The sequence below is a fragment of the Anguilla anguilla genome, chromosome 9, assembly GCF_013347855.1.
Source record: "Anguilla anguilla isolate fAngAng1 chromosome 9, fAngAng1.pri, whole genome shotgun sequence".
Lineage (NCBI taxonomy): Eukaryota > Metazoa > Chordata > Actinopteri > Anguilliformes > Anguillidae > Anguilla > Anguilla anguilla.
Genome location: NC_049209.1, coordinates 3,774,787 through 3,897,104, shown reverse-complemented (window position 1 = coordinate 3,897,104; position 122,318 = coordinate 3,774,787). Strand labels below are relative to the sequence as shown.

Below are 122,318 nucleotides of genomic sequence, written 5' to 3'. Positions count from 1 at the left end.
CGAGACATTACTGGATTGTCTGCCCTTGGTAATGTGGCTGTGTCCTCCATAACCAGATCTTATTTATTTTATTTTATTTTATTTTATTGAGGATACACTTAAAAGCCAATTCAAGAGGCCGAAGTACATTTGCCTCTGCATGAATTGACAGGCTTACAGCCGTTCAGTGGTTTATATTGTTATTCGTTCCCAAGCCAAAACCATGAAGGCCTAGATAATTTGAGCTCCAGATACATTTCTTGTTGATGTAGCACAGGATTAACTTTATAAACTTATTTCCATATTGTCCACACTGGTTTCAGCAAGTCTCTTGAAATGTATCTGGTTACTGTTTTTATAAAACATGAACAAGCTCACTAATTTTGTTTTTCGACAAAAAAAAAAGAAAAAACCTCAGTACTATCTGCAACATACAAGCAAGCACATTTAATGCTGTTGCCACCATTTTATTTCCAAACAAAGAAGTGGACATCAAGGATAGATGTCAGGGACCTGAACTATATGGCTGCTGGTTAAATGCCTTGGTGGACTGAAGCTGTCGCACCTCCAAGCAGTCCTCTTAAATGTGAATTGCTCCAGCACAAGGGTTCTCAAATGTTCTGATCTCCAGGCCTGCTTAAGTGTGAGATCACAAATACGTGATTAGAATGTTCTTAACTGAGAATTCTAATGCTGATGTCACAATCACCACTGGTGACTGAAAGCAATGGGGTTCTAGAACATTTTGAATTTTGAAATATATAGTAGAAAAAAGCTCTACTCTTCCAAGGGTTCATGAGAAATTATGCTTCTGTGGCCAATCCCTTATTTATATCTCAAAACCCTCTTCACCCCCTCCATTGCCCCACCAGTTCCCCACCAGTAGAGAGGGGCAGCAGCGTAGCATAATGAGCAAGGAACTGCCCTAAAGGTAGCAGGTTCAATTCCCAAATAGGACACTCTGGACGTACCCTTGAGCTAGGTTAGTAACCCAAATTGCTTCAGCATATATCCAGCTGTATGAATGGATATTATGTAAAAATGCAAAAGCTGTGTACGTCACTCTGGATAAGAGCATCTGCAAGATGCTTGTGATGTAATGTCCTGACCCAGAGTTTGCCTCTGGGTAGTAACTATCCTCTTGTATAAAGGGGTATAAAACAAAAGTACAATAAGTCCCAGAATAAGGGTACCAGCTAAAATACATTTGCTGGTCAGTTTTACAGAAGGAGAGGTAGACATTTAAGTAAAACATGATTTAAAAATGATTCTTATTCATTTACATGCGATTTCTGTGTAAACAACTGGATTAACCAAAAAGCACAAAAAAAGTTTAGTTCTATTATACATATTGTATCATTACATATTATGAATGTGTTTTACTTAAACAAGTTTAAATCAAATGTCATATTTCTGATTATAATCAGTGTAGTGGGCACAAGCATAGTACACTGACGGCATAGTCACACAGTACGCAATCTGTCCTATACTGTAAGTAGCTCATAAACTCTCATAAACAGCCTTGTCCATTGCGTCCATTGACAGTGATCGCAATGATCAATCAGCAGTCTGAAAAAAAATATATATATAATTCATTTTGCACAGCTTTATCTTCTTTAAAATGAAAAATAAATAAATAAATAAATAAATAAATGCTGTGGATATTTGCTTTCCAAAAGCACTGCCACATTCTACAAAAAACACTTTGAAAAATAGTTTTTTTGTAATGTTTTTCTTTTCTTTCAAAAATAACATTCTAATCACATATGTGTGATCTCGCACCTTAAAGGGTTAAAGCTGTAGTCTCAAAGTCCTGGATGGGATTTGGTATATTTCAGCACCTCGATGCCCAATTTAAGTGACTTACTATATAAGTAGTGCACATGCCTCGCAGGCAAGGCCTCATCCAGCTACTGATTGATAGGTAACCATAAAACCCTTTAGAACGGGGGGCCTGCCAAAAATGGAGTTTAAGATCCCTTGCCTTCAAGCGATTGTGTGGCTACATGGTCCATCCTTTACTGATATGTATCCAACAGATCAAACACGATTTGGATTAAACGATAATAACAAAACTACAAATAAAATAACACTGTGGCATGTGGGAAATTAATGAGCGTAAAAACAAACACACTTACTTAAAAATGCAAATATTTCACTCGTGTCCCTGCTGTTAGCACTGGGATTAAATTGTTTAATGCAATATTAAACAGGATTTGGGTACAGTTATGAGAATATGGGACGCTTGTTTAGCTTTTTTTATTTATTTATTTATTTATTTTTCTGACAGATAGGCTCAGTGTCATGGACTGATGATGAGCTAAAGTACTTTATCAGCGTACGCAGGTCTTCTGTGCATGCACAGCTGACCAACGCTGCAGCCACGTGCTGGATATCGGTAAACTAATCCAGGCCAATAAAAACCCAGTGGCCAAGAATTATAACATTCCATTATGACTAAACACTTGTCACTGAGCTAATATGTACTGGAAGTTTTTTTTGTTTGTTTGTTTGTTTGTTTTTGTTAGAACAATAATAATCCCTGAAAGTTTGTACTCATGAAAACTTTACTATGAAGTATTTTGTGTAACATAACTTTCATTTGTTCATTTAAACATGACTTTAAATGAATGGATCCATTTATCTGCCCAATCTGCTTGTTATTTTATTATTTTTTAATTTTTTATTGGTATTGTTCTATGAAATTTTGGTCACTGTGAAGAGGTGATACTTTCCATATCACTGTCTTGTTATCCTCTAACAAGAAAAATAAACGGTCTAGGGGACTATAAATGTACAGTCTTTCTGTTACAAGTGATACCATGAAACCACGGTTTCACGTTTTCCGCAACAACTGTAGATTATACGCCCACCCTTAACGTATTTAGTCTGAAGTGGTATGTTGTTTGACCACCAAAGTGAGGATAATTCGTCACGATTCCGGCATGACATCCCCGAGTAACCGCCCCCTCCCTCTCCACCCCTCTTACACACACGTACCCCGCCCATCCTGTCCATCCCCAGTGTCCCCTGATCTTCCACCCCCCTCTTCTTTCCGCCAACGACAAACCTGGACACTACCGAGTATTCAAATTAAAAGGCGCGTGCGGCCGTCCTTTGATAGGGACAGACTAGCTCGTATAACTATCGCTCGATAATACAGGAGGGTATGCACGTGCTTGCGCACGCGCTCCAGTGATAGTGGATGAATCGTTGACAGAATGCAATAGCGCTCTTTACGACCGAGCGGTACAAATCAACTTGCCTTTCTCAACAGCACCAGGCTGTTATTTTGTCTTCATTTTCTGTTTAGAGTACTTGATAAGGGGGATGCACATTATGTGACGTTTCGGGGTCGGGGTGGGGGGAGGGGGGGGGGGGGGGGGTGGGCTGTGGTGGAGCGGTGGACAACCATCCGCTCCTTTAGTATCTATCAGTCTTCCGTCAGTTTAGAGTCTTGTAGAAGAGTGGTTCACAGAAGAATGGCTTATTATTTAGTTCTGATTTCTTTCTTGCTTGTCTTTGCCGATGAAATGCGTTTACCTTATTGGATATAGACGTTTCATTTGACAGTGAGCTAAAATACGTTCGATAGTTGTTTTACATTTTGGCTGGACCCTTAACCTATCTGTAGTTCTTAAGTCAACTGCCTTGAAATTAAATTCGAACTGCTACACATGCCGATCCTAGGGAACTGAACGTCAGCGACACTGTGTACCGTGCCGTAGGCCTATGCCATAATCACAATTATTATTCTGAATGTCATGAATTCATTCTTCAATCAAATGAAATGGTGCGTCTAACCTTTAGTCTCATTAGCACGTAGCGAAAATGATCAGACATTGGATGTAGGCCGATAAAGCATGTGCACAACGCGGGGTTAAACGTGTATATTGCGTTCCACAGCGTTTTACGTTGCTTTTAATGCGGTCCTTCTCACACAATTATGCGGCGACATTCTCTGCCAAATCGAATTATTAAGTTTTGCCCGCTCTCGTGGTACATTTGTACACACATGACACCACACAAAAATGCGCGTGCACATATACACACACGCGCGCGCATGCACATAGAGTACACAGTGGCACTCGCAGTTAGGGAATGGTTTCCCTTCCAAAACTCTTGCTGATAATACCATTGTGGGACTGTGAAAATACACTACGTGTATTCTGATGAATTGCACTAGATAATAATGATAATAATAATAATAATAATAATAAGTGCTTTAAACAATTTAATTTAGAAACCCCAATAGCATTAATGCCACATGGGATCCGAATGAACGAAATAATTGATTACAGGCTTATGTATTATTGATTTATTTATTTATTTTTGACAAAGTCTACAGACTACACATTTGATCCCGCATATCCTTGTGAACCTAAGGTATCGTTCTTTCGTTTTCACCAGCATGAGAACTGGAACACGAACAGTAGCCTACCCGTTTTCCGAAAGAAGGCGTCGTTCTACCCAACAGTGTGAAGTGTAAAATACGCTTTAAAAACCAACACTGCGAATCACTCTATTATTACAATTCTTCCCTTACATTCAAAGGGCATCAGCAGCGTAAGGGCGATCTTTTTATCTAAGTATTTTCAACGCCTCTGACTGACTTGTTTTATTCTTCGCTTTCCCCTTTAAATTTTTTCTCTGCCACAGAAATTGCTCTACCACCAGCATCAGCAGCCGCGGCTCCTTGATGTTGTGGTAGAGTATGCGCATGCGCTCCACATTGGAATTACTGCACTGGCCAGAATAAGTTGGATCTCGTCTGTCTTCACTGAAATCCAAAATCATATCAAAACTATGGCGATGTTAAGAATTAGGAAAAGGAGCTACTTTGGGGTTTGGACCTTTCCGTTAATTGTGGCTGTGGTGTGTGCACAAAGGTAAGTCGTCAGATTAAACGTTCCTTACTTTGTGTGACTGTATACACAATATTTAATACTTCAATATTTGATATAGAAAACACTGCATCTAAGAATGTACCTCTTTCCTTCTTCTAGTGTCAATGACCCTAGCAATATGTCACTGGTAAAAGAAACAGTGGATAGACTGTTGAAAGGATATGACATTCGATTGAGGCCAGATTTCGGAGGTAATTAAAATGATTTAATACGGATTCTAACTGAATGCTTTATTATTAGCCATTTAACGGATTCAATGTGTGTGTGTAATTGTGTGAATTGGCAAATAGCTAGGCTCATGCTAAAGTTAAGCGCCCATACCTCCCAATTGCTAAGGTATATGTGTATCAATCGGGCCAGATTTCCGATAAACGGTCAGTGATCATTTCACATGTCTGAAACGATACGGAGTGACCTGTTTATAACGCATTTAATGGAGGTGGATCATTAAACTTGTGATTGGGTTGCCGTAAAATCCAACTTTAACCGTAAGCGACAATGACGACTGAAATTCCACCAGCATCATTATTTTGTCTGGCATTTACTGTTTGCACCTTAAGTCCAGCTTTGTGCTCAGGTAGTAAATGCCCTTTACAATTTGGGGATGGTTTTAATACCGATCCTTATTAATACGATCTGAAATCAAAAGAGCTAGACACGACCCGTTTTCCTTGGTAGGAGGAATGGGCATGTAATACAAATTCTATTCGGTTTTTATTTTATCCTTAAAATTGGGGGGTATCGTGCAGATCATCGATTCTATTTCTTATGTCACGTTGGGCATCCGATGTGTGTAGGTATTACCTGTTTGTCGATGAGTTCAGTGCTAATGGCTAATGTGCAGCTACGCATCGGTAGCGGCTTAAAATCCGAAATGTAGGTTAGGTGGCGAAAGCCTCATTTTGTGAAGGAATAAACAAGTTCTTGGCGGATCACATTGCGAACCATTTTGTTGGTTTGCAGGTACCCCGGTTGGAGTTGGAATGAATATAGACATAGCCAGTATAGACATGGTATCTGAAGTCAATATGGTAAGTACTCAATCATTGTCTTTTTCCTAATTATCTATCAATGTAGCCCGATGCCCAAATGTTTTTTCATTCAACGCTTTCCCAGGAGGTAGCCCTGTTCACATGTACAAAGCACCTTAGCAGAATTCAGCACCACCGCTGCTTTCCACGCATTATCTGTTCTTACATTGTATTGTTAATTCGCTGATTATGACTATTGGGAGACTGCGATTTCGTCTCCATGGAAAAAATGGGAAGATAGATGTTACGATTGTTATGGTATCGAATTCATTTTTCTGTATTTATCGGCCATAATTAAATTTTGAGGCAAAAAAAAAACGCCACACGCACCACGCACGCACAGGCACGCACACACACGCACACATGCACGGTCGTGTCGTGTATATTTATACAGTTCCTTTTTCATCCACTGTTCCCGCGTACGTTTACCGGTTACGTACACCGTGTCCTTCTAAGACGACTGAAATATCAGTAGCCTACGTGAACCCGCAAGAGTGTTCACTGCGAGGCTTCCCTTTTTAAATCCGGTTCATTATGGAAGTGCATTTTCCAAGGAGGACTCTGCTGACTTAAAATGGCAGACAGCTACTGGAGATATTTCAGGACAATGATTTTGGTTTATAACTAACTCACCGTAAGACGTTCGCAATAACCGACAGCCTGGAAACATAACAGTTGCGGAAACATATGTAACAGTGATGCTGACGGAGTAGCTTGCTGCGCGAGGAAACAAAGTTTTGCCACATGCAAGAGCATCCCCTAGTGATGACTATTTAGAATTACACTGGAACACGATTCTGTGACGGTTGTTTTTTCATTAAAAAAAAAAAAAAGTGTATAAATTGATTTTTTTTTTTAAAAAGGTTGGTTTTAACACTTTATGTATTGAAAGTTGAGCATAGCAACAAAATATGTTCAGTGATTATAGCACCTCCTTTGAATAAAAATGGATTTTAATATCAAATTAAATTAGTTTAATGGTTTAGTTCAATCATTTGGAAACCTCAAAATGTTCAAAACTCACTAATAAATCGTGAGGCAGATGAGAGGTATCCTTGTTGGTGTGCTCTGGGGAGTGGAATTAACACATTTTATTTAGTTGTGTATTTTGGTGATGGTACCTGAGGCCTTTCAGAGAAGATGATTCAACCTTAGATGATGAAAACGTTACATTCACCTGTATACATGTTCTTCATTCAATGTGTGATTATACATTAGTGACAATCACTATCTTTGTGGTGCTGTTCGATGTACCGTCCATACTTTATGCTATAATCACATTTGTACAAGCTGCTTCATGGTTGTTGAAAGTGCAGCTCATGTGTTGGAAGTGCAGCTCATGTGTATATTTTTGGAAAAACAGCCCAAGGAAACAATCTGTGTTGTTTATGCCATTTCTGTATTTAAACAAAAACAAAACTAAATATAATTTCTGTGCATGTTGTCTGTTTTAACAAGGGGACTAAACCAGGTCACCCAATATACAGTATGTTTACTCAGGCAAAATCACCTTTATCTGAAGCTACTGTACATTTTTCTTTTGAATATGAAACTTGGTGGGTCATCCCAAAGAAACCAAAAAAATAATAATAATAATAATAATTCTCTTCAGTTTGTCAATAACCAAGACAGCCAAATAAAGAATGTGACTGCTTTGAACATTTTTTTAATGTCATGTGATTACATGCTTATTTGCGATTGGTCCTCGCTGGGTATTGCCCAGAAAGAGGGCCACACAGCAATCATCAATCTGATGGCCTCTGTCCCCGGGGACCTCGCGTGCGGTAATCTGGATTAAACACTTATCTCAGCGTGTGACAAAAACCGAGTGTGCCAGTCAGGCACCGTGAACCATCACACATCCCCCTCCAATGGCAACGTGGGAAAGCTGAACAGCCACGTTGAAACGTTCAGCTGCATGAAACGTTCCCCAAACCCCCCCAACGTGATGCCCAAAAGTTGGCTTCGTTTGGGGGGGGGGCACCTGCACGTTTTTAATCTCCTCGTAAAGGCGGGAGTTCCCGCGCGCGTGCGCTCGCTCCGGCGCCTCGACGGCTGAACGACGACGGCGTCCCCGGGTTTATTATCGTTTTGGATAACGACTTTTACCCTTCTAATGCTTTCAGCAAATACGCGCGCGCGGGAAATTATCACCGTTTCCGTGGTAATCCACAAAGCCCAGATGGCAGTGAACACATTGGGGGGGGGGGGGGGGGGGGGTGGCTCGCTGCTGTTCCTGTTCTGTGTTGTGACCACCGTCCGTCCGCCGGACAGGGGGGTTTTTCCCCCCCCACCCCAATCTTGCTGATGAGTCTCAACGGGGCGATGGCCGGAGGACTTTTCACCACACAGAACTTCGCTGAGGAGTACGTGGCGAAGGCTCGATGGTATCGATTGTTGTAACAGGTCTCCTGACATAATATACCGGGGGGGGAAAAGGCTACATTAGACACTCCGCTAGTGTTAAATCAACTCCCGTCAGGACCACATGTACTCTATTACATTTGAAAGTACTCTGTCAGGGATGATTTGCGCTCGACGCTTTGATCTGCGCTTATTGATAAGTTTATCTGCGAAACGCATTCTGCTGAGGTTTTACCTCACCGCCTGTGTTTATTATGGGGTGTTTTGTGGCGCCGTGGTGACCGTGGTTCAAAGAGCTTCCCGCCTCTGGGGCAGAACTGATCTGAGCTCATTTAGGCTCTTAACAGGCAGGGGTGCCTTATGGGGGGGGGGGGTGGGGTAAAGTTAGGATGGTTTCATGGGCCCGGACTGACGGGGGCCCCTCAAAAGGCTGTCCTGTGATTGTGCAGGGAAGGGATCTGGATGGGACAGGGTGGTGGGGGCCCAATGATAGATATTTTCATGGGGCCCAAAATCCCTGGTGGCACCTGTGAAATCACAGAAGCGAGGGCGTGGGGGTGGGGGGCGGGGGGGGGGTTTGGGTCAGGGGGTTACAACCCCCCCTCAATATTACAAAGCAGGCCAACCACCCCCAATAATATACCATGATGATACAAAAAATGATTTCATATAATAAAGCAACCAAAATAAATATTCATATTTCCCCTTCAACAGAAATGATAATTTTCTACCTGTTCTTCTAAAGGAAGGTGGGGGACGAGGATTGCAGTTCTTGGGGTCTATGCATCTCACCCCCCCCCCCCCCCCCAAATATTCAAACTGAAGTCATGCCCTTGCACTGGCGTGAGACTCCCATTGGACTTCGCCCATGATCCCCTTAGAGGATCTGAGTGTTTGCCCTCTCCCTGCCTATAGGGAAATGGCCACAGTGATGATGCAGAGCAAATATAGTGGTGACATTGAGCTGTGAACACGGGAGTTACCCCAAACAAAGGCCCTCCCTTTGCAAGTCTTCTTTGCTGTGTACTTTTACATTATGTTCTAGCTTTTAATTGATGATCCTTTCCGAAGCAGAACTTTTTTTGTTGTTGTTTTGTTACATATCCATTTATATGGCTGGATATATACAGAAGCATTTCGGGTTAAGTACCTCGCTCAAGGGCACAGCAGCAGTGTCCTACCAGTGGAATCGAACCTGCAACCTTTTGGGTTATAAGCCCTGTTCTCCAACCATTATACTAGAACTGGCCCCTGTTCATACCGCCAAAACCTTGCTTTGCCTCAAACGATGTTAGCTCGTTAGAGCATGTGAGGTTTTCAGGGAGGCGGTTGGGTTGCCTCTCGAAAAAAAACCCCCTGGGGGGGGGGGAGACGGTGTTGCCGGACCAGAGCCCCCCCCCCCCATACCGCAGCACGTGCGCTCCCCTCGCCAGGGCAGGTGTAGGTATTTGCGCCACGAGAGCGCCACGCGATATCGCCGCCGTCCCGCGGCGCGTGCCTCCGCTAGCCCGCGCCGCGGACCGGAGGTCGGACGCGACGCTGGGCGGTGTGAATCTGCGGGTCGGGCGCGATCCCTCACGCGCGTGTGTGTGTGTGTGTGTGAGCGCGCGTCCTGGCTTTATTTGGCGAGGCGGACGCAGGGGGTTGGAGTCGGAGTCGGAGTCGGAGTTGGAGGGAAGGTCATGTCCGTTGGTGGTTTGGGGTTGGAGTGACTCACGGGGAGTAGAAAACAAAAAACAAACACACAAAGTAAGCACACACGCACACACACATTACATGCACACACACACACACACACACGCATGTGCACACACGCACACACACATTACATGCACACACACACACACACACACGCATGTGCACACACGCACACACACACACACACACGCACACACACATTACATGCACACACACACACACACTCTCACGCAGACACGTACACACACGCATGCATGTGCGCACACACACTCTCACGCACACACACACACACACACTCACGCATGCATGTGCACACACATACTCTCACGCAGACACGCACACATACACACACACACACTCACGCATGCATGCACGCACACAGACACACACAGGGAGTGCAAATTCAGTTCTGAAGGCTTGGTGAAAGTCATGGTCTTTCTTTCTCTTTCTTCTGTTCTTTCATTCTTTATTTAATTCATTCATTCATTCTTTCTTTCTTTCAAGAAGCTCAAGATGCACCATCTCCCCCGCCCACATTACTGAAAAACACATTCAGAGTCATCGATTGGGGAACAATCTGACTTAGTCCAAGGCTCCTATGATGAGAATTTCTGTGGGGGTTTTTGTCGAACAGGAGGCTTGTTAAAGGATATGCCATGATCCCCAGAGGGGGAAAAAAAAAAGGTCTTGTGTGGAGAGAAAGAAAAATTGCTTTTTTTTATTCCAAAAACGCATGAACGCCATTATTGATAAAGGTCGAGGTCAAAATCCTATTGATCAGAAAAGAAAAAAACTCTAAATCTGTTTTTTTACCCTTCATCGCAGAACAAGACATCAGTGTCCTTCTGAGAAGTGTTTATTTACTAAACCAGTGTTCACAGTGCAGTATCTCAAGTATGTTGTTACAGTATACATCACTATGGTAGTAAAGTAGATCTAATTAAAACAAGACACAAAGGAATCCCTTAGCTGTAGTCTTAATAATTTATGAGTGATTAATTTACAGAGGTACTTGGTGAATCTGACACAGAGGATTACATTGGCAGGGCTGTAGCTTTCTCCATCGACTCTGTGTGAAGAAGGCTAACCATATCCATTTGCTTGCCATGTCATAGGCTCATGAATATCCTGTCATCAAGCATTTGTGATGAAGGCACAGTTGGGTAGCAGAACGTGGAGATGTTTTTTTTTTTTTTGCCTTGAGTCCAACTCGAAAAAGGATTTCATTTGTCTGTTTTGTAGAAAGCCTTTCCTCTTTACTCCATCATGTATCTATGAAGAAGTACATTAGGATCAGATAAGGATTGTTACATAAAACAAAAGACTATTTTTGCGATGATCTGTTGGGTTTAACCGGTACCAAGTCACGCTTGCACAAACGTGTACCCCGAAGTCAGTATTGACTCAGAGGCAAGTCATTACGTTATTGAGTGTTCAACGTGAGTTTAAGATGAGAATTTTAAGTCTGATTGCTTTCTTTTTTATTAAGGATGTAGCATAATATTTAGCAGCTCCGTTTCTGTGTCCGAAGTCATACCCCCGTAGGACCTGCCTGTGTGGAATGGTAAAAGTTAAGTAGGCGAGGGTTTGGTTTGTTCTCGAATGGGTAGCCCTCTGGGAAAAGGCTGCCCTTCTGCGTTTCTGCTGGATGTGGTTGTCGGTGGGCCTCCGATCAAGTAAACCCCTGTGCATTGATGGGGATGCTGTGCTGTAGGAGGTGCCGTCTTCCCGATGCAATGTTAAACCGAGGTCCTGACTCACTGTGGTCTTTGAAGAGTACATAGCACTTATTGCACAGAGTTCCAGGGGTTCCCTGGTGTTCCCTGGTGTTCCATGGCATTCCCTGGCATTCCCTGGTGTTCCCTGGTGTTCCATGGGGTTCCCTGGTGTTCCCTGGTGTTTCCTGGTGTTCCCTGGCGTTCCCTGGTGTTCCCTGGCTAAAATCTCATCCTGCCACTTAATCATCCCGCCGGTTTAATTGGATAAAAATTGTTCGCTCCCTCTCCACCTCAGCTGATGTGTGTGGTGAGCGTTCTGGCGCAAAGTGGCTGGGCGCTACATGTTGGTAGTGGTTGAGAAGAAGAGGTCATCCTCGTCACTGTAAAGCATTTTGAGCAAAGCATTATTTTGGTTTATTTTGATTTTTTCTTATTTAGTTTTATCTTAAAATACCATGCAACAGTTTTCACAGAGTCTTATCACAGTGGGATGAAAGCTGCTAATTAAGGAAAAAGAGACCAAGCCCCTGTTCGGTATTTATCCTCTGCCTCCTGAACGGGACCTCCCCCCCCCCCACCCCAACCCACCCCCAACCCCCACTCCTTACTGCAAGCTGAAACTCTTTAAAACTGAAAATGCAATCCAAGCCGAGTATTATTTTTTTTTTTGCAATAATGAGCAACTGTCTTGTAGATCATGTGGGAATAAAGCCACTTTGCTGTTTGCCAGGGACGGTAGACTGGCACATGCAGATGACGTTGTTACGGTAAATGGCTTAGATTCGTTACGAGGTGGATCATTATAATGGACCCTGCAGGTCAAGAGAAGCCTTCCCCAGCCTTCAGCTCTATAGCTGCCTTCCCCCCCCCCCCCCCCCCCAAAGACCCAGAGCACTTTCATATTTCTTATTTTATGCATAAGTGGTGCGTAAGAGCTCTCTGAGAATCTCACCAAGAGGGGCAATGCTACTGACCCAAGTTCACGGGAGTGAGACTTGATTAAAAACACTCGAGAATGTTCCGGAACCGCACTAACGAATGACGGAGATGTCAATCGAAAAAACCCTTTTTATTTATTTATTTATTTATTTTTTGTATTTGAAATTCTCACCGTGAAGTGCGACCTGGCGCTGCGGCTGTTGGGGGAGGCCTGGGCCTAGCTATCGGGGCGACGCGACTGTTCTGCACTTCCATCATTCTGACGGCGAATGAAGGGAGGAGTGTAAGATTAGCCTCCGTTAGCCGGAAAGGATGACACGCTCAGAGCGATTATTAGTCGGCACCTCTCGTTCATTACCTGTGCGGCTGAAAGGACGGCGCGCTCCACGCTGACGGGAGCGATGGCGCTATAAGTGCCGGATAATGACCAACAATAAACCGTAATAGTCTCGCTACACGCTAGCCGAGGTGCTCAAACGTAGCAGGTATTAGATTAAATGAATCCGCGGAGACGTGAAGTGAGCCTGCATAAGCGGCTAAATGCTACGTTTGTAAAAACTTGGCAAACTGATGTTATATCTCAGATTGATTTTTTTATTTGTTTTTTTTTTTAAACCTAGAAGAAAAGAAAGAGATGAACGGGCAGCTGACCAGAAATTATTGACGAGAGTACTTAACGAAAACCTGCAATACAGACGTTTTCCTACATTCATTTTACAACATTGTCCCAGTTGTGGGAAAGAACCTATCTATGGTCTTCTTGATTGAGGTTTTTTTGGGGCGTTTCATAGTGTGTTTTCTGTCTTTCTGTGAAAACCCTGGGAACATTTTTGTGGTGAAAAGTCGGTGGCGTGCCGTCTAGGCGTTCAGGTGAAAACCAGGCTGCATGTGGTTGAACGTGAAAGTTTTCTAGCCAACTTGGCTGCAGCCAGGCTATATCCGGGTAAAGCCTGAGCTACGTTGGGCTTAGCCTAGTCCGTTCTATGTCAAAACGTCTCTTAAACTAGCTTTCCAACCCTGCTGATGTCTATAAATCCCTGTCTTTGCTCTCTGGGAAAGGGGTTTTGAGAGATCGGGGTATCACTGCAGCTTGATAGTTCTGGATTGAGCGTGTTTAAAAAAATAAATAAATAAAAATAAAACTATGTGTACAGCCACATGTGACGCAGATGACCTGGTTTGAATTCCAGAAAATTATTCTTTTTGTTTGTTTTTTGAATTTTGTTTTATGAGTATTATGGCGATTCACAGCTATCAATCTATCACTCTATCTATATCTGTCTATATATCTATCTGACTGTCTGTCTGTCCTAAAATGCTATTCAAAGATCATATTTGATACATTTCTTTTAAATGTCAAAATGTATTCTTTATTTGTGGTGGACGTCTTGCCTTTATGACACTGAAAGGACCACAGAAGGCCTGTTGTTGTTTCTCAGGTGGCTGTTTGTATGTGAGACATGTTTTTAAATGCATGCTTTACGCTGCGCCTTTGGATGAAAGAGCATCGCGTTTTTGCATGTCCATGCATCCCAAAGAGTTCCCCATGTGAAACGATGCGCCCCAACATGATTGGCCGGGGCAGACACGCAGGCTTTTTCAGCTGGAAGGGTTATTCATGTGTGTGTGTGTGTGTGTGCGTGCGTGCGTGTGCGTGCGCGTGTGCGCGTGCGCATGCGTGCGCGCGTGTGAGTGTGTGTGTGCGTGTGTGTGTGTGTGTGCGTGCGTGTGCGTGTGCGTGTGCGTGTGCGTGTGTGTGTGTGTTTGTGTGTGTGCGTGTGCATGTGCGTGTGTGTCTGCGTGTGTGTGTGTCTGTGTGTGTCTCTCAGCCTTGGGCCCGGAGGCAGAAATCTGTCACGTGGGGGAAGCGTTTCATTCCCTCCTGCCAGTTAACTGCACCCAGTAGCAGCGTCTTGGGTCCCGCTTGCTAAAAAGCCATTTAACTCCGGTCTACAGCAGTCCGGCTTAGCCACCTGAGAACGGAGCAAGCATCAGGTTTTGGAAAACAGAGCAGTAATTCAAGTCAGCTGCCTTCAAATATATTTTTTTTTAATATGCATGCAACAAATTATTTTGAAAAAATAATAATTAAAAAAATACATAAGTATATATATTTATGGTACAGAAAAAAAAAAGATTCACATGGGTGTGTAAAGGACTTTTTCCTTTCTATGGACAATGCTTGTATGACCGCGAAACGCATAGTTTCTATAATTTATTGTCCCTGTCTCTCCCGGGTAATGACAGGTATGAGTCAGTCATCTGCAGGGTGTAATTTCAGCTTCTGGACTAAACTGCTGCAGACTTTGCAGCCTAGAATCATGTATCAGTATGATAATGCATTTGTTGAGAGCAGAGAGGGTGCCATAGTAAGAACCTCAGTCAGGGACGATGTCACAGTAAGAGTACTGCATCATTCAGAGATGACTTCACAATGACAATCTCTATCAGGGGTGACATCACTATAAGAATTTTCATCAAGGGGAGTGTCACTACAGGAGTGCTGTGTCAGTCAGAGGTTACGTCACAATGAGAGTCTCTATCGGGGGTGACATCACAATAAGAAATTTTGTTGAAGGAGAATGTTGTCACCGCAAGAATTTCAGTCAGAGATGATGTCACAATATGACAGTTAGCAGTTAGCCCTCTGGATGAAGCAGAATAAATGTTCAGAGCCCCAGTGTAGTGACATGATTGCTAAGAGAAGGGAGAGCTGTCTGTCAGATGACAGGTACTGTACCATGGTACTGATTAATTGTGACCATTAAAGATACTGTATCATGGACAGTTGGTGGTTTCCCGCTGTTTTAGCAAAATTTCCAATCTAGCATGTAACGTTTTGCAGTTACATCATCTTGGTGTTGAGTCACATCCTCCCCTTGTCATAAAGTGCATTGAGAGTCATGAAAGGCACTATATAAATTATTTCCTTCTCCTGGTTCAGAAGCCAGAGCTTCCACGAGGCTGTGTCCACATGCTTGTCTGCAGTTTAGTGTGAAAACCCTGGCTGTCAGTCATTGCTATTGTGGGTGTGGCATGTCAGAGTTGACCAATCCACAGCATGCCACTGTGTATTTGCACAGTGGTTTTTACATTATATTACATTACAGGCATTTAGCAGATGCTCTTGTCCAGATTTTTACGTAGCATTGCTATGCTTTTATACAGCTGGATGTATAATGAAGCAATGCAGGTTAAGTACCTTGCTCAAGGGCACAACAGCAACAGTGTCCTACCCGGGAATCGAACCTGCGACCTTTAGGTTGCAAGACCAGTTCCTTACCCATTATGCTACACTGCCACTACACTGTTTTAGCCTGGCATGGCCTGTGGACACTGAACTGTTGTCCGCAGAACTCTTATTAATCGGCGAACAGGCCGGGGCGGAGGCCCATTAACTCACCACTCTCCATACTGCACGTTTCCACAAAATGGTTCTCCGGAGCCGAAATAATCACTATCAATCCTCAGCGCAATAACATAACGGCTGAGAATATGGTTGACGTGGCGATTTCCAGGCGCGAGACGCGGCCTGAAAGTGGGTCCTAGCCAATGCTAGAGCTAGGTTTATGGAGCGCACGTCCCTGACTCCATCTCCGATATTAATCCCTGGCATCCCGGAGAAATTCTCATTGATATACTGCAGCAGGATAAGCTGGACCTCATAAGAAGTTTAATTAAAAAACAAGAGTGCTTGAACGCGTACTGGACGAAAGGGAAAACTGAAAGTGTTCCCTCACCTTTTCAGCCAGTAGTATCCCAACCAGTGATGAGGTGCCTTCCAAAACAGCTGTGAATTCAAGGTTTTTGAGCAGTTTTGAGCAAGTTCTGGTGCAGTAGATCTGAGCAGAGCGTCCTTGTGAACATCTCGACGTGCTCCTAGCTAATACATTTGCAATGCTAATGCGTTCTGGAGCCAAAATACTTTATCTTGGGTATCTTGCTTGAAGCTGCTCCTTCCAGCTTTGACCTTTTATACTTTCGCAATAATTTATTTTGGAATGTGTTCCCTCTCATCTTTCTGCATAGAGCCTGATTTAGGATTCAACTCTTAATCTAACTGGAGACATAATTTGCACCTGTAAATTTTTTTATATAAATTTGATTTAACGAGTATTTGTTTGGGGTAGAGCTTGGGCGATGCTTTCATTTGATAATGATCAAATATTTTTTTGAGCAATATAAAGGTCATTGACAGCATGTGGTGCATTGGCTTTCTTTTCTTATTTTTTTAATAAAAATTTAATTATGCCCAAGGTGGGAGTAAACACCAAACTTCAGAGGCGAACGTTTCCGGAAACAAAATGACCACTGGTATCTGTTGGATGTTGATAAGACAGCCAATCAGTAGCAAAGTCTTGCAGCTTGCAAGTGTGATCACATGATGTGTTTTTGTGTGTGTGTGTGTGTGTGTGTGTGTGTATGTGTGCTCATGGGTGCTTGTGTAAGAAATGTAACCTATCTTAGTCACAACAGATAAGCAAATGTGTACTTTGGTAACTGTAATGAACAGAAGGAGTTGTGTACAATGCGATACCCAGTTTAAAACCAAGAGCCGTCTGTGCAAAATGCGAAATGTTTTTTTTTTTTTTTCTTCTTCCCCACTTCGTACTCTCAAAGGTGTTGAGCTTAGATTAATACAGCGGTGCTCGCTTTCCTCTCGAAGAGGTGGCTTCCTGCGTTCCATCAAACACCTCTGACACTGCCCGTAGGCCGCCTCGTCCAGGATGGGTTTCTAGCCCGAGCAATAAACACACGTTGATGATCTATAGGGCGACACGATACGGTCCATAAAAATGATTGAGGACCGGCGACCCTGCGGACCCAGCCATCATCCTCACACTCCGTGTTTGGCATGACAAGACGCCTGTCAGCAGCCAGACAGCAGGAGCCGCTGCCGGTGTCATTCATATGGGGGGGGGGGGGCGAGGGGGGGCGAGGGGATGGGGGGGGGGGGGATTACCTCACTATCCATCCGAGCGTCTTCCATTATACAGATTGATCAAGATGTGACCAGTAAATGGGTGCTGCGCGTAGTCAGTGAATAACTGTCATGTGACCTGCTTCCGAGCTTTGATATTCCGTCTTTCATTTCGAGAGCTTTGATCATCGGTATCAGTAAAGTAATCAACTTCCGCACTGTGCGCACGCACACACACACAAACACATACACACACACTCACAGGCGTACACATGCACACACACATGCACTTAGACACTGACACACACATACACACACACTTAGACACTCAACAAACACACATACACACACACAAACTAACTCACAAACACTCTCTCTCACACACACACACACACACACACGCACACTTAGACACACACACACACAAACTCACACACGAACTCTCTCATACACACACACACACACACACACACACAATGACAGTGCTGGCTGTTTAAGAGGCAGCGGTTGTTTAGAAAGGAATCGTTGCTTTAGCACATTAATTAGGCCAGAAGTAGAGCATCCAGGCCTGCATCAAAAACTGGGCTCGTAAAAAAAAGGCTCATTTTGAAGCTTCAAAGAGGCCCCCTGATAAATCTGCTGACCTGACAGAGAACGCTCTCAGATCTCCGGTCCTCCCCGAGCCCTCCCAGGCTGCCCGGTTATTCAGCTCAAACGCAGAGACGCTGCGGTGCTCTTCCCTGACCTGACCTGGGCCCAGAATGACTGGGTTAGCTGCATAGCTGCGCCAAGTAAAAACCCAGAACTCTCCCAGATCTGCAACTTTGGACTGAAGTAAAAAGAGCTGTTCCGCGTTTTTTACTCAGCACAGATATCCAGCTAACTCAGACATCCTGCTTCGTGAAATACCCCCCCCTCCCCCGGTCACCTCGAAGGTTCCCTGACTGAAGTTAGCTCAGCTCACGCAGTAATCTTCCTCTTCCTCAAAGCCTGCCATGCCACAGAGCCCTGATCGTGTGACTTAAACGTAAGATAAAATTGAACTTGGCCTGTTGTCCCGTGACAAACATATATGCAGATAATTTAATTTATACTCACAATTTTATTTATTTATCATTTCTTTATTCTCTCAAAAGCAAGCAGTCGGAATGGCAGGAGCATAGATGTCCCTCCCAAGAGTGGACGTGCTCCAGCGTAGTGCGCCCGATTGTGACCGCCCACGTGCAGCGCAAATTTAAACAGCGCGATTGCGCCTGTAATTACAGCTAGCCGGCCGAAAATGACCCGTTGGGAGGCCCGTGATAGGCCACGCCCCCCCCCATCCCCTGCCCCCGGAGGAGCAGTAATTACCAACATGACTTTTAGCGGTTATGGACACCCATTTATCGGGCCCGGCTTGAGGGAGTGCTGTCGGGACTAATTAGTAATGGATGCCGTCATAATTGCCGGCGAGCCCAACTCGATGCCTCCTCTTCATCGTGTGCCCCCGGACCGATGCGCCTGTGAGAAGATTAGTGTCATCGCGGGGCAGAAAACCGAATATGGCCGACGCTCTCCAATCATCATATCTATTGATTAAGTTCTCCCGCCGTGACTTTTATGTGGTTAATCTTTCTCTTCAGGCCAACAGTTGCACGGCTATAAACCTGCGCTGTTTTTGCCCCACACCAAAACTGACATAGATCTATCGGTGGAGCGTAGTCACGTGACCCAAAATCTCATCAGCAGGACAATTATATTTAACCCTTTAAAGAGTGGATGTTGTTTGTTTTAAACTAGAACTCTAGTCAGTGCTCTAGAATTCCACTGCATTCGGTTACCAGTAGCGATTGTGACATCAGCAATAGAATGTTCAGTTAAGAACATTCTAATCACAAATATGAGATCTCACATGCTAAAGGGACAAACAGAGCACTAATGTACAAGGTCATTTTCTGCACGTGGGGTCATAGGGTAGGTTTATACAGGGAGAATTATCATGAGAGTAATAATTGTGCCATATTGTTAGCGGAAAAATAAAAGCTATATACTGTCCGTGTTTTATGAAGACAGTGTATATGCGTGCAGAGAATTCGTCCTTCGTCCACGCATCTGGAGTTATCTCCATCTTTAGCGCGCGGAACTTGTGAGAAATAAATGGGGTGTAGCGCAATGTGGCTAATCAGAGCCCGCCGAAGCCGCTTTCCCGATAAGATCCCCCCACGCAAAGCGCCGGGACCGCGCCGCACCGGTGAGCCGGTGTGCGGCTTTGTCCAAACGCGTACCTGCTCCTCCTCAGAGAGAAGGTGTGATAACGCTCAGATGTGCTGAAACGGCCTTTTTCTCTCTCTCTCTCTCTCTCTCTTTTCCCTTTCCTTCTCCAAACGCCTTTAGAATTCTTTAAAAAAGTTGTACTTTTTTTGTGTTATCCTGTCTTTTCCAAGACTCCCCGCCACCCCCCCCCCCCCCCCCCCCCCCGCCATTTTAGCTCTGAAATGAAAGGCAGAACGACACAGAAGTCTTGGCATGACACGGAATGGCATGAGATTATGGGTATTTGAGTACGATTGTGATCGAGAGCGAGTCTCTTTTGGACCAAAAGGACCCACAAAACAAACAGGAAACAGAAAACGAGAAGCTTTTGAGGAACAATCATATATTAGACCAGCCGTTCCCTGCTGTAAGTCAATGCCATCTGTGGCCTTCTGTGTCTCGTTGCTATAAGACCAGAGGCACCCCCAAACCCCGTCAGTTTGCGCCAGCGCTACAGATGATCTCATCATCTACACGGACGAGCTGCTGTTGTCAGAAATTCGCTTAAATTTCTCCTTGCGCAAAGTCAGGCTGAGGGCTTTTCAATTATAATTGACACGAATGAAAAAAAAAAACCCCACTATAGTTCAAACAAAGAGTGCGTTGAAAATCATTTAACAAGAAGGCTATTTTTACTCCCACATTCACACGCGGAGGTGTTGTGACATACGTACGTACGCGTCAAGTGTTAAAATATGCGTGATGGGAGCTGGAGATGTTAATGTAGACACCTGGGTTGGTATTAACATGTTAAATTGGATGTACGGCTATTACGCTATGTCAACAAGACATGTTGAGTTCCCCCCCCCCCCCCACTAAAATTTGAATTATGTTGATTATGTTCAATTAGGAGAGAGGTACTACCTTGTGTTTTTCTAAATCGAGTTCAGCTAAGTTGAGTAGATATCGTGATTCAGTTTTTGCTGTGTTCCCGGAAAGCAGTCACTGGAAAGCTGACGCAGTAAATTTTGGCTGTTGGGGGGAGGTTTGTCTTTAAACCCCCCCCCCCCCCCCCCATGGTGCGTGCGGTTGCATAACCTGGACACACCTGCGGGGCTGAGTTCTGTGTCCCCTGTTTGGGGGCAGTGCCCCTGTCCTGGGGAGGCATCGGGAAGGGGGAAGGAGGCAGATTTTTATCTTAGCGCCCTATATTCCCAGAGCTGAAATTAATTCCACACATGAGATCATGCGGGAATGAAAAGAAGCGTTTTAAAAGAAGCTTTGGGATGGTGTGATTTTAAACTGACCTCAGAGTACCCTTTTGTTACATTATTGCCTTTATTCATATTAAATAATGCATGTTTGCACAAACACCACACACACGCACACACGCACATGCACACACACAAACACACTCACCCACACACACACACTCACACACACACATGCACACACATTCACCCACCCATCCACACACACACACACACACACACACACACACAGGGTGACAGACGGGGCATGCTAGGACAGGACGGGAGCGCAGATGACGGTGGTGTCAGTGGGCCTGTGGGCCTGCGGTCCTGTGGAGAGGACGGCAGACTGTGCTGTCTGCTGTTGGTGGTGCCGTTGCCAGGGGGACCGGAGGGTTCCGTGTGTCTCACCACGAGCCCCCACGAGCTGAGAGCTGAGGACAGGCCGACGCTCTGCTGGAGGAGTCTGAGAGAGCCCTGGGGAGTCAGACCCAATAAAGACACACACGCGCATCTCCTGAACACGCACGTACACACACACGCACGTACACACACACACGCACAAACCACACACACACATGCACAAACACCACACACACACACACACAAAAACCACACACACACACGCATGCGCACATGCACACACATGCACAAACACCACACACACACACACAGACACGCAAACAGCCCACACACATACACATACACACGCGCATATCCTGAACACGCACGTACACACACACACACACACACAAAAACCACACACACACATGCATGCGCACATGCACAAACACCACAGACATACACATGCATCCCCACACATGCTCGCGAACATACGCACACACACCCCCACCCACACACACAGACACACAAACAGCCCACACACATACACATGCAGACGCGCACACACATACACACACACGCGCGCATATGCATATATATTTCCTGGATTAACACACTGCACAGTCATTCCAGGCTCAGAGGAGGCTACAGCAGTGCACAGTGCTAATGACTAATGAAAACAGGTCTTAAAGAGGCAAAACTGATTATGGCCTTATCACAGCTCTCCGATGCTGCTGCGGCTTTTTTATCTGTACCCCCCACCCCCCCCCTTTTTTTTTTGAACTAAAATGACTTTTAAACGCCTGCTGCAGAAAGATGGCTATTTTTAGAGCGGGTTATGCAGATTCCGCGGCGATCGCGAGAAAGATGAAGGCGATCTGCTTCCTCGTCGCGTCTCGTTAGCGCGTTGCCGGGGTAACGGCGGGAATTGACAGCATATTGGCCCCGTGCAGCACACGGCAGAACGGTAATGCCCCCGCCCGTCTCCCTCCGGAGCACGGTAACGGCTGAACCGGGGGGATTATGGGATGTGACAGCCGAAAGTGGGTTAATCGCACCCTCCGAGCAGGCGGGGGGGGGGGGGGGGGGGGGAGTCATCGCCGCGGTGACCTCCGGTCCTCCCTCTGTGTCGCCACGGCGACCGGACCTCCCCCCTCATCAGATCGGGTCGGGAGACCCCGTGTTCCGTGGCGCCCACTCAGATCATCAGATGTCCAAAAAGGCGGGACCTACCAAGCCTGATGTGACACACCTGTTATAATTGGAGAGAGTCGTGATCTGGCTGTTCGGTGTACTTCCAATGTACTCTCACAGTAGTGTACCACTGCCATTTCAGCAATGTTGACATATCATGATGAAAAGAAGACAATATCCATATTCATATTTACCTATATTAGAGGTGAGCAATGCTAGGCATAGGAGAGCTGCAATCCTACACAGTATAGAGAAGGGCTACCCAACTCTGTTCCTGGAGATCTGCCATCCTGTAAGTTTTCATTTCAACCCTGATTTGGCACACCTGATTGTACTAATTAGCAGCTCGAATGAGGTGTGCTTTGTTGTGGTTGAAGTGAAGACCAATAGGACTGTAGAACTCCAGGAACAGGGCAGCCCTGGTCTAAAGCCATCTTTCAGTTATTAATCCTTTAATGTGTGAGATCACAAATATGGGATTAGAATTTTATTAACTGAACATTCTAATGCTGATGTCACAATCACTACTGGTGACTGAAAGCAGTGGAGTTCTAGAACACTGACTCGGAACAATGACGAGCGAAGAATGAGAATGCTGAACAAAGAAAGGAGAGAGGGACATATAAATACGAGCAGAAGCACATTTCCTGACCAGAATCAGATGCAATAAAAAATTTCTGCAGTATAAAAAAAAAGGATTGGGGTTTGCTGTGATTTGAAATGATACTGCTCTACTCTTTCCATGAGACGGAGTGGTTGAGCGCAAAGAAACTCAAACCTGTACATCACTCGTTCTGCGGATGGCTTGTCAGCCACTCTGGCAGTAAGCCTCGGCGCAGCTCCCTGGGTGAGAGGATCCTTCCTCCATGACACGCGCAGACCCCGGCTATCCGACTTCCACCCGGAGATAGCCGCGTGCTCCCAGATAACCACGCCGCCACAAGCCCTGGAGATCCTCCTTCAGCTTCCCACCCCTGGAGGAGAGTGAGAGAGAGAGATAGCTCTTTCCTTCCATGCCAGAGTTTAAATGCAGGAGCTCGGAGGAGATAGCGCCTTCAGATTGAGTCATTCGGCGGTGCCCTCCCGAGCGGCGGTATCGCTTTACGGCAGAACCGCAACCACGGCGACGACAACAACAGCGCCTTTTTTTTTTTTTTTTTTTTTTTTGAGAAAGGTAACCGTTTTCTGAGGCCCAGAGGTGCAAGCTGCAGAGCTGCAGATAGGGCGCACACACACACACACACACACACACACACACACACAAAATGCTGCAAAACGGAGCAAACGATGAGAGAGAGACGAATCCCTCATCGTTCCGCTAGCTACTTTCAGCACCGCCAATTACCGCCAATCTTTATGGCTAACTTCACCATTAACCAACACTCAAGCTGTGATCTGTGGATAACCTCTCAGGCATGTCAGGCTGCTAGGCTTCCTGCTTTTCATGAAGCTTCTGGGGTGGGGTGGGGTGGGGTGGGGTGGGGTGGGGTAGGTGGGATGGCAGTGCAGTGAATAACAAGAAGGTACCAGGGTCAAATCCCGGCTGAGGGCGTTTCTGTGTGGAGTCCTCCTGTTCTCCGTGTTTGCGTGGGTTTCCACCGGGTGCTTCGGTTTCCTCCCACAGTCCAAAGACATGCAGGCTAGGCTAACTGAAGAGCCAAAATCGTCCTTGGGGTATGAATGTGTGAGTGAATGGTGTGCAGGCCGGCGATGGATTGGTGACCTGTCCAGGGCGCATTCCTGCCTTTTACCCAATGTCTGCTCGGATAGACACCAGCCCCCCCATGACCCTGACCAGGAGTACACGGTTTAGAAAATGGATGGACAGTGGCTGCCTTTTACGTGTTTTTTTCTCAATCTTTCTGTGGTAAATACGCATAAAGCCACTATTTTTTCCTCCTTTCCAGCTTTTCCTTGCATTTGCTCTTGATGTTACTAAACATGGGAAGGGTTGCTTCATCTGCGCATTTAACATACCTGCAAAATGTGTGTGATTTGGGGGATGACTGGCACCTCTTCGCCAGTATGTCCCATTGCATAAGAGATGCACGGCCACCTAGTACCAGAGAAAAAGCAAACCAAGGAGGAAAACGGAACAGGAGATGTAAGGTCACATTTGGGCTGTTTTCATCAGCATTTAGAGCTAAAGCTTATTCAAAAAACAAAACAAAAAATAAAAAAAACTCCTGTTAATTATTCAGGCCACAACGATGGATAAGGGAGTGAGCAAAAAGGACAAAGCAACAGGAACAAGGAGGATAGAGAGGATTATTTTTCTACACGAAGGTGTGTGGGCATTTCAGTGAACACAAAACTATTACATGTTTAAAATCGTGTACCAGGTCTCTGGTTCTCCTGTACCCCCTTCTCTGAAATGTCCAGATTGCCTCTGTGGTTTGTAAAAGAGGACACAAATTGAAAAAAAAGGACTTTTTAGGACAGCATAATTACAAGAAGTGGGATTTGTGTGTGTGTCCCGAATCAACTCTTTGTGTTTTTATGTAAAAAGCCTTAGCTGAGAGTAGCGGTCAACAAGGCCAGGTCTAGTCTTTCCAAAAGAGAGAATAACACATATCTTCAAGTATTTTATTTAGCTTGCCAGGTATTTCATTCGCCAGGTATTTTAATTAGCTTGCCAACAAATGTGTAGTAAAATCAAACAAATGTGCTACTGCGTGTATGTGTGTATTACGTGTGTGTGTGTGTGTGTGTGTGTGTGTGTGTTCGTGTTTTTCTCCTGTGCTTTTTCATGGTTTATGGGGACAGCTGCTTGACTGCAACATGCGTCATTTTAAAAAGCCTCATTAAAATGCATCAGGGCCAGATGAACATGGCTGCTTGGCTCCAGACTGACATTTGAGGCAGAGTTTAGAGCTTGGCTCCTTTTACGACGCCTAATGCCTCCTCCCTCAGACCCGTGGAGCAGAAGAAGCGGCCGAGGGGGCATCTTACTGGCACGGGGTGGGGATTTGGAGCAAGTCCTCAGTCGGTGTCTTGCACCAACCCCCCCCCCAACAAGCATGTAATTTATCTCACTTTAGAAGAACAAGAATAGATGTGAAGAGCCAGTGGTGAGTGGTATGTGTGTGTGCGTGTGCGTGTATATATATATAGAAAGATAGAGAGGGAGAGGGGAAGAGGGGGAGAAAGAGAAAGAGTGAGAGAGAGGGGGGAGAGATAGAGAGAGAGAGAGAGAGACAGAGAGGGTGAGTGGGAGAGAGAGAGAGGGAGAGAGAGGATGAGAGAGAGAGAAAGAGAGAGAGAGGGAGGGTGAGAGGGAGAGAGAGAGAGAGGGTGAGAGGGGGAAAGAGAGAGAGAGAGAGAAAGAGAGAGCACATTTGTGTACTTTCCTGGCAGAAGTTGTTGCGAGGATTTCAAACGGGGCCTTGGCGGACTGAAAGGCCCAGTTGTGCGATTCTGGCGACTCTGGAAGTCGAAACGCCGTCGTCCTCTTATACCCCTGAGCCACTTTATCAGGCGCAGTGGAGATATTTTTGGCAGAAGACAATATCCAATTGAAAGAGTTCTCTTTCGGGTCACTGCTCTATTAGCATGGAGAGCTCTAGATTGTACTGCCCCCCCCCCCCCCCCCCCCCCCCCCGCCACGCCAGCTGAAGCATGCACGGATCCCACCCCCCCTTCTTCGCACCACATTGCAAAAGCACTATTTTGAAAAGCACAGTCCGCTTGCAAAGCCCATTTCCACAATCACCCTTAACAGAGAAAAAAACCCATAATCCGCACTGCGCACATCTGTCTTTTTTATTTTTATTTTAAATTACCGTTATTTTCCTTCTGTTTCACAGTCCTGCTGGTCAGTTTGTTGAGTTGGGTAAATACGCCTCTGCTCCAGACAAGTCTCCTTCTCGATTTCTTGCCCCTGTGACTCTCCACATGGTTTCCTCTGACTCACAAAGAAGTCACATTTATTTCGTCCCGTCCTGGTGTTCCTTAGCCGCCTCGATAATCTTACGCCCACTTTTCGGATAGAGGATTTCTTACTCTCTTTACTTTCCGCCTAGATGTTGCCCACAAGGTGACCTCGTCCTACACCTTGGAAGGACACCATGTGCTAAAGCCTCCTCTTCCTCCTAGAGCCCATTCTTTAGGTCCCCCCCCCCCCCCCCCCCGGCCACGCCAGCCAGGAGGGAAATAGCGGGCTCATTCCAATCACTCATTTTATTCATCCTCGTCTCCTCGGTCCTCGCCTGACCCGGAAATCGATCGAGCTCCGCCCGTCTTTGAGGACATTCCAACCTTTTGAAAGCTGCCTGAAGTTGCTCAGAACAAGCAGCTCGGAGACTCCCGAAGGATGCTTGAGCAAGGAAAGAGAAAAGTGCATCCTTTCGCAAAAGTCTTTTTTTTCGAATTTTTTTTTTTCTTGTTCAGGGGTGTGTACAAGGTGGCGTCCACGAGCTGGGACAATCTGCGGAGACAGGGAGGCACACCATCTAAAACGTTCACGCCCGTCCTACAAAAAGAAATGGAACCACAGAATCATGTTTCCCCACCCGACGTTGTCCGTTTGAGACTTTGCCGCACTTCATCGGGTTCGAGTTCTTTCCCTTCTGTAATTCATGAAGATTTTGGTTTTCTCTCCTCGCCCAGTTGGCGTCCCTTCTGTAGAGAATGCAATATCGGAGGTCTCTCAGCTTGACAGCCGTTGCATATGGGAACACTCTGGCAATGCAACTACCTACTGCTCTGAGACAGAAGGAGTTTGAACCTTGTGCTATACAAATATCACAATCACCTCTATATACACACATGCAAGCATGAACGCACAAATGCATGTGCACTTGAGTACAGAAACACACAAACACCACACCCATACACACACAAACACACACACACACACATACACACAAGCATAGAAATATGTGAATAAGTAGACAAACGCACACAAACACCACACACACCTGAATTACATTTACCTAACATAGTGGGGACATAATCAGGCTGCAGGAGGACTATGTTATTTTAGATTTATTTCAGTCTTCTTTGTTCATCTTTATCAAGGGTCATAACAATTTTGGAGGGCATGGTACATATAAACACACACACACACACACACACACACACACACACACGCACAGACAAGTTCATTTTATTTTTCTTATTCTCATTCATCTTCTTTTATTTCTCCAACCAACGAAAGCTATAAAAAAAAAAGTGGTCCTCCATCATCCTTCCACTGGCAAAAAAAAAAAAAAAAAAAAAAATTCCTCCCGGTGGAACCCCATCTGCGGAGCGGTCCCTGCCACCGGCCGGCAATCGCCCCCAAAGATACAAACGAGGTCCGTGCGCACCCGAGTCAGACTGAGTGAATAGTCTGGAGTCAAACAACGGCAGAGCTAAGTGCCTCCATTAGAGGGAACGGAGGGGAACTGGGCTTGGGAAAGAGGCAGCGCTGACAGTACAAGAGGGCGGGGGGGGCCCACCATCTTGTATGAGATGAGAGATCCAGGCCAGGGATTTAATGAATGATAGGGGGGTGCAGCGAACTGGAGAGCGCCCCCCCCCGTCTTGCTCTTAGGAACAATTTCAGTACTTTAGAGCCGGGCCAATATTTCAGGGGTGTATTAGATTAGACTGACAGTTAAGGTTTTCCCGAAAACCCACTTTTAAAAAGATCTGCCAATCCCGACTTCGACCCCGCAGCTCGTCTGTTTTAACGATGACATTTCTGTTTTTTTAACTCATTTTTTTCATTTTTCTTAAATGTTTTTTTGCAATGGCAATATTTCAACAAAAAAAAAAAACCTGCGATGCCATTCTGCGGTACCCTGCGCAAACCCGCTTAGACCGCATCGAAATCCCTCCTTCCAATGAAATCGCTCCGTCTTGGGGAGTGCACATCCGAGCCGTATATTCAGACTGAATGCAGGTCACTTTTGTCTATTAATAGAGTTCAGGGAAGGGTGAGAAATGTGAAATGGCCGGAGGAACCAATCCGTCCTGGAAGCAAGACTGACCAAACCAGGTTACAGAGCCTGGAACGCAGGGAGAGCAGCGGGAGGAAGACCATTCGGGATCCATTTTGCTCCGTTTGTAACGTTCCACGCGATGCCCGTTCCGTTCCCGCCGGCCATTTCTCTTCCTCAAGAACGAGGGTCCGTGATGGAATTCAGCGTTAAAATTATTCCGAGACAAACGGCTCGCGTTTTCGCCACATTGCAGGCTGGCTGGCTGGCTGGCTGGAGCATGTGGGTATGTTCAGAATTTATTACGGTTGACATTACATTGCGTTACATTCATTTGGCAGACGCTTTTATCCAAAGCGACATACAAAAAGTGCATTTCATGGTCATAGACAAACCTGCTAAACACAGGTTCAGTTCATTTCTAGCCAAGAACACAGTTCACACAGTGAACACTATTCTGACCTAACCTCTACAAAACAAGCTAGGCAGAAGAATAAGCTACAGTATTAGTATTTGACAAAAAAAAAAAAAAAGTGGAGCCGTGTCTCAGTGATACTGTGGTGCTCGTGTGAGAACATGCTACCTGGATTTTTTTTTTTCAAGGTCAAGTAATAACGCTGTTGCACACAGTGAAAGCCTTTTGGTCTGTAGAAGTTTCAAGTTTCATTTATTAAGTTTGACGAGGCAGGGCACGGCAGCATAAAAACAGTTTTTAAACGGCGAATTCTGAAATGCGTCAAACGTAACAGCGATCAACATTTTAAGGGCACGAGGAATAAGGGAAAGTTCATGTCTTTGGGTTCTGCTCGTGGGCAATGCGGATTCCCTGCGCTGATGAGGCGAGTAGGTGGGTGTTGAGGCTGCAGGCAGGAAGCCGTGCAGGGGGGTGAACTGTCCTTGAGCGCGTTGCTGAGGGTGCGCAGGGTGGCCTCATCACGCCTTTCGCTCCGTGACGGAAGAGAAGAAGACGATTCCGTCCATGATCCTGCAGCATCGTTTTTGTGCCCTCTCCAGCTCCTCGGACAGGCCTTTTATCGGCCCACCCCAAACTGGGCTGGCACACTCAAGGATTGGACGAGTGAAAGTCAGGTATATTTGTCTCAGAAAGCCAAGGGACTTCACAGAATTCAAACGCCGCCTTCAGTGAACGTTTTTCGATTCTGCTGTTGTGGATTGAGGTATACGACACGGTATAGTACTTAACTATTCAAGCCGTGGAAGAAGAAAAAAAAAAAAACAGCCAGTTCTTATATAAATGTCGAGATTCTCTTATATGTGTGTGGATCAACACGCATGAACAGACCCGGCGATAAGATAAGACCACGGTTAAGGGTGGGAAGCACATTTGCATCGCTGCTCCGAGCATTTTTTTTTTTTTTACAGCTTCCGAAGTTCCGTCCCTCCTGGCGGGCGCGGCGCACCACCGCGGCCGGCCGTGAAGCGGGGAGCTCACTTCGGCGCTCACGGGGGGGGGGGGGGGATATTATCGACGCGTAATTACCTTTCTCCCCCTCGGCCGAGTCCGTCTACTGAGAGCCCCGTGATGTGACACGTGCACGCGTGTGTGACTCACCCCCCCCCCCCCCCCAGCGGGGCTGAGTCAAGCTCCAATTGGGAGACTCATCCCGGGGGCATTGTAGCGCAGCGATTGGGGGGGGTTTGAAGCACTACGAACGCAGTTTGATTCTGTTTGATTCCCCCCCCCCCCAATGTTGTTCCACAGTGCCCCGCGAGGTCTTGCCAGTGCCCACGGAACTGCCTCCTCCCTCCCAGGCCTCCCAGTGTCTAATCTCCAAAATTTGTGGCCCCCTTTTTCAGAACGAACAAAACCGCAGGGCCCGGTGTCATGCCCGCTCCGTTTCCCCCCCAAAAAAAACAAAAAACGATTTGTGTTTTTCACATTCGTATCCCACAGTCCTCCTCCCTTGGCCCACACTTGGGCTGGCGAAGGACCACGTTCATTCCCTTTTAGTCCTCGGATGAATCACCCAGAGAGAAAAATGCATTGTGCCTGGCTGGGGGGGTCTTGAAGAAAAAAGCCGTGATTGGAAATGGCAGGCCGGAACTATCTCCGCGTTGGACTGGGGGGGGGGGGGGGGTTCCAGCTCCCCTGTTTGAACAGTAGCCATCCTAGGAAAACGGATGCGTGGACTCATGGGCTCGGATTAGACGTTTGAAATGGCCCTGTGCAAATTGCACAGCTCTCTCTCTCTCTCTCTCTCTCTCGTACATTAGTACCACCAGATTCAATTGAGATTCACCACTGTAGTACCTCTTGTGAGGTCAGGTCAGTAGACACTTTGCAGGAAAGTTACGAAGGGTGCTACTGCCTTACTCATGCTCTTGAAACAGTTTTCAAGGAAAACTTCCCCCCTTGAAATAGTTGCAAGGAAGAAGATGACAACGCAGTCAAGTCCAGCAGTGCACAGTGAAGCACCAGCAGCAGTCACGGGGTTCGTCTTCATAATGGATGTTAATGCTGTAGGTTTCGATGGAGAAAGCGCAGGGAATTTTATTTATTTTTTTTTTTGCACGCCGTAATGAAGAGGATGTTAATTTGGACAGCCCCATTAGGGGAAAGGCATGAGTCGTTTCTGTGTTAGCAGCTGCAGGGGAAGACGGGGAGAGAAAGATGACTACCGCGTCTTCCTTCGCCACTTAGCCGAAACGAACGTGCGCACTGCCGGAAAATTGCGCGCAGCTCGTTCATTGGTTGACACGTGACGGAATGTTTCACCTAGACCCATCTGGCACAGAACAGCTATCTACCATCTAACCTTTGTTATCCAGGAATACCCCACTGAGATTGAAATCTCTTTTCTTTTTTTTTTTCTTTTTTTACAAAGGGGGCACAAACATTCCCCTATAAACATTCCCCCTTGTTGTGAATTTCAGCTATCCATCCGTCCATTATCTAACCCGCTTACTCCTGGTCATGGTCATATTGGGGGGGTGGGGGGTTGGAGGTCTATCCCAGCATGCATTCAGCTGGAGGTAGATATACACCCCGCTCAGGTCACCAATCCATCACAATGGATTAACACGTTCAATACCTATACAGGTGATCTAGACTCTCCAGTTGGCCTAACCTGCATGTCTTTGGATTGTGGAAGGAAACCAGAGAGTACCTGCTTGATGTCCTTCTGAGGCCTGGCGGGAAAAAAGTTGAAGTATTTTATTTTTTATTTTCACATATTAAAAAAAAAAGTGCTGCAGTGAAAATATTTTCTAAACTTAGTATTTATTTTATCTTTAGTCGATGCTCGTTGTAGTGTAGGTTTAAGCTATAATAGAATATATGGCTCTTGAGATTAAGACCAGAGAGACTCATCTCTCCTAAAGGGGACAGAAATGAATCGTCGGGTCTTTGGAGGCTGTGGTGAACCATTGTGCCAAACGCACAGCCACTCAGCTTAACAATCCTGTCACCTCCTGAAAGTCAAATACGCAATTTATCCAAGTTTCTCCTCCGCTCCCCCTCCTCCTCCCCCTCCTACCCCCTCCAGCCACTTACCTCCTGTAAGCCAAGAAAATGTTCTCCGCAGTCTGAAGTCTCATTTACCCAAAAATGACCCTGTGGAGAGACCCGTGTTGCACAAAATGCCCGTTTCGGCTTGTTTGAGCCCCGTGCGGAAGCCTGACGTAGGCGGGCGTGCCACTCCGCTGCAGCGTCGCAGGGGGATTCGCGGATTTAACCCGTTCTCCCGTCCAACCGCCAGGCGGACCAGTTGCCGGGTGGGGGTCTGGGGAGATTTGGGCAGCAGCTGCATTCCCGTTTCGTGTGGTACACCCCCTCCTGTTCAAGGCCACAAATATACGGGCCTTGTTTTTTGTTTCTTCAACGTCCCCCCCCCCCAACCCGCCCCTATTTTACGGTTGTTCTCGGACGCACGTTTCTGCGGCTTCACGCGCAGCTTGCGCACGCTGTTCCCGGGCTAATCCAGCTGCTCTCCCTTTCCGTCCTCCCTCAGAGAACGAGCCCAGCTGTGTCAACGATAATTAGCGCTCATTAAAAAGACTCCCATAACCACATTTTACCTTTATCATCTTTACTTAGGCACAATTAGAATAAGTAGTCAGGCCAATTTTTTTTTCTTTCTTTCTTTCTTTCTTTCTTTTTTTTTGGCATCGTAGGTAAGGATGCGTCGGATTGACGCGTTATGTAAGCACGTCTCCGATGGCAACGGCTGTCAGGCGGAAAGATCTTACCTGTTCAAGGTGTTAATTATGTTTTCAGACTCAAGGGGTTCTAGGTGTTTGCAGCCTCTGGGACTAGAATTTGTATTAGGATGATTTAAAAATATATATATATATTGCTGTGTATTTACGCATATTCAATTCAGATAATTATTCAGATCTGTAAACAGTTTATTGCACTTGGCAATAAAACATGGATGTTGTCTACATACAGATATGCACACATTTGTTAATATGTGGAGTTTTGCATATAAATAGGGGTTTATTTATAAACCCTAACTGTGTTGAGCTTATATGCCTAGGCATTGCACTTAAATATGTGGATCTCATGCAAAAACAGCATCAAATCATATTAAAATTTTTCCATCAATTCTGATCCCTCCCTAACACACAATCATATACCCACACATGCACGCACACATAGACACACACACACAAGCACAGATACACATACACACACACACTCACATGCGCACACACACATACACACACACAACCACATACACACACGCACACACACACAAACACACAAATGCACAAAACCGCATCACCCACGCACACACACAACCACATACACACATGCACACACACAACCACACACAACCACAACACCCACACACACACAACCACATACATACACAAACACACCCCCCACACACACACACAACCACAAACACACAGACATACAAAACAGACGCACACACACACACAACCACAACACCCACGCACACATACACACACACAACTACATACACACAAAACACACGCACACACACAACCACAACACCCACACACACACACACACACACACACACACACACAATCACAACACCCATGCAACATACACACACACAACCACATACACACAAAAAACACACACACACACACAACCACACCACCCACACATACACACACACACGCACACACACACACAATCACAACACCCACGCACACACACAGAGTAAATGACCGCGCGAGCGATGCCGGTCTGGCGGCGGCTGAGCGGCTGAGACCGGCACGTTGGACGCGCGCACGCGAGCCGTCGCCGTCGCCGTGGGAACGGGGCACAGCGGCAGGGAGGGTGGTTGCGTAACCGCGCCGCGGCTGCGGGGGCGAGGGCGCGAGAGATTCCGGAGCTTTCTGCGGGGAGGCCGCCCTCCGCGATACCGTTTCCACGGCGATTACGGAGGATCGTCGGATCGGTGGCTTCGACCTTCATGCTCACCTCACACCCCCCCACACACACCCCTGTCCTCCCCACTGTCCCCACCTCCACCTCTACCTCCACCTTTACCCCGTTGCTATGGAGGTGAGCTACAGCTGCATCACCTGCAGCCTGCTGTGAAAACTCCAATGGTGAGAGTTGATAAGCACAGGAATTTTTGATTGCAATTAAAAATCCCCTTGTGCCGTGTGCTGTGTCCAGTGTTCACCAGAATGTCTCAAAATCCTGAAAATGTTTCGCTTATTCACATGTAAATTTACCACATGTAAACGTATGACAAAATGGCTGTACATGGTTTATGCAGTGTAGCACGTTAGCACATTAGCCAGCAACAGGACTATCCCTGAGGATCTGACAATTAATCCTGACACAACAAATGGTTTGTTTTTATTTTTTATTTATTAACACTTTTAAGAATTACTTATTTATAAGACCTTTTCAGACATTGTGTTCTGTTGCTGCCAGAAAATGTTAGGTCTTGCCACACAGTGTCTGCTGTTTTTGTGTTCCAAATGTCATATATACTGAAAAATTCAAGAGCTTTTCTGGCAATCCGCGCTCAAGGGGTTTCCAGCTGACTAATGTGTCTAGTTTGTGTGCGTGTGTGTGTGCGTGTGAGCGTGCTTGTCATATGTACACGCATGCGTGTCTGTGTGCGTATGTGTGCATGTGCACATGTGCACATCAATAAAATAAAATACTCCTGCACTTATGGAAGAGCTGGAAGCACTGGTGTGGCAAAACAGTAGAACTCTTTATGAATGCATTTATTTAAATTTGAATAAAAATTTCACAGATCAGTCTGGCAGTTCGAAAAGGACTCTAGTGTTACAGTCTGCCGTGCGTTGGAGTTTAAAGAGACACTTGTCTGTTAAATATAGTCACTTTTTTTAGTCATTATTTTTCCATATGTTTGTTCAGCTGAAAAAGCTCCATATTAATATTCGTATGCACAGCTAATCAGTTGAACAACATCTTGTGATGAGAACAAACTTCTCTACCTGAATTTTTTTTGTATATGGGAGGCAGCATAGTATAATGAGTAAGTAGCTGGCCTTGTAACCTGAAGTTTGCTGGTTAAATTCCTAGGTTGGACACTGTCATTGTACCCTTGAGCAAGGTACTTAACCTGCATTGCTTCTGTATATATCCAACTGTATAAATGGATGTGCCTTTAAAAATTAGTGTAAGTCACTCTGGATAAGAGCATCTGCTAAATGCCTATAATGTAATGTATATTATTACACTATATCTACTGCAGATAATTCACATTTCTGTTTACAAATTGTCTTTCCTTCTTGGGCCAAAATATACATTTCATTACTAGAGAGAGGGATGCTGCTTTGAACACTATAGGCTACACCAGCTACACTATTAGCTGACCCTCAGTCCTGGTCCTGGAGAGGCACAGGGTCTGCCGGATTTTGTTTTCCCCTTAAGATCCGCAGCCAAGTCAAGAAACCCAAGAAACCAGGTGACCCGAGTCAGCCTTGCAATCAACTGCTTCAACTGATCAACTGCTGTGCTGCTCAAGTGCCGAGGTTCAGCAGAAGCCAGCAGACCAAATTCAGCTCGACAGGACCAGGATTGGGCATCACTGGCCTACGCAACAAGGGTTCTGAAGTGCTGTCTGTTTTTATTTTTTTTTGGTTTTTTTTTTTTTTTGTTAGCCAGTGGATAATGTATCCAACAAAAAAACGTAAGCGGTACAAAGATGTAGTTTATCAGTGGTTGTATTGAGGCATGTTATTTGGTCCGGGGATTTATTTTCTGTTGTCAGAGGGGATAGATCCGATTCAGCGTAGCACGCTGACATTAATTCGACCCGAAGGATTTTTTTTTGTTCCACGTCTCCGCTCGCCCTCCTGTACCACTTATCGCCCCGTTTCCTCAGGTGACCTCTCCGCTTTCCTCCTCGCCGACGTCGTTTAATATTGAAAGGCGGTTTAAAAAAAACGAGTCGAGAAATACCGGGGTGAATTGCTCCTTCTTCTTCTTTTTTTTTCGTTCTTTCTTTTCTTTCCATAGCTTGACAACAGATCCCTGGTCCCAAGTTGCCTATTTTCCCACAATCTTTTTTCCCCCTTTATTTCTTCCTCTCTCCCTCTCTCTCTCTCTCTCTCTGTCTCTCTCTCTCTTTCAGGACTACACATTGACGATGTATTTCCAGCAAGCTTGGCGGGACAAGCGGCTGTCCTATTCGGAGATCCCGCTCAACCTGACCCTGGACAACCGCGTGGCCGACCAGCTCTGGGTCCCGGACACGTACTTCCTCAACGACAAAAAGTCCTTCGTGCACGGCGTCACGGTGAAGAACCGGATGATCCGCCTGCACCCGGACGGCACCGTGCTTTACGGACTGAGGTAAGGTCCTTACCGTCGCGGCCGCCCCGTGCGACGACGGGTCATTGCTGGGAAACACAATGCTGATTTAGAAGCGGAGCGATATTACAGACGCAGTCGGTTACGATTACACGTGGTCTTGCGTAAGGCCTGCTGTAGGGATTTGTGTCACGGGCTAGCGCGTGGACCGGCGGCGAGGTTTCGCCCGGGTTCGATTCCAACCTCGTTTACCTCAGATGACACGCCGCGTTTCCGAGGACCGTCTCGCCTCCGATGGGCTCCCTCCTGAACGCTGGGAGGCTTTAGCGCTGTCGCTTCGCTGCTGTTTTTGTTTGTGGCTTTTTTTCGCAGAGAGGCGTGTAACGCGATTAAAAAGTTGCTGTGTGAGGAAGCGTCCTCTTCGCAGATTAGGCCGCGCCCGCTCGGCGTTCTGAGACCGCGTCGGCGCGGTGCCGCCGGCCCGGCCGCAACCGGGGGGGTTTAAAGCTCTCAATTTCCGAGGGTCAAAAGTGCGAGGGAAGCCACCGAGGTGTGTGTGTGTGTGTGTGTGTGTGTGTGTGTGTGTGTTTGTGTCTGTGTGTGTGCAAGTGTGTCTGTGTGTGTGTGTGTTTGTGTGTGTGTGTGTGTGTGTGTGTGTGTGTGTGTGTGTGTGTGTGTGTGTGTGTGTGTGCAAGTGTGTGTGTGTGTGTGTGTGTGTGTGTGTGTGTGTGTGTGTGTGTGTTTGTGTCTGTGTGTGTGCAAGTGTGTCTGTGTGTGTGTGTGTGTGTGTGTGTGTGTGTGTGTGTGTGTGTGTGTGTGTGTGTGTCTGTGTGTGTGCAAGTGTGTCTGTGTGTGTGTGTGTGTGTGTGTGCAAGTGTGTGTGTGTGTGTGTGTGTGTGTGTGTGTGTGTGTGTGTGTGCAAGTGTGTCTGTCTGTGTGTGTGTGTGTGTGTGTGTTTGTGCAAGTGTGTCTGTGTGTGTGTGTGTGCTAGTGTGTGTGTGTGTGAGAGAGTGTGTGTGTGTGTGTGTGTGCAAGTGTGTCGGTGTGTGTGTGTGTGCAAGTGTAGTCTGTGTGTGTGTGTGTGTGCAAGTGTGTGTGCGTGTGTGTGTGTGTGCAAGTGTGTGTGTGTATGATGCATTCCACCTCAAAAGACAGTGGTTTATGGAGAGAAAGTCACTTGAAAAAAAAAATTGCATTCAGAATTTTAGCTGGAGCAAATATAGATGTTGAGCTGTTGGCGGTGATGCTGAGAGAGAGAGAGAGAGAGAGGGAGATGGAGAGAGAGAATGAAAGAGAAGGCAGATGCTTTGCTGCAGAACCCCCCCCCCCCCACTTGCCCTGTGCTCCTCTATCCATTTAGTTCTTTCATACTGCATTAGCATCCAGCTTGTTGGCTGCACGATTGTCTCTCGATGTTACATAATTCTTTTCTTTGTTTTTTTTCCCCCTTTTTTCCTCCTCTTGAGCGAAGGGCAATTAGCCGATTGCTTCATACAGTGATTCATCGTTTTTTTTTTTTGTTTTGTTTTTTTGTGATCAAATTTTCTTTTTGTTTTGTCAAAACAAGTGATTCATTGATTATTAAAATTGTCAGCCACAAAGACCGTGCTCTGTTGTTTCCAGGACATAAAGTCATGCACATTTCCTGAGCCTTTTTTTTTTTTTTATCGCATTAGCCGGCAGGAGGAAACAGGGGCCTGTTTCACTTTGCAGATCACGCCACCGCTCGTCTTCCTCCCTCTTCATCATCCTCGGCTTATTTTTCTTATTAGTTCCGTTCACTAGCAAGACGCAAACGGATGAGGGGATTTGAAGCGAGCGCACCATCTGCGCTCCTTAAAAATAGTGAACTGCCGGTTGTAGGTAGGCATTAGATTCGTAACGATTAAGCGACTCACTTGCTGTAATTCCGTCCGCAAGATGAAGCGATCTTGAAACCGCGACCGACGTGGAGATATGGCCCCCCCTAGTAATACAGTAATGCATTATTGAAATAAGCTGAGTCATCTTTATTGGAACTGTAAAAATCTGCGATAATTAGCGACGAACGACCGCGTTAATTTGGTGCCTGTCCAAAAACGCTAACGTGAGCCAACCGCCAACTCTTGCCTTGCACGGGGGGACTAATGTCATCGTTGGCAGTTTAAAACGATCTACTGTGACCCACATTTATATGTATATATTTCATCCCCGCTGCCTCTCTCCTTGCGTGAAGCTTCAAAACCACCGTATCGTCGCGGTAGCGAGACATAATTCATAGCTGCCACTTAGCCGTATTATACATTCATAGTGATGTAACGTTCTATTGAACGGCGGTGTGACGTTCAGCGGTGTTCTGAGACCCGCGCGCGTGTCAGCCGGGCCCGAGCGTACGGGCTCGTGTGATTGGCTCGTCCCGAGGCTGTGGAAGCTGGCGCTTTGGCGCTGGAGAGCCCGGGCTCGGGGCCAAAAGCCGACAGGTCTGAATCACAGGTAGAGCAGCCGTTAGGCCCCGTGAGCAACTCCTGCACATGGAGGCTTCAGTAAATACGTCCGGAAGTATACAGCGGATAATGAATCAGATGCGAGCTGGATGCAAGTGGCCCTGGATGACGATGCCTGCCTGCATAAATACAGAATGTTATGTATTTATTTTTTATTTTTTTGTCAGTCTGACTAATGTACACCATTATCAACGCTATCAGCGCACATGCAAAACTGTGAAGTCACCCTAAAGGGCTCAAAAGGACCCATTTTGGGGTTCTTCAACTGGCCGGCAAAACCAAAGACAACAGACCAATCAAAAGTGATTGTTGAAATGACCACCTTGGTCATTGGTGGACGGCAGCGTACAGTGGTGGCAGTGACAGTTTCCGTGGTAACGGCACATTTGTGGAGAGGCTAAAATGTCCACCTAGTATAAGAAGGGGGGAGGAGTCTGTAGGCTGTAGTGGTGGTTGTAGCGGTGACAGTTTCTGTGGCAACAGGACATTTGAGCAGAGACTTAAAATGTCCACCTTGTATAAGAAGGGGGGAGGAGTCTGCAGGCTGTAGTGGTGGTGACAGTTTCTGTGGCAACGGGACATTTGCGCAGAGACTAATTGTATGCAGTGACTGCTGTCAGGCCCCAGCATGACCAGATGTCTCTATTTGAGGAGCTGAGCTGAGTGGCTGAAGGTGGCTGTGCACCATGCGTCTCTGGGTGAGGGTGGGGGGCATTGGGGTGGGGGGGCGGGGGTGGGGGGGAAGAGTAAAATCTGGAGCAACGCTCGGCGTGAGGGAAGTTGATGAGGTGAGGAGGAATCTGTTACCTGAGGCCTGGGTGGAGGAGGAGGCGTGCGTTCCGTTCGCACGCGAGATCTCCCAGCATGCCTAGCTCCCGAGTGCCACGGACCTCCCTGCGCTGACGGGGGACGTGGAGAGGGTGACATCAGAGGACCCATCTGCCAGTCAGGCTCGTGGAGAGGCGGAGGGAAGCAGGTGGTTGGAATAACTGCTCCTGATAGAACCTGAGTGCACGGTATCCCACAATGCCCTACTGTACACACCACTCCCGAGTACACACCCAGGCGCACTCTTCCCTAAATGTCACGCAGGACAGTGGAGATAGTCCTGTATGGCAGAATAGAGAGTACAGACCCATAATGCCCTATATATCACACTGGAGACTACAGACCCACAATGCCCTATATATATCACACTGGAGACTACAGACCCACAATGCCCTATATATATCACACTGGAGACTACAGACCCATAATGCCCTATAATCACACTGCAGTCTACAGGCCCATAATGCCCTATGCATGTCACTGCAGTCTACAGACCCATAATGCCCTATGCATGTCACTGCAGTCTACAGACCCATAATGCCCTATGCATGTCATTGCAGTCTACAGACCCATAATGCCCTATGCATGTCACTGCAGTCTACAGACCCATAATGCCCTATGCATGTCATTGCAGTCTACAGACCCATAATGCCCTATGCATGTCACTGCAGTCTACAGACCCATAATTCCCTATGCATGTCACTGCAGTCTACAGACCCATAATGCCCTATGCATGTCACTGGAATCTACAGACCCATAATGCCCTATGCATGTCACTGCGGTCTACAGACCCATAATGCCATGCCCTATACTGTACATCACACTGGAGAGTACAGACCCATAATGGTCCCTACATACCACCTTAGAATTAACAGCCATAGTGTTGCATATGTCACACTGGCGATGGACGTGACCCACATCACCGTATACATCACACAGGAAATTTCAGCCCAAAACCTGACTAAAATTGTGGTCCAGCATTAAAGCAGGTACTGAGGGCCTCCGTGTGAAAAGAAAGCCATTTTGAGTCCGTTTGTTTTGATTAATACTGCACAAAGTGAGTTACACCTACTACTACGACTACCACTACTATCAGTTCTACAACATTACATTACAGGCATTTAGCAGACGCGATTATCCAGAGTGACTTACATTGCATGTATGTCAACAGCTGGATATATACTGAAGCAGTGCAGGTTAAGTACCTTGCTCAGGGGTGCAACGGCAGTGTCCTACCCGGGAATCGAACCTGTGACCTTTAGGTTACAAGACCAGTTCCTTTTATCCCATTTTATAAATACTATTTCCTCAATGTTTACGACTAATATTGAGAGCAATAGAATTGGTAATGATAATACATAACATCTCAACAGCAACCACAACAATGATAGCAATAATGCAACAGCCAAACAGATACCGAAGAGAACAACAATAGCAAGAAACCAACAATAACATCAAATATGAATTATTAATACATTCTTTATGTCTGTATCTATGTCCAGAGTGGTGGGCAGAAGAGGTATCGCGGTAAAGTTAAACCTTTATTGTACATTCCATTATGTCTTAAAAACGAGTTAGCATGTACTCTAGCGCACGGTCGTAAAGCTTTAAGACGACTGCGTGTGCAAAAGAACAGCGCTGCACTTTCTCAGAGGAGAACACTGACTCGCCGCCCGCGTCATAGAAACGATAGCAAGCGATCGAACTTATCGAGCCTAACGCGGTGGGCGAACTCACGCAGCTACTGTGTGCCAGAGCTCGTTAGTCAGTGCGTCCGTTCTAAATTATCTGCTGTTCAGCTGCGAGTGTTCCCGCCGTTTTGATAATGCTGTTACGGAAAACAAAAACACCGTAAGCTATTTTTTTTTTTAGACCGTATTTAAATTCGATTTTAATGATACGAGGGTGATGTGCGGCAGCAGGTACAGAATGCAGTAGTGCTGATTGACATTAAAAGCATATGTTTTCAGCGCGATGCTTTATTCAGTGCGTTCCAGTTGGACAACAGAGGCTTCTGCTAACTACAATTTGAAAGAGCAGAGGACACAAAAAAAAAAAAAATTCCACATGACTAGAACGTTTGTTTTAATTCACCATAACCCCAGTCCACGGGACAGCGCGTAAAATAATGAGTCTGTTTTGCACCTTTGTGGCCCCCGTGTTCCGCTGAGAGGAGCAGGGGGGGGGGTATGGGTCACGCGAGCTAACTCCACACCGACTGGCTGACTGACTCATGCGCTGCTGAAATCGGATTCAAATGGCATGTGATTTTTCAGATGACTGAACAAATTGCGCCGCTTTATCATTTTCACATAACTGGATGTGAACATGTCATCGGGAGGAACGGTGGGCGGGGGGGGGCGGGGGGGGCGGTGGGGGAGGCGGGGCGAGCAGATGGTTTCAGTTTCGTGCGGTTAAAAATGTCTCACGGCCATGGACGAGTGTGGAGATGAACGTGTGTATTTCAGTCTGAATGTTCATTGGGGTTTGTTCTGGGGGCTAAACATGAGCAAAGCCTACCAATCAATTTACACACAGCTTTTTAAAAGTGATTATTTTTTCATCATTCCCAAATTTCGGGATCCCCAGTTAAATTCCCCGGTAAAATTTTGTACATGCGTTCCGTTGCTGCAACATCCTATGTGAATTCCTCCGGAGGATGCTCGCCTATTCCGCGGGACAAACACGGCCAGCTGCCGCTTCCTGTCACTTGCCAATCCCCTGGCAGAGCTGCGCGCTTGCCAGTCCGGTGGCCGAGCGGCGATGGAGGACCGTGCCAGGCTGCAGGAGCCCTCCAGGCCAGCGGAGGCGCTGTTGTGCGATGGACTTCCCACCAGCTGAAGCCCTGGCTTCCACAGTGGCCGTGACAGTGCAGCATTCTGTGGGATTCCAAGCCACACTTGACGCTGGTATGATCGGGACAGTCAGGAGTCAAGTTATTGTACTGAGGGCTTGCAGTTTTATTGAATGCACCTGTCCTTTTCACTCCGTGGACCGTTTGGAGCACCTGTACATTCAGTACGTTCCAGTGTTTGTTCTTTACAATGGAGGGGAACTCTCAGAGCAGAACTGACAGTCTTGCTGGCATTAAAAAAAGTGGGACGCTGTCAAAAAGGACCGACCCCCCACCCCTGTCCCAAACACCTATACTGTTGCGCTCAAATGTCAGTTTCCCATTAAACTGGGCAAACTGCAGTTTCGGGAACTGCCGATTTGCGCCACGTTTAAGTGCACCGAAGGCACAATCCAGATAACCTGTAGCTGATAGGAAATGAACAGCAACAAAGAGAGTGTGAATGGAGCAGGAAACGTGAGCTTCTTCACTTCCGCGCGTGGGGCTCGATGAACCAGCCCTCCAGCATGTGGGCTTCCTTGAGTGTGTTAATTTGAAACTGCAGATCTTATTTATTTATTTACTTTTTTAACAACTGCCACCGTGGCAGGCTCCTGCCATATGCACCAAATGAGATTCATGCCACCTGCGAAGTATCACTCCATCAAAAAAAAAAAAAAACTACAAAAAACACTAAAAACAAGTATAGACTCATCTCTGCTGAAAGGATTCTACCTTGCTGTGCTGAAGCCACACAGGTTATATATTCCTTGTAGACAGAGACTGGCTTTCTCTGTGGGGCACTGCATTTAATAGGTCTGGCAGCAGTGCTTTTTTCATTTATTTTTTTTACTTTTTACATTAATTTTGCGTGTGAGACATCTGCTGCTGGTCTCCATAGTGCGTGGGAATAGCCGCATATCCCTGGCTACCTGGCTCAGGGAAACACAACGCAGGTGCGGTTGACTGGTGTTATGTTTCTTGGGCTGAGTTGATTACTGAAGGACTCTCTGTAAAAGGCACCCATCTCCTCCCAGCTGTTTTTCTGTTTTATTTTTTATTTTTTTCATTTTTATGTGGCAGTCTGCCAGGCAGGAGTACTTAAGGAGGACACTTGTTTTTTTTTTGTTTTTTTGTTGTTTAGTCCCCCTCCTCCTTCATTAGAGTCAGAAACACGAGCGGCGGACCCGAATGCTGGTCTCTGGAGCGGCACGACGGCGCTGAAGCCGGGCGTCCCCACCCTTTCCTGGGAGCCGCGCGGTCTGACGGCGTTCGCGGTTTCCGCGGTACAAAAAAAACCGCACCAATCAAAACCGATTCAGACCCGCGAAACCGGGTGCGGTGAAGGGAGGGGACCTGAACCGCGTTCGAACACGCCTCTCCAGAGGCGCGGATGTGAGGCGTCTGAGGTAGAGAATGGCGAGGTCCTTAAAGTCCTTAGCCGTCTGAAAATGTGCCTGATGACTCATTTTCAACGCGCGGCTTCGGTGTTTTTCAAGTAGGGGAAAATGCGAAAAAGTGATGCCGGTCGCAGAGTGATGGTCCTTCACTGTGAATGTTGGACCACACCGTGAAGTTTAAATACATACTTTTGTACATACTAAATAATCGTAACAGCAGTTCCCTTTTATGTAACGAGGATAACACACACACACACACACACAAAGAGGGCTGTGATTGGCTTGGAGGAAGCAGTCGGTCACATGACGGCCCCGAGGGGGGGGAACTCTTGCGTGCGATTCATAAAGGCAGCGGCCTATTCATTCTGTGCCTTCTATTGCTCCCCCCCCCCCATCCTCATAATAGACTGCAGTGCTTGTGGGTCCAGTGACCTCAGCCTTGCTCTGTGGTAGAGCAGGAGTGCTGATGGGGGGGCTGGTGGGGGGGGGGGGGGAAGGGGCGGTGAGGGGGAGGTGATTAAATCCTCATGGCCCCAGGGAAGCCTCATCTCCAGTTCCGTTGCTCAGCGGGGGGATTATCTGTGGCAGTCGGCGGGGCAGAGATCATTACCCGGCCATTGCGGCTATAAACTCGCCCATTATGGCTCTAAACGCGGACGTCACCCGGTCGCACACACGACCACGTCCTGAGCCCCCCCCCCCCCCTCTCCCCGGCTATCCCCCCACTATCGCAGGGCTCCCGTTGACTTTGCCTTCCGCCTGTCAGCCACTGCCAATTTAAGTGGTTAAGCAGCCTGACACAGTCGATAGGTTGCAGGTTTGAATCCAAGGGCACGACTGCTGCTCCATACTTTGGCAATGTACCTGAATTTTTATCGCCAGGCAATGTGACAGCATTGGGTTATCATCGCAATTATTATTTGTGGCACAGCATAAATTTTAATGCTATAGAGGATATTGCAAAAGAATGCATAAATATGTTATTAGGCATCTTTTTTTTTTAAAGCAGCGCATCTTTGTTTTCCATACTGTGAGGTCATGATTTCTGAGGTTTCTCACAGATAACAGAAACCAGCTATGAAAGGCATCTGTATTGGTATGTGTACCCTAAGACAGGCTGCCATATAGCGTGCACCTGACGAATTCCAACATAGCGAGCTTCTTTTGTTTATTATTTATTAAGTTGGTTACTATCCTGATATTGTATGTGCATCCTGCAATGTTTGTAAATATCTTTGTGGACATTGCTGACTATAATTTTTGGTTTTCAGAATTCTTGGTTGTTCCAAGTGGTTTTGTTTCAGCTATTATTGAAGTGTGTTTTTTCTAATACATCATGCACTTTGAAGATGTCCTTGAATGTCGTCCAGCCTGGCTATTTTATAAGCTAATGGCACTGATTTGCATGTGCAGTAGAACCTCGTCCGTAGTTTATGGCCCTCAGTTACAGATTGACCTCATAAACCACCCAGCTAACACGCAATGGTCCTCACAATGGTGCTCCTATGTTGTGGCAATGCCATAACATTATCAAAACACTTCAGCAACGCTGTGAGAGCATTTGGTGTCGGCTGGGAAGGTGTGAAATCAGACGTACCGTACTTAAACTGCACCAGGATCGTACACAGAACAACAAGCACAGGAATGTCACACTTTCCGTTTATAAAAACAGGAAGCGCGACCGGCGTTAGACACAAGGATATATTTCGTGAACGGTATTGCTGAAGAGCGCCATGTGGAATACTCAAGCTTTCTAATGTTGTATTTATCTATATGATTGAGCACTCAAGGTTAAAAAAAGGCTATGGTGAAAGCCAAGAGCAAACCCCTGCATTCTGGGATGTTCTCCACTCTCTCGTGCTTCAAGATTGTTCGCGTCAAGATGAGATATATTTTGCTATATTACTTTTTAGAGCTTATTGCCCACCCCAACCTGAATTGCTTTTGTGAGTTCCAGCCACAGTGTATAAAATACGGCTAATATTTCACCCGGTGTAAGGACATCTGCAGACCAAATAAATCATGTCGGCTTCTCTGTGCTTTTGCTCCAGCACGTCAGTGTGCTGCTTGGCACACATCTCTTCCTCAAGCGCTTCTTCTTCTTCTTCTTTTTTTTCGTCTTTTTCCTGGTGGCCAGGTTAATTGCAGCTGCAGCAGTGAAGTGCGTTTGTGTAATTACGGACTGTGTAATTCGAGCTCGTTTTTTTTTTAAATTTTTTGCTGAGAAAATATGGCGAGCCCGATGCCATGTTTGTCTCCTGTTTAGTGAACATTGGAAATTTGGCCTGGGGGGGGGGATTGGGGTTGTAGAGCTTCTTATGCTGCTGACAAGGTCACCTGGGTGTAGGGGGGGTCAACCAGCTACAATTCCAGGCCCTGGAGGAAGGGGGCAGAGGCCCAGTGGTCCGTGAACTTGGTAAATATTATTGTCCCGGCCCGGGAATATTATTATAGTAATATGATTTTGGATTTTCACCCGGCAGATCTGGCCCCCGATGGTACATGTGGTGCCCCCTTTTCCTTCAGAGAACAAAAAAAAAAAAAATCAGCACCACATTCATTTCTGTCAGGCCTCTAGCACCATTTCGAAAATCTCATTTTGTCATTTTGTCATTTTGTCCTTTCTTCCCTTCTTCAGGCCCCAGTGGACGGGGGAGATTGTCATTTAGATAAAGGTATGCTGCCCCCTGTGGTTGCGCTGGAAGTCTTCCAGGACCTGCAGTCGGGTGGAAAAGGCATATTTTTTTGGCACTGGCATTCGACCGTAAACTGGCGCATCCCTGAAAGCCCTGGCGATACGTTTGCACTCATATTGCGTTTGCGGCTCTCATCAAAAAAAAAAAAAACCTGGGATTTTTACGGTCGGCCCGTTTGCGGGCGTGTGCCACGGAACACTCGCGCTACGTCGAAAACCTTCCCCGGGACGATATGAGCTGAGGAGAATCCCTCGGGGAAATACAGCGGAGATATTGAGGAACTGTAGCGGGCCGGGTCCATAAAGTCTTGGGGTTTTGTGCGTTTTGTGGGGGACCTCCCCTCCGGGCCTGTTGTGCGGAATGTCTTTAACTCCTCAGATTGGGGTGGGGTGGGGGGGGGGGGGGGGGGGGGGGGGGGGGGGGGGTAGCAGATGCGTGTGCAGAGATTGCTTTCAGGACTGGGGAGAATTATAACTAAGTCAGGGTTTGACGACCCTTCTTGTCAGCTCAATATGTATCCCCTGTAGCTACCCTGGCATCGTTTCTCAGTTTTCCAGAATAATCTAATCCCTGGTTATATATTAAAGTGTTTTTCTTGCGCAAAAAAAGAAGGAGATTGATGGATTTAATAGCGTAGAGACTGCTTCCCCATGAGTTTTCTTACTGATCGTCAATTTCAAATGCATTAAAGGAAGCATACGAGCCCACATTTCCAAATACCGCTGTTATTTCATGGGGCTTAGATACCGTTGATTATAATTTCAGCGCATTTAAATATAGAATATTCATAGCTTGGCTTTATTTATGTGTAAATTGTGTTTCATGGATGTCGGTTTTGCAAAGCCGTTAGATTAACCCTTGTGAAGAGCTGGGGGTTTTTTTGGATGGTTTATTTTTTAAAATTTCTTTAAGTCAGTGTTCTAGAATTACACTGCTCTCAGTTACCAGTAGTGATTGTTACATCAGCATTAGAATGTTCAGCTAAGAACGTTCTAATCACATATGTATGTCACACCTTGAAGGCTTAAATGCACTTAAAGAGGCAGTTGTGGTGCAGGGGGCAAAGGCAGTTGATTTAGCACACTCAAAATGGATTCCCCCATAGTATTCATAGCAGATCGTTTCTTTCTTCTCACTGATTTGTGGCAAGGTATTCCTGAGGCTTTTTTTTTCATTCAAGTCATCCTGGCGGTTTGGAGCTTTTGCTTGACAAAAAATAATAATATTTTACATACAGCCAAACATTTTGAAAAATACTTTACAGGATTTGAGTGAAACCTGTCTTATGCTAACATTCTCTCACCCCCCCCCCCTCCCAGATATGATCCATAATTATCATATTTTTTCTCTTTGAGCCAGTGCTAAAAAAAATTTTATTTTTTGAACAATACAATGAAGAATGTACATTGGACATAGAGAGTGTAAGTCTAGTTTAAATTTGGGATTTGAGGTACATATTTACACAAAACATTGTGTAATAATATGGGCCTTTGCAAAAATGTAGTTCTATTCTATTCTATTCTATTCTACTCTATTCTATTTCCATTAACTTGGTGGGCAGTGAGCATTTAGAGGACGGTCACCGACATGACATTCTACAGACTGCAGGCGCCTGATGCGATAAGATGGGCTGTTCATGTTTTTACACTTTACGCTGATGTTCTTTATGGCATTTTGGTTCAGTTCACAGCTTCAGATGTTTACATTCCGGCATCTGCTACCCCCTGGTGATCGAGCGTACCCTCTCAATTCCAGTTTGACATTTTAATGGCTGTGTGCATGTGTGTGTGTGTGTGTCTGGGGGGTGGGGGTGGTGGTGATTAAGGGGAAATGTATGGCCTGTTTTCAAAGTGGATATGAATTCTCTTTGCAACACATAAGAGGTTGTGTCTGAGCGAGTGCCATTTTACAATAGCCCTTTTTCATGTGGTGGGTGGGTGGGGGGGGGGGGGGCGCGTGGGGGGGGGGTGGGTTTGACTGGTTTGTGGGACTGTATTTTTTCATCTGAACTTGCTCGTACGTTGTTTCTTCTCCTTCGACAAGGTGAAGAACGGTGAAGGTAACCCAAACTGAAGTGACAATTTCTCAGAGAGAGCGGCGTGTCTTCCACCTGTGATGTAGTGTTCTATAAATACCCTCCGACTGTTATTTATACCCCGCTTTCTTGCCCTAATTTCGCCGGGCGTCCTGTGGCGGTGCCGCGATTGAATTGTCAAGCAGGGGGCAGCCGGAGCTGGCTGCCACTGGCAAGGTGATTTAAAGAAGGAATAAAGTAGGACAGGGGATTGGATTCCCTCTTCTAATCCACAGGCTCTGTGGGCCCACTAACTCTGGAATTATGCAAGGCAAGGAGGAACGCTTATTTATCTTCTCCTTTTGTGATGTCACAGAAGCCGGTGGCAGAACGGAACGGGACGACCTCATTGCTTCATCGTGCACTGTCTGGATTCCTTAGTTCCCTTCGGTGCGCGGGATTCAAAGAAAAAACGTTTGATCCCACGTTGTGAAGAAAGGGGCACGGATTTCACTCCTGTGTTTAAAATCGCGGAAGTTTTTTTTTTTTTTTTTTTTTCGGCCCAGGTGCTCTGGCTGGCTGTCTGGTTGGAAAGGTCACGGCTCTAGGAAGCAACGTCGCGTTGCAATTAGACCCAAGTTTCTGTCTGTGGATCTGCTAATCAGCGGAAAATAAATGTTCTTTCGCGGCTCAGCGTTGGCCTCATAGTATTTTCTGGAAGCACTAATGATGCAGCTGCTTGGTAAAGCAGACACGGTTCTTTATTCCGTGCTAATTATATTATAAATCTTTACCAGCCTCCTTTATCATTAGCTATATCGCATTAATAGCTTTATCTGAATCATGACAGAGACATCAAAAGAATAAATTATACAGATCCCCCCTAAAGTGGTAATAGCAGGCAGTGTCATTAAGTTGCATTATATGCACTTAGGATACTTAGAGCTATCTAGTAGGCGTTGACTTTAGAATCGTACAGATTCTGATTGTGAGCGTAATTTGCTTAATGAAAACCCACCCCCATGTCGGTTATTCAAACAGGGCTAATTCAGGGGTCTGTCTCTGTTTTCAAGCAAGGCTTCACAAAAATAATGTCGGATGAGTTCAAGGGCTTTGTCTCCAGTGCACCGCGTGAACTGAGTTATAACAACCTGAAACAGGAGCCAGAATGTTATAAGCTCAGAGTGTTATGACATCTGAAACGGAAGCCTGAATGTTATAAGCTCAGAGTGTTATGACGTCTGAAACAGAAGCCTGAATGTTATAAGTTCAGAGTGTTATGACGTCTGAAACAGAAGCCTGAATGTTATAAGCTCAGAGTGTTATGACATCTGAAACAGAAGCCTGAATGTTATAAGCTCAGAGTGTCATGACATCTGAAACGGAAGCCTGAGTGTCATAAGCACTGAAACAAGAGTCTGTGAGTGTTATAACATCTGAAACAGGAGCCTGGGTGTTATAACCTCTGAGTGTTATAACCTATGAAACAGGAGCCTGGGTGTTATAACCTCTGAGTGTTATAACCTATGAAACAGGAGCCTGGGTGTTATAACCTCTGAGTGTTATAACCTATGAAACAGGAGCCTGGGTGTTATAACCTCAAAGTGCTATAACTTTTTTTTTTTAACTGAGTAGCTGTCTAGGCCTCCAAACTTTAGACTGACCTCTGTCTGCTCTCTCCCCCCATCCCACCCGAACCCAACCCCCCTCTCCCCCCCAGGATCACTACCACCGCTGCATGCATGATGGACTTGAGAAGATACCCGCTGGATGAACAGAACTGCACGCTGGAGATCGAGAGCTGTGAGTGTGTCATTTCCTCCTTTTTAAAAAAAAAAAACATACATTTATTACACTTTTTTTTTTTTTGCTTCTGACGCCATTTACCCAAACCAACTGGCTGAAGGAGACAGGCCTCGTCTTAAACTGTACCTAACACAGCCAACTGTGCCCCTAAGAAACACCATCAGCACCCTGTCTGTGTTACAGTACAGCTGAGCTCACAGCTGTGTGCTGCAGCCAGAGCAAGACTCCTCAAGTATGACACGACCATTATCGTCCATCCATCCATCCATCCATCCATTGTCTATACCCACTTATTCCTGGTCAGGGTCATGGAAGGGGGGTGGGGGGGGGGGGGGGGTTGGGGATGTTGAGCCTATCCCAGCATGTATTGGCCAAGAGGCAGGAAGGAATACACCTTGGACAGGTCACCAATCCATTGCATCGGATCATTATCATGAGGAACTAACATAAAAATAAAAAAACTAGAACTGTGCTAGAGAAGAAGCAGCAGAGGGGAGGGGTGGATATTAAAATGGATGCATGTTACCCAGTCTGACACTAATTACCAAGGCAAGGAAATCAAATATATTCCGTTTTTGCTCTGCAGTGAAAAGCGAAGCTTTGTTGCTTGAGACTGAAAGAGAATGTGGATGTTTTCAAAGAGAATATTGCGCTTTTTGAGGACAGGATTTTCTATTCTTTTGGTCTTATTAAAAATCAGTCCACGGAAAATATTCTATTCAAATAACACCGGCGTTCTTTGAACGGTGGTTCACGGTGAGCATTGTTTATAGATGAATGAAATATGTTCTGTAGGTAATTTTGATGCTGAAACCAAAGAGCATTTCATGTTTCAGAGTTTTGCTTCAGATGTGGCAGGAGTTGGCGGTATCTGTAAGATTACATACACGTAACATCATTATGTAACATCAGACAGTCCCACCTTATCAACACCCATGTAACATAACCTTTGTTCTGAGAAGTCTGTTTCTTATCTGTGGATGAAAAATCACAGTGAAAGAATCATTTAAAAAATTAACAGGGCATTAATGATGGAGTGAGCCAGGGATTTCATTTCTAGGTTAAAAAACAATAGATTGTGCTTTTCTTTTTGTTGGATGGAGCCAGTGATCCTTTCTTTAATTCCAGGAATATTGGTTTGAATTTTTATTTTATTATTATTGTTTCCATTTATTCTGTGTATGCATTCACTGTGAATATACTGCATCACTACTGCTGTCAATCACAAAAGAGCAATTTTAATATTTTAATATTTCTGTTCCACACATTGGTGCCTTTGGTCTACCTCTACTACTGGTTGGCATTTTGTAGTAAATGAGTCATTGTTTCAGGTGCATCGTGGGAAAAGTAGGAGCCAAAGCTTCTTTCCTCGGTGTCAAAGTCAGGACAGTGTAGAAATTCAGCACAAATACTTCTTACCAAAGGAAGAAATAGTTTTTTTTCCATCCCATGCTGCTCACCTGGAAGTTCACTGAAACACAACACAAGTTTGCTCCACAGTAACACTCAATGCACTGGTCTTCTATTCTGGTTTAAATAGGCCAGGCACACACACACACAAACACACACACACACACACGCAAGCAAACACACACACACACACACACACACAAACAAACACACCCACACACACACACACACAGACACAAACACACACACACGCATTACGAGGCAAACTGTGAACCCATCACCAGTAATCCAGCCCTCAGGGTTCCAGCGGTTCAAGGGTCTCATGTCCATCCATGGGTGAAGAAAATGGCCGTAAGAAAATGGGGTCACGTCAAGTGTTTGAAAAAGCAAACGTGAGTAAACTGTGCAATGTCTGTGTGGTCCTAAACGCACACGGTTTATCTTCAACGGGATGCACAGGAGGCCCTGGCTTCCAACGGAAGCGCTGAGCGAGAGCATTTAATTGAGTATAATTGGACCTAAAAGGTCACTGTCAACCACATAAAGCGTGGCTTTGAAGTTAAACTAAACGAGGGTCATCCTAAAGTGCCGGTAAACACGGCCTGGCGAGCACAGCCGTTAAATGCAAAAAGAAAATGAAAGAAAAGAAAAGGGGGACGAGTGGCGGGGGAGAACATCGGAAACGAGTCTCACGGAGCGCCCGCTAGTCCCGTTCCTGAGCGCAAAGCCTGCTTCCTAATTTGGCGGCCATCTTGTTGCTTTTTTTTCTTCAGCGTCTGCGCCGAGCACGTTTTTAATTTGTGTCCTAATAAAAAAAAAGCACGCAAGGTTTTTTTTTCCTCTTCGTTTTTTCTGGCGTGCCGAGACTTGCCGCGGTTCGGCCACGTTTGATCACGGAGTCGTCCGTCAGACTCACGGCCCCCGTGCTAAGGGTTTTTCCTCCGGCGCCTTCTCTCGTCTCTTCCACTCGTCTCTCGCTCCTGTCTTCCTTCCTTTCTTTCTTCCTTTTTTCTCTCTCGCTTCCCTCCTCACAGCAAACTTTGCCCGTCTGATCCCTCCGATCTCTCTGAAAACCTCCCGACGAAACACTGCAGTATTAAAAGTGCGGAACAAGTTGGAATTCTTTTGCAGAACCGCGCGGGACAAGTTTTTGGCGTAAATGGCGTACAGAGTTTTGGCTTGAATTTGGCTGTGCATCAAGGGCTCCGGACCTACAGTCAGTTAGCTCGTTCCCTAGCTTCACAATGCGCCGCTGTTCCATTTGTAAAACGGAAACCTTGTGGGCCTCAGTCTCTCGATTAGCATTCGCAACACGACGCACAGGATATCCTAACAGCGATGCAGAGAGCTACACCATATAAATCTCTACATCAAGGGGGCCACATTATAAATCATAATTAGCAGCTCGTCTGCGGGGGATGCATGGGACTGTGAAGTCGGACGCTGATTGAGGAGACGCCGCTCTGTCTGTCATGCTAATAACCGCAGCAGAGCTGCCTGGAGGTCAACAGGGCTTCCCGCCATCTTGGTGCGTCGTCGCCATTTCTGGCGATCACGGCCACGGCTGATGGCAAACATACATAAATATGTATAGCACGCAATTCGGCAGCGTAGCACAATGGGTGAGGAACTGGTCTTGTAACCTGAAGGTCACACGTTTGATACACTGCTGTGCTACCCCTGTGTAAGGCACTTAACCTGCATTGCCTCAATATACGTATGTCCAGCTGTATAAATGGATGTGAAGGTTAGTAAGTAAGTCGCTCTGGACAAGAGTGTCAGCTGAATGCCTGTAATGTAATTTTTTTGTTGTTTGTTTTTCGGTCTGTGTTTGGCTCATGGGTGAATAAGTAGGGTGGGTGTTAAATAGGGAGTAGAATGGCTGGGTGAGTAAGTAGGACAGGGCCGTGCTCTGAAAGGCTTCTTTATTTGGAGAGCAAGCCTCTGCCTCCCGGCATCAGTTTGTATGTCCGGTGACTTGCTATGGGATGCACCGTAAAACGTTCGGTGTTAAATAAAAACTCCCAGCGGAGTACATATGAGTCCTACAGGGACCGTATGCACTCTGTAAGGGTTGAGTTAACATCGCACTTGGGAATGCACAGAGAACCAGAAGAGAAATCCTGTGTTTTTTTTTTTTTTTTGCAGTGCATGCTGGTTTGGTTGTGTGGGAGCTTTTGTTTTAGCATGTTCAGAGACAACTGTCTGTTGGTCCTCCATGAATCCGAGTCTTGATGCCCGGAGACCATGTGACCTGTTATAGATAGGGTTGATGGTGCAGGTTTTGTTTTTCGCCAAATAACATTTCATCGTCCCTAAAATGATTCAGAAGTATAAAATGTAATGTATATATTTTTTTCTCTCCACCGATGCCATGGCAACTTGTTTTCTTCCATTATTTGGCTTTCAAAAAAGCTGTGAAAACATGTTATATACTCATGAGACCAGGGACAGAGAAAAAAAGATGTCTTGGATGTCATAAATGTTTTTAATACAGATATTATTTATTTTATTTTTATTGAATTTCCCTTGTAGTGTAGTCTCAGTAAAAGGAGAATATATAGTTCCTAAAATAAAGACCAGAGACTCGTTTCCCCTATAGGGGACAAAAATGAATTGCCCGGTCTTCAGAAGAGATAGGTTCTCTAATCGGAGGTAGAGACGCATTTGCCAGTTACTTCTTGCTTTTATTTCTCTCTTTTTTGGCAAGGAACGTTTCGAGGTGATTTAGCCTTTTCTCAGTCTTGCTGGTAAATGTGTTCCCCCGTGGTTTATCTGTGGATGTCCAGAGGCAACCTCCAGGCCTTATGAGCAATGTTCCCCGTCCGCCCGGTAACACTGCTACAGACAGCCAGACACTGGCACTGTGTGTAAGGTGGCTAGCAGATTAGCTACACTAACAGCGGAACGTGTGTCTTCTGGTGTGTGTGTGTGTGTGTGTGTGTGTGGGTGTGTGTGCGTGTGTATGTATGAGTGTGTGTGTGTGTGTGTGTATGTGTGTGTGTGAGTGTGTGTGTGTGTGTGTGTGTGTGTGTGTGTGTGTGTGTGTGTGTGTGTGTGTGTGTGGGTGTGTGTGCATGTGTTGTGTGTGTGTGTGTGTGTGTGTGTGTGTGCATGTGTTGTGTGTGTGTGTGTGTGTGCGTGTGTATGTGTGTGTGTGTGTGTGTGTGGGTGTGCATTTGTGTGCATGTGTGTGTGTCCTCGCATGTATGTGTGTGTTTGTGCATGTGTGTGCGTGTGTATGCGTGTGTATGTATGCGTGTGTGTGTGTGTGTTTCTTAAGTGTGTGTGTGTGTTTGTGTAACAACTGCCGTGATGATGTGTGCGTACGACGTTGCTGTGCCGTTGCGTGCATAAGAATGTTATTTATAGCTGTACGTGCATACACTGTCTGCGTACCCCCGGTGCGCTCATGTGAGTGGGCATGTGTGCACGCACGTGTGTACATGTGTTTGATTGATTCGCTTAGCTTCTGGGCGAATGCAGAAGTGCACAGGGCCGTTTGATTTGTGTATAATCAGTTCCACTACGTCTTTACCAAAGGGTTGGTTTCCATGCCTACAGAGAGAGAGAGAGAGAGAGAGAGAGAGAGAGAGAGAGAGAGATCCCAGCCGTGGTTCTCATCAACTTGAGCGCGTATGAATATCTCTCTCGGTTTTTTCGTTTTTTTTTTTTTTCCGGTTGCCTTGTTGGAGGGCTTACCACGCGACGGACGTGCGTGGGCACGGAGGAGGGGTTTTATTTCGGTCGCTGCCCGTGACTCACTCACTCTCAATCTCTCAACCCATCTCCCGCTTCCCGCTGCGACACAGAGCCTGTTTTCCTATGCCCTTAATAAGGATGCTTCGTAAAAATTAAAAATAAATAAAAATAAAATAATAATATGTAATCAGCCCCTGCTACGTGGCGTCCCGTATCCCGTCGGCCATTTTGTGTCTTTCGAGCGCCGTGGCGTGGGTTAGTTTCCAGGTGATGGCTTTATGTAACCCGTCCAGTCAGCCTGAATTTGCTTAGTTTCTCCCGTCGGATGCCCTGTAACGCGCTTCGGCTCGGGGCGTTTCCCGGGGCGACCGACGCAGTGTGGCGGCGTTAACTCTGAAAACGGTCGGGTTGCCATTCCACCCACCTCCCCCCCCCCCCTCTGTAGGGTGATTCGTACAGCGCGTACAGCTTCGCTCTTTGATGTCACAGGGCTTTACAAAGGGCGGATTTAAGCTGCGGCCCACTGACTCCCCCCATGCGAGGGGGGGTTGGGGGGGGGATTGGGGGGGTTGTTGGATCGCAACGCAACAGTACTCCCAATGCTCTGGCCAATAGAGTGGATGGAATAGGTATTATTCATGAGTGGGTGCTCAACAGGGGGAGTCCCACTCTCTGTCTTTCCAGTGTACAACGGACCCATGTGATGTGGACGGGCCTGTTGTGGGATGAAGGAGGGGTGGGAGGGGGGGGGGGGGGGGGCGCAGGGGGTGTTATTCTAGTTCTTTCCATGGAGGTCACACAAAGCTGAAATGCCCTCGGGGAGTGGTGGTTGGGGCGGGATGGGGGGGTGGGGGTGGGGGGGGGGGGCTGGGGGGGGCGGGGGAGGGATCAGCTGCATGTGTGACATCAGACCTCTCGTGACACAGCCGGAGTGGCCACTCAGAGGCCTGAGTGTGCGTTCAGCGCTCCGCCAAATTTAAACAGAGTCTGATTTTTCTCTCTTCGTTTTTTTTTTGTTTTTTTTTTTTAACTTAAAAGCCGTCCCTGTTTTATTTCCTCTCGGGCCGTGAAAGAGAGCGTCCTCCCTAAAAATAAATCTTTCTTTTTTCAGAGAGGCGGAAAACATTAGCCGGCGTTATATCAGACGTAATTGCGCCACTGGCTGTTGTTTCTGTGTTTGTTGTCAGAGATGCTTTTTAAAAAAAAGATTTTAGCCCTTTTTACAAGGTACGCCGAGGGCAAAGCACCAGCGGGATGGGCCAAGGGGCAGTTATTATCGCCATGGTCACCGGCTCCGGTCGATGCGCGGTGAATTTATGCCTCCCATTAGCGGCGGTTGAGAATAAAACATGTTTCAGAAATCTGGATTGATTAAAGTTTCGCGGACAGAGCTGTTAATATTTTTTCGGGAAAGTAATTATCGTACCCCGTGCACAGCCCGCGCGTAATCTTCACTAATTCCCGAGAGCAGCCGAGTGCTGGAGATAAACAAATTCTGGAACGGGTTTCTTTCTGGCACCGCGGCTCCTCTTCCAGGGGAGCGAATTGGGTCAGAACAGTTTGTACGCGAGGACTACATTTCTTTCCCTTCTGGAGTCGTAAAAACCCTTTGATTGCGCTTCTCGCTCGTTCGGGTCAGGTGGCGCGATAGCGACCGCGGCGCCGTCGAACTGCCAGTCGGGTTTTAATTGGACGACCGGAAACGAGATTAAAGGGACTTCAGTCAACCGCCAATCTCAAAAATTAATTTGTGGCACGTGCTGGGGAAACGGGGGCGTTCTCTGTGGACGGGGTTTTCACTTTGGAGCTCTCCGACGTTCGGGTTCATCCGATACGCGTCGAAATTCCCGAGGTACGCGCCTTAAAGTGCGCGGCTCCCATTGGACGAACGCCGAGCGGACCTTGAAAACAACTCCTAAGATGTCCTCTAAGATGAGTTTGGATGTACAGGCTCGGGATACGCTTCTGTTTAAAGAGAGGTTGCGTTTTTGCTGATGTGCCCCCAGTCTGTTTACCAAGCCACACGGTTAATTCGTGCCCAATACATGTTGTACATGTAATCCATTTGAGGGTTTATGTGAAAAAAAATGGTAGCCATTTTCTTTCCCAAATAGCCAAATTAAAATTCTGAATTGGTATTTTATTTGTGTTTGAATTGTTTGACCGTTGACACTCTTGTTTCCTATATTTTATGTTTCTCAATAAAGATTCTGCCTCTGTTTTGGGGAGCATTCTGATTGGTTGGCTCGATTAGAAGAGCATATTCAGACGAAGCCCAGAGTAACTTTTTTTGGAATGTCAGTGCTTCTAGCATTTCAATTTAGTGTTAATACTGAACATTTATTTGTTAATTTATTCATACATATTTTATAACCCACCTTAACTCAGACGCAGAGATCTGAGGTTGAATAATAACTAATAAATGCTATTTGGGCTTATTAAGAGTTAATTAACACCTTATTAAGGCTTAATAACTACTTATAAACACTTTGTAACTTCATTGGTTCCTAACGAACCTAAAAAAAAAAAAATATCTGACTAATATTGGTGATATTACTGACAGGCCCTTAACGTATGGTTAGTAATGACGTAAGATCATCCTAATGAATAATTAGGAAATATGTATGTGCCTAAATTAGTATCTATTGAGCCATTACTATAGTCCTAAATACCCCTTAATATAGGAACCATATGAAGTGTTACCTCAGTAATTTACCATGGCATAGTGGGGGTTATTTCTGGTAAAGTTACAGTGGGAGTCAGTTGGGGATATCGGGGTTTGTACCCTGGACCCTGGGAGGCCAGCTGGCTGAAGAGTGTGGTGACTTGGGTGAAATTTAATTTTATTGTTTTCAGTTTTCTCTCTTTTCCTGTTGAGTTGGCGTTGACGCTGGCTCCCAGCGTTCCGTCCAGGCCCGAGCGCGGTGATGATGTAACAGGGATGACAGGGACGGGGGGGGGGGGGGGGGGGGGGGGAGGATAATTCATTAAGTCAGGCTCAATGGCACAGAAACAATGGAATTAATGGACTCCCGGAGTCAGGGTCCGCACGACGGCTAAACGCGCTGCTTTTTTTCCGCGCGACGCATTCGCTACGTTTCCTCGCCAGGGCGACGGTGCCTCTGCGACCACGCGACCAGACACACACCCCCCCGCCAAGAGAGACGTGGACCACAGGTCCCATCCGTGTAGCATAGCGGGGAGAGAGAGCGTGCTGTACGTTACTGTGGTGAGCTGACAGCGGTGGACTTATTATGTGCGGTCACCGTGACGATGTTGAAAAATTATTTCGGATAAAGCTGCTTGAGTTCGCTAAATATTCACAGTGTGGGAACCTTTCTGTCTTTTCTTTTCTTTTTTTTTACATTACAGCTGAATTACCTCAAAAGGGGCAAACTCTATAAATCAGAGCAAATTGCCCTGCACTGTGAAGCGGAACAAAGTGTGAATAAAGAATATTCTTTGAAATGAAAAAAAATAAAAAATAGAAATCCTTCCAATCTCAAGGTGTTTCTTTGAATTTATTTAACCATAGGCTAATAGATATCCTTAGATATGAAGATTAAAAACAGTAAAAAAAAAAAAAAAATTTTTTTTTTTAAATCTCTGAAGTCATCGATTATCTCGTATCGGTTAGCAGGAGTGGAGCTGCTGTGCGCCGGTGTGTGAGATATTAGGCAGAACTATGGCGGTAAATCATCGAAATGGCGGTTTGTGCTCGTTTGCTGGGATGATATACAGTAAGGTGCAACGCGCAGGGCCCCTGCTCATCTGAGAGAACCGACTTTCCCCAACTTTGTGTTTTTCCACAAAAGAGTGTATGCATATGGAATAGTATGGCTGGTTACTGGAAAAAAATAAAACTTAATTATTCATAGCACCCGGGCTAAATAGGTCACTGGTTCTAATTATAAGATGGAGGTAGAGGCAGTGCGAGAATGGGGCGGGGGGCGGGTACGGGGGGGGGGGGGGGGAGCCTACGTGGTGAAAATCAGTGATGCTGTGTGTGTGTTGGGGGGGGGGGGGCAGTGGGGGGGGGGGGAGCGAGTAACAACCAGCAGAACTACTGGGTTTAGGGCACTGACACAGAGACACACACACAAACGCACGTGCACGCACACACATAGTCTCAGACACACACGCTCGCACACAGTTATGAACCTTCTAATAGCATATTTGTCATCTTACACCAAAAAAGAGTCCAAAACGTTATTAAATCATTTATAGCTTTTCTCCACTGCCAGGGTTCCCTCGGTTTGAGGCAGACAGCAACAACAACACTGCCTTTCAAAATTCATTTTCATTGTCGTTTTTTTTTCTTCCTTGCGCATCAAGGTCTGTAATAGGATCCCCTGACAAAAGGAAGACTTCTCTACCAAGATTTCCCCCATGTTGAATACAAATATATCTGAGGCATTCACATGGATTATTTCAGCAGTGCTTCCCCATAACAGACCGTGCGTTTTTTTATAAAGTGCTACTGGAGAGCACCCTTCGCCTCAGATACAGAGATACCACGGTGGCTTTGAAATTGAGAGTTACCTCAAGCTGTCCACTTTACAGTAGACACATGGACAGTTGGGTTTTTTTTTTTCATGGGCATTAATGTATGTGATGACAATAGACACTGATAGTGCAAAAATATAATGCCCTTGTCCTTGAGAAAAGTGCCACTTGTCTTTTATATAGTCTATATATATATATTTTTTTTTTTTGAATACTGTGCTATAATAAAATGGCTGGTTTATTGACTGAACACTAAAGAGAGGAAGCGGACGTGTGGTGTGCAGGTCAGAGAACCTGACTATGTAGCAGCAGCGTGAAAGATCCGCAAAGTGATCGCATTGTAGATCTGTTTGCAAGCTGGTTAACTTCACACCTATTAAACGTTCATAATTTATCGGCCTGTCCGTCTTTGGTGCAATAAATAATAAAGTAGTCATTAATAATGGAAAATTATTTAAAGTTTTAGAGCCCACTATGCATTGCGGTTAAGTGTGAAAAGTTCCTTAAGTTTTTATTTTATTTATTTATTTATTTATTTTTACGGGTTCAGGTTTGCTTGGGCCATGCAAATGGCTCTTTCTGAGCTCTACTCATTGACCAGTTTGAAAGCAAATTGGAGACGGATTATTGACTAATATGCATTGTGGGTATCTCTAAAGTTGGGAAAGGAGACTATACAGTATAATAAAATATAACCCATACAATCTCTTCCTGTCATTCCTGGGAATATAATGCAAGAAATGACATTGTATTCCTGGCTTTTTGAAGTTCCTGAAATGTGGAACATGTGAACACCCATGTGAAAGATGTGAAGAGAACACATCTGAACTCTGAAAATAATCTCACTTGAGAATTGAGAGTGAGAAAAAGGTAAATCTATGCCATTTCAAGTCACATGCTTTGTTTTCATGTGTGAAAATTGTAGTTCACGTTTGAAAAAGTTACGATGCAAATTTCACACAGCTTCAACCTATTATGTTTTCGCATGTGAAAATGCATGTGTGAAATTGTGGTTTTCACATGTGTATTTATTTATTTTTGATAAGGGATTGTCTGAATCGCTATGTGCCCCCCCCCCCCCCCCAACACCAACAATGAACATCTGTTTTGTGTCCCCCCACCCTCCCCCCCACCCAAGATGGCTACACCACAGACGATATCGAGTTCTACTGGCGAGGGGGGGATCATGCAGTAACAGGAGTGGAAAGAATAGAGCTTCCTCAGTTTTCCATCGTGGACTACAAGCTCATCTCCAAGAACGTGGTCTTCTCAACAGGTACGGTGCCCTCCTGTCAGTGTTTCGCAAAAAAATGGACTAAATGTTGTCCCGATACAGCCGATCTCATGGGGCTAATGCGAGCGATGTTGACAACCCAGAATGCATCTGTAATCTGGTCTGCTGTGTGAGGCGGGAGCAATTTTCGTGACAGTGACCTGGTTAGTTTTGAAGCATCTGTTCTCCCTCTCACCGTGCTGGAGAATGGCAAAGGGGACGTAGGACCGCGCTTTTACTGAGACGACGGAGCCTGGCCTAACAAGGAAATAAAAGGCTTGTGTCAGACCAGAGGCAAATCAAATTGTTTTCTTACCTCCGGGGGAAACCCCCCCCCCCCTTCCTACCCCCCCCCCCCCCCCTTCCCTTGCCCCTGATGTCGAACCCACCAGCTGTAGCACAGCACCTGCCTCACTTTGCATTCTGGGGAAATTACTGCCAGTTGCCGCTTAACAGGGGACAACACATTAAAGCATCGCCCAGCCAGTCTCTTCCTCATCGTTACCGCGGTCACCACATAAAAAAGAAAGACTACCCCGTGTACTGGGCATCGTCGACGAATACGTTTGCAGACGCTCTCCTGCGTCAAAGTCAGTCTACTTTTCCAGCGTTTGCACAGGGGGTTCCCTAAATTTTTGAGTGACCAGCCAGGGGAGAAGAGTAGCCACCTAGGGGTGTTGTTGCCAACTGATTTTTCCAATGGGTTCATTTTTGTATGGCTTAACGAGTGGCGAAAATCAAGGACCTTAACGGTTTTCGCGTTTTGAGTAACAACATGTTTGTCACGTTGTTCGGCCAATAGCCTAGATAGACTTTTTATCCCCCAGAGTCTTGAGTCTTGATCCCTCTAACTAAAAGTAGCCGGCCAAACAGAGGTCTGTAATCCGCTACTTGGCCGACGTTCGGGGAACTCTGTGCATTTATCGTCGATGGTGAGTGTGTAGTGGGTGTGCTCTCGGTACTCTCCTATATGCACCTTCTGTCCAGCTGTGTTGGCTCAGCATTTCGCCGCCTCCAGCTTCTCAAGCAGTTCCAGAGGGCGCTAAGCTAACGTGCTAACGCAAGCCTCCCCGCCACACTTAGCCCCCTGCAGGGAAGGGGGGGTAGGACAGGGCCCCTGTAGTGGGCTCACACAAGGCAGCCGGGGTGAGCTACGGTCTGCGGACTGTGCGCCGTTCACCTGCGACGCGTTCCGCGCGTCGAAGCATCGAAGGCCGCGAGTGAGGCTCTGAAGTGCTCTCCGCTTGAAAGGTCAATCGAAGGTGCCCGAGCGTTACCGTGGAGATCGGTGTAGACACCGTGTTTCCCCGTACATGCCTGGTACTCACATGGAAGCTTTCCACATCGTTGGGCAGGAGTGGGAGGAAAAAGCACAAATGTGCAGTTTAGGTAGGGAAAGGGGGGGGGGGTGGTTGTCCACTCTGCTGCTAGAGTGTCTGTAGCCTGTGGGACAGTACCCCATAGGGTATGGTGGGGGGGGCAGGGGGTGAGGTGGAGGGGGGTTGGGGGGGGGGCAACCCTGCTCTGGAGCGCTGAGCACATTTCATAAGTTATTTAAAAAATGTTGTTCGAACTGGTGAATTATTCATGAGCTACATTTTCATATTCATGAATTTGTCATGCCGGTATTCCAGAACGCGGAGCGGCAGAAGAAGAACGACGCTTTCGGAAAAAAAAAGAGCCCCCTGAATTAAGAGCAGATGAGGAAGGAGCTGTCAGGGGGCGGATCGTATAATTGAGTTTACACAGACAAACAATTTCGATCTGAAAACTCCATATTGTTCCAAATTCAGCGAAGCTGCCCTGAGCATTTTTTTATTTTAAACGGACGTCGGAGATACATTTGTGCGATTCAAAGAGGGGAATGCGGTTATTTGTGGAGTACACTGGCCTCCTTATGGATAAATGATGTTATTTTATTGGATTATGTCTTTCCCTCGGCTGACATTCATAGCCGCGCTTTTTCATGGCGGGAAATTTACGGGCGCAGTTTCAGATTTGAGCGCCTTTGCCAGGAGGGTGAAAGTGCTTCCTCGGAATGCGAAGCCGGTGTTTAATTGTAGCGTCACACCGATGGTGACAAAAAACAAGAAAAAAAAAAAAAACAACGCTGTTGGCGGAACTGTCGAACAGCGGTAAGGCGCGGGAAAGTGGGAGGAGCCCGAACGCGCAGAAAGCGTTTCGGGTTCCGCTGAGTCGCGCCTCTCGAGCTTCGCGCGCTCGGAACGGCGAGCGGGGTCGCGGCCCGGCTGGGTTTCGCGGTCCGTTGGCCCCTCCCGTCGTGGCGTTGAAAGTGATTTGCGCCCTCCTCTCGCTCCATCGGGACGGCGGGTCGTGCGGTGAGCTCTCGGAGCCCGAGAGGCCGGGGTTTGCACACCGCCCCAAGCGCTGCCCTGTGACCAGAATCCTATCCCCGTACCTGCAGGGCCCCTCCCTCTGAGCCCCCCCTCCCTACTCACAGCGATGGCCCCTCTTTAGGCAGGTCTATCCAGACTCAGGTGGCAGGATACAGCTCCTCTCCTGGCTCTGATTTGTAACCGCCAGCTCCGGGGACACCTGCAAAATCACCTGTTTTTGTATTCTATTACTGAAAGGAGGACTTCTGCCTCCTGTGTTGATTTAGCCTCAGCCTGTGCCATGGAATATAGAATGCCCTGAATTCACATATTCCCTTGAATATTCACTAAAGCGAATACATACAGTACACTGGTCTTTATCTACACCGGTCCGTGGGGGTTCTTTGCACAGAAATTTTAAGGAAGCTAAAAAAAACTGGAACAAGGGGTGAGGGGAGGCAGGAGGGGGGGAGACAGGACTGTGTGCACCCCACTTTCACCGGGAATGTCTGCGTGTCCCCCTGTGACTTGACAGGGTCCTATCCACGGCTGTCCCTCAGTTTTAAGCTGAAGAGGAACATCGGATACTTCATCCTGCAGACTTACATGCCTTCCATCCTGATCACCATCCTGTCCTGGGTCTCCTTCTGGATAAACTACGATGCCTCCGCTGCCAGAGTGGCTTTAGGTAAGGGGTCAGAGTTCACGTGGATCATGTGATCAGAGTTTGTTCCCTGATGCTCTGACTCAGTATGATCATTTTTTTGTTTTGTTTTGTTTTGTTTTGTTTTGCCGCGCTTCTCTGGAAAACAAGCAGAGATTGAAATGTTTACTTGCTCTGCTCAATTTTTATTTCTGTACTCCCGCTGTAAAAAGCATTCTTCTCTTGTCACGAATATGACTCAGATTATTTCTGAGTGACGGATGACTGTCTTTGCTTGTTTATGTTTTGAATCGAGTGCCTGTGCATGTTTCTTTCTTTATTTTGTATTTTTTTTTTAGTAATACATTTTTTTTTTTTTTTTTTAAACCTGTCATCTTTGATTACGTAAGCTCATCCCACTCAGGTCTGAGAAGCTACCCTGTGTCATACTCAACAAAATGTCTGCCGCTGCCATCTCCCTGAATGAGCGGAGCACTCTCGGTGATTGGAGCCTGACCCGCGTTGTTTATCTACCTGAAAGGAGCGTGTGCTTTAATGAAAAAGGCTGTGGACTCCCAGAACCCAGAGCTCGGTTTTTTGGGAGACCGTTCAGTGTGCCTGCCTGGCCAAAGCCTCGGCTGCAGTCCAACCACAGGAAGGGGGGGGGGGGAGCCAGGGGCTGTCCACTCCCAGCCAATCAGTGCGCAATAAAAAGCAGGCGGCCACTGCAATAGGACAATGCCGACGGCCTCCCATTGGTCCAGACCGGAGAGTTATACTGCAGTGGCGCTGCCTGCCAAGTGGTCTGTAATCACTCTGAATTTGACCGAGTGCAGAACACGCGCACACGGTTGACTTTGCTGATACAAATCAAACACACTGGCAACGGCAGGGGAATGTGCCGGAAATGCAGAGTGATGTGAATAATAAGAGGGTAGGGAGGGCCAACTTCCACATCCTCTCAGAAAACATTCACAGTACAAGTGCAGACATATTTGCATCATATAATATATTTATGAAGAGACCACCCCGTTTTTTTTTTGAAGACGAACCAGGGTTACTGCACCAAATATTGATTGATTGTATCCTTCCTAAGTGAAGGCATTGCTATTTGTATTATTCATTTGTGGGTATAAACTTGTTTTGTCTGCATTATTCAGTGTATAACAACACTGCATCAAACTTGATCAGTAGTTCATGAAAGAATATGAAAAATTAAAACATTTTTTTATATTTTGATATTCATGAAAGCATATTAAAAATTAAAACATTTTTTTTATACTGACACATACCCCTAAACTATGAAAGTGAAAATTAGTTGCAGTCTCTATTTTCATCCAGAGCTGATTTAGGGAAACTTACATTTGTCATACATCCATTTATGGCCTCTTATGTCTTGTTACAGGTAGACATAGTTTTACCAGAACTGCGTCAATCATTCTGCTTTTAAAGCAGTGGTAGCCAACTGTGTTCCTGGAGATCTACCATCCTGTAGGTTTTCATTTTAAACCCAAATTTTGGCACACCTGATTCTATTAATTAGCAGCTCAATGGCATCTCTAGTTGTCGAATGATGTGTGTATTTTGTTAGGGTTGGAGTGAAAACCTACAGGGCTGTAGATCTCCAGGAACAGGGTTGGTCACCACCATTTCCAAGCGACCGCGTCTCACCACGGCGACCACTCCCTTCCCCTTTCCTCAGGTATCACCACGGTGCTGACCATGACCACCATCAACACCCACCTGCGCGAGACCCTGCCCAAGATCCCCTACGTGAAGGCCATCGACATGTACCTGATGGGCTGCTTCGTCTTCGTCTTCCTGGCGCTGCTGGAGTACGCGCTGGTCAACTACATCTTCTTCGGCCGCGGGCCGCAGCGTCAGAAGAAGGCCGCGGAGAAGGCGGCCACCGCCAACAACGAGAAGATGAGGATGGAGGCCAACAAGGTACGGAAAACGCTCGCGTTCCCGCCAAAAAAGAAAAAAGAACGAAAAAAAGTGCAGAGTCAGGCCTCAGAGTGCGTTCACTTACGTGAGAGTACCCGCTCGTTTTTTTATCTCTGTAATATATAGCGCATGTAAGATGTAAGATGTTATCTTCACTTTGATCCCTAATCTTTGAACCTAATGTTTGCGTTGTGAGTTGCTCTCGATGGAACTGTCTGCTAAATGCCAGGAATGTAATAACTAGTCATGCATTTACTTCTCCTGTTGAGAATAACACTGCAGTATACATATGTTGAAGTTATTGCTGTAGTTATTTTAGACAGATCTTTGGACTGTTTTTTTTAGTGAAATGAGCTTAATTTGTATAATGTTTTACATGCATTTACTGTATATGATTTAATGGTGTTGGTAATCTGATGAGGAATGTTTTGGCTGTTTTTTAATCACCCAAGTGCTCTTGATTTAGGTGTGTCTGTCTCCTCCTAAGTGGCAGAGACTCCAATGCGTAAAACTTGTTCTTGTGCCGTGAATCTTCGTATTTATTGTACTGTACCTGTCCAGTTTGTTCCCATGTCTTCACTGTGATCTCACTGTTTGACTTTTTGATTTCTGTGGAATGGCTTAGGTGCACATAGGCACCATAACACATTTTTTTTAACCTAAATGTTAGATGAAAACATTGTTTCTCGGTGCACTAATCTCTTGCATATACACTAACCAAAACCATTTTCCAGCCACAGATTCTCTTTTTTATGTAAAGCCAGGGCCAGTGTAGATGAGGGGGGAAATAGTTGTTGATAAAGTTTTACTTCTTGAACACAGCATTCTGGGTAGCCAGCTAGTTTCAGATTACCCTGTTTTATTGAAAGCCATTAATATTCCCATTCCTACCTTACACACAGAACCCAAAAGCATTATGAAGCAAAACACCAAACGGTGACACCAATTTAGGAAAGTAAAAGAAATGGAAAAGTAAAAGGTTTTTTTTTGCTGTCAGAGAAAATTTGATTCGATTACCGTCGTTGTTTTATGCAGAGACTGCCTACTGCTTTCCACTGGGCTACATTACACAGCTTTTAGTTAGAGTACCAGCCACAGTCCAAAATGAAATCACTGTAGAGGCTGCTTCAGATTGCATGCATTATTTGAAAAAAAAAAAAATGTTATATTTTTTCCTCAGAAGTACTAATTTTATCCCCTTCGGAGTTCAGTTTGTTGTGGTAATTACTAGGGGGCTGTTACTATAGTTATCATTCGACATGTATATTTAGTTTGAGGCTTGGGATTAATTGTATTTTCTGAAATAGCCATACATATTTGAGAGAAATCCCAGAGTACATGTTTAGCTGGACATGCTCAAGCTCAAGCTCAAGCTCAATGCCCATTGGTCAAAGCTGATAAATAGATATTGTATATGTCCAATCACATTCTCCCCTTGAATTTAATTACTCAAAACAGCTACCCGGGGCAACTTAGTACTAAACACAGAAATAGTCTATAATCTTTGATTGTGAATATTTTTTTATGTTACACATTTCTTACTGCTTGTTAAAGCATGCAAACAGCAGAAAGAATGGCTGCATCATGATTAGAGCCTTAATGTTGCAATAGAGACACGTTTTCCACAAATTATCACACACACTTACAGTAAATATCTGGTTAGCCCAGTGTGCTAGGCTAAGCTACACTCATGCTCATGGTCTGTCAGTACCAGTTGCAGCTTTCATCAAAATGGGCATATTGTCAATTAACTATTTACTTTCCCAATGCCAGCACTGAATTTCCTACATTGCACTTCTAGTATAAGTGATAAGATCAGTTGCTTTTAGCACACACAGTACAGGCAAGGACGAGTGGGTATGGTTTAATAAATTCTCTTTTAATTTTGGGAAATGCTTGAGCATCTTTCGCTTGGTGCTGCGTAAAATCAAATAAAAGCTACGAAAGATGTTTTAAAATGCATGCTTTCTCCAGAAAATCACGGAGCTGTATCGGGTCTCCCTTGCAGGTGAGAGGCCATCTTGGAGGAGTGTTTTGGGGGACTTGCATGGCTCCATTTTGTGGCTGAAATCCCAAAATGGCAGCACTTCCTCAAACTCTCTCAGTTTATGTAGTGTAATGTGACACCTGTAAACGTTTCCCCTTTTTACGATCGCGGCTAAAGTGAATTCTTCCATTTTTTAATTTTTAATGTTTTTTATTTACTTATTTATTTATTTATTTGCCGTTACGTCTCTCGGCAACTGACAGTGATGATTTTGTATGCTTGCAGTGGTTGGTGGGAAATGTAGTTCAGAGAGACGATGCTCTGTATGCAAGAATGAAACAGAGGGATATTGACGCTCATGACTCGATGTGGGAACCGATCTTTGTGGAGGATGCAGCAATAGGACTAGGGGAGCAAAAGAATAAGGTACTGAATGAACAGACGACAGTGATGACTCACAGTGCGATAAATATTCATTAATATAACCAACCAGAACCAAATGTGTAGTTGTTTTTATTTTATTTATTTTTTTATTTTTATTTTGTTTGTTTTTGCCTTCGATTATTGATTTATTTATTTATTTATTTGTAATTTGAAAGCAATAGCCATCTCCATCACCACCATTATTTTCCTTTCCCCTGTACTCCACGAGATAGAGTACACTCGTACCCAGGAGACCAGTGTGGCAGGTTGACAGTTGGTGTCATGATGATAACTTCAGTTCTGGTGATTTCGCAAGTTTCTGTAGTGTACTTTATAATGAAACTGTTTCAGTGTTACTTTAATATTTATATATTTATATATTTTCCCATCTGAATGTAAGGCATAACTCCTTCTCAGAGACAATTCATGAATTTAGGAAAGAAGCAACATGGTGTAAGGGTCCCTGCGATGGACTGGTGACCTGTCCAGGGCGTATTCCTGCCTCTCAATGCATGCTGGGATAGGTTCCAGCCCACCCCGTGATCCTGACCAGGCATAGATAATGGATGGATGGATGGGTGCAAGCTCCCCATTGGTCGGGTGGAGAATGCCGAAGGACAGAAAATAGGATTAGAGCACGATTATTCTGTACCTGACAGATACGACAGACTTACCATTTTGTTGAATAGGCTTGTGTGAGAGGCTTGGTGGCAGGCTAAGCTACATGATCTAAGCACCTATTAGTACTGATTTAGGGAGCAACTGAGATTTATTAGACAAGACATACATTTTGCCTTTTGTACTTTTCACTGAAAAGCGAAGATAATTAGCGTCTGTACTGGTTACTGGTATTCAGATCCGATGTTATGTTTCATCAAAAATACATATATTGTTACTGTTTATTCCAATTCTGTCTTCTCATTTTTTTGTTTGTTTTTATGTTTATTTACCTGTGAAGTCTGCACACTATACAAATGGGTGGAATTTGGAGATCATGATGCTAAAGATGTACCTTTCAGGTTGCAAGGTTTGTTTGACAATATGTAAAATTATCAAAAGTAAAATAAAATAAAACGTTTTTTTCTAGTATATGCCGTATAGACAGGCACAAATTGTACCTATTGTGAAAACATTTTTTTTAAATAATGATTTATGTATCATAATTGCCCAGAATTACATTGTGGCTCAAATGAATATACCTACTTCCAAGCTAAGCTGGCATGGCATTGTGGAATGGCGGTGTAGTGGGTAGGACAGCTCCCTCGCAAGAAGGCTCCAGTTTCGAGTCCGGGCCGGCCGGATCCTCTCTCTGCGTGGAGTTTGCATGTTCCGGCCGTGGGAGTTTCCTTCGGGTACCCCGATTTACTCCCACTGTCCAAAGACATGCATGTCAGGTTAGGTACACTCCTGCCATTGTCCTTGACCCAAGGCACTGGCCACAGAACTGGAGCTGGTCCCCAGGCGCTGCACTGTGGCTGCCCACTGCTCCTGAGTAGTAGTTAGGTGGGGTTAAATGCAGAGGACAAATTACCCCGCAGGGTTAAATAAAAGTCAATATTAAAAAGTATGTGTATGTTATGCACAAACAAGTTTGTTCCAAGTGTACTGTTTTGAGGAGTTGATCAGTTCCGCACTAGATTATTAATAAGTATGAAATCACAAAACTAGCCTTCTAAGAATGGGGTTTTACTTACCAATAGTCTTTACAGTGTAAATAACAAACAAGAACAGGGGAATAAAGAGACAACGATGTCAAAGCCAGCTTAACTTGAACGTGGTATATCTTTGTGTCAGAATCCACTTATGCAATCCTGCAGTAGCAAATGAGCTCTGGTTAGCCAGCTGCCAATCAACCGGCAAAGCCTTCAGGGTTTTTAACGATGATGATGAATGATGAAGATTCCCACGGCTCCCCCCACTAACTGAGCCCCCCCCACCTCACCCCCCCCCCCCCCGCCCTTGTCTGTCGCCTCGTAGATGGACCCGCACGAAAACATCCTCCTGAGCACCCTGGAGATCAAGAACGAGATGGGGGCGTCGGAGCTGACGCTGGGCCTGGGCGACCCGCGCAGCACCATGCTGGCGTACGACAGCTCCACGCTGCAGTACCGCAAGGCGGGGCTGGCGCGGCACAACTTCGGGCGCAACGCGCTGGAGCGCCACGTGGCGCAGAAGAAGAGCCGGTTACGGAGGCGCGCCTCCCAGCTCAAGATCACCATCCCCGACTTGACTGACGTAAACTCTATCGACAAGTGGTCGCGGATGATCTTCCCCACCGTCTTCTCCTTCTTCAACATCATCTACTGGCTTTATTACGTCAACTGAGAGACGTAATGTGAGCGATGGTGGTGGGGGGGGGGGGGGTGGTGGGGGCGGGGGCGGGGTGGGAGGGGCGAAAAAGAGAAGAAGAAGGGGGAAAAAAACGACAAAAAAAAAAAAAACGCCACTCCTCCTTTTTCCGGTTAATTTTACAACGCAGAGCAAGACTTTGAATTACTACATCCAAACTAAATTCAGGACTGACTCCATTCGACCCTGGAACACCTTAATTGCTGGCTAACACATAACAACCTTAGGAGCGAGAGTGAACAAGAATATTCCTGGTGCCTGTTCCAGAATTTTAGTTTTGTCACCTATAGTTTACAGAGTGGATCGAGTACTTAAGAATTTGTTTGCATATTGATTTATTTTTTACATTTATTTTGTTTAATATAGTAATTAATTTGTAGCTATGATTGAATATAGATAGTTTAACAATTGCAGGAGGACAAGCATTATAGAATGGTTTAAATTAAATCATCCTACAAAAATAGTTACAAATGCACATATCAAACAGGTATTATCAAATATATCTCTGATTCATGAAATCAAAGTAACAACGATTAGCACTATACACCAAGACATTTGTCTTTATATTGCCAAAATGTAAATTTCTACAGTGTGTAATTTACAAGTTTGAAACATGTACTAGAAAGATAGACATGTTCACCTAACTTTTTTCTAACTCAGTAGAATGATATCAGATATTGATAATGTTATGCATTATTTCATTTCAAAGAAATCTTTTCAGATATATTAGGATTTATTTGACAATCATTTTACTTTACATTTTTGCCAAACGGAGTTGACAGAAACAGATTGTAAAAGCAGAACAGTAAGCGGCATCAGACATGCCACTGTCTCCCCTCTGGGAATTTAATGTTTAAATCTCAAACCTCACTGGACTAACTGCAGTTAGCATATTGCTTGATTCCACCAATCACAGGTTTTTTAAGCTGGTATTAGGTTACGTTCCTATATCATCAAAAACACAAAAGAATTCCACTTTATTTCTCCAAATCCAAAACGGAATGGATAAATGCTGTTGCATTTCTTCTGATGATAATTCCTCGGGTCTTGAAGTGGTACATTAGATCGACTACATTATCTTAAAGGTAATGGAAGATTATTAAATTGCCAGGAAATTATTAAAGTATTTAAGTTATTACACGCTTTCATTTGCAGGCCCTAGCTTTTTTAAGACGCGGTAAGTGTGGTATGAAATACTTTTATTTCGTCTCCTGGTTAAGGTCGGGAGTGTAATTGTGTAGGATTGGAATGGAATGCACGGACTTTTTGCTTCCGATCGAGCGTCAGATGAAATTATTTAAAGACGTGATAAGAGAGCCAGCAGTTAAGGCGTCTGTAATAGCCATTTCACTGCTAATTACCAGGCACAGCAAAGCATACGCTCAACATTACCTTTCACAATGATCTGTAAATATCTACTGTATATGATTGTTTAAAGTTATGATATGTATTTCAATTTAAGTGAGGACTTCATCCGGCATTTTTTTTTCTTTTTTTTCCTGTGTTTACATTCGGGATGGTCTGTTTCTACTTACTGTAAGTGTTTCAGGAAGCTGGAGAGGAGGGCCAGGAGTGGCTTAATGCCTTTAAAACTAAATTAGTTCAGACGCATGTCTTTTTAAAATGGCAAGTGAGGATTATAGCCGCTTGGAGAGAGTCAGTTTCACCATTCTTGGCCGTAAAATAGACATGGAGTTCGAAGAAACTTCATCGTCAGACGGATTTTTTTTGTTTCCCCTTTTGACATTCATCGTTTACTTCTGTGAAAAAAGCAACCAGTACTCACAAGAAACTCTTCCTTCCTTCCTGCACCTGAGTATGTATAGCTACCGAGCGCTCATGTACATGCTTCCCATGCCACCACAGACAGAAAGGTTTTGAAAAGCAAACTGTTCCGAGAGACTGCGATGTATAAAAAGCACAACAATGATGTGTGTCTCCACAAGGAAGAGAAACTAGAAAGGTGTGATCTTCATTTTTGTTCAAGTCGTTTAGATTTTTATATTTATCTTTTTTTTTCTTTTTTCTTTTTTTTTTGGTCAGCAGCGCATTCCATTAACATTTCAATCGAGATTTTTTTTTTTGACTACTTAGCAAAACTCCTGCTCAAGAGTTAGCAAATCTTTGCCTCTTGTTCTTTTTGGATTCCAACTGAATTCTGAAGAACCCTTTCTGCAAGAAAAAAAAAAAAATTTACGCGAAACTCATTTCAAATGTCGAGATGAGAAATAATAAATGTTACACAAGAGGAAATATCACAGACGCATAATCACAGATTATTATTCATACAAAGCAATATTGTATTTTAGGCATTTCCAGGTGGGGAAGTAAGTACAGTAGTGTAGGTGGCATATTGGACTGCGGGTGCCATAAACCAAACGTTTGCACACAAAAAGTAACAAAAGCCATAGTGCTCCAACAACAGGTTCCAGCGGCAGGCCTTCCATTACCGGTGTCCTCAGAAGGTTTTAGCGGCTAGCATTAGACATGAAAGGAAACTGTAATTACATAAAAAAAAAAAAACCTTTCATCATCTTTATTACTTTTGAACTCTTAACAAAAAAAAAAAGGCTAAAAATATAAAACAGGGACGTTAAATGCACAAAATGTAGAAAATATTCGACTCAGTAATTTCCGCTATAATTTACTTTGTATATTTAGTGACCCTTAGACGATTGGTAACAGCTCAATGTAGAATGTCGTTAAAATGTCATTAATTATTTTTTGCAGGCATTTAAGGCAGAGGCCAAAGTCAACAGTCCTTGCATGTTATTAATAAAATCAATATCTCACACGAAAAGCATTCCTCATTACAGGCCCTGTAATTTTTGTTAGTGAACATGATCATACGATTTTAACGGAAGTAAATGATGTGTGTTGTGCATTTTTTTAATTATTCATTTAATTTAATTCATTTAATTTTGTCTATGCTTATTTTGACTGACTTGTTTCAGTTCAATAAGTTGACTTGTTTCAGTTTTATAAGTACAGCAATGGCAATGTCAATCTTATAGGCACCTAAAATTGCATGCCGCAGACAGGCATGTGGCCAGTTCAATGCAAGTTCATCTGTGTTCAAAACCTTATTTAATAATTAACCACAGCACAAAAACAAACAAAATGTTTTCCATTATTTTACAGAAAATGTAAGGGTGCACTTTTGTTAAGTTGTTTCATATACTAGCTAAAAGTAAATAACTTAATGTTCTATTTTTTATTGATTTGTAGCAGTAGTATAAGTGATAGCAGTCATTGTAGTCTTATGGAACTTTTTTATAAGAATATCACTAAGATACGCAAAACTGATCACCATGAGGGAAATTTTAATCAACTTTTATTTATCGTTTCTCATTTATATATATATAAATACATATATATATAAATGCAAGGTTTCACAATCATATGTATATATTTATATACATATATACATTGTTTTTGTTAGAAGTTCAAACACTCTATTTTAAGGTGTTACCAGATCATCTAAGTTCGTAGATACGTTCATTTCAATTGATAGCTTACAAGAGTTTAAAAAAGAATAATAATCTTAATATTGGTGTTGTACATTTTTCAGGGGGAGGGAGGGGAGGCAGGGCTTTAACTACTATGTTCCAAAACATGTTGCTAGTTGTATATATGAAATAATTAATGAGTAATCATCGATTGGAACGGTATATCTTGTAAATATTAGCAGATTTCTTAAAAAAACTTTTTAAACTTCCTAATTTGTACTTTACTGTAAGGCGAATGCTGGCGTGTCAGGACAATAATGTAAATATTTATGAGTGTCACTTGAAGACTTAGTAAAACAATCATTCCTTGTTTTTTTAATTGTAGTAAAATGATGACTTAAACCCTCATTTTCTTTTGTTTCGCCAATCATAAAATTTAACAGTAGAATGTAGTTCACTTGCCACGCATGCACACGCATACACATGCAGATTTTACATGCATACACATGCACACACACACACACACACACACACACGCACACACGCACGGAAATGACACACAGATACATTCAAAACACGTCTGTACAACACATTTTTGTGTATACACACAGGCGCATAAACACGCATACATCCGTTCTCCATAAACGTGTAGAAAGCAAATGGCTGACTTTTTTTAGCAGAGAACCTTCTGCGTCTAAAGCTGTGAGATCTTTAAGGTAATAACAGATGTATTTTATAAGTAAACACACAGACACCCACACATCTGCATTAGTGAAGAGCTCAAGGGCAAAAGGACGTTATAAAGACTACTGGATTTTTAAAATTAAAACAGTTATATAACTGTACAATTTGACATCACATCTGCTAGCTCACATATAGCCAGTGCCCAGATCGTATAGATAAGAATTTATGTGGCAAAAAAACATGTTATTGTAATCTTTTTGCTCTAACGAAGGGATATGGAGATGAGAAAATTGGTCTGTACCCTATGTGTGTGTGTGTGTGTGTGTGTCTGTGTGCGTATGTGTGTGTGTGTGTGTGTGTGTGCGTGTGCCTGTGTGTGTGTGAGAGAGAGAGAGAGAGAGTGCATCAATGATAAACTGTTACAAATGCTTGCTTCGGACACGCTTCACTTTTGAATATATTTCCTTTGTACCACACATTGCGGTTTCTTGCCAGTGTTCTTGCCGATTTTCTGTCTTCTGTGAAAGAACATGAATACCCTTGGTGAACAATGAGGAGGGGGTGACATCGTCGGCCAAGAGGAAACGTCTCGGTGCCAGTGTGTGTATTTGCACAGATGTTTACGGATGAAGCCTTAGCCCTCTTGACTTAGTGCTTTGCCCCCTTGTACGACACTGAAATGAGACAATTCACACACAAAAAAAGCAATGTATTAATGTTCGACAAAAAAAAAGAGAAAAGAAAATCAAGTTTTCCATTTACGAAGCTCATACAGGGACTAAATTGTCGGTAAATGTTGTATATAGTTTTCTGTTTGCTGAATCCACATGTTTGCTGTTGCTGCCCGTCAGAAGATCCTTAGAGGTGGAGCAGTGCACTTTTTCTTTCATTCGACGGTCGCATCTCAACCAGAGGAACAATCCGCCTCGTTCATCATGGCTGTTGGGTTCATGGTCTGTCAGCTGCGCTAAATTTGACATCTCAGTTTAGGATATTTATGAAATAAGTGAAGATAATGTGCTTGCTGTGCTTGCTGAGGGGATAATAAAAGCTCCTCCTCCTCCTCCAGGGTTGATTATGGGCCTCTCTGCCATTTTCACTGTTTACTGAAGAGAGGAAATGCGTTATGGCGCCCCCTACAGGGCGGTCTATTGGTACTGCCATTTCTCCGGTGCCTGTGACTCCCCCTATCCCATTTACACCACTCCCCCCCCCCCCCCACAATAACCCCAGGGTGCGCAAAAGCCTCTTAGCTTCAGCGCGGGTGCAACTTCAGACATGTGGATCAACTGGAACCTTAGGCTCACGTAGTCCATACCACTGTACACCTGAGTATATATATATAACATTACATACAAAGCTTGTTTTATTCTGTTGGATATTGATCTATGAGTTTTTTTTTTATTCTTTTTTATTTTTTATGTTCTTCTGTATTGAGTTTTTTTTTTTTTTTTTTTTTTTTTTGAAAATGTAGTTTTCATTAGCCTTATCGAAGGATACCTTGTAGCCTTTCGTATGTACGCTTAATGCTACTCCTTTTTCGAAAAATCAAGGGTGTGAGATCTGAAAGAGGGTGCCGTTGGGATTCATGTCCTCCCAGATTTGACAAGGGCTGGAAGCGGGGGGGAGCGGGGCGAAGTGCTGAGTGTAAATGAGTCACGTCATGAGAAATATTTTCTGAAAAACAACAAAATATTCTATAAATTATATATATAAATAATAAATTACATATACAAAAATATATTGCAGCCAATTTCTGCATGTAAATAAAAACAACTACTACTGTTGACTAGTGTGTAATTCTTGAAATTGAAATAATGCAATATAAATAAAAGATATTTAACTGAAACTTTGTTTTTAAGTCTTAAGGCCTTTTTAACCGCAGTTAAAATAAATGCTTTTGCCTCATCTGGTGCATCATGTGGGATAGATGTGTATGTAAACTACAACTATGTTTTCCGCACAGAGGGTAAATTTTTGTCTGGAATAAGCTATTACCTTTTGTCTAGACACCGCATTGGGCCTCTGGCCATTTAAAGTTTCAAAGAAATGACGCATTGATCAGCAGCAACAACACCAAAACCACCTCTAACAACAATACATGGGAACATAAAAATTAATTATAATAGATTGCATTTTTATGACGTTTTGATTTCAAAATGATTTATAGTACAGGGGGAAATATTGTGCTCAACCTTCACCCACCTGGGTGATGTATGGCAGCCATTTTGTGTCAAACTGTCACCAAGCGTAATCTGAGAGTGAAAAGGGCGGGAAAATGAAGACAGATATACTAGGGATAGGCAGTTGGCCAGATTGCCTGAGTAACCCCCTACTCCAGGGATATTCAAATCTATCCCTCGTCCTTGTGCTACTGCTGGTGCTATTTCCTCCCCTCTACTCAGGACTGATTTAAAATCTTATGGACCGGGTGAGTTAGATCTCTGGCCTACCAGTGACATTACAGGACTATGGACTATCAGTTTAGAAGAGCATACTGGCAGTACTAGCGACCTCGAAGGCCAGATGTGAGTATAGATGCCATACTCTTTTCACAAAGTGGCAAAGTGGATCTTTTACTGGCAGCCGCTAGTAAACAGAAATTCATGTCACATCCAAAAGACAAAGACAAAATCTTCCACTGTCCATTTTCTACACCGGGGCTTTCTCTGTCTTTTTGGAAGGCTGCCCCCCCTACATGTCCACCAATACCCTTTCCAGCTTTCCCTTGATTTCCATCAAAGAACTAACCCCACCGCGACCCTGCTCAGTCATACAGCTGAAGAAATAACATATTAATTAACAACAGCCATTTTCTGGAGGCAGGAGGATCCATCTGAAGGCGGTTAGTTCAGTCTGTGCCTCTGCTCCGAGTTTTGTTGGTGTTCAGGAAGGTTGAGTACCCGTGTAAAGTTATGTTTACAATGGAAACGTGCTGACAGTCTCAGGGCAGCCTTGCTCCAAAACTCGAGATTTGCATGAGGAGCACTCCTTTGGAAATATTGTCTTGTTTCCTTTATGAGGTGTGAATGCACCTGCTAATTACAGGTCAAGGGAAGGCTTGTACCCATATGCTCACTGCCTAAACGGGGAATTATTTTACTGGTGACAGTGTTTATACTGACAAGCGTTTATGTCCAGTGCCACTTCACAGCTTACTTAGTAGTTTTATTTTGGGAAATATAATACCACAGTTCATTTCAATCCAGTCTCGCATTACTTGTTTTTTCATCCTTCAGAGCTAATGGTGGTCATGCGGAATAAAACAGCGCTTTTAAAGTAATTTCCCAGGTTCAGCGTGCAATTACGGTCTTTTTTTTTTTTGAACATCAGATTCAGTAAGAGTGGTTTTATATAGCAGAATTTATAAACTGGCCATGTCTCTAGACACACTTATGCTCTCAGCTCATGGTCTGTTAGTTTGGATTCTTGTTACTAATTTTAATGGATCCTGCAACACTAAGAGTGTCTTTGCTACCGAACAACGTTAACTACTAGAAGCTGTAAAACAATGTTACATTGTTGCCAACGTTAAATCCATTTAATCAGCTTAATACATATGCTGAACAATGCTTTGCCTGTGGGTAGTGGTTCAGAGGCCAATCGTGGATTTGAACCTGCAAACCAATGCAGATTTTCATTGTCACCAGTTACAATGGCCCAAGTAGCTAATTAGCTGAATACACTTAGGCTGGTTCAACCATAGATTAGACCACAATGAGGTCAATAAGGAGCAATCTTTGGCTGTCATTCATGCACATCAAGGAATGTCCAATGTCAGTGAAGCCCTTCGTTAGTTTTACAGTTGGAGGATTTAACTCCATTTAAAGCCGATCTCGATGGATTCGAGCGTAAATGCCGCCTTCATCCTTTCCTAAAGCCACACGTTGATCCTTGAGTTAAAAAAAAAAAAAAAACCCATCCTACATCGCGGATCAATTTTTTTTTCTTCCAGTTTACAGGTTTTCATTTTTTTACCTCAGGAAACGTGTATGATTCAAGTTTTTTTTTAATTTTTTTTTGAGAACAGCGTGTTTTCTGATCGATACGGCAGCCCGCTGTCACCTCTAAGAGCAGCTCGGCGGGACCTCTCCCGCTAGGAGGAGCGGGGTTCTCGTCCCGAAACGCGCGCCGCGCCCCTCGGCTTCCAGCGGGGGGGACAGATTTGAAAAGCAATTTGCACCTTCGGTCAAGGCACCGCTATTGCTAGAGAAATTCAACATCTGCCGACGTGTTGACTGTGTTCAAATATAGAAGAAGACTCAGACATGTTTTTAGGGGATGTGAGACCGGGAAAAGGTGTCGATTTATCGCTATTTTTGTAATGGGTTTTCTCACAAAATGGCAGCCGCATCACAGCCAGACTGTCCGTCTGGAAAGAGAAGAGAAATTTGAAGTGTTTTTTTTTTTTTTTTTCCGAACTTTTTATTTATTTATTTATTTTCATATACTGTCACGATTGTCCCTATTGTACTGAAAATCGGTACAAAGCTCTTTTGAAAAATCTTTTTCTTCCCGAATCACAGTAGACTCGCTTCAGGAAAGCGTCTTGCGAGCTTGTCAATGAGTGGTTTGCACACGGTGACATTTTAATTGTTCAGGACATGAATGGAGAGCCAAGGCTCGTTCTTTCAGCAAGTCCTCCTCGATTGACAGGATTTATGAACATAATTTCCGGCCTTTGTTGTATATTTTGTTCCTTGTCTAGCTTTTCACTCATTTTCTGAATCGGCGCACTAGTCGTCACCACTCACGAACCAGACGTTAGCGCCTTGCATATCTCGGGCTTGTAGTAAGGCCAACTCGTGCCACCAACTGAAAGTTCCAAGCTGGCAGGATACAAGATGGAACGCTTAATCCTACATTAATTTCATTTATTATTTCATTTTCATATCTCATATTTCATATCTCATTTTTATTAATGAATACATATATCCAGCAAAAGGGAACCTCCTCTTTACATTTTGGATACTCCAGGTGCTTTTTTTTATTTGTATCTTTTATTTATGTGACATCTTCACAATGTTTTTTTTTTCTTTTCCAGTATTTTGCTCTCACACTACACATACAGCTAGCAAGTAGACAATTCCTTTGGCACCTATCAATAGAACCATATCTACAGTAGATGATGTGTTCATGTGACAAATGGCCTTTGGAGTCCGACTGAAGGTCAATTTAACAACACGGTTAGAATGTGAAGTCACATATGATGTGAGACGATGCTCGATCCAAACGGATTCATATCAGAGGCCATTGTAACTGCGTAATATTCCTCCAACATGAAGACCAGGATCAAAAGATCAGACACAGGGAGAAGAGGAAGATGTCTGCACAGGCCATTGCCCTGCTAGGCCGCAGCCTGGGACTGGTAGTGAGTGGCATCCCCACGCAGATGCCTCAGAATGGGAAGAACCAGGTGCCGACTGTGGCTGGCTCCAGCGGCTGGTACTACTACAGACACCAGGCCAATGCTTGCCACACATAGCAGATTCTGCGTAACAGTGGGATTCCTGATGAACAGATGTATGATGACCTGGTCTGTACAGAAATACTGTGTGACGTTTCATTTGCCTAATACTCGTTTCCTTGATTCCTCCATCCTCGCGTCCTTCCCTTACTTCCTTTCCTTTCATCCTTTCCTATTGGAGGACGCAAGGAGTAAAAATAAGTGACTGGAATGTCTCTCTCTCTCTCCCTCTCTCTCTCTCTCTCTCTCTCTCTCGGAACGTCTTGCAGGAACCAGTGTGTGCCGATGCTTCTAAAACCAGATCAGCTAAATATTTTTGTGCATATACCCGAAATAAAACGAATTGAATTTTTTCATCTGAGCCACAAAACCTCATTCTCTGTCATGTTTTAAAAAAAAATTATTTTCTATTTTTTATTTATTTTTTTAAAAATGTTCGGTCCGTCTCCAGCCCTGGCGGTAACACCGGCCGCCAAACCCCGAGAGACGAGAATTACTGGAAAGAAACCGCCGCTCCTGGAAGCGCCGCTGTTCCCGGTACGGGCCCAGAGGGCTCGCGTCCACGCGTTGAGCGGCACCGCCGGCGAGCACCGCGGCCCGCCGGGAACCGCTCCCGCTACAAGCGCGAGGCTCCGCGCGTTTTCAGTCCGAATGGAAAAACGATGTAAGCCCTCGCCGCGGAGTTCGTGTATTTAATCAACGCACGCTTGAACACGCGCCGAGGCGGAATCCTCCGGAGAACCAGCGGCGTTTTCGTGGGGGAACGCAAAGCGGATTCGAGCTCTCGAACGAAGGGAGGCTCTCTCTCTCTTTCTCTCTCTCTCTCTCTCTCTGTCTCGGATGATAACAATCAATTAATCACTTAATCAAATTCCGTTTATTTTATTTTTTTTGGGGGGCTTTTTTCTGCCTTACACCTGTGGCGGCCGTCACAATGGGACGGCTGCAGCAGGCTTCCGCAAAGCAGAGCGCGGAGATGAGATACCGCGGCGGCATAATCATAATGGAATTAGAGGTGAGGCTAAGCGGATATCAAGGCGCAAATATGAATGGTAATAAAGGAACACGGGGAAAACCCAGATGAATAAGGAAGAACGACAAAGGGTGAATTATAATAATGTGGTTAAATGAAATAAAAGACAAAATCTGCATAATTCATATAAATTGCAGCTCACAATCACATTGCACAAACAAAACAAACTGATAGCAGGTAAACAACATTAAATTTAGTCACGGACATTATCTTATTTGGAAACAAATTAAAAAAAAAATTTTAGAGGGAAATGTGGCCGGATAAAAAAAGTCCAAGTTTTAAACACCAGTTTGAATCAGACTGTGATTGGGATGGTGAAACTCCCATTCATTTTCTCCATAGAAAAATTGTCCTTTGATCCTGAAATCCATATATGGGTAAAGGGTTAGGGTTACGGTTAGAAGTCTGATAGCCCACACGCAAAAAACTATTAAATGTGTCATTGAGCCCTTTAAGGTGAGAGATCACAAATATGTGATTAGAATGTTAACTGAACATTCTGATGCTGATGTCACAGTCGCTACTGGTAACTGAAGGCAGTGGAGTTCTAGAACCCTGGCTTAGAATTTTTGAAAAAAAAAAAAAAACATTCCGTCTCCACCAGCTAATGATGGAAGTTCACCTTTCAGTGTGTCAACGTGTGATTTCGTGAGTGGTGACAGCTGTACTGAATTAGAAAATGAGTGAAAAGTTTTTTTGTTTTTCTTTGTCCCATTCTCATTATTGCTCAACCTTCTTACAAGGTGATGGCGTGGTGAATTTCACCCAGTAAATCTGTTTCAGTTGTGCTGCCAAACAACCTGCACACCTTACAAAGCACGATGCCATTATCCACACTGTCTACAACGGTGACAAAGCACTGATACAGGCACTTTGCAAAAAAAAAAAAAAAGTATACTTAAATATAAATGTGTTCGAGCAAATCCATGGGTGCACCCCAATATTTGACAAAATGCTTCCTCCTTTCCTTCACTACCACCTCATCTCCTCCGTGTCCCCGGAAACAGTCTGTTATGACCAGGACTGGCTTATCTAAAAGCTGACCGTGTACTTATTGATTGAAGTGAACTCACGTTGTTGGAGGCAACAAACTCTGCAGGAGGTGGGGCCGATAGATCGCCTGTCTAGATCAGACAGCACGCTTTAAATTGCTCCAATCATGTTTGCTTTGATGTTTGTGGAGGGCACAAGAGCGGCCTGCGTTCTTTGAAACAATATTATATTGCATCCAATTCTCTGCTTCTCTCTCCAAGGCCATAATCTAAACACTAGATATCTGACAAAACTAACAAAACACATTCCCAACTCAAATGAAATGAAACTTCTCCCATCGCAAAGATGACTATAACAATGAATAGCGATGACAGGCATTCTCAGATCACACCACAGCAATTGAGCTTAAATTAAAATAGCTTTTCTATATATATATATGCATCTACAGTTCCTGGTGGAAACAGGGTTTAAGGGTGGCAGTTTATGTCTATAGCAACAGAAAGAATAACACATGAGTCACCATCTATCTTCCTCTGCATCTTCCCTCGATGAAGACTGAGCTTTAATCTACCACTGTATTCTCAGGCCTGCGGTATCTGCAATTTAAAAGGACGGCATCCTCCCCCCTCCCTCTCGCGTCTCCGGCAGCGTCTCCCAACCAGTGTGCCGTCAGGCGAGGTCAGGTGTGCCGCGTGAAAAATCCTTTAAAAAAAATTTTTAATGATGAAATGAATTTTAAAAAAAAAAACTTAAATGAACAAATCCCATTCACAAAAGCCAAAATTAAAAATTGCATATTGCTTAATTAAAACCCCAAAAGAACATTTAGGCCTACGTGCGTGTGTGTGTGGAGGGGGGGGGGATGCAGGGTGTTTATTTTTTATGCTTTTGAGAGTGGCGTGCCATGAGATTCTGTACATTTGGAAAGCGTGCGCCGCGGAAGGAGAAAGGTTGGGAAGCGCTGGCCCGCGGTCACGTTTTGGGGTCGATGCGGTGGCTAGTGTTAGTACTGGTATCGGCCGTGACACTGTTGGCTTGGCATGAGTCCTAATCGATGCCTAAATCTTCACATGTGCACTTTCCGCATGTTGCTCTGGGATAGCTCCGATCGAACTGCCCGCTAAATGTCTAAAGGTAATGTAATGACCCGAATTATGTCTGTTATGTCTATTTCATTTTTTATAGTTATGGTGGTGCTGTACACAATTTCATTTATTTCAAATGTATATCTTCACTGTTGTGTGGTCGTATCGCTATGGTTATGTTTCCCCCGGAGGAAGCAGGTTTTAAAATGGGCTACCAGGCGGAGTCATGTTGTTCCCCTGGGTGAGGCACACAACACGAAATGTCCCAGGAACCGAATGTATAAATGGAAAACATGTTTATAAAAATAAGAAAATAAAATAAAAAATTGTGAGCATGGTGAGTCACTCCAGATAGAGGTGTCTTTCTGCTGAGAAAAGAACTGGATAAGGCCAAGCTAAGGAAAATAAGGGGTAAGGCTTCACATTGATGCATCTAATAACATGTGGAATTGCAGTAGAGGGGCCAGCACGTACTTTAAAAATATTTTCTCCGACCTTTTTCCCTCCCAGCTAGAGATGACATGGCAGAAGATGACACATCTGGACCGTAATTTTAGGGGTGGCTGGGAATAAAATTGACTGAGAAACAGCGGGCGCCAGGGCACAAATTGGAGGACGGGTACAGCGTCTCCCTCTCTCTCTCTCTCTCTCTCGCTGTCTCTCTCTCTCTCTCTCTGTCTCTCTCGCTCTCTCTCTCTCTCTCGCTGGTGACAACTGGCAGCCGTGGGCACCCGGCGTGTGTCATGGAGGGTAACTGATGCAACAGTAAGCCTGAGGAACGGTGGCTGACAGTAAAATCATCCTGTCCGTTCATTCCGTCCCGTCCCCCCCGCCCCCCCGCCCCCGCCCCCCTGCAGGACGCAGCCAATTGTTTTCATTCGCTGTGGGCGCTCGGTCGTAGTCAGCTAATGATACAGCCCCGGATTTATCCGGCATGTTCACCGGGTTCAAAGGTCATTGCCACCCCCCTGTCCTGCCCGTCTCTCCCTTGGTATATTTTATATATCCCTGCTGAGAGAGAGAGAGAGAGAGAGAGAGAGAGAGAGAGAGAGAGAGGGGGGATAGAGAGATGAGAGAGGGAGAGAGAGATGGGAAAAGAGATAGAGAGAGAGAGAAAGTGAGAGAGGGAGAGAGGGAGGGCAGGGGGATAAAGAGAGAGAGAGAGAGAAAGAGAAAGATGATGTTATTTTCCCCCCTGTTACAGTACACCTGCATTATAAAATGTTTTTGATGCCCTGGTAAGCACTTAGTACATGTTTCCCTGTGTTTTAAACATATGTGGCCAGTGCGCCATTGTGTGGAATAGCTCGGTGGGGGGGGGGAGAGGTTTGGGGGGGGGTGGGGGGGGGCATTGAACGCTTTTCAGTTTCCGATGGCTGGAATGGTTTCCGAGCGAGAGGGGGTCCATGTGTTCTCCCCTCCTGGGCCCCCTGGTGCTCTGCGAAGCGCTCCTAATTGAACGGTCTACCGTGGCACAGCGGTGAACTTCTGTTGACTCAGTTACATAAACGCAGCCGAGGCTCGGCTAACAAGGTCATAAGCACCCTGTACCGCGTTTGGGCTCTTTCACACCCAGCGTGCTGAAATATGCCAGAGTTGCACACTGTATGTGTGCAGTATGTAGGACATCACTTAGTTAAGAAAGCTTTAAGATAGTTAATCGTAACTCCAAACGTAGCCGTGGTGTACTCAGTGGCAGCATCGTGTAATGGGTAAGGAACTGGTCTTGTTACCTATAAGACACGCGTTTGATTCCTGGGTGAGGCTCTGCTGTTGTACCCTTGAGTGTGGTACTTCACGCGCATGTTGTCTGTTTCTGACAAACTTTAAATCTGGGAACCTTAGGCCAAAGGCCAAAAGCCGAGGAGGATGTATTTTTACAAGAACTGCTCGGCCTGGAGCGGTTTATTCCACAAAATGTCCGACTAGTTAGCTTGCTAACTAGCTTAGTCACAGCAGCTAATGCTAGTTGGAAAAGTTAAAATTTCACTCCACCAAAACTGTTGTATGTTGGAAAATAAGAAGCAGAATATGTGCTTATTTAGCACCACGTGCATTTTGATATGCAGTAAAAAAAAACACACATTTCTTTACACTTACACTTTAAGGTATAATACAACTGTGGAAGGCAGAATAGTGAAAGTAATGATATTAACACAATCATGCAGTACAGAATCCGAAGTTGCATTGTTGGGCCGAAATGCCCTTTTCACAGCATCTTCAAAAAGCAGACATTTGCATGAATGCGATGACAAGACAGACGGCATTCTGGCAAGGCTATAATTCAGGGGTGCTCAACTCCAGTCCTGGAGGGCCGACGTGTGTCCTGGTTTTAGTTCCAACCCCACTGCTCTATACACCAGCGCTGGTTCACTCCTATTTCAGACCACAAAAGCATTCTCACTACGGATACATGGAAAGTCGGCTGCTGTAGTTCATGATTTTACTAAAAAAATATCTGGCAAAACAAACGATTGGGGCTAATGAAATAGTTTTGGGCAAAAGCTGGGAGTGAAATCCTGAAATGCATTGGCCCTCACTGCGCACCCCCCGCTATGATTTCTTCTGGAAAGAAAGCAAAGCCGCAGACACCCGATCCGAATCAAAAGCAGCGGCGAGTGTCAAGGACAGAGCGCACGCAAGCTTTCACAGATGAAAAAAAAAACATGGAAATGTCTTTTAGACACAGAAAATGGCGGCTTCGGAGGCTCTGAAAGCTAAATGGTAAATGGTAAATGGACTGCATTTATATAGCGCTTTTATCCAAAGCGTTTTACAATTGATGCCTCGCATTCACCAGAGCAGTTAGGGGTTAGGTGTCTTGCTCAAGGACACTTCGACATGCCCAGAGTGGGGTCTGAACCGGCAACCCTCCAACTGCCAGACAATCAGTTTTACCTCTTGAGCTATGTCGCCCCCAAAGCTCATAGCAACGACACATCCGACAAGCAAGGAGATCAGCGCTCAGCCGGGCCTCGGGGGTGAATTCACACCCCCCCTCCTCCCCCCCCCCCCCTTATCCACCCCACAAGCACCCCCGCCCCCCTCACGTGACCCCAGGAGGCTCTTCGTCGCTCTCCAAACATCTGTTTGTTAGCGGCGTCTCGCCTCGGCCGCGCGACGCCCTCTGCGACCCGGAGTGAAACAAGCGCCGGTGCATTAGGAGTTCCCCCCCAAGGGAACCGACAGGGAACAGCGGCGCTAACGGAAAGCGCTAACAGAAAGTGCAGAACCCTGTCCCGCTCCACAGCGCCGACGACTTTTCCGCGTCAGGACACAGGGCCACGCCTGCGTCTGAGACGCGCTCTGTGACCTCTGACCCCCCCCTACCGTTTTTTTAAACGCTGCTGCGGACGGGCGTTTAGGCGTGGAAGTCGGAAGCGGTCGAGAGCGAGGCGGGAGCGTTAGCCTGTCGGGGCTCGAGGCCGAATCTCGAGGGAGCGCAGCTCATTTCGAACCCTTGCGCTCAAGAGCTTGACTATCTCCGTGAGAGAAGACAGACAGAACAAAACAAAAAAAAAACACAGACAATCGCTGCTGTCTTAAATGCCAGAAAGGTTTTTGTAAGTTTTTTTTTTTTTTCCCCTCTCATTACCTGCTCCTTTATTTTCTTCAAAAAGCAGGCTGGGTTTAGTGGTTTGCAGTGAAACATAGAAGAAGAATGATTGCTTGAGGCAACATAATTTTTTCAACTGATGAACACCACCCAAAGGTGTTTTGAAAGAAAACAAATGACGCAACATCTTCCCACTAGTAAACCGAACCACTTTTACGTAACGTACGCAAGTTAACAGTCCCAACATTTAAAACCCCTGTTTTTATTCTGATATTTTGAACACATGAAAAATTAAGGACTTGAAACCAGCACATCGTCCTAACCTTGGTATTTGTGGCCCACGGAGTAAGATGTCTTGGGTCCGGGCATAGCAGTTTGCAAGGGCGAAGTTTACATTTTAGGTCACGGTCCGATATTTGCCCGGAATCGTTTCTTTGACATGGGGAGGGGGAGGGAGAGGGGGGTGTCTTATTATTCAGTTCCCATTTTCAGTTCCTTGAATGAATATTGCATGAGAAATATGCCCTAGTGAAATGTATCGAGAAGTGAGAACATAGTTATAAAAAAAGTAAATAGAGAAGGCTCGCTAGGCCGAAATGTCTTCTCCATTTAAGTGTGCTTCATTTTTGGATGTCGGCTTAATTTCAACATGCTAAAGGTGACTCGTTCGACTGTTATTACCTGGTGAGGATATGGCGGTAAGGTAGTGGAGTTTATCATGCGCATGCTATGTCCTACTGGGATGTTGTAGCTGGTTAGGAACTGGGCCAAGTTTTTCTTTTTTTTTTTTTTTGGCCAGAGTGAATTCCAAGCTGTACAAGTTACCCTGGTGAATACATCAACAGGCACATTAACTGCATTTTAATTTAATTTAATTCTAAAGTAAAAAAAAAAAAGTACTTTATAAGCCAGCATAAATACTGCATTCTCTCATTTACAAGCCCAGAAAAGCACATCTCAGTCCAGTCCGGGCATCTGGTCAGTCGAAACCGATTTATTATTCAGCAGCGCACACTACGAATACCAAACGCAATGCGTGAACGCCAAAACCTTGTTCAAGAAAAAAAAACAAACAAACGAATGCGGAAGTGCGCGCTTGTGGACAAAAACCACAGGAAACAAAATCAAAGGAAACGTCCCATGTTCCCCAGGAGTGCCAGAACATATTTTCCCCCCTCTTTTCTTTCCTCTGAAGAACATCAAGCAGCATCGTTCCTCCCCTCAGTCACCCTCTAATTAAAGAGAACGCATGTTAATAGAGGCCTCTGGCAGAATAATTAAAATTCTGATTAGGGAACAGAAATCGTCACCCGCCACACTGTAAAGGCCGTGTCTTTGACATTCATGGGGGGGGGGGGGGAAACATGAGGTCTGCGATTAGAAGTCCCAAGGGTTTGTTTTGTTTTTGTTTTTTTTTTTCGTTCTTTTGTTCATTTTGCTGTTTGTTGTTGTTGTTCAAAGTGGGCTCGTTGCGTTTTCCTCGTCTCCAAAGAAAAAAAAAAAGAGAGAGACAGAGAGAAAGAACTCAGACTCAGGGATCGGTCTGAAGTAGATTGAGATGAAACAGATATGCAGTTTGTACCTACGCGAGCGGCGGTGCTCGTCAGCGGTGTGATTACTGGATCCGAGGCGCCGCAGACGGAGGCTGGTTTGAATAACAGGATATTACATAAGCGATGGCCGCCGTCACCAGGGCCCGGCTCGCCCGCCGCGGTCTCCTAATGAGGTACGGCTCGTTCGCTCGCTCGCTCGGTCACATGGTCTGCCCCTCCGCCACGCTGCCTCGCCGCCTGGCTCAGGCGCGATGTGCAGGCAGGCCACATTACATTACATTACATTACAGGCATTTAGCAGACGCTCTTATCCAGAGCGACGTACAACAAGTGCATCAGTTCAAGGTGCAGAGGTGCAAAAGAAACACACTAGAGTGAAGTAAAGATCGTAGTGCCAGAAGTGACCACATGGATCAGGACTCCAACCCTGTAGGGTAACCTGTTCAGCAAACAAACAAACAATTCTGCCAAGTACAAACTAGCACTGAAATCACATTTGCCTAATCAGAATCAGACAAAAACAATCCTGCCAAATAAAAACTAACGTGATCGTATTAGCCATATTAGCCACGTTCTTCTCACCACTTCAGATCACAGAGCTTTTATTTATTTATTTTATTGCTATGTTATTTTATTTTGTTTTTCTTCCCAATGCGTCATCGCCTGTGTACTGCGGCAGGTTGAAGGTCACAATGGAAATAAGTTGTGTGACTTTTTTTGCGTTATCCTTGATGCTCTTTTAACTGTGCGTGTACATTGGTGTTCGCAACCATGCAATTGTCCTTTTAAAGTGAATCGTCAAATAAATAAATAAACTAAACGAAGAGGAAAGCTGTATTAGCGTATCGCTCTCATTATCTCGTTCTCCTGTCCCTCAGTCTCTCTGTCCGTTGTCCCTTTATCTTTCTCTCTCTCTCTCAAGGCTTTCTCTCACACAGTCTTTGTCTCTCTCCCTATATCTCTACAGTATATCTCTCTCTCTCTCTCTCTCAAGGTTCCCTCTCACATGCTTTTTATCTCTCTCTCTCTCTCTATATATATATATATATATATATATCACTCTCACACTCTTTGTCCTCCTCCCTCTATCTATTTCTCCCTCTTTCGCACTCTGGATTTCTCTCTCTCTCTCTCTCTCTCTCTCTCTCTCTCTCTCTCTCTCTCTCTCTCTCTCTCTCTCTCTCTCTCTCTCTCTCTCTCTCTCTCTCTCTCTCTCTCTCTCTCTCTCTCTCTCTCTCTCTCTCTCTCTCTCTCTGTCTCTCTCTGTCTCTCTCTCTCTCTCTCAGGCCCTGTCTATTTCACGCTGCAGCTTTTGCTGCCTTGTCATTCAGCGCCTCCCCTCAGCCGTAGACGAACGCAGCCTTTTCAGCCCCTTCGCCCGGCGCCGCGTCGAACCCGCCGCATGTGCGCGTGTGAGCGTGTGCGCGTGTGAGCGCACGTGCCCGCCGCGTTTGAGCCGCTCTCCCGGGACTCCTCCCCCGTCTGTCGGGCCTCCGGTTTAACGGACAGCGCCGACGGTAACGACGCGCCGTGGAAACGGAGGGCGGGGAGAGTTTCGTCGGTTTTCGTTTTCGTTATTTTTTTATTTTTTTTATTTTTTGCTGTTGGTCCGTGCCACACCGCTAGGGAGAACTTTGACAGCGCATTAATGAATATAATAACAGAGTGTCGCTGACACTTCCATGAGTGCGGGAACAGCTAGTGCGCAACAGTCTATTTAAGGTTGCTGGGAGTTAGAAAAACCCTGCTGAGACAGAGAGAGAGAGAGAGAGAGAGAGAGAGAGAGAGTGAGAGAGAGAGAGAGAGAGAGAGAGAGAGAGAGGGTGAGAGAGAGAGAGAGGGGGTGAGAGAAGCCCAAAGAGACAGAGTTCAAGTTTTGCCTGCCACCTTTCAAAAAGAGTCCAAATTTAGAGGTGAAGACAGCACTGTGGGTCGATGGTGATAGACACATGATACGAGCTGACGGTGAACGTGTGGAAGGCCTACCTGGCCCACAGGTAAGAGCACTAGACTGATATGGAAGGGGACGGGTTGTGTAGCTCACCTGGACGTGACTGTTTTTGGTTGTTTTAAACCCCAGGTGTGGCAGGGCTCGTCGTGCCCTCGAGCGGGGCGTTCAGCGTGAATCCCCATGGTAAACATCCACCTGGACACCTGGACAAGGCAGTGAACAATGCAGGGAGCCCAAGTGTGGAGGAGAGGTGGAGAAATAAGGAGGAGAAAGAATGGTGACAGTACAGTGAGGAGAGAAATGGAGGGAAAACTCGAAACTATTAATCTCCCTGTGAACATTATTTGCGGCTAAAAGTTAGTGAAACAGTCTGAACGTTCAGGTGAAATCACGGCTGCAATCTGTTGAAAAGTTAATGTTTTCTACCCAACTAGGACACAGCAGGTCTACATCTGAGTAAAACCTGAGTAATACAGGGTTTAACCCAGTACATTTATGTCAACCCACAGTGGATATCCACCCCTCTTGATGTCTAGATTCCAGCCTTTTCTCACTGGGGGAGAATTAATGGGGAGAATGAAGAACAGGAATGCAGTGAGGAGAAAAATAAAGGGAAAACTCTAAACCATTTCTCTGTTTACATCGTGAGAATCCAACACACAGGATTTGGATGGAGGTTCGAGGAGATAGATCACCACCAACATGAAAACAGAGAGTCATTTTTAGAGTCAGTCAGCGCAGGAAATATATACAGTAGCCACAGGCTGCAACAGGACCAAGAGATCAGTCAGCTTAGCGTGGTTTGGATTACTGCGTTTGAGCACGAAAGGATTCACGTGTCTGGTAGGTTCAGGTTTCGTGGACCTGAAGAAATTACACAAGAAAAACCCACCTGCAAAAGATCATACTTTCATCTACCACTAAAAAAAGCAGCTCATATCACCCACAGAATGAGCTTTCAGGCATTGGGTAACCTGCGCATGTAACAGCTTCTGTGTTTCCATTATTGTAAAAAATAAAAAAAATTTTTAAAAGTGTATATAATTTTGAAAGAGTCGCTGTGCGTGATCTGCACTTTATTAAAAAGGAATTGGTTGTTATGATGAATGATGGTTAGTGCTGTCAGAGTCAGACAGTTCTAATGCAGTGTTGAAATATCTCTCTCTCTCTCTCTCTCTCATATTTTAATCACTGTCAGTACTTAATAATAAACTAAATATGCTCTTGACAAGCTTGCTTATTTTTTCCACGGACGGCCAAAAACAAAAAAAACAAAAAAACTACAGTGCATACAGTAGCTAGGAATTCTGGGCCCCTGGAAAGAATATTGCCCTGGGGGTCCTCTTTTTAATGAAACAAATCTTTATTATTATTTTTTTTTAGCTATGCCTCTACTCACCACCATGTGTTTTCTCTCAACATAATTATTACAATAGTTAAAATTGTTATTTCATTTAATTTTTTTCTGAAGAATTCTTATCAGTTATTGTGATGTCACAGCCTCCGTGTCGGGTCTGGTGAGTGGTCAGGTGAGCAGTGGGTTAAGCTCAGTATGTGATGTGTTGGGCAACTCGTTCATTTGCTGAATATTTCTGTTAGTATGCCATCAACGCACCCGAATGTTCAGCACTTTCATCCGGATTGAGTTAAGTGTTCAGTGAGAACATGCATGCAACCCTCCTTGTATCCAGTCTTTACTAGGCTTCACACAGTTTCATTAACATTTCATTGGCTAAGTGATATCAAACAATAGGAGCTTGTGTTGCGTGCTAAAAGATGGAACATTCTAAAGAACGGAAACTACAATGCCAATATTTGATAACAAACACGGAAAATGGGAAAATTGAATTAATTGCTCGTTTTTGCATATTTGATGGCTTAGCTGAGAATAGCGCCGATAAGCGTAACTCAGAAAGCACGCGTAAATTATAAATGGAAAAAAATCCTCTTTGTGTTTGCGTCACCTCACCAGAAGGATTCATCACATTGCCCACAAGCAAGATCTATATCAATTAAAAGGTGTCTAAAGAACCATTTTTGGGGAATATTTATAGATAATTCTCTTCAACACCCCATATTTCCAGCTGCTTGACTTAGCCAGCGATCACACCAGCGAACTCAGAAATACATCAGCATCTGTGTTCTCAGACAAGGCTGAGAAACATCTCCTGTTCGTCAAAAACACGTGCTCACACGAACGTACGCATACACTCTCACAGTCACACACACAGGTCTGTTGTTGTGTGTGTGCACATGTGTGTGTGTATGTATGTTAGTTTCTGTGTGTGTGTGTGTGTATCTACGTGTGTCTGCGTGTGTGTGTCAGTGTGTGTCTGTATGTGTGTGTGTGTGTGTGTGTGTGTGTAAGTGTCAGTGTGTGTAATTGTGTGTGTGTGTCAGTGTGTGTGTATGTTTGTATCTGTGTGTGTGTGTGTGTGTAAGTGTCAGTGTGTGAAATTGTGTGTGTGTCAGTGTGTGTATCTGCGTCTGTCTGCGTGTGTGTGTGTGTGGTGTATCTGCGTGTCTGTAGGTGTGTCCATGTGTGTATCTGCATGTGTGTGTGTCAGTGTGTGTCTGTGTGTGTGTGTGTGTGTGTGTGTGTGTAAGTGTCAGTGTGTGTAATTGTGTGTGTGTCAGTGTGTGTGTATGTTTGTATCTGTGCGTGTGTGTGTGTAAGTGTCAGTGTGTGAAATTGTGTGTGTGTCAGTGTGTGTGTATGTTTGTATCTGTGTGTGTGTGTGTGTAAGTGTCAGTGTGTGAAATTGTGTGTGTGTCAGTGTGTGTATCTGCGTGTCTGTAGGTGTGTCTGTGTGTGTATCTGCATGTGTGTGTGTGTGTGTCAGTGGGTGTGTGTGTGTGGTGTATCTGCGTGTCTGTAGGTGTGTCCGTGTGTGTATCTGCATGTGTGTGTGTCAGTGTGTGTGTGTGTGTGTGTGTGTGTGTGTGTGCGTGTGCGTGTGTGTGTGTGCGTGTGCGTGTGTGTGTGTCAGTGTGTGTGTGTGTGTGTGTGCGTGTGCGGTTGCGCGTGCGAGTGCGTGTGTGTGTGTGTGTGCGCGTGTTGCAGAGATGCCTCAGTCTGCATTTGTACGAAGCTCTCGGTATCTGCAGTTCCACTCTGGCAGGACACCGGACGCCCCTCCCCAGGCCGGGATTGGGCAGCGCACACCCTCTGGGGCGACACCTGCCTCTGGGTACCCGCGAACGGCTGTCGCCTCACATCGGATTACCACCCACCCGTGCCACGCCCCGGGCCAACTTCCCCCGAAACGTACACCAGGGCTGTGCTGCCTGTGCTGCCTGTGCTGCCTGTGCTCGGCCACGGCGCCTCAGCGTACGTGTTTGACCTTGGGACTTTTGACCTTGGACATATTCCACTCCCCTTTATTGTTACTTGACGTTCCTGTGGAATTCAGTTTTCGGCGACTGGCACGATTTTAGCGATGGAACAGCCCCAAGTTTGCTGCCCAGAGTTTGACGGCCTTTCAGCTTTTTTCCGAAGCTTCTGTTTCGGCACAAATTAAAATTGAAAGCCTTAAATTGGAGATGCGGGGCGCGTGAGCGGGTGCTGCGCTGAGCGGCGACGCACAATCGTGTTTGATTTGCGGCCTGCCCTGGGCAGCGGCGTGCGGCGCGGACCCTGGCCGCATCGCGGAAGCGTCTGTTTATTTGTATAATTTGCGCGGTAATTTGTCGATTGACCATGTCCCGGCCGCACTTTGACTCCTTTCCATCGCACACGCAGTACTCGAGTAGCCGTGATGGAAACATAATTCATTTCTGCGTTTGTTTGCCTGTAATGTACCTTGTTGCTGCTGCTGTTGTTGTTGTTGTTGTTGTTTTTGTCTGCGAAATGGCAGAGAATCAATCTTCTTCTCCTGAACCGACTCTGTCAAAATGGTGGAACCACTTCCTGTTCTTCGGGACCCCCCTGGCAGTTTGGATCCAGCAGTAATTTTGATCCTGTGCCTTCAGCCCTGTACTTCAACACCAACAGAAGATGTCATGCTGTGTAATTGTTTGTTTATACAGTGCATGAAATCCTTTATATGCATTACATATTATATAACAACCCTTGACATGCTTCAGTTTCGTCAACTGCATGTGACTGTAGACGTTTGATTGCTGCAGTCATGCTTGTTTCTTTGAACTTTTTGCAGTTCTCTCCCAATTTTTGGACCAAGAAAGACTTGAGCATGTGCAACGAAGAGCATATCTACTGCTCTTAATTTTTGAAGGAGTTTTAAAATGGGATAGTTAGTCATTTGGGAAAACTGCAGTTTTTGTTATCGGTGTAGTACAACCTTTTGGTCAGGATCTGCAACACTGTAAGAATCTATTAAAAAAATTATCTGTTTTCATAGTAAATAAATAATAATCTGAATAATAATAAAATATTAATATTTTTTATATCTTGGAGTGTAAGTGCATTTAACATCAGTATGCTCTGTGTTCAAAAGCAGTGCACTATGCTCGCTAAAGTCAAACTTAGGTCACAATTGGTCACAAAATGTTCATCGTCAACAATTTTCAAACAGTATCATGCACACACACACAAAAGAAGCACTGCCTATTTACTGAGCAAACACAGGAGCCCAGGGAAGGGACAGTGTTTGAATATTTCAGCATGGTTAAGTGGATTTATGTTATCGAAAGCTTTTATGATTCTGAGAAAAGGGCATATTTATCACTGTTGTGGGTCAATAATAATGTTCTTGTCCCTGATTTTTTAATTTTTTTCCCACTAAATGTTGTTGGTTTACTAGTACACACACAGCATGCCCAGAGCTGCATTGCATCAATAACTCCGTGGCTAATTAATATGTAAATCTCAATGCACAGGCAGTTAATTTGCTGCCTTAATTGGGAAACAATGGTCCTTTTCCCGAGTTATATGCAAATGGGTTATCCATTTGTTAAAGGTTAAGGTCAAATTAAAAAGGGTATATTTCCGCTTTCAAATCAGCGTTTTTAAAAACGAGTAAGTGATTTGTTATTAACGAGTAAATAATGAATATTTAGCACAGCCTGTAAAACAACTTTGTTTCAGGGGCCCTGTTAAACACACTACTGCCGTGTTATTTATCACGAGCTCACTGACAGGTTCTGGCACGTGGTGGCTTTGGTCAATGCTCATGAAATATGTGATACGTTATCAAGCGACCTGCCGTGTTTTCTCATTTGAAATGTAATACAAAATTTATGCCATTTATGGCATATTTGAAGGGGTAACTTGTCAAATATACAAAATAATAAGTAAAAATAAAATCAATATAAATAATAAGTAAAAGTACTTTAGAAAATTAAAGAGTAGACAAAGTAAAAAAAAAAAATACTACGAAATCCTGTCTTTTTGTTTTACCTTATGTTTTGTTTCTTGAAGTGCAATATTTATATTGATCTTGTATACTACCAATGATGTCTCAATGCAGTGTAGAAGATAAAGAAATGCAATATGTTATTGATACAGATTTGCCCAAAATGTACTGTATGAATCCTCCCACATCACAAATTTTATTCTAAAATAATTTCAGATGTCTGAGTTTAAAATTGCAAAATGAACTCTCAATAGGATAAAATAATACACAGAAATAAATAACATGTAGTACAGTTATCTAAGAAACATTGCTTCATTTCTGTTGCACTCTATTCTCCTGGATCCCCTGTGATGTCACAACAACAATGCTTTCAGTAAGTAAGAGAAAGTATTCCTTACATGTATCCCTTGAAATGTTGCTTGAAATATTAAAGGTCTTAAAATATGGACATTCAGATCAAAGTGATGTGCTCATGAGAAGAAAAAAGAAAAGAAAAGAAAAACAAACCTGCCCTTATTCAACCCCTGAATCTCTGAGTGTCAAAGTGTGAGAGGTTGTTTTTGTAAGAGAACGGATTGATTTTGCAGTACTTCCTTCTGCTGGAGATTAAACAGTCTGTGCCAGTGCAATGCCACGCTGTTCTCTCTCCATCGTGTGGCATCTCACGCAACGATGAATAGACGACAAGAGAACACACACACACACACACACCGTTCTGTCGAGGACCGGAAGATAAAGACACTAGCGCAAAAAATAGCGAGAGAGAGAAAAATAAAAAAAATCGGCAAAACAGAAAATGCATAATCTAGGGATTCATCCTCCTATTTAGCTGGACAAAGGTCAGATGCAATTTGCTGAGAGGAAAGTGTGGAGGGACTTTGCTGGAGAAAGAGCCGGAGGCAGGGTGGGCTCAGGCGTGAGTGACCTGCGGTTTTCAACAGCGAAGAAACACGGTAATCTGCCGTTCCCTCCATAACAGATTAAAAAACGGGCGAGGGGAACTCGTTTTCTGTACCTTTTTAAAGGCTAGATCAGTGTCAGTGCGGGCCTCCGAAACGTAGTGCTGGGTCGCCGAAGGTTCCCTAGCTTGTACGTTTTAATAGTTCTTCAATTTTGGGGGGAAAAAAAAAATTTTTTTTTTTATTTTTAAAAATTTTTTAAAATAAGCTATCCTGTCATTTTCAGTGAAGTAAATGTATTCAGGTTCTATCCGCGCTGGATTCTGGGAGATAGCATCTTTGGGAGTAAACAAGTGTAGTTTAATACCTGTTAATACCACAAAAAGCTGTATTAAAGTCCATCTCATGAAGGTACTGTATTTTTTTCCCCCACATGTTTATTAATGCATGGTCTTAGTTCTATCATGACTCATAGTGGATGCAACGGATGAGTCCTTTCTATTTAAAACTTGGTTACACACAGCGTTTGATTAACTCTATATGGTGAACAAAATTACGAGCGTGGATGGGGTGAATGGCCTGTTGTAATCTTTACACTTCGCAATGTTCTCATGTTACTTAAACCATTTGCTCAGCTACAGTACATGCATCATTATTGCCAGAAGGCGTTTCACAATGACAATGACTTTTAATTAGTATACATTTCCTGCTGTGCCTGCAGAAGCCAGAATAAGTATTATATGTTTATTCAGATGTATGTGGGCAATGCAAAACATATCTTCCTAGTTTGGCACAATAACCTGAATTTTATTACTGAAAGACGTACAAAAGGTAGAGAATTTGTTGCATCCCATTGCATTTTTTCTCGTTACTTTATGTATGATGGGTAATTGATTCTTTATCACAGGTTGAATCTCAGTTCAGCCACTGGAGCATACATTTTCCAAAGGGCTAGCCACGCACACGCACAATAACGCGATATATATATATATATACGTTTCAAGATTGGCCCTGCGTTTTTCATTAAGGAGTCAATTTCATCCAGCAATTATGCTTTACCAACTGTGAAGTTAATATGTGCCCATTTACATCTTGTTACAGATTAATGCGGAACATGAACTTACAGACGAATTACACAGGATGCCATGCACAAGGACGGAGCTGCTAGGAAATGAGGGAATGGAACATATCCACGCATATTGTCACGCTTCTCAACATCCAACGACTATATTCATCAAGCAAAGGGAATTGTAAGGGTTAGAACATGGGGGGGAAAAAATGATATACAATCATGAATGTTAAGACCTGCTATTCTGTGATTTAATTTTGCCTCAGATTCCAGGTGCATGCAGGGATTGTTTTAGAACAGCCGGGAGGGTGAGAAAGAAATGCGATAATGGCGGCAGTTAACTCTGTACACTCCAGACGCGAAGGCGATTAAAAAGTACTAGAAAGTGCCCACGTCCCCTGTGTCTCTGTGAAAGTTTATTCCACGGTTGCCGTAAGTCACTCAATCTACCAGCATTACACAAAGACATTTCTTCCACGTTAAGATCTGCAGGTGTGAGCTGTCACTATTAGCTTTAATCTTTATCGCAATAAATGCTTTTTTGTAACAGTTTGCTCAAATGTGGAAGAATGGCCTTGCATCCGCGTGTCAGAAATGAATTATACTTATTTTTATTATAGCTGGAGAACGAGAAATAAAGTTAAATGCTTCAGACTCATGAAAACGTTGAGCGTTCAGCACGCCTCCGGGGTTTTTTGCTTGTTTGTTTGTTTAGTTTTTTTTTTTTTTGCAGGTGTATGTGTTAACTTGCATCAAGTGTCTTGATCCGAGTCTTTGCTTTGGTAGTTTTTTAGCAATAAAACAACAACAATCCCCGGCTTGCTATAATACTAGTTTTATTCATGAGTTCTCTAGCATGAAAGAGAGGTGTAGAATAAAAAGACGTAATGACCTCCAGTGTTTCACAAGGAAATCCTGCTGTAGGCCGGAGCTAAGTATTTTGGTTTTCGTTTTTTTTTTCTGACGGGGCCCTGTGCCTGGTGAGGCCTGGCGCTCTCCGTCACAGACGGGACGCTCAGCACAGGGGGGGCGGATTTGGGGGCTGTTTGTCACGTCTTATGGGCCCGTGATCGTTAAGCAACATGGAGGAGCGGCGTCCTGCCAGCACCGCGGGACACCACCAGCGGCTGCCAGCATTCCATTTTTACCGCATAAAACACTCCCCCCCCATCCCGTCCCCCCGTCCCACCCCGTCCCCGCGAGCCCCGCGCGGGAGCCGCCGAGGCCCCCCCGGCCGCCGTCCGCCAGGAAGATTTAGGGCCTCTCAGGCGCGCGCCCAGGGGCTCCCGCTCCCTGATGAAGCGCAGACACTCCCTGTCCTGCCACAGACCTGGGCTGCACCAGGGAGCCTGAGCGGGCGCGGTCGCTACCCTGCATGGTGATTGGTCAGACCTGTCAACCTGTGGGAAGGATGAGTTAGTCACACACACACACACATACACAGACACACTCACACTCATGCACACATATACACACACTCACACACACAGACACACAGGCACACACATACACACACTCATGCACACACACACACACATACACACACTCATACACACACACACACACACATACACACACACACGCACACACACACTCACAACTGCTGGCTGGTGACGGCTCACGTCAACTTCCTCCACTTTCGACTCCAGTTCTGTTTTATTCTGCGATCGTGTGAGAAGACTGACGCCGAAAAGGAGTAATTAAGAATAATACTGAAAGTGCCGTTCAGCCAGTAGTTTAACCCTGGGGTGGCCACCCCTGGTCCTGGGGAGCTGCAGGGTCTGCTGGTTTTTGTTTTCACCTTAAATGCACTTAAACCACTTAGACCAAACAAATCAGGTGAGGTGAATTAACTATTACTGTGTCATTGCCTGCTTTAATTGATCGATTAAGCGTCGAGTACAAACAAAAAACCAACGAACCCTGCAGCTCTCCACGTCCTGGGTTTGTCACCCCTGGTTTATCCCAAGGGTAACATTGCATACGTCCAAAAAACATCCAAAAACTTTTATTCTTTTATACACTACAGACATTTACTTTTGCATTTCTAGATGGCATTAATGTGTATTCAGCTTGCGTCCATTGCTCCAGGGTACAATGGCAGTGTTCTACCTGGGAATCGAACCTACAACCTTTCACCCATTAAGCTACACTGTAGCCACTTTACCTTTATGTAGGATGAGACAATAGGTCAGAGGTCAATAGGTCAGAGGTGTTCATCTTCATCAGTAAGCAAATCCATACTACAAAAAAACAATGTTCAGGTAATTGCAATCATGCGCAGTGATTGTGGTCTTGGCTCAACAGCACTCAATTAGAAAGGTCCCTTCCTATGTAAAGGAAAAAGTGTTGAAGTGGTCAAAATGGAGAACATCAAAGGGGGAACGTTAGATTGAAATTGTATCATATTCGGTTTAACGGTGGTGAAATGACATAGCGGGATAATGGCCGTCTTTATCGTTTGATGATTTCATTTGATTCGCTTTGTTGCGGATGCTCTGGCTGGCGGTCCGTTAATGGCGGGTACTATCCCCCCCCCCCCCCTCGGTAGACCCCGGACCTCTCAACAGGTAAACAGTCAGACTCCTGTATATATAAAAAGTAACAAAGTTTATTTTAACAATGGATTAGATCTAAACTCTTTGCAACATGCGGAAAGAGGCTAACTGGATATGAAAAGGGAATTACAATAAAGTGCTTTGGTAGCTAAGAGATATTAAACTGTTCTCAGAATCTCATTCACGTTTCAATATTACTCGTCTTGCAAATTCCCTTTGGCATTTAAAGTGCTTCACGCAGTACACTATATCATAAGCCACTATACAGTGCAGCAGTACTTTCGGCTTACAGAGTACCCCTTATATTATAAGGCTCGACTTTAAATAATTGAGACCCAGCCCCGCCCCCGCCCCGTCCCCACATTCAAAGTGAACAAGAGCATGAATGCGCAAAGGTGCCCAGCCAGATCAATTCTAACCCCTGCCCCCCACCCCCCTCCCGAAAAGTATGTGTGACTGTACGGATCTCAACAACCACCTTCCAGCACCCCATGAGCCAAAATGTTCTGAAAGACTGAAAGCTCCACCTGGGTGGGACACCCCATGCTGGACTGTCACATGTTACCACCTCCAGGTGACTTTGGACTTCTTTAAAAGTAATTATAACAAAATATTTACAACATCCTTCTATTACAGATCCTCATAGATATTGGAAAACCATTACATGCACAAAAAAAGATTAAATAAGGAAAAACGTTTCCTGTTGTTTTATCACGACACGACAGTATAGAATACTGGTTATAATTTTGACAATATTGGCAATAGCTGATTTGCTGCACCGCAACATATTAGATCACAGTTTAATTTTTATTGTCCGAAGGTATGTTTCCCCAAAACCTATTCTTCATGTTTCTGAAAAGGGCAAAGATTAATAGTAATGACTTCTGAAAGCTTTAACGGCAAGCAACAGTTTTTGTTTTGTTCATGATTTAACACTTTGAAGAGTAGATTTTTTTGGAATGTTTATTTTTTCCTCAAAATTTCAAGTCAGTGTTCCAGAGCCCCATTGCTTTCATTTACCAGCAGTGATTGTGACATCACCATTAGAATGTTCAGTTGAGAACATTCTAATCACATGTGTGTGTGACCTCACACTTTAATAGGACATAACGCTGCGGTTTATGGGGCAGCCGCGTGGGGAACATAAAAGCCGGTCTGCAGAGCAGAAAGAGAGCGAATGAGGGCTGGCTCTTGGAAGCACGCCGTGCTCTCAACGTCTGGCAGCAGAACCAAGAGAATAAAAGCAGTGCCTCCTGCCTCTCATCATAATGTGGATTAAAAAGAATATCTTTGGATGCCAAAAGTGTGTGTGTGTGTGTGTGTGTGTGTCCGTGTGTGTGCGGGCATTTGTGCGAGTGTTTGTTCATGTGTGTGTGAGTGTGAGCGTGTGTGTTTGTGCATGTGTGTGTGAGTGCATATATGTGCATGTGTGTGAGTGTGTGTGTGCATGCACGCGCATTTATGTGAGCAGACCATTACCACACAGAATTTCATGATAGAGAGATCTGCACAAAACAGAAATGCATCGAATGGCACATCCACACCTCTCCTCTGCGTTTGCGACCCAGGGCGCACGGATGTCGTTCCACTTTTCACTCAGCTTTATCCACTCTCCATACAAGCTGCTTGCCTACTGCCAGAGCTCCTGCTGAATAACAGATCTTCTAGAGTAACTCTTCACCCTTTCTCTGGAATAGCCTGGAAAACAAAGAGAGTAGCCCGTGTAATACCACTGAGGCTTGGAAAAATTTTAGACAGCCTCCACAGTAATTTTGGTCAGCAAAAAAATGACACATAAGCATACACTGCTATTGAGGCAGCATGCAAAAGAGAGAAAGAAATAATACAAATGAATCATTTTTGTTTGGGAGCAGGTTACACATTCAGTTCTCATGGGAGAGCAACAAACATTAACATGAATGTGGAAAAAGACCAGAAATATCCTTATTTGCCAGGCAGACATTCACTTTTTTAAAAAATAAGGTAGGAGTACAATGTCAGAGAGCACTTTATGGGAGACTGCTGATGTCAGAGACGGACACGCTCCCCAAAAAACTAATACCTAATGGACGAGCTGAGGCTTTGCCATGGCAGTGAATCATAGTGCGTTTAGAGTACAACCTTGCGGTGCTTCCAGTGTCAAAGTCAAGGGAAAGAGAGTGAGGCAAGAGGGGAGAGCTAGCGCTAGTGCTAACGCATGGGGTCCACGTAGTACAGGGGTTCGAGGACTGGGCCTGTACCCTGTAGGTTGCAGGTTTGATTCCCGTGTACGAAACTGCAATTTGTACACTTGAACTGCTTCATATACATACCTTGCTGTTCTATGTAAAAATGTAAAAGTTGCCCTGTATAAGGGCATCTGCTAGATGATGATGATGATGATGATGATATACCTATGCCACTTTGAGTGTAAATTTTATACCCCAGCCTATTAACAGTCCAAGTTGCTTAAGATGTCTAGCGGAAGAACAGAGAGTCCTAACTTTTGGACATTTGCCACCAAACATTCAAATGACTGAGGGCTTTCTGTCTCCAAAGCAGTCGTAGCAGCTAAATCTAATCTGTAAATAGGAAGAACCTGTAAAATATCCAAGTTTTGTGAGTACACAGTGTTTTGTGTGGCTTTTTTTCCCTCCAGTACCTTGGGCACATTATCCCAGTGAAAGAGTTAAATCAGTCCAGCAGTAGGGTAGTGGGGCTGCCTGCAGGTCCAGGCCTGCTTCCAGCGCCCCCTGCAGGCAGAGACGTGTGTCTGCACCGCAGAGAATTAAAAACCAGGGAGCTCTTCAGGGTTGTGGCTCGCACTCCGATGTTGGCATCGGCCCCCTCATTCGAGCATGTGGAGGGAAGGAAGGTACTGAGCATGCTTGCTGTGCACAAATGTCGCATAATTATGTCAGAATCCGCCAAAGTGTACAGACGCTGCAGAAATTTAACTAACAATCTGTGGAAGGCCAGGAGCCAACGAATGTGCTCATTGTTATGGATGCAGATCCAACGCGGACTATCCGCGTGGAATAATGTCTAAAAATACCCGCTTGCCAAGCGTGAATCTGGTGCCACGTTTGCAAAGCGATCCCTGGTGCACATGTGCAGTTCTAACCGTTTGAAGCGTAGGTTGTTTTTTTTGGAATGTTTTTCCAACATTCTATGGCAGTGTTCTAGAACTTTCAGTTGCCTGTAGTGATTGTGACATCATCATTAGAATGTTCAGTTAAGAATGTTATAATCACACACAGCATCTGTGATCTTACACCTTGAAGGGTTAAGAACCTGAAATCATCCATTGCCTGTGGCTGAATATCTCTTGGAAGTGAATATAAAATGAAATGGGAGGTATGCTAATGATATCATTGACATCTCAAGGGTGACATTTGTGTGAAACGTCAGACCATGAATGCATTGTTACCATGCAGAATGTTGCTGCAGTCAAATCTGTAGATATGACTTGATTCAGGAAATAGTCACTATAATTATTACTTTTATTCATAAAATGTGAGGGAAATAATCTTGATCAATGGTTAATGCTGATGAACAGGTGAGTTGATAGTGGATTTACTCAACTGTTCAAAAATATAACAGAAAAATATAAGGAGACTACAGCATAGGTCCCTGGGTTGTCTTTGTATGCATCATCCCGTGCTTCCAGAAGCTAATCTCTGTGACAATCGCCACATAAGGGAAAAAAAAACAGAATAGAGACACTATCGCAGAATTTAGAAAATGTGTGGGAGGTAATCTACGCAACATTATGCATTACCAGAGGGTCTGTAAAATAAATAAATTAAAAACGCACGCACACTCACACTCGCAAGCAAATCAAGCAATGTTTTGATGTTCTGGTCTTCTGAGAGAAAAAAAACAGGATTATGAGGAATGCATACCGCTGCCCAGTACTGGGCCGTTTAAATCTGTGTGTTTGCAGTCAGGTTATTGACTCTCTCTGTTCCCACAAGTGCTGTTAGCGGAGCGCTAAACAGCATTAGCATTACGTCACTAATGGCCGACTGTGTCATTTACATTCTTAAATTTCATTGGCTGCTTTGGCAGAGGACAAGGCCCTTCCTGTTTTCCGTCCAGTAAGACTGCAGACATTGTTAACGTTAATTAAGGGAAGGGATGATTACTTTGGTGCAAAGTATCGCTCTGTGTTTTTTTTGTTTTGTTTTTTTTTGTCAATTCAAGAGGAAAAACAGTCATTTTCTTCACTCATCTGTTTCATTAAATGCTGTTTTTTTAAGCCTACAGGCACTTTAAAATAAACAGCAAAAGGACACGTGTGCTATATTTGGATAATTTGTAAGCACTGCTCATCTCGTACTGTTCTAGCCAAATAAATTACTTTTCATCACAGAGTTCTACTGAAATAAAAGCTCTCTTTTTTAACTGTGAACCTCAACCCCTTAGTGATTGACAATAGCCCACTATTCAGAGGGACACCCCTCCTTTGTATTCATGTCCAGACATCCTGAAGGTCATCACAGAGCTTCCTCTCGCTCTTCACCGTTACAGGCCGGTGACCTCCCGAGACCCGCCAATTCATTTCCATGCCTGCCCTGTAGGGGGCAGGAGTCTCTGGTCTTAAATCTCGAGAACCATTGCAGTACATTCTACTATGAGGGAATCTTCACTAAAAATAAAATAAATAATATTTTTGAAAATGTTTTTGTTGCAACATGGTTTTGTCATCCAAGACACTTGTACTATGTAAAAAAATTGTACTTTTTTCTGCCAGTGGTCTCAGGAGTGTAATGTGCGGGATACTTTGGAAGAGCTGTCGCTTCCCATTACATTACATTACAGGCATTTAGCAGATACTCTTATCCAGAGCGACTTGCAACAACTTTTTACATTGCATTTACATCATATCCAGTTACACAGCCAGATATATACTGAAGCAATGTACCTTGCTGAGGGCAAAAACAGCAGTGTCCTAACTGGCAATCGAACCTGTGATCTTTAGGTTATAAAACCAACTCCTTACTCAGTATACTACACTGCCACTGTCGGGGGTGTTTGAAATAACCCGTCCCCACAAACCCGGGCCTTGACCTCCCTCGATGCCCTGCATCCTGGGCCATTTTCTCCAGTTCATTCACTTGTGACAGACGAGAGTGGAGCTGGCAGCCTTCTGTGAGGGGGGTGGGGGTGGGGGGGGCGCAGAGACGGAATAATTCACAGTCTGCAGACTGGCTGACGCACAGTGCAGAATATCTTCAGGGTTTTTCCCGGCTATGCGCCCCAGATGGTGATGTCACTGGAGGGGTGCAGGTTTTCCCAGGCAAAGTAATCGACAGTGAAATGTCTAGTGTTAACTGAGCTCTGGCACATGAGTCCAGTAGGGACCATATGCACTCTGTAAGAGTTACTTCAGCCCTGAACATCTCACTGTGTACGGGTAAGCTCTAAAGACGCCCTCTTTGATCTTGGATTGACAGCTGTCGTTCGGATCTGAGCCTCTTCCAGCTTAAGATCTTTATTTATTCATAATATTGTTGCTTGTTCTTGATTCATCTAAGGTTGTTTTGCCAAACATTAGCACAAAAGTGAATGAGTGGGTTAACAGTTCAAAAATAACAAAACTTTCTTCTTCTTATTTCCACATCGCTACTATGCCCCCGGGATGGCTGTGTCCTCAGGACTAAGCCAAAAAAAAGAAAAATGAAAAAGAAAAATCAAAGGTAACTTCTTTTGTCCTGCCTGATTTAATCAGTGAGATGTACCTGCACAGGACATCGCCTATAGCAACTGAACCCAGACAGACAGCGCAGTGTATAGTTGGGTTAGTGGAGAGCTTTCAGGGGAGTGCTGACCCAACAGGGGAATGTAGTTCCGTCATGAATATTAAGGCCGAGTCTCAGTTGCATTCCGGCAGCCTGTGAAGATGGTCGCTCGCCCATCTGTTCTTCCAAAGCGCGTCTCAAACAGAAATCATCAAAAACATTTTTAAAAAACTGCACACTTTGAGGAAACCTCATTTCCCAAGGCAGCAAGGCAGCATCCAACGTGTCCTTCTGTAGGTGGGACATTCCAAACATCCATCCATTATCTACACCCACTTATTTCTGGGCAGGGTTGAGGGGGATGCTGGAGCCTGTCCCAGCATGCACTGGGCAAGTGGCAGGAATACAGCATGGACAGGTCGCCAATCTATCGCAGGGCACGCTCAGACCATTCACTCCCAGGCATGGAAACCCACCGTGGACACGGGGAGAACATGCAGACTCCGCATGCAGACCCACCGGCCGGGTTTCGAACCCAGGGCCTTCTTGTGTGGCGACAGTGCGACCCACAACGCCACCGTGAATATGGTAAATGGTAAATGGACTGCATTTATATAGCGCTTTTATCCAAAGCGCTTTACAATTGATGCCTCTCATTCGCCAGAGCAGTTAGGGGTTAGGGGTTAGGTGTCTTGCTCAAGGACACTTCGACACGCCCAGGGCGGGGTTTGAACCGGCAACCCTCCGACTGCCAGACAATCGGTCTTACCTCCTGAGCTGTGTCGCTATATAACATAAAATGGTAGCTGGTCCCTGTCAGGGATCAGTAGGTGGTTTACAGCTGTAGTGTATCAACCATTTGACGTATTTATGCCAACATTCAATAAGTTTGGATCGTTTTTTTATTGGGGAGCTCCTTTATCTGTCTAGCAAGAAAATTCCATACTAGGCCATAGAGATAGGTAAGCTTTTAGAAACCTAGGTATGGTGGATTCAGCTGATTAGGAAAAAATGCTTGTTGGAGACTATGTGTGTAATGGTTAGTCTTTACTAAACAAAGTGGCAAGGCAAGCAGATCAGGTGATCGTTGAAAAAAATGTATATAGATGTTCTTTTTCTTAAATGTGCATCAAACTAACATTTCAGCTGTCACTTTTCATAAACACTGATCTTATACATAGAACCCAAACACTCACAATTTAATTCTGTCCTCCTTTCCTTCTGAGACTTCTTCAGCTTTCAGTGCTGTCAATGTACAAAGCTATTTGCAAAAGCCACAGAATCACTCTCATAATGAATTGTATTATTCTGCACGATGCACGATGAACGCATCAAACACACAGTATAAAGAACAATAAAAACCTTGTTCCTTTATGTCTGTGGCTAACTGTTATCGTTTGAAATGAAAATATCCTGCATTTACTGTACGGGTTGTTCTGTCATTACCCGTTTCTCCAAGCGGTAAAAAGAAGAAAAAAAAGAAAAAAGAAAGAAAAAAAAAACCCTGGGATTCTTTTTCCCGTTTTTCCCCCGACACGGTTCTTCTCACGCGGATTAAGACCTGGCGCTCATGAATAAACATCCTCGTTTATTACAGCGCTTGCGGCTTGACCTTTGACCTTTTCAGCCAGCCGTACAGGGGCCTCGTCTCCCCCGCCTGCCCTCGGCGAGCCGGCTCTCGGTTCCTCGCCCGCTCTGGGCTGAACGCATACGGTAGAGGGAGGTGTTCAGCTGAACCGCGCTCTGGGCTGAACGCGTACGGTAGAGGGAGGTGTTCAGCTGAACCGCGCTCTGGGCTGGACGCGTACGGTAGAGGAAGGTGTTCAGCTGAACCGCGCTCTGGGCTGGACGCGTACGGTAGAGGAAGGTGTTCAGCTGAACCGCGCTCTGGGCTGAACGCGTACGGTAGAGGGAGGTGTTCAGCTGAACTGCGCCGAAAGGTCGGTGAGCGCCCGAGCGTCGGCATGGAGACGGCCGCTAACACGTGCATCGGGGGCGACGTAGCTCAGGAGGTAAGACCGATTGTCTGGCAGTCGGAGGGTTGCCGGTTCAAACCCCGCCCTGGGCGTGTCGAAGTGTCCTTGAACGAGACACCTAATCCCTAACTGCTCTGGCGAATGAGAGGCATCAATTGTAAAGCGCTTTGGATAAAAGCGATATATAAATGCAGTCCATTTACCGTTTACCATCGTGTACAGAAGCGGGGAAATGCGCTTGGAAATTGGGGCGCGGTTAAGGATCGCCAGACGTCCGGTTTTTCGACCGGAAATGTCCGGTTTTCAGATCACTTGTACAGGTCCCTCTTTCAGTTGCTCAAGACGGCGTTATGCGCTTTTATCACGGTCGGTCTAAAAATGGGTCTGCCGCGATCGGTCCCGCCTCGCTGGGTGTGCTGGCAGCGCAGAGCCTGAATTTTACCGCGAAGGCGAGGGCAAGCGAAATATAATCTTATCGTGCCAAATCTGCCTTGTTCAGGAGAACTGAAGTGTGCAAGAATCTGCTGACAGCTTCTGGAGATTTTTTGGCCATGTTAACAAAAGACCATAAAAATCCCTGGTTCATCATTTAAAATTTTTTTTTAAAAAACCACAGTGTGTTTTTGGAAAAATATGCAAGAACAAAACAAATCTAAACACTGCAATACACCATAGGTCATATCTTTGAATCTTGGCTGACACCTATTTGTCTCCATTTAATTAGACACATGTCCATGAACTCAAAAGCATATCTTGTGCCTGTTTTTGTCAAACCTAATCTATTAAAAACTGCAGTGATTGAATCATCTTTGGCACAGACGTAAGAACATTTGGTGCCTATGTCCAGCCATTTGGCTGTTTACTGTGTTCCTATGGTGTGTGTGTGTGTGTGTGTGTGTGTGTGTGTTGGGGGGCTCTTATATCAAGAGTTCAATCTACATTTTTCTATTTTTTTCTTGCACATTTCTCTATGAATATTTGCATTGCTCAACTTTTATGGGTAAATATATGGTTATCGATCTCTTAGGTTTAAATTCCATATCGTTGTTCATGACTAACAAAGCCAGGTTCAACTGGGGCAATTGTGCTTTTCTCGAAGTTAGATCAAGTTCATCTTCTTGTGCCACGATTGCTGAGGAGAGACATTCCCTATGCAGTATTCTACCTCAAAAATAGTCCATTAAGGTTTAATTCACTCGTTAATAATTCAGTGATTACATGCCATAGCGTTCGAGTGCCAAGCGGAGTGGGAGGGTTGCGCAGAGAGCAACGCAGGTTAGCATTTCTCAGCCTTCCCCCGTTCTCCCGGGCCACGTCTTCTTCGTGGAGGAGAACAGAAGAGAAGTGTCATAATTGTTTTGTTTAATGGGAGCCATCACTCTGAGTTAGAAAAAAAAGAAAAAAAAGAAGCCCTCTGACACTGGGAGGGTGGTGTGTGGCGTTCCGCTGCTGGGTCTTGAACGTGGGAAATGGCTGTGGGTTCGAGACGCTGAGTATCTCTCTAAAGATCTGCGGGGGAGGGGAACGGGCGAGTTTTGAGTTCACTTGATAACCCCCCCCCAACCCCTCTCCACCCTCGCCCCCACACTCCACCCCCGTGACAAGCTGTACTAACAGATTATAGGAGAAACATTAATTAGGCTTTCAAACAGCTTCCTAGCTACTGTGTCCTCAAAAATATGTACAGTCAACTAAACATATTGCCTACTGTTTTGTGCGTACTTTTTATGCAGTCACAGAGCCACTGAAGGAGAAGCTGAGTGAACCTTTGGTGACCTTCCCTAACTCACACGGCCAGATGGACCGCTACAGAGCACAGCAGCCGCAACACAAGGGCTGCTCTCTTCACCACGTCAATTACCACACCACCCCTGTTCTGGTCTCAGAAAAAGAGAGAGAGAGAGAGGGGGAGGGAGGGGGAGAGGGAGAGAGAGAGAGAGAGAAAGGGAGGGAGAGAGAGAGGGTGAGAGAGAGGGAGAGAGAAAGGGAGGGAGAAAGGGAGGGAGAGAGAGAGGGAGGGAGAGAGAGAGTGAGTGAGAGAGAGAGAGAGAGGGAGGGAGAGAGAAAGGGAGGGAGAGAGAGAGGGAGAGAGAGGAGAGAGAGAGGGAGGGAGAGAGAAAGGGAGGGAGAGAGAGAGAGTGAGAGAGAGAGAGAGAGAGAGAGAGGGAGAAAGAGATGGAGAGAGAGAGAGAGAGAGAGGGAGAGAGAAAGGGAGAGAGAAAGGGAGGGAGAGAGAGAGAGTGAGATAGAGAGAGAGGGTGAGAGAGAGGGAGAGAGAGAGGGAGGGAGAGAGAGAGGAGAGAGAAAGGGAGGGAGAGAGAGAGAGTGAGAGAGAGAGAGAGAGAGAGAGAGAGAGGGAGAAAGAGAGGGAGAGAGAGAGAGAAAGTGCTTTCAAATGAGAGCCCACGGCATCCTTTGTGAGATTATAAATATGTGAAAGTGGTGGTGAAGGTTCTCAGTGCTCGTCATATTTATCATTTGTGTTTTAATGAAAGCACTCTGCTGCGACACATTTCCAGAGGGCAATGCGCTTTGATTGGCTTAAATCAATCTGTTTCACTTTTTATGTTTTCTTTTTTTTTTTTCTTTTTTATCTCATTAGTTTGACTTGTTAAGGGGTACTGGAAACTCCAATTTCCGCGAAACGGCTTCAGCTGTCCGTCTTACTTACTTCTTATATTTGCGCATATATTATATTTAACTCATGCAGTGTTTGCTGAGCACACGCTCAAACATTGATTTCGCCACCTTCTCTGTCCAGGAAGTGCTTACACTTTGAGTGCTTATTCACTTCCTGTCACTTGTCTCCTGTCATTTTTGTAATATTCCTGTCAGCAGGAGAAGAGATTCATTTGCGGAGGGTCCTGCTCAAATAAGCCTTCTGATTACTGTGACCACAAAGTACTGTTTGTTCTGTCTAAGCATCCTACAGGTATGCATGCAGCAAATATTCTCCATACTTATCTTCCAACTGCACTGTGTAAGTTTGGCTTGACGTTCTTCCCTTGTTGTGCTATGCTCACATTGAATGCTTTATCATATTATTACATATCATTTCTCAGTCCTGTTATGCCATTGTCTACATGGCATATTCATGAATGCATAATGAGCCCTTCGTTATGCTACAATAATGTGTTATGACCACACAGAACAATACAGGTATAGGTATGTAACTACCTAACCATGACAGAACTGACATGAAGATCACAGTCCAAAGAATGCTGCACACATAACTAACCGAAAACGCCTATATATAAGTGTTGCATTCAGTGTTTATTAAATATTTTAATAGTTATAAAATAGTATGTTGTAATTCTATTTATTTGGCCACCATAAATAACTGTGAATGCAATCATAGTGAATTCAGAACAACCACACACATTGAGATTAGCATTTTTTGAGAAAACTATAGAATATAGTCCATGACATAACATAAATCATATGAAAAAATATGTATTCTAAAGCTTTCTTAGTTCTGTATGTACTGACAATGTAATGCTTTACTGTTGTCATTGGTGCATAATGAACGCTTTGTGACGACAGAGTTCATATAAATGGTCTTTATTATTGTTGAACGGTGTTTCTCTAATTCCACTGACAATGATCAACAACAACAAAAAAAAAAAAACTTTGAGAAACTGAAATTACCTTAAAGAGGCTCATTTTATGCTGCGGTATATTTAGACCTGCACAGCCAGCGTCCCGGCAGAATTCCATGATTTCCCGGGACGGACATTGTGTGCAATATTCTGTGGGAGCAAATGCCGAGTAGGGAAGACGAATTTGCGTACAGAAATAGTAGCGTTCTGGTGGGACTCCTTTTCCGATACAATTTATCATTTTCCTGTCCATCCTTTCGTGAGCCACATCATAACCAGTTGCCAGATGTTTAATTCATGTGTTTCGAGGGATTTCGTTTTTAAAAGCTTTTTTTTTTTTTCTTGCAAACCTGGTATGTGCAATCATTACTATGACCTGGAAATGAACAAATTCTCCATAGTTCATATTTCCCCTTTGTTTTGTCTGTCATGCTCAGGTCTATAATTTAAATGTATAGCTGTTATTTTGTTAGTGTGTATATATATTTAAATTTGTGTGCTTTGCGAGTATCCTTGTATGAAAAACTGCTGGACAAATATATCTTCTTCTTCTTCTTATTATTATTATTATTATTATTATTATTTCTTTACTTCATTGTTGCTCCCTTTTAGAGATGACACCCAAGGTCAAAATTCTACCCAACACATCAGAGGTATAATATATTATCGGCAGTCTGAAGTTTTTTTCAGGGAATGAGGGACAGACATCAACACTTGCATGACATGTGACATGGTGGATCTGGCCCCTTACTGAAGTTTCCCTACTTCTGAACAGATTTTTCACGTCTATCTTACTCAAATTTTCCTGCTTCAGACAGTTTGCACCCCATCTTACTGAAGTTCCCTGTCCTTATGAACACAGATTTCCCCCATATCTTACTGAAGTTTCCCTGCTTCTGAACAGAGTTTTCACCCCTATCTTACCAAAGTTTTCTTACTTCTGAACAGAGGCGTTCCCCTTATCTTATTATTGAAAATTCCTTCATTCTGAAAATAATTTTTCTCCCCTATCAAATCCTTCAAAGACATGGCAATTCATTTTTGTCCTCTGTAGGGAACGTTAGTCTGTGGTCTTAAAGTTAAGAACCATACAATATATCCTATTATGCTGAAACCTGCACTACACAGGACAATATAAAATGTATTTTTATTTTTCAATAAAAATAAAACACATTATATCATTTAAAATAATATTTAATATAAGTGTCTTTGATGACATGTTTTTACACTTACACTTACGTATATATTATGCCAGATCTAAAGATGGTGAAGCTTTTCTCTATCTGAACACCAGGTCTGTTTTTATTAAGCATGCAATACAAAGGCGAAAGTTTCTGAAATAACTCTCAGTTTACTGTAATATCCAAATAGGCTCTTTTATAAATTGTAATCTTGCGTTATGTGTGCCATGTATGTACCGTAATGGAAAACATAAATAACTTTTGACGCGGCACGTAATGCGAGATCTATAAATCCATACAGGCGGTGTAAATGAACAAATACATAAGCTTGCCACATCAAACATGCATGAATTCACTCTCTCTCTCTCCGTTGTCTGTTATTATACAGCAACACGGATCAATGTGGCAGCCGAGATTACCTTGTTTAAGATTCCAGGCCCGGGTAAACATATTCAAAGTGTGTCCTTAGATGCATTATCCTCGCCGCTAATATCTCGGGTTGTGATCCTTCGGTTTAATGTTTTCTCTGCCTATGAATCAACGACGCGCCGCTCAGAGATTATATTGTCATATTTTATGAGCTTGAAATGACTCTGTCATCTAAAGCCAGTATATTCATTTATTATGTCACTGTTTGTTGTTTTGTTTTTTTGTTTTTTTTTTGTCACCTAACAACACTGCAAACACAAAGGACTTTTTTTTTATTTTGCGGTAATGTAGGATTTCGGAATACAAATACTAGGAATGATTTGTTTATATATAAAGTTAACTTATTTTACAAAAAGTTTGCACACATTAAATATGAAAGTATTGAAGCCAGATTCTGTCCTGTACCTTCTTGTCTATCTCAACTGAGTCGTGGTTCTCTTTTGCATGACCTGAAACTCAACCCCTTCCCCCCCTAAAAAAAGACCTACTTGTCCCCCAGGTGACACTGATGGCTCTACAACCCATGGATCAAACCCAACATTTAATACAACAGACCAATGAACATGTGTGCATGTGCATGCTCATGCCCAAATGCATGCACAAACACACATGCATACACACACACACACAAACACACACACACAGGCACACACACACACACACATGCATACACACACACACACACACACACAAACACGCACACACAAAAACGCACACACAGACATGCCCACACACATAAATCCGAGTTTAACAGGGACAGTACAGTAAATAACATCCCTCTGCATACGCACTCAGTCAACAGCGCATTATTACATTACATCGCAGCAGATGCTCTCAGACTCACAGTGACTCACGCAGATTAAGCCCCACAGCCCCATTCACGCAGCTGGATGTCCTTTTTTTTCGGGAGCAGCTCAGGTAGCGCACCTGGCTCCCGGGCTTCCATGGCGACGCCCCAGCAAGCCACCACCGCCGCGTTCCGAGGCCCGGTTCCAAAACCACTAACCCACCCCACGCTACGCTACGCCGGTTCCCTCTGCTGACGGGCCCATATGGCCCGTTCGTCACATTAGCCAATCACAGTGCGGAAGCGGCTAGCATGGCTGCACCGCCATCAGGTGTGCGGTGACACACCCGGGGGAGGGGAAGAGCGTTTGCATCGCTGTCAGGTGCGTACGATTTCCCTGGCATGTCCCTTAAAGGGACGCTGTCCCATTTTAAATCTGTCTTTTATCCTGCTCTTACGGACCTGTTTGAAAATGCCACCATGCTACACTGTAAAAAAAAAAAAAAAATCATAATTTTTACGGTAAAATACTGGCAACTGGGTTCAGTAATTTGACCATATACAGTACAGTAAATTATTTGATTACCATGGGCCAATTTAGGCCCCTGATTAAGAAGCCGACTTTGAATGTAAATGTTCTAACTGAATTTAACAGCTTAATTGTTTTTATTTTATTTTATTTATTTTAATTTATCTAGTTAATTATTAAATATTCATTTTATCTCTTGGAACCTTTAGCTTTTGTCTGTTAGACAGTTTGTTTTTTTTCGTTTGTTATCAGGGCTCCCCTGAAAACGAGACCCAGTGTCTCAATGTGATTTCCCTGTGTAAATAAATAAATACCAGCAGCAGTATGTTAAGCATATGCTAGCAGGCTGTGCATCAAGCAGATGTTATACATAGTATGGTGTTTCACTAATGAACATAATTATTTACATTTCACCTATTTACAATGTCCTACTTTTGATATTTTAAAGGCCACTACCATAAAATTCAGGGACATCGTTTACAGTGTACTTTCTACTTCTTCTGTCAAGGAAAGCATAGGAAATAAAACTATTCATATCTCTTAATGTTGAATGTACATTTTTAATGGGCTACTTGCTTTTAGGACTTTTGTGTTCTGCAAAAACCACTTCTGGTCAGCACTTCAATTCCTAGCATTCTGTTAATTCACTTGAAGTGGCTGATATTTTCACACAAATTTTATGTGTGTTACAAAAGGAAACTGGAAGCGTTTAAAAAAAAAATACTGCGAGATATGTATCAGTTCTGAAAATGTGTGATTTTCAGGGTGGCACCTGTCTCATTCAACACTTTTGTGATGTGATTCATGCAAATAGCCCATTATCAACTACAGTATCATAGATTCTTGAATCCTGGTAATTGGAATATATTTGATAATGGAAACAAATTCGCTGTAGATTGTTGAAAGATGACTGATCTTTTCAGCAATTAACAGCGACTACTATTTATTGATTTTTTTATTTTAATACAGTCATTACGATACAAATATGATTGTCTAAAATTGTATATATGCACAAAAATGTGAAAACTTTACACAGTGTTAGCTCCGAAGGGATCGACACCTATCAATTTACTGCCACGGAATGTTCGCTAAACTTTCTTTTTTCTCCCAAGCTGTGCGAAATTAGAGTGAAAGAGTCTTTGAATTTAAATAATAAAGAGGATTTTTTTTCTTGCTAAGAATGCAATTACTTTTAATTCGCAGCATGGGTTAGCCTGAAAAGGATTTCAATGCGTTTTTTTTTTTTTTTTTTTTCAAATTTTACAATCTCGTTTAAAAACCACAAAACTTCATGAAGGGACGCTTCACGTCCCGAAATATAAATTCCATTGTTTGAATTGGCACTTTTCCTGATCCTGTTCGACGGCTGGTAATTGAGCGAAAATGACTCCTGAACGGATCAGGCCTTCGCTAATTTCCCGTCGTCACAACCCTTTATGAGACGGAGGTGACCTTCAGCGCTGCTCCAAAGGCTTTTTTTTTATTCTCTTAATTCGGGAGGAAGCAGATAACCGAGGACTGGCGCCGGCTACAGACCACAGACAATCCCCTCACGCCCGCAGAGGAGAAGCTTCGAAGAGTCTGCAAAAAAACATTCGTCCAGTCGTTAACCAATCGAGACCGTTGGGCTCAACCACGTAGCACGGTGATTGTGAACGAAATGCACGTTCTTGAGATCAATGCTTGCACGTTTCTGAGAGACGCGAAGTACAGCATCTACTGCATCTTTTTTATTAGGCAAGTTATAATTTGTCTTATTCAGCTTTTTGGAAAGACAATAGGCATATGATCCAGAAATCCTCAGATTGGAGCCCATTAAAGATACGTTTGTTTCCAAGGTAACGCGGCAATATCTTTTTCGAAAAATCAGCTGAGGAAACTGAAAAGGCAAATGGCTGCTGAATGAATCTCGAAAGAACCCAGATTTCCACCTACGCGCTCAGTTCACCGCGTGTAATGACTCACTGTAACTCGTTTAATTTGTTCAATCTTGTGTTGGCTTTTCATGGCCTACACCAATTATCATCTTACACTGGGGAACATGGAAACTGATGAAACTAATGATAATAATGATACCAAGCGCAAAACCAAAACTATATAGAAAATTCTTTATGGAATGAATTTTTTTTTTAAATGATTTATTTTAAAATGAATGAGTTACAAGGCTATTGAGCCTAGATAGACTAAACGGAAACCACAAAAAAACAGCACAACACTAAGAAGAGGGCGCTTGCATACTTTAGGACGTATAGCACGGTCTAGGTGATTCTGATTGTTCGGGAGGTGTGTGTTACGATATGTGCGTGTGTGTGTGTGTGTGTGTGTGTGCACGTGCTTGTGCGTGCGCATGTGTTTGGCAGTGAGCGAGGAAAACAGCTGAGTTTGACTCTGTATTTCAGCTCAGGGATGCACTGAGGCCCCTGAGCACACAGCCCATTCAGGGAGGTGAGATCTAAGGGCCGATGGAAGGCAGGAATGGGAGCCCAGCCCCTCGACTTTGCGCTCCAGGCTTAACGGCAGGGCACTGAGCTCGATGTCATACGGCGCTCCGAGCCGTGCGGAGGGGGAACGGAAGTGACAGGACCTGCTTTGCCTTCTGGGAAATTCGGAAGACAGCACAACGGCGACGTTGTGGATCGGCGCGAGTGATGTGGCGGTGGCAGCGGGGGGGGCATCCCGTCGGAGCAGGAAGTGCCCCTCTGAGGGCTCATGTTTTAAAAAAAAAAACTGATGGTCTGACATCCGGAGAGAGAGATCTCTGCCGTGCGTGCGAGCTGTGAATCAGAGGGGAGAAAGAGGTGCTGTAATCAACACATCGCAGCCAGGAAACGCCATCAGCAGAAATGACAAATCAAAGTCATCTCACATGAGGAGACCGGGGGGGTGGATCGGGGGGGGGACTTAGGACCGGGTCCTGGGGGACTCCTGGTGATGATGATCCGGTAAGGACAGTTCCAGAAGTGGGAAGCATCTAGCACAGGGGGGGACGTTTCCCTCATTTTCCGATTCTGTCCAGCATGGCCAAGATCTTCCGCTCCTGCTCTACAGAACACTAAGGAAACCCCACACTTATACTCCACACTTACACACCACACTTATACTCCACACCTACACACCACACTTATGCTCCACACCTGCATACCACACCTGTTTCATACACCCAATACCCCAGCCTTATACTCCACACCTTTACCTCACACCTATACTCCTGACCTATATCACACACCCAACACCCCACACTTATACTCCACGCCCATACCATACACCAATACTCGACACCTACAACCCACACCTATAGTCTACAATTACACCCCACACCTATACCTCGCACCCATACTCCACACCTGCACCCATACATACAGTATATGATAGAAACAGGATGTGCCTATTGTCAAGATCAAATGACCAAAATGACAAGACTCTCTATCCTTTCAATTTTTACTTTCTGACCCTATGACCCTGTGTAAGCACACTAAGTCCACATGCATCTCCACACGGCCACACAAAGCCTTGGTTATTTTGTCTTTCTTGCAGATCCTCTCCTGCTCCTCCATTTAATTTCCCTGCTGATTACATCGAATGGAATTCACCAGGGCCAAATAAAACACGATCAAATAAATACAGGAAAACATGGATACTTGTGTTGTTAGAGACGTTTGAGAGTAAATATGACTAACTTGGCTTTTTTTCGCCGAAAACATTGTTGTCGAGATAAAACAGTCACTGCGTTTTGTTTTACAAACAACTACCACCGATACTTGTTTTTTTTTTTTACAACTATCGTGTGTTAATTAGCGATCGTCTTGTTGCAGAAGTACTACTCCGCAACAAGGCTTTCACACTCCCACAGAAACAGAATTTCCACAGGAACAATTACAGGACGGCATCTGTGCACATACTGGCACAGCGCAACAGAGGAAGGGCGTATCGACGCGTTCGCTGATGTAAACGTAGCGGGCCTGATATTCATGAGCACGACAATATCCTTCGAAACGCAGTTTTAATACGCCGCGATCCGCGCTGCATATTTTCAGCATCCGTGAATGAATTCATGAGCCAATATAGCACGAGAACCTTCTCCGCCGTCCTCTTCCTCTGAGAGTAAATCGCTCCAATAAATAAAGTATTACATATGAACTAATTACAGCGTATCAGCGCAAAACATGTAAGACGGGAAAAAACTGACAGTGGCAGCGCATCGGATCCCCATTATCAGATTCCATTAGGGTCTTTATGTTATTAAGGTGATAATGGGCATCACGTCTGGCATCATTAATTAGCGGGTTCTGACTTTAAATAATTAGCAACTGCAACCTTTTCCCATAAGTGGATTATTGCTGGCCCGCAGAGATTAGCTCTCTGGGGAAACGGGAGCAGACAACAAAGATGCTCATTCACACGAGCTTAGAGGGACGGACCAGGCCCCTCCATGGCCATACATCACGGAAACAGCTTGATTACTCATTTGCAAAACATTCAGCCTGTGAAATATGAAGGTATCTGGAGGAAAACTGGGGCAGATAGCGTTTTTTTTTTTTTTTTTTTGTGCGTCCCACCATTTTGACCTTTGTTTGTGAATCCAGGACCGCGTGAAAATAGCACCGCGAAACAACCAAGCCAACGAGAGAGAGAGAGTGCATAGAGATGGCCTCAAACGTCCGTGGACCTGGTCTACAGAATACAATAAAGCCAATCAAAATAAAGTAACCAATAAACCTTTTCGTACCGAACTCTGTTTTGGAATTTCCCCCCACAACATATCTTACAGTGAAGGCTGAGGTGTAAATACGTTTTTTTCCTTTTTTTTCCTTTTTTTTTCCTTTTTTTTGGGCAGCACCGTATCCACAGTTCTGCGAAAATACACCGAGAGTATCAGCAACGCGAGAGCAATTACGGTCTGGTCTCGGTTCAACGAGCATGTGAAGGACAGTCCTCTTCAAACACCGGCAGAAGCCCTTTCAGACAGGACGAGCATGATACCGTTTGGCTCCTGACGAGACAGGGTGGGGAGGAGGGTTTCGAGTTCGCTCTGAATGCAAAACAGGTCAAATGTGTGAACAGCTTGTTGCGGTTCGTGTTTGCGCAAACTCTGGCTGTGAGTCGCCAAACCCCCCCCCCCCCCCAAAAAAAAAAAAAACCACGCGTTAAAAAAAAAAAAAACCCTCCCCAGCTGCGTCTCTGTTTTGGCTTCACCTCAGCCCCCCCCGACGCCCCCATCCTGAACAAATGAGACTGCTGGCCCTCGCCGAGTTCAGGAAGTCAGGAAGACGAGCACCGGACGAGGCAGATCCGCTGAACGGTAGACGGCGATGAGGAATTCAGGAGGCCTCGCGCTCATTTGCGTGTTCCACCATATGGCGGGGAAGATTACGTTACGTGTGCGTAAGATTTATCCTGCTCCAGTAATGGGGCGTGTATGAAACAGAACAGCGTAACTCAACATCCGGAACATCGATGTCCACCTGTCCCCCATTACAATGCCATCAAATCCTTATACATATATATGTTTGGCACACTTTGGCCCACTTTATCACACTGTAGCACACTCTGGCACACTTTGGAACTCTGTAGCACACTTTATCACACACACACACACACACACACACACTTTTTTTTTTTTGTTCACAATGCTGTGAAGAGAATATTGGCAGAATACTGTTGTGTCCTCAATAACATTACAAGCAATGCAATCGAACGCCACATGATTAGCACTCCCAGAAAAGGCATTTCCCCGTGGTGGCTTCATCGCTTCGGCCTGTCCGATTGGACAATCAAGCTAATATCACAAAGACGCTAAGGCGTTAGCAGATTCAGAGCAATGCCATCTTTTCATCAATTTCTCAGCCACAACACCTTCGTGATTGAGGCCGACGCAGTCTAATCACACATCCGCTGTCGCCGGTCTGATTCGTGACTGTCATTCGTAAGAATAGGCTGGACCTCCATTTGATTTCTCCGCGTTGTGGGGTTTCTCTCTCCTTCTGTCATTAACACATTTGTTCACAGGGACACCGGCTACACCTCCTCACTTCCACCTATCCATCCCCTGAGAGAAAAGCAGACATGGGTTTCAAAGACCTTCTTTCGCATATTAAATCACACCTGGAAAAATTGTGCATTTAAATCTAAATTTTTTTTTTTTGGAAGGGTTGAGACATTGGATTTACCACCATGCCGTGGGTGAAAAAGTTTGGGAAATGGGAAATCCTGCACTATTTTGTTTCCTGAAGATCAAATTGGCCACCTCTGCTCAGCGCAGCAAGCAATCACCTCTTGGATTGTCATTAGCTCTCGCTCCCAGCATTTAGCAATTTGGCACTACAGCAGTGCGCAAGTAGCAGGAATATTCAAGTTTGTCTTCTCTTAAAGGGATAGACCACTTTCTGGTGCTCTGTGTCTACAAGCTGTACACAACAGATTAATGTGATATATTTTTATTTACACACTCAATGTCTTTGGACGTTGGTCTGTGATGCAGTGCTGGGGGTGACCTCTGAATACATGGTTAACAGACAAAATCAAACTCAAAGGGATATTCAGCTTACCAATTCTCCATAGAGAAAAAAAGGTCCTGACAAGGCCAGGTCAAGGTCACGGGAGGTGCTGCAGCCTACCCAGCTTGCACTGGGCATGAGGCAGGAATACACCCTGGACAGTCCGTCAGTCCATCACAGGGCACACACACCATTCACACATACACTCATACCACGGTCCTCCAATTAATCTAACCTGCATGTCTTTGGAGACCGGGATCTGAACCTTCTTTCAGTGAGGCAACAGTGTTACCCACTGCACCACCATGCCACCCCTTCCTGCTGCCAAAATATCTGTAAGTAAGGCCCTTTTATAATTCACAGTAATTAGGCAATAGGCAGAAGCTCTGGTCATTGCAATGGGCCACTGCAGTTGCCTTATCTGTGAGTGGGACCGGTGCTGTCCATGGTCCTGCAGCTCTCCTGCGAATGGGACCAGCGCTGTCCATGGTTCTGCAGCGCTCCTGTGAGTAGGGCTGGCGCTGTCCATGGTCCTGCAGCTCTCACAGGTGGCTCAAATGTCTTGGGTGCTGAAAGGACCAGGCAACATTACCATTTCTGCCACCACAATATCTAAAAACTCCAGAGACTTAACATTGCTGTACCAGCAGCCTTGAAGAAAACTGAACTGTATTTTCCTGCTTTAGACCACAAACCCTTACCCATACCTGGCATTGTAAAGCCAGTAGGTATTATTTAAATAACTAAAATATCCTTCAGCACATCTAAAAATCATCTGAGCCAATCAAAAGCATGAACTAAAATGAAAACAATATTAAAAAATTAACCGTTAAACTGTTTTGAACTGTTTTGAACTGCTTTTTTAAAAAAATACATCCATCCGTTCAACGGTCGCTTTAACAGCGGCTGCTCGTCAACCCTTCGGCTCAGCTGTCCGGCGGCCGACCGCCACGGCGCCTGATCGCGGAACGTTAGATCAGCAGCAAGCCGCTAATGGGCAGGTGCACTTGTGCTGTACGGGATATTCCCACATGACACCGTTCACGGAGCTTTTATACAATTAGCTGCCAATCCGAGCATCTAATCCCCCCCCCCCCCCCCACCCCCCA

The 122,318-nt window shown here is 44.7% G+C and overlaps 1 protein-coding gene and 1 long non-coding RNA gene across 3 annotated transcripts; both read left to right on the top strand.

Annotated features, from left to right (window-relative positions):
• Window positions 1-4,639: 4,639 nt before the first annotated feature.
• LOC118235894 (gamma-aminobutyric acid receptor subunit beta-2) lies at window positions 4,640-70,875 on the top strand. 2 transcript variants are annotated; one of them, XM_035433763.1, is made up of 10 exons: window positions 4,642-4,868; window positions 4,986-5,077; window positions 5,850-5,917; window positions 36,065-36,285; window positions 50,218-50,300; window positions 61,060-61,197; window positions 64,066-64,218; window positions 65,876-66,120; window positions 68,393-68,533; window positions 70,508-70,875. In XM_035433763.1, exons 1-10 carry the CDS (start codon window positions 4,786-4,788, stop codon window positions 70,853-70,855), a joined length of 1,572 nt encoding a protein of 523 aa, XP_035289654.1. In that variant the 5' UTR covers window positions 4,642-4,785; the 3' UTR covers window positions 70,856-70,875. The 2 variants fall into 2 exon arrangements, with proteins under 2 accessions (XP_035289655.1, XP_035289654.1); XM_035433764.1 differs by lacking the exon at window positions 68,393-68,533 and having other exon boundaries at window positions 4,640-4,868; window positions 70,508-70,855.
• Window positions 70,876-96,582: 25,707 nt separating this feature from the next.
• Window positions 96,583-98,321, top strand: LOC118236669. The gene is made up of 2 exons (XR_004767062.1): window positions 96,583-96,918; window positions 97,966-98,321. It is a non-coding gene; the product is annotated as an uncharacterized LOC118236669 (long non-coding RNA).
• The last annotated feature ends 23,997 nt before the right edge of the window (window positions 98,322-122,318 follow it).

What these genes read in the sequence shown, in the direction of transcription:
- LOC118235894 (XM_035433763.1), top strand. Translation starts at nt 4,786, where the DNA reads ATGGCGATGTTAAGAATTAGGAAAAGGAGCTACTTTGGGGTTTGGACC. An exon ending in CGCTGCCAGAGTGGCTTTAG is followed by an intron (nt 64,219 to 65,875) that starts GTAAGGGGTCAG and finishes CCCTTTCCTCAG; the next exon opens with GTATCACCACGGTGCTGACC. An exon ending in TGAGGATGGAGGCCAACAAG is followed by an intron (nt 66,121 to 68,392) that starts GTACGGAAAACG and finishes GTATGCTTGCAG; the next exon opens with TGGTTGGTGGGAAATGTAGT.